The sequence below is a fragment of the Oncorhynchus clarkii genome, chromosome 2 (assembly GCF_045791955.1).
Source record: "Oncorhynchus clarkii lewisi isolate Uvic-CL-2024 chromosome 2, UVic_Ocla_1.0, whole genome shotgun sequence".
NCBI lineage: Eukaryota > Metazoa > Chordata > Actinopteri > Salmoniformes > Salmonidae > Oncorhynchus > Oncorhynchus clarkii.
The window spans coordinates 30,680,546-30,824,724 of NC_092148.1; the positions used below are offsets into that span (position 1 = coordinate 30,680,546).

Genomic DNA, 144,179 nt, shown 5'->3' on the forward strand with positions numbered 1-144,179 from the left:
TTTCTTGGCCCAAGCAAGTCTCATTTTCTTGTTGGTGTCCTTTAGTAGTGGTTTCCTTGCAGCAATTTGACCATGAAGGCCTGATTTCACGTAGTCTCCTCTGAACAGTTGATGTTGAGATGTGTTTGTTACTTGAACTCTGAAGCATTTATTTGGGATGCAATTTCTGAGCATGGTAAACTCTAATGAACTTATCCTCTGCAGTAGAAGTTACTCTGGGTCTTCCTTTCCTGTGCGGTCCTCATGAGAGCCAGTTTCATCATATCGCTTGATGGTTTTTACCAAATAGGGCTATCTTCTGTATATCACTTCTACCTTGTCACAACACAACTATTTGGCTCAAAGGCATTATGGAAAGAAATTCCACAAATTAACTTTTAACAAGGCACACCTGTTAAATGAAATACATTCCAGGTGACTACCTCATGAAGCTGGTTGAGAAAATTCCAAGAGTGTGCAAAGCTGACATCAAGGCAAAGGGTGGCTACTTTGACGAATCTCAAATGTAAAATATATTTTGTTTTGCTTATCACTTGTTTGGTTACTACATTATTCCATATGTGTTATTTCAAAGTTCTGATGTCTTCACTATTATTATACAATGCAGAAAATAGTAAAAATAAAGAAAAACCCTTGAATGAGTAGGTGTCCAACTTTTGACTGGTACTGTATTTTTGGAGGCCAACTTTGTAACAAGTGTAACTGGCTCCTTTGTGTGGCCTTATCACCAACCATTACTTTAGCGCATAGAGAAACAGTCATACTCATATTTTTTAAGATAGGGTGAAGACTTAGAGCCACTGCACACCCAGTGCATGACGCAATCAAGATAATTCAGTTGAAATAAGTTCACTGGCACTGCAGGCTTTAGCAAATGCATGTTTTTCAAAAGATCTATCCAAAATATTAAGCCTATGTTTGACTGCGCGTGTGGGGTCATTGAGAGACAGATGAAAGGATGGGGGGGCGGGGGGCGGGGGGGGGGGGGGGGGGGGGGGGGGGGTCTGTATACCCTGGAAAGAGGGGGTACAAAAGATTAGGTGCATTTGCAGATCTCTTGAAAAGGGGGTTTAAAAAGAAGTGTCCTCCAGCACATAGAATGAAAGGGTGCAAGACTGCTTTTCTCCCTCAAGCTTGGGTTTGAGAGGGCAGTAGAAAAAGGCTCTTGAAATTAAAAGCTTACTAAGTAACTTCCAGGTAGGAGACTATCTAAAACATGTATATTACTTTTACTGTCATTGTCACAGTTATGTATTATGAGCCTATAGATTGGCCCAATCTACAAACCTTTCTTTAAAAGCGTGTTTTTCTTGTCATCAGAACTGAGACAAATAAAAATGTGTGATCAAACCAATGAGTTAACTTTTAGCCTGGTCTCAGATCTGTTTGTGCTGTATAGCCTTGATAACAAACATATGAGTTGGTTATACAGCACAAACAGATCTGGGACCGGATTTCCTCTGCAAAGATTGACACATTTGAAATGACAAGAACACAATGTTGTTCTGTGTGCTAAACTCTACACTGATCCTTTAATCTTCTCCTTTTTTTTTTTTACATCTTTTTTTTCTTCTACTATTTCTCTTTTTTCCCCTCTGCATTGTTGGTTAGTAACCATTTCACTGTTAGTCTACACCTGTTGTTTACCAAAGCATGTGACAAATAAAAAGTTAACATTTGTTCAGCTACAGTCCATGTGAAACATTTAAGGATGTTAAAAGGTTTCTCAAGTTGAGTAAACAGGATGAAATAAGAAAAGGGTGCTTTTGTATTGTTGATCAAATTATTCACATGCCATTTCATCCCTGTTCCGCCATGGGTAGTTACAACACAGGCAAAGTACGAAGAGTAGTTTATCACGGAGAGGGCTAATTGAGAAAAGCATTGTTCCTCATTAAATTACCCATGGCAAGTTGCTCTTTACTGTTCTGTGTGAGTACAGCAACATTGCTAGATTGGCAGAAACTTTGTGATTACAATGACAAAGCCAAAGCAAGGAGCTCGAAAGAGGTAGTGAATGAACCTTTTAAACTGTTTCACTAAACCCCCAAAATCTCCCCAAATACTGCATGCAGGGAAGTCATGCTGAAAGGTCTAACTGTACAATGTTCTTGGACTCCAGCTTGTGCCACTCACAGTAGCACATTCTAGTATTCAGAAAGAGAACATACGAAGTCAACCTGTTTTGCCAACACAGTTGTTAGGTTATTGCACTATGCAACATTGAGCTATGAGCATGTCCAACCCAGTCTATGTAACATGAGCTCTTATGTTATATTAAATTCATAACACCAAATGTAAAGTATTTCCCCCATTTTTAATAATAATCTCACATGTTTATAAGCGTATTGCTCTCCACTGTACATGAATCTATGCCTGACTGCAAGGCAGAAGGATATTAATTCTTAATTTACTCTTCATCTCCTGAAAATGAAATGTCATGCTCTTCCCTCGATCCTATTAGAAGTTTTTTTTCACATCAGTCTTAATTTTATCTTAATTTCATATGTGTGGTAAAGACCTCCACAGGCAATAGAAAGTGCTTCATTTGCTCCTATTCATCTCCTATCTTTGTAAAAGGCTCTTGGGTATACTACTGGGACCAAATCATAAAATGAATGCAAGATTGTTGAATAGGTTTCTGGATTCATCCCAAGCCAAGTCTAACTGAATATCTCTGTCTCCTCCGTTTTCATTTTAAATTCCCCCTTCAAAAGATTAAGTGTCAGATATGCAAACTAACAATCAAGCATGTGCACAGACACACACAAGCCCCCTTCTCCCCAGCACACATACAGACCCCCGCTCTCTGCCTCTCTCCTTTCGAGTTGTAGTGATAGGTGGCACTTGGGGGTTTGTGCTAAAATGGCTGAACAGCTGCACAAAGGAGCTCCACTGGGTCTTTTTTTCGGGGGGGGGGGTGTCCCCTCTCAAGCGTGCCGATTAACCCCCCCATGGCAGCCCCCTCCTTGGCAGATGCTCCTTGAGATCCACAGGTGGGGGATAGCATGCTTCAGTTGGAATGAGTCGAAAGATCCATTATGGAGAAGCTTGTACACTTTGTATATATTTCAGTGCATGATGAACTAATGACATCAAGACATCTAAGCATGGATTTTTACTCTGCTTCTATTTGGCATGCAGTCGCCGTTAGCTTAAAATTACCTTATAAGGCCCATTAGACTGCATAACATATTATTGGAATACTGTATTAGATCATACTAAAGAATTGTGAAGAAGAATCATTTTGTTATACTTTTCCAACATTGTTTTGGCCCAGATTGGCATGGTGTTTCTGTAAGCATAAACACTGCAGTAAAAACTCTTATCTTGGGTGGAACAAGTCCTGATATAAATCAGATTCACACACAAGAACACTGAGTAGAGTTTTCTCTCTACAAAGAATATATCTAAACTCAGTAAAAAAATAAACGTCCATTCACTGTCAACTGCGTTTATTTTCTGCAAACTTAACATGTGTAAATATTTGTATGAACATAACAAGATTCAACAACTGAGACATAAACTGAACAAGTTCCACAGACATGTGACTAACAGAAATGGAATAATGGGCCCCTGAACAAAGGGGGGGTCAAAAGTAACAGTCAGTATCTGGTGTGGCCACCAGCTGCATTAAGTACTGCAGTGCTTGGACTGCACCAGATTTGCCAGTTCTTGCTGTGAGATGTTTCCCCACCCTTCCACCAAGGCACCTGCAAGTTCCCGGACATTTCTGGGGGGAATGGCCCTAGCCCTCACCCTTCGATCCAACAGGTCCCAGACGTGCTCAATGGGATTGAGATCCGGGCTCTTTGCTGGCCATGGCAGAACACTGACATTCCTGTCTTGTAGGAAATCACGCACAGAAGGAGTGGTATAGCACGTGGCATTTTCATGCTGGAGTGTCAGGTTAGGATGAGCCTGCAGGAAGGGTACCACATGAGGGAGGAGGATTTCTTCCCTGTAACGCACAGGGTTGAAATTGCCTGCAATGACAACAAGCTCAGTCTGATGATGCTGTGACACACCACCCCAGACATGACGGACCCTCCACCTCCAAATCGATCCCGCTCTTCGGTGTAACGCTCATTCCTTCGACAATAAACTTGAATCCGACCATCACCCCTGGTGAGACAAAACTGCGACTTGTCAGTGAAGAGCACTTTTTGCCAGTCCTGTCTGGTCCAGCGACGGTGGGTTTGTGCCCATAGGCGACGTTGTTGCCGGTGATGTCAGGTAGGACCTGCCATACAACAGGCCTACAAGACCTCTGTCCAGCCTCTCTCAGCCTATTGCGGACAGTCTGAGCACTGATGGAGGGATTGTGCATTCCTGGTGTAACTCGGGCAGTTGTTGTTGCCATCCTGTACCTGTTCCGCAGGTGTAATGTTCGGATGTACCGATCCTGTGCAGGTGTTGTTACATGTGGTCTACCATTGCGAGGACGATCACCTGTCCATCCTGTCTCCCTGTATCACTGTCTTAGGCATCTCACAGTTCGGACATTGCAGTCCTCATGCCTCCTTGCAGCATGCCTAAGGCACGTTCACACAGATGAGCAGGGACCCTGGGTATCTTTCGTTTGGTGTTTTTCAGAGTCAGTAGAAAGGCCTCTTTAGTGTCCTAAGTTTTCATAACTGTGACCTTAATTGTCTATTGTCTGTAAGCTATTAGTGTCTTAACGACCGTTCCACAGGTGCATGTTCATTAATTGTTTATGGTTAATTGAACAAGCATGGGAAACGGTGTTTAGACTATTTACAATGAAGATCTGTGAAGTTATAAATTATCTTTGAAAGACAGGGTCCTGAAAAAGGACGTTTCTTTTTAGGCTCAGTTTATATATATCATAGCAATGTATGCAGGATAACTTTATCATATAATTTGCTGAAATTTTCCATTATTTTACTATAAAGGAGAAACATGTTTCATGACAATTATTGTGTTTGGCATGCCAAACCATGTGCCAATAATTGTGCTGTTGTGTTCTCTTGTTTTCATTGCATGCGCCCTCACAGTCCAAATCCTCAGCTAATTTCTAATCCCTCAGACTAGAACGGTCGACTGAATCAGCATCTTTTACACACTGTGATGAGAATCCTAATTAACGTGAGTGTACATCCTACTCCTGAGTCAAGAGATTTAGGGGTGAAAGGTTATGCATGTTGGTAACCTAATTCCCTGGGACTAGGGTCAGTCTAAGCCTACCTGAGATGCACACATGAGAGTTTTGAACAGTACATGTGTTCAGAGAATATCATTCTCACATGGTACAATATTGCATTTTATATGGTCAGTTACCATCGATGATGGCCTTGAACTGGTGGGGCCTTTCACAAACTTCTACAAACGTGTAGTGCCAGAGAGTGTGGTCACTGTGGTGTCTTGATGTTGTGTTGAAATTGTGCAGACTAAGACCAAGGCATTAATCATAGGGTAGAACCCTGGCCTGACTTTTGGCTATGCCAACATAAAGTAACAACAGAATTTAGACAGCAGTCTCATTTTCTTTTCTGCAAGAGACAAGGGCGCAACTTTCACATAATTGGAATATTATACAAAACGAGGCAATGGTATTTTTTAGGCCCATGCCGACGCCTCAGAGTGGCCGGGTAGTCAGTTTGGAGTGTTTATCCAACTGGATAAAAAATAATAATAATTATGTCTCCCCCCACTTCTGAAACCAAAGTTGCACCCCTGGCGAGAGATAATACAATTTAAACACTTGGGGAGAGTCAATTATACTTTAGGTTATACTTTTTTCATGGTCAATAGCAGGACAATAAGTGTGCCAAAATATACTGAACCAAAATATAAACGCAACATGCAACAATTGCAAAGATTTTACTGAGTTACAGTTCATAGAAAGAAATCAGTCCATTGAAATAAATTCATTAGGTCCTAATCTACGGATTTCACATGACTGGGCAGGGGCGCAGCAGATGATGGATGCACTAATAATTAGGCTACCATATGTGACTCCAAAAAAATTGCTTTGAAAACATTTGTTGTTTGGATGATAGCATCGTTGAAGCAGTGGTCAGGAATTCAACACATGAAAAGCATTGAATTATACTTACCACTGGAATGGCCAGAGGTTGTAGTATTTTATAGACGGATGGCTCCATTTGGAATGAAAGGGGTATACATTTGTATCATATGTGAAGTATTTGATTAAACAATTTTAAACAAGTACATATTAAAATATAAGTAATTACAACATAATAATACAAATATATGTTATTCGTTGTGAATTAGATAATGCGGTATAAAGATTGAAAATAAACGTGCCCCATAACATATTCACACCCCTTCTGGCTATGGAACAGTCCTATCCGGAGGCCAGCATCCGACGGTCGGTAAAATGAGCATACCGTCAGCTGTTGTGTGGGTTTAATTTATTTCTCCATTCTCCTCCCCTCAATATATTTTTGATCCTAAGCAATTTGTGAACGTTGATGGTATTGCAGCCCAAGTAGTTTCCAACCAAACACATTGTTGCTCTGTGTGTGGCACCGCTTTTATTTTTTTGAAAGAGCGCTACCTACCCGGTGCGTTTCCAGCGTTTTCCATTTGGAAATAGGGGTAGACTGCGCGCGCTGGTGAACAAGTAGAGTGACTCAACCAAGTTTCCCTTCTGTCTGAGGAATGAGTATACATACGGTCGGGAGAGGACGAGCCGAAAAGCGCACGATTGAATGAATAAAATGGAAAGCCAAGACCTCGACACCGATTTGGTGGGAAATGTGTTGCCCGAAGGTACAACATGTAAGTTACCTATTATTTCATTGAAACTCGTTAAAATGTCACGCGCGTTGAAACGTTTGTTGTTCGATCTGTCAGTGCATTCGAGGAGTTTCTTGTGACCTTTCTCACGTATCTCCCGACAAAAAACTTTGGATCGAATGATCATCGTACAGGTCATTTGCACGGTTGTTGTGCGTGTGAATGTGAAATTGTTACAGATCAAACGAGCTTTATTTCCTCTTATCTGTATCATTGTTAGGCTATGTGTGGAGTAGTCTAATAAGGGTTATTTCCACGCTATAAATGTGTAATAACACATGTCGATTATTTGTCTAAATGTTGATTATTAGCCTAGTCAAAAGGAAGGAAGCAGAGTTATACATTCACCACATTCACAAACAATTCATAATAGCATAGACTTGTCCGGATTGACTTCCGTCCCAAAAGCTTCACAGTACAGCCTAGTCTACTGCCACACTGCGAATTCTTCTCTAATCAGTATGACAACAACAACAACACATGGGAATATGCTTGTTTTAAATCACTGGATTTTCCTCAACATGTTTCTCAACAAATGTATGACGAGTGTCTCTAACAGCCTGACCCAAACACTGCCCATTCGATCAAAACTGAATTAATAATAAATAATTACAGCGGCGCTTGATGAGGTAATCTCTGTCCCCTCCCCCTCACATGTTTACATTATGCGGTCACCGGTCTGGCATCCGTTCGGTTTCCCCCTCAACCGGCTTATCACATGAGCACCCATCAACCGGTATAATGAACGGCTTCTGTTCTGTGCCATTTGATCTTGACTAGCCTAGCTCTAATGCAGGGATTCATGGATCATATATCTTTAATCCAGGTGCCTTTTCATCTGTAAATAGATACACTGTGATTTAGCCTACTGAGATCAGATGCCCTTTAATCAGAAGTGCAGAGCCAAAGTGCAGGCAGGTGCCATTTTCATCATCTGGCCAGATTGATTGATTTACTCTTGAAGCGCTATGATTTTATATGTGCAATTACAATCTGTGACTGTGTTGTCCAGTGTTCAAGGACAAAGTTATCCACTGGATATCATAAGCAGTATGCTGTCATTCTGTCAGTGGGCTTTTGCATAAGAGTGTTTAACAGTGACCAGTCAAAACGGACGTGGCAGGAGTATGAGTGCAGTTGTGCATTCCCTTCAGGCACAAGTGCCGTATACACAACCACACACACACACACACACACACACACACACACACACACGCACACACACGCGCTGCATTGTTCAGGATATGCCTCCTCGACTCGATGGCTTTTCATGTGTCGTCATAATGCATAAGGACTATTATGAAGTATAATTACGAGTGAGTGAAGGACGTTTTGACTGAAGACCAGAGCACAGCCATGGATGTCATTCAGTTAAGGGAGTGTCAGTGGCTATTTAAATGTTCCGCTTTACACAGCCAGATAAGCAGCACTATTTGAATACATGAAGATAGGTTTATTGGGAAATAGAGGACCGTGTACGTTCTCTCTGAATCAGACATACCTGATAATCAATAGCCTTGTTGGCCAATTACCTCTGTGTGAGTAATAGTACTCCCAGTAATGAATAGGGGCGGCTGGGGGGCGGATAACTAAGGTCCTCAAAATAAATCCTCCCCAGAAGGACGATGGAATTACTCAGACTCTCAGGCAATTCATGAGAGGAGGTGGTTGTGTCATAATGCAGGTGAGGTGATGTTCACTGGTTAGGACTGAGGTTGTCTAAGAGCTAGAACCATTGCATTGACCCATTACCCCGCTCTGCTAGTAGGACACACACACACACACACACACACACACACACACACACACACACACACACACACACACACACACACACACACACACCATGGACAACAATGTCCAACCAAGAGCTTCCTTCCTTCTTCTTGTGGGCTGCTGGATGGGTGGGTTGTTACTTGTTTTGGCTGAGATTCATAAGAATGGGGCTCCACCCTGTTGACCGTGGGAACCTTGACCAGTCTCTGCTGTATCTATCGAGCAGCTATGTCATTGATAGCCTGGTCCCAGATCTGTTTGTGTGGTCTTGCCAACTCATATGGTCATTGGATGATAATGACAATAGGAGTTGGCTACAGCACACACCAATCTGGTACCGGGCTATGTCATTGAAGGCTGTGTCCAGGAAACGCGCCATCCTCATTATGTGCACTGTAGCCGACAGTATTCTTCTTCTATGATCTCCGCCCCTTGACAACGATCAGAAGCTGTTTCTGAAGCTGTCTGTAAGAATTCATGTGGAGCATGTTACATGAGCTAAAAATGTACCAAAGCGACGACTCATGCATGCAGCCCTCTCTGACTGACAGGTCCTGTTAAAGATCTTAGTCAATCTTCATCGTCACATTCCTCAAGCATGAAGGGTGACCTATTTGTCAAGCCTAGTGGAACTCTGTTGTCATGTGAGAACATTTATAGAAGGGATTTTCTTCAGTAGGGCACTTAATCAATATTTTAATGCCATCGTTGTTTTATATTGTTCTGTTTGGAGAATTTTTCGATATCTAAGGATTTTGAAGGGGTTATTGGGGCAGTCATTCATTCATACCTTGGAGGACAGACCAGCTTGGTTGCTAACCCAAGGCCAGGCATGTTTTTCTGTGTCCTCCCTTCGGAAGAATCAGGGAGTTACCCATTCAGGTTGGAACAGTGTGCCTCTGAAGTGCATTGTTTATGCTTGCTAACGCTACTACGTTCTACTAGCGTAGAATACCGTTGATAGGATCCACTCATTGGTGTGAACTGTGAATCAGAGGCCCTTGCAGTGGGGCTGCTGTACTAGTCTCTTTAGTCCGGTCCAGGCATTGTGGAATTCTGCCTCCGTCAGGACTTTTGAAGAACATCTTCTAATCCTTATTTTCTTTAGGGATTTTGTCCCAAATGACACCCCATTTCCTATGTAGTGCACTATAGGGCTCTGGTCAAAAGTAGGGTACTATACAGGGAATATTTGGGACGCAGCCTAGATTTGCATTCAGGCACTCGCCCCTCTGAGCTCTCCTTCTCTCTGCACCGCCAGTCCGCCACTCGTTCCATGCCCTGCGAGTCGGCAACCATTTGGTCTTTCTCTCTAATCTGTTCTGTTGTTAACCTGCAAATCTGAGGCAGGCTGACTGGAATCAAGAGCTTTCTTTCTCTTTCGAGGCTAGCTATACCATTGCTAGTGCACTCTAACCATCACACACACACAAATGCACACGAACGCACTCACGTGTACTCACTACGCGTACGCACGAACACACACACACACACACACACACACACACACACACACACACACACACACACACACACACACACACACACACAGAGTATGCCCTACCCATCAGAGAGGGATATAAAAATAACACTTGTCTGAAATGGTTACTGTAGACGTCACAGACAGTACAGGATATATCATATAGAATTCAGGCCTTCTGAATAACTTGTCAGGTACCTCTGAGGAGCAAAGTGAAGAGAAGCCATCATGACGTTTGAACTCTGGAGGCAGATCATGTCAATATAGATGTGTTTCGTACTGGCATGTTTACTGGCATATACTGGCATATTTACTGTAAATGTCAAGTGTGTAACTGCACAGCTAATGGTAACTGCCTTTAAACAAATTAAGGGTCGGCCATTGTATCACAGTTTAGGCTTACTTTAAATCTTGACAACGTGTGTAATATTGGGTAATATTGGGCCACTTGCTGATGCACTGTAATGGTCAATAGATCTAACCAACAGATCAATGAACTTTAAGGTCAATACTGGTTGTTGTGCGTTTATTCCAAATGGCACTATACATGTAAGTTGCCTCATTAATCAATAGCAAATATTGCTGTGACTGTACTTGCATTGTTATGGAGATATTTGAGCCTAGCTGAGCGAGAGTGTCTTCTGTCTTCTGCCTAAAGCTTCATAGCTTGCTCACTGAGTTCCATGTTGCAGCCTACTGTTACTAACCCTAGTTTATACAAACACGCTTGTCATCCGGAGGATAATGAGTCTTAGCAGACTTGACAGGGAAACAAATTGTAGCGTCTGACAGGACTTTTTCTATTGTGTAACCCAGTCAGGGAGCCCAAGCACCACCACCCCTGTCAGCCCTGCAGTGAACAGGATCACTCAGCTAGCTACACAGGCACAGCTCTTACATAATTAGGAGACTATGTGAATTGTGCAGCCAGTGTCCTGGAGAGAAAGCTGCATTAGTGAATTAGTGCTAGGGAGTCTCACATTTTTATTTATTTATTTTATTTAACTAGGCAAGTCAGTTAAGAACAAATTCTTATTTACACGGATGGTCTACCCCGGCCAAACCCGAACAACGCTGGGCCAATTGTGTGTCGCCCTATGGGACTCCCAATCATGACCGGATGTGATGCAGCCTGGATTCAAACCAGGTACTGCAGTGACGCCTCTTGCACTGAGATGCAGTGTCTTAGACCACTGCGCCACTCAGGAGCCCCCCGAATTGGAAAGTTGACACTCTTTCCAGGCTCAGCAATTTCAGAATGAGCGTGAGAAAGACGGAAATTGATGTTCGTGGACTGGAGACAAATGGCGTCTAAGATTTGGCAGATTTGTCAAATTTCAGGTTCACGTGTAAGAAAAGTCCACATGTGAAAACCTCACTTTCACATGTGGAATCGCATGTTCACAAATATAACAAATCAAACTTGCAATTCCTCATGTGAAAGTGATGTTTTCATGTGAAAGTTTTTCACATATGAAGCTGCAAGTTAGATTTTTACACGTGATTGGTTTTTCATGTGAACTTGCAATTCCACACGAGAAAGTGAAAATCCAATTTGCAGTTTCACATGTAAGAAAACTCCAATGTTTGTAAACAAAGTAAATGTAAACAAACACGGTATAGTATAGCAAGGAAATACTTTTTAAATGCGAGAGCAAATGAATTGTAAATGGATGCACAACTAAATAAAATGCCTCCCTCTTCCCTGCAATTTGACTTATCTTTGGTTATGTTACCCTGGCCTTTGCTTTCCCTGTTTTGGAACATTCCTTCCAGCAACATAGCATCCAGGCCTTCTGCTTCTGAAGCTAAACAGGGTTGGTTCTGGTCAGCCCTGAACCAGAGACCAGATGTAGCTTAAAGGGGTGAAAATGTGAAAAATAAATGTGTGTGTGTGTGGGGGGGGGGGGGGTTGGTCTTCTGACAGATTGGTCTTCTGTCAGATTTCATATATGGGGTAATATTTGTGAGGATGGGATCATCTTACTGATCATCTTGAGCTTCTAACAATGTCATTGTTGGATCAACTTGTTTTGCATAACTTTCTTCAGAAAATACTTTATTTCAACTGGACATACGGACATTACCATACACTTTCCCTCCACAGTTGTCAGTGTGTGGTTGAGACAATGTAGGCTGTACATCCTACTATAGCCTAGTGGTTGCAGTGTTTCTTCGCTTCATCAACATCAAAGCTGGCCTAGAAAAGGCGGGTTGCTGCTGCTGTGTGTGTCGATGAGCTTCCAGCTAGCACAGAAATAATTCATCCTCTCTGAAGATTTCAATTTGCTCGCAGAGTGAGATTTCAAAAGGGGCCCCATTTTCTAGCACTTGATTTGAGGGACGACGGGAGAGATGGCGAGCAAATAGAAAGTCTTGTTCTAATTCATAATTTCACTCCTCTGTTTTATAATCTATTTGATGTATTACCGGTTACAGTGCAGAAGGAAGACCCACCAGAAGGATGAAGGCTTTATATCCAGTATAATTCAGTTAATTCCATATGTATGGTTCTTCTACCCAAGATTATGTTGCCAATCAAACGCCCCGCTTCCCAACATATTAATCCGGTTGACTTTTTGGGAAGAATTAAAAAGCATTTGCATGGTTAAAAGGATTAGGCAAATCCTAAATCCTCTATAGAATTTGGAAATAAAAATCAGCAGAATAAGGAGAAGGCTTTACTTTGCTATCCTATTTAAGAGGTATGGCTCATTGCTCGAATGCTGACGGAATGGGTTACCCATCTAAGTTTGTAGTATAGGAACGGGAGTTTTCCAGACCACTCAAACTAACCAGGGAAAGCTCTGGACCCTAGTAATGCTGGTATGTTGTTGGTGCAGGAGGGAGGAGGATTTAGAAGGATAGAGGGTTATTAAGTTGTCCTCCTCTCCCACGTGTTCAAAAAGTCCATGCTCAACATATTGCACAGCCGAGGTGGGTTTTGAATGAGGACCAGAGAGAAAGAAGAAAAGAGAGGGAGAGGCCACAGAGTGACAGACGTCATGCCAGATTCGTAGTGTTTGGAGTCAGGTCTTTAAACAACAGGCAAATCTATGTCGCTAGAGAGGCTAATGTTGACAATGTTTGGGTGGCATTTCTCTCTTTCTTCCGGTGCTACTTGTTTGTGTGTGTGCGTGCTAGTGGGCATGTGCGTGTGCTTATGTGTATGTTTTCAGCAGGGTGTTTCTCCCTCATAGGAAGAGTTTCAGTGAGGGTGAAGAAGAGGTAAAGACGAGCCAAAGAGATGGGGAGAAGAGGTAAAGAGATGAAGGAGAGCTCAGTGAAAAGATATCTTCCCCAGGGCTAAACTTCCGAATCCCCACACATAGAGATAGCATCATGTCAGCTATGGTCCCCTCTACAGCACCCAGCTGGTGTAAATCACGCCACTCACACTTACCTCGGACACTGACTTCTCACAGGGGAGTGGAGGAAGGCCCTCCAGCCCACCTCACTGGAAACCGGCAATCAAAGTGTGCAAACTCTTAAGGTTCCATAATATTTTATGAGGCTGTGTGTGGATATTTACATTTTTTAACTGAATTAATCAGACCCAGTTTCTGTTTATTTTTGTGAACTTTTGACCCCACTTAAGGTAATGACTAACCGTTGTTAAATTTAGCTGATAATAGGTTTTATTGAAGCACTTTTGTGGAATTCTGCCTCAGACACGCTCAAAAGGTAAACAAAAACATAAATGTTTAGACAGAAAACTCGGGAAATAGTTACCTTTCAACCTTTTATGCTCAGAAATTTGCTGCCAGAACTATAACCAGTCATTGTTTATGTTACTTAGGGAGCAAGATCATTGCTTTTAAAAATGTTTTTTTTTTTAAATGAATGTGATCGTTGTCGCCCATGCTTATGATGTTAATTTGGTCTCTTAAGCACTTAAGTTGTATGCATATCCATGCTCATTCACAGCTCCATTAAATATGTTATTAGTCACGCTTTCAACGGGGCTTGGTAGTTGCGGTAGCCTCTTCGATCTCTCTGGTCTTCCCCACATAATATTAGCCTTCTGAAATAGGAGACCATTGATGTTTCAGATGGTTCCAGACCTATACATTCCTTTATGTGGACCTGTAACTCCAAAGCTCCAGGTATAGTGATTAAAGGATAATAGCAGATGACAACGAAGTGCTTTGAAGTAAGTTGAGTGGCTGAGTTAAATGTAACATATAATCTAATACCAACAGCTAATTTATGGCGGAGTGGTTCCCTATAAAGTAATGGTCATTGCTGTATACACCCAGGTTTGTAAATGGAGATCGTCTGAAGAGCTCACCCATTCATGAATTTGTCATCCAAAACATTGGACAAACACTGTAGTAGGGTCTCGACAGAGTGCTACACAGGAATTTCAAACCAAAAGGACACAGAGAGGAAGTGACCAAATACCAGAGCCACATGCTGTCTAATAGCTGACCGCCTGACCCCTCACTCTCAAAACACGAGGGGCCCTGAAACGCACACGTCAGCTATTTACAAACCTTCCTCTTTTTTATTCTCTCTTCCCACCCCCTCATTCTCTCTATCTTTCTTTCTCTCTGTCACTCCTCTGTAACTTCAGAATAACTCTGAGCCCGTGGCGTGGTGCCGTGCCCTAATTATATCACCAAACAGCTGTACCCCACTTCCCGGACTAGGTCGTTGCTGAATGTGAAGGGCTATGGTAGGAAACTAGCTCTGAACTCCATAGCTGCTTCCTATCCTGCCATTTCCACTCATCTCAAAATAGCCCAGACAGGCTGCTTTATGCTCTCTTGGTCTTCTTAAAGTCCCAGTCACCAGACCCATCAGCTAACATTAGAGCCAGGCCCCGTTCAGTTAAAGGAATTGGTACTGTTTTTATAGGCCACCTCAATGTGTTCTCCCCTCTGCACAGATCAGAAAGATCACTTGATGGTGGTGGCCATCTTGCCAGAAATATCTTGAACCAAATGTTGTGGTAGTCATTTATTGGTTAATGAAGCACTTTGAACTCAACCTCTGACTGTCCACCAAGTGTCCTGTTGTATTATTGATCCACATGTTCATAGTCCTGAACCTTGGCTCCATGGAAAATAGTTGCCAAGCTTGTCATTGCAGTAAACTGTCCTAAAATAGTCACGAGTTTCACTAGCCTTCCATGTTGTGGATGATGGAGGATGGACACCAGGGCTATTCAACCATAATCTTACAGGGGCCAGATTTGAAAATGTTTTTTTTTTTTTACAAGGGGGGACAGATATTTTCTACATGAGATTACTCTTCCTAAAACCGGTATAACAAACTATGCACTAACACAATTATAATCTTATAAAGCACTTTTATTCAAATTAAATGATGCTAAAAGTTCATTTTAAGTGCTTTAAGATTAGCCTTATTCAGTGCATCAAATTGTTTAAATAACGGAACACATTTGTACTTATAACACAGTTGACCTGCATCACATTAAATCATTTCTACCTTCCTGTCCGTTTTACAAACATAGCTTCATCTTTTGTTTTCGTTTACACATAGTAAACATTTTATGAATGGCATATCTCAGTTGACCAGCATCATGTTTTGTTCTGTTTTCTATTTCTTTATCATTTCGTTCTTTTCTTTGTCTAGATGTTGTTGTTTTTTACACATGCCTTTTATGCATGGCACATCTCAGTTGACTAGCTTTTGCGGAGAAGTCTCTCGACCTCCGCATCAGTAGAGAACTGGTCTCTATAACGAACAGTACAACCTCGGTGGGGACTTAACTTTGCAACGACATTTGAAGAGTTTATCTTTCAGTTTATCTAAAAACTCAGACGTCATAGGAGTGATCTGTACTGATGATGACCGAATGTAGTTGCGCAGTGTAGAGAATTTGAGATTTTTTTTTGGGGGGGGGGGCTCAAATCTAAGGAGAAAATACAATAATGCATGTCAATCATATCAATGACTGTTTTATCCCTCTCCTGTAGTCTCAAATGAAGTGCATTCAATTGATTTGAAGATGTCACAAAAAAAACAACATCTCATTCAAACTCCTCTTCAAGCATTTTCGCTTGATATGTGTTGGCGTTCTTGTGGCGGCAATCACGGTGAAAATAAACTTATCTCCTCCTTAAGTTCACATGGGCTGCTCTCTTGACACCATTGTTACCCTTGCTTAGCCACCGAGCATCATTGCATAAAAGTAGATCATGATGCTCAGCAGACTAAGCAAAAAGCAATGTTGCAAGCTAGATGTTGATTGCATAAAGTTTATGATAGCCAAAACTAGTCCATGGTGTTTTTTTAAATCACCGCTGAGTTAAGCGCAAAGAACGCTCTGGTGTATCAGGCAGTGTAATGATCTCATCTGTTATGTGTTTTTTTTTGCGATATTTGTAAATAATTTTGTACATAATGTTTCTGCAATCGTATCTTAGGACAGCGATCACTCACCTCAGATTAGACAAAGATTCAACAACAACAACAACAAGCAGGACTCACACAAAATTCTCCAAACACCCCACAGGGCAGACATCCCAATTATTCGCAAAAGGAAGCGACGCAGAGGACGAAGAGCCGGATGCCTCGTCCGGACCCGCAGAAGGCAATTAGGAAAGCTGCCGTTACCGTCTATTACTCGTCAACGTGCAATCATCATTGGACAATAAACTAGACGAGTTACGGTCACAAATATCCTACCAATGGGACATTAAAAAGTGTAATATCCTATGCTTCACGGAATCGTGGCTGAATGACGACATGGATATTCAGCTAGCGGGATGCACACTGCACCGGCAGGATAGAGCAGCACACTCCGGTAAGACGACGGGGGGCGGTCTGTGCATATTTGTAAACAACAGCTGGTGCACGAAATCTAAGGAAGACTCTAGATTTTGCTCGCCTGAAGTAGAGTATGTTGTGATAAATTGCAGGCCACACTACTTGCCTAGAGAGTTCTCAGCTATACTTTTCGTGGCTGTTTATTAACCACCACAGACAGATGCTGGCACTAAGACAGCACTCAGTCAGCTGTATAAGGAAATAAGCAAACAGGAAACCACTCACCCAGAGGTGGCGCTCCTAGTGGCCGGAGACTTTAATGCAGGAAAACTTAAATCCGTTCTACCAAATCTCTATCAACATGTTAAATGTAGAACCAGAGGGAAAACAATTCTAGATCACCTGTACTCCACACACAGAGACTCATACAAAGCTCTCCCTCGCCCTCCATTTGGTAAATACGACCACAACTCTATCCTCCTGATTCCTGCTGACAAGCAACAATTAAAGCAGGAAGCACCAGTGACTCGGTCTATAAAAAAAATGGTCAGATGAAGCAAATGCTAAACTACAGGATTGATTTGCTATCACAGACTGGAACATGTTCCGGGATTCTTCCGATGACATTGCGGAATACAACACATCTGTCACTGGCTTTATCAATAAGTGCATTGAGGACGTCGTCCCCACAGTGACTGTACGTACATACCCCAACCAGAAGCCATGGATTACATGCAACATTCGCAGTGCGCTAAAGGGTAGAGCTGCCGCTTTCAAGGTGCGGGACTCTAACCCGGAAGCTTACAAGAAAACCCGCTATGCCCTGCGACAAACCATCAAACAGGCAAGCGTCAATACAGGGCTAAGATTGAATCATACTACACCGGCTCCGACGCTCGTCGGATGTGGCAGGGCTTGCAAACTATTACAGACTACAAAGGGAAGCACAGCCGCGAGCTGCCCAGTGACACGAGCCTACCAGACGAACTAAATCACTTCTATGCTCGCTTCGAGGCAAGCAACACTGAGGCATGTATGAGAGCATCAGCTGTTCCAGACGACTGTGTGATCACGGTCTCCGTAGCCGACGTAAGACCTTTAAACAGGTCAACATACACAAGGCTGTGGGGCCAGACGGATTACCAGGACGTGTGCTTCGGGCATGTGCTGACCAACTGGCAGGTGTCTTTACTGGCATTTTCAACATGTCCCTGATTGAGTCTGTAATACCAACATGCTTCAAGCAGACCACCATAGTCCCTGTGCCCAAGAACACAAAGGCAACCTGCCTAAATAACTACAGACCCGTAGCACTCACGTCCGTAGCCATGCGGTGCTTTGAAAGGCTGGTAATGGCTCACATAAACACCATTATCCCAGAAACCCTAGACCCCTAGATGATGCAATCTCTATTGAACTCCACACTGCCCTTTCCCACCTGGACAAAAGGAACACCTATGTGAGAATGCTGTTCATTGACTACAGCTCAGCGTTTAACACCATAGTCCCCTCAAAGCTCATCACCAAGCTAAGGAACCTGGGACTAAACACCTCCCTCTGCAACTGGATCCTGGACTTCCTGACAGGCCACCCCCAGGTGGTAAGGGTAGGTAGCAACACATCTGCCACACTGATCCTCAACACTGGAGCTCCCCAGGGGTGCGTGCTCAGTCCCCTCCGATACTCCCCGTTCACCCACCACTGCATGGCCAGGCACGACTCCAACACCATCATTAAGTTTGCTGACGACACAACAGTGGTAGGCCTGATTAGAGGTTGACCGATTAATCGGAATGGCCGATTAATTAGGGCCGATTTCAAGATTTCATAACAATCGGGAATCTGTATTTTTGGGCGCCGATTTGCCGACTTAAAAAAATATATATTTTTTTCTTCATATACCTTTATTTAACTAGGCAAGTCAGTTAAGAACACATTCTTATTTTCAATGACGGCCTAAGAACGGTGGGTTAACTGCCTTGTTCAGGGACAGAACGACAGATTTTCATCTTGTCCGCTCGCGGGATCCAATCTTGCAACCTTACAGTTAACTAGTCCAACGCAATAACGACCTGCCTCTCTCTCGTTGCACTCCACAAGGAGCCTGCCTGTTACGCGAATGCAGTATGCCAAGGTAAGTTGCTAGCTAGCATTAAACTTATCTTAGAAAAAACAATCAATCATAATCACTAGTTAACTACACATGGTTGATGATATTACTAGATATTATCTAGCGTGTCCTGCGTTGCATATAATCTGACTGAGCATACAAGCATCTGACTGAGCTGTGGTAGGCAGAAGCAGGAGCGTAAACATTCATTCAAACAGCACTTTCCTGCGTTTTGTCAGCAGCTCTTCGTTGTGCGTCAAGCATTGCGATGTTTATGACTTCAAGCCTATCAACTCCCGAGATGAGTCTGGTGTAACCGAAGTGAAATGGCTGGCTAGTTAGCACACACTAACTAGAGGGACGGAAGCTATACTGTTACACTGGCATTACTAAAGTGCCTATAAGAACATCCAATAGTCAAAGGTTAATGAAATACAAATGGTATAGAGGGAAATAGTCCTATAATTCCTATAATAACTGCAACCTAAAACATCTTACCTGGGAATATTGAAGACTCATGTTAGAAGGAACCACCAGCTTTCATATGTTCTCATGTTCTGAGCAAGGAACTGAAACGTTAGCTTTCTTACATAGCACATATTGCACTTTTACTTTCTTCTCCAACACTTTGTTTTTGCAATATTTAAACCAAATTGAACATGTTTCATTATTTATTTGAGGCTAAATAGATTTTTTTAATGTATTATATTAAGTTAAAATAAGTGTTCATTCAGTATTGTTGTAATTGTCATTATTACAAATTAAAATAAAAAATCAATTGTCCGATTAATCTGTGTCGGCGTTTTTGGTCCTCCAATAATCGGTATCGGCGTTGAAAAATCATAATCGGTCGACCTCTAGGCCTGATCACATACAACGACGAGACAGCGTATAGGGAGGAGGTCAGAGACCTGGCCGGGTGGTGCCAGAATAACAACCTATCCCCCAACGTAACCAAGACTAAGGAGATGATTGTGGACTACAGGAAATGGAGCACCGAGCATGTCCCCATTCTCATCGACGGGGCTGTAGTGGAGCAGGTTGAGAGCTTCAAATTCCTTGGTGTCCACATCAACAACAAACTAGATGGGTCCAAACACACCAAGACAGTCGTGAAGAGGGCACGACAAAGCCTATTCCCCCTCAGGAAACTAAAAAGATTTGGCATGGGTCCTGAGATCCTCAAAAGGTTCTACAGCTGCAACATTGAGAGCATCCTGACCGGTTGCATCACTGCCTGGTACGGCAATTGCTCGGCCTCCAATCGCAAGGCACTTCAGAGGGTAGTGCGTACGGCCCAGTACATCACTGGGGCAAAGCTGCCTGCCATCCAGGACCTCTACACCAGGCGGTGTCAGAGGAAGGCCCTAAAAAATTGTCAAAGACCCCAGTCACCCCAGTCATAGACTGTTCTCTCTACTACCGCATGGCAAGCGGTACCGGAGTGCCAAGTCTAGGACAAAAAGGCTTCTCAACAGTTTTTACCCCCAAGCCATAAGACTCCTGAACGGGTAACCAAATGGTTACCCGGACTATTTGCATTGTGTGCCCCACCAACCCCTCTTTTACGCTGCTGCTACTCTCTGTTTATCTTATATGCATAGTCACTTTAACTATACATTCATATACATACTACCTAAATTGGCCCGACCAACCAGTGCTCCCACACATTGGCTAACTGGGCTATCTGCATTGTGTCCCACCACCCGCCAACCCCTCTTTGCACGTTTCTGCTACCCTCTGTTCATCATATATGCATAGTCACTTTAACGATACCTACATGTACATACTACCTCAATAAGCCTGACTAACAGGTGTCTGTATATAGCCCTGCTACTCTTTTTTCAAATATTTTTTTTACTGTTGTTTTAATTTCTTTACGTACCTACACACACACACACACACACATATTTTTTTCTTTTTTCGCACCATTGGTTAGAGCCTGTAAGTAAGCATTTCACTGTAAGGTCTACACCTGTTGTATTCGGCGCACGTGACAAATAAACTTTAATTTGATTTGTTGTGATGAACCAGCTATGTGAAGCTAACCACTATAAGGATTAGCCACAATAGTGTACTTTGTGGTTAGCCTTCAAAATACAATTATGGCATAATTCTACTATTTGTATTCATTTGCATCAATGTCAATGACATACTTTTATTTTGAAGGCAAACCACAAATTCCACTTTTGTGCCTAATCCTTATTGTGGCTAGCTTCACAACACATAACCTGGTCCGGTCAAGCGTCACTAGCCAGATGAAGCTAGCTGGCTGCTTATAACATTAGCTTTGGGCAACAGGGTTAAGTAGCTGGCTAGCTATTTATTTTCATGAACTGAAGTTCAATTTCAATTGGCGAACAACAAGTGGCAACCTAGCTAATACTTACTCACAAGGGATCCTAAATCATTGCTAAGAATAATGAAAATGACTGCAAGCTAAAGCTAGCTACCCCAGAAGTTGTGGTCGAACAAATTATGCTTTATTACCAACGCGGTATTGTAAACACTTCGTTCGTGGACGGTTTTTGCTTGTTTGATGATTTTCTTGTACAGCTTTGACAGTGCTACTGTATCTTTTTTGACACGCAAAGACCCAAACGGCGTTCCATAGTATGTATGTCGTGAAGCTAATAGCAGTGAAGCTATTGCTGTGTAACTCCGGAAGGGAAACATTTGAAAAATAGCGCACTTGGTAGTGTTAACCGGTGCTCAACCAGTCGGCGAAATGACAGAGAACGGTTGATTTTCAAGGGCAATGAATTCCAATATCTTGGCTTTAATGGATTTCCCCTTTGAGCTGTCTCGCTGAAATGTTCTTACTCTTTCAAATGACTGCTGGACTTGTTGACTCCTCGATACACACAGCAGATATTGTGGGCTAGTTTGGGAATGCTGTGTTGCACGTATATCGCAACGTGGCGTCATTACGTCATGTACCTTCGTTATATAGCCAGCTTTGACTTCGGTTTTGCACATCGGGCGTTAAACTAGGCATCGGCCGATACCGATGTTGGCATTTTTAGCTATTATCGCCCAATTTAATATTTTTTTAATTTCACCTTTATTTAACCAGGTAGGCCATATTCCGATATGTTCACCGATATATCGTGCATCGTACTCCTTTTGGCACTAAACCTTACATTTTTGCTGGTCATTTTGAAGAAACCTTTTTGGTTCCAAGTAGAACCCTTTTGGCTCCAGTTAGAACCCTTTTGAGTTCCATGTAAAACCCTTTCCACAGAGAGTTCTTAATGAAACATAAATGGTTTCTACCTGGAACCAAAAAGGGTTCTCCTATTGGGACAGCTAAATAACCCTTTTTGGAACCCTTTTTTTCTAAGAGTCTAGGCCTTGAGAGATTACACATTACTCTTATGGTCTGTTGTGTTCTTGTAGAAGCTATAATTAGAGCTCTTGTCATTATGCAGAGAATCTCTGAACGGTTGGGTGGGACCTTAAAAACCCAAATACTATACAGTAACAAACAAGTACTTTGGGACTCTCCTTAATTGTATGTTTGTGTTGAGACTGTTCACATGATTACTGCTGGAACCTGATGTTGTTTGCCTGAAGTAATGGCCCTGAAAATGACTATGTTTGACAAAACAACCTCCGTCATCCTCCCACCTACAGTACCTCACGCAGGAACACACGCAGTCCCAGACATCCCTATCTCCAGAAACCGTCAACAAAGTCATAATGACACAAAATGACACCAATAGTGGTGCCTGGTTTTCATCAATGTATGATCTAGCTACATTATATGCGAGCTTGTGGAATTTGGCGTTGTAGGTCGGTTTTCCACAGAGAAACAGTTTGAACAACTCTTTTGTTCATCTCTCTGTCTGCTGGCTCCAAATCACTGCTGAGTTAGAAACCTAACCCTCTGGGAGATTATAGGAATTTTGGCTGTGTCACTCGTTAGTGATGTACAGAGAGAAGAGGAATAGCAGATAGCAGAGATGTTCAATGTGGTTTTGTCATGACTAACCAGCCATCCAGGCACAGCTGTGTTTTGTAATGGGCATCTGGCCAACAACAAGGTCATGCGATTGAAGTCTCTCTATTGTAAGCATGACTGTTTAAACTGTATCTGATTATCGGATGTAAACCCCCTCTATCTACTCTTCTAGGGCTGTGTTGGTCTTGGGATGTGATGTTACGGTAATTTCACGATTGCATTGACTTTGTTACTGTTTTTTTTCTTTTCTTTCCATTTTCATTTATTTTTCGTATTGTTTTTGATGTGTCCAGCCAGTCACTACTCACTTCCTAGAACAGTGAAGTTGTCAATGAAATCCCTGCTATTCAGATACATATCGAGGACTGTTTTACAAATGCTCCATTAAATATTGATTGTTCAATTAAGGGGACTTTGGCACAATCAGTTGAGTTTGTTTGTAGAGGGTTTGTACACATCGAAACCTACATCCACACCATTTACAGCTACTCAACAGTTACTCCTCCTTGTTAATGCCCCGTCCCGCCGCCGTGTAAACACATTGTGACAGGGGTGTATTTAGTGCCATGAGGCCACCTCACATAGACCAGTGGAGGATTAGACTGGGCTGCTGCTCCCAACCCCCAAGGGGGAGGTGGAGCAGGTTGGTCGGTATGCCGGATAGAGTGCTCAGTTATGAATGGATGGCAGCCAAGCTGCATGGCCCAGATATCCAGTTGAGGGTGGCTTGTGTGTGAAGGTTCTATCACTCCCTAGTACTGCTGGGTGTCTCAACCAATCAAATACTGGTGTGTGTTTGTGCGTCTGCTGGGCATTTCATCACCACGATGGCTTTGAAAAGGCTGACAGCGCTTGGGAGGAAAGCGGCTAGCAAAATGCCAGGCATTGTTCCATATCCAGGCCAGGTGACAGTAGAAAAGTCGTGGCAGAGACCCTAACAGAGACATGACTATTAATAGGCAAATTTTTATGCTATGAGAAACCGCCTGTAACGATGTGCGCTGAGAGTTGGGAAGCAAGTTCAGGGACTGAGTGTTTTAATAAATAAACGTAACATAATACAAAACACGAACAAAGCAAAGACATGACACAGAAACAGAAACAATGACGCCTGGGGAAGGAACCAAATGGAGTGACATATAGGGCAGATAATCAGGGAAGTGATGGAGTCCAGGTGAGTCTAATGACGCGCAGATGCGCATAACCATGGTGACAGGTGTGCGCCATAACGAGCAGACTAGTGACCTAGAGGCCGGAGAGGGAGCACACGTTAAAAGTTGTTTTCGGCCCCAAATCAGAATTATGTTGCTTAACTAGGCCATAAATTGCCATTTCTAGATGTTGGATGCCCAATAATGTTTCAACCTCAGTTTAGTTACATTGTAAACCCTGCACACATCTCTTCTCTCATTTGTTGTATGTATAATAATGCTCACAAGCAAGCAATTATATTTTGTGGAGTTAAAAAGTAACCCGCAATGTTGTGTTGATTGTGCTAATGCAGAGTGAAACTGTGTAAACGTGAATTAGTGATATATCTGTTTTATCTATTTCTCTCTCACGCCCGTTGTCGCTTGAACTCTAGGAACTTGAAAACAAAGTACAAATACACTCATTTCACAGGCTGGCAAGCCCGATAGTTGGAACTTTTAAACCCCGGCATGAGTATGTGCACACCCGCACGAGCACGCACGCGCACGCACACACACAAATACACACAGTGAGAGCCTTTTGGCGCAGAATTGGTGGTTGTTGTTTACACTGCGCTTCCAGTGTGTCTGGGGCCCCACCATAGCCCCTTACATCACCCCATTCGGGGTGAGAGTGTGAGGGCCGAGAGAGGAGCGAGGGGGGTGACGGTGAGGTAATTCATTAGTTCCCTGTCCCGCTCAAATGAGATGCAGACCTATTCTCTTTCGGCCTCCCGAGTTCCTCTTTACTCTTTTTCGGAGCAGCCCTTTTCCCTTTCCACTCTCTGATTTCACAGCTCGGGACCCGATGCTATTTCCTAGCCTGTTGTTTGCCTCATTTCCATTTTTGCAAGAGAACCAATACAGAGTTCCCACCCTGTTTACTCAGTGCTCTTTTTCTGGCAAGTTCCGTTTGAAGTCTATTTTTATGATTGGGCTTCCAAGTCCACATATCACTAGCCACTATTACCAGTGGTTGTCTTGCTGTGCTCGGTCCTTTTTTGCCTGGTTTGGCAGGAGACGGGAAGAGAGATGTGCTTGAGAGAGCAATACTTGGATCTATGAATATTTCATTCCCTCCCTGTCCTATATTTCCATCATGTCCTGGGCCATGCCAGTGCCAATGATAATACCCAGGATTTTATGTTTGGGTGCAGATGAGTGACTCACTGTGTTTGTAAGTGATCTAATTGGTTGATGTCCTGGGACCAGGATCTACATGGGTTTTACCCATGTGCTTTTCTGTGGATAGTGGGAAACCAAGCCTGGTCTGATATCTGTTTTCTTGCTAAATCCTATGGTCATTGTTTGGCTTGACAATGACCATATGAGTTGGCAAGGCACTAAAGACGTCACAAACAGATCTGGGACCAGGCTAGGGGATTTCTTAGTTTCACATTCCCATTGCCTTAGTTGATGGTTTGCTTCCAAAGACAAAATCCCTTCTCAGGTGTAATTGAGTAATGTTTAGTCATACTTTGGCGTTTGAGTCATATGTTTGCGTTGTGGATGAGACAACCTCATCGCTCTTTGTTCCTCAATGCATGTATGATGACACCGCCTCACAGCGGTTTGAGTTTGAAGAACAGGTAGCCAACAGAAAGGGGTGTGGTACACACACACACAAACCCAAGTCCGAATTCCCCACTTTTTACGACTGCCAGGGTATCAGGCAACCAGACTGGCACAGCACATTTAGGCAGTTACTTAAGGCCTGAGTGAACAGTGTTGAGATATGAAATACCTTACATTCTAATGGGATCAACTTCTCAAGGACACAATGATAACATGTTTTTTTGGTTTGATGGCATTTACAGCTTTCATATGTATTTTGGGCTTTGAAAATAGAAGCATGCATGCATAAATGTTTTTTGATTTTCAGGCTGCCAAATTTTTTTTATAATACAAATAGATTTTCATTTTTTGTCAGGCCGTGGGGCATTTTGTGTAATTTTTAATCAAGGATATCACATCAGTCATTTTTATGTAAAGTGCTTTGATTTGAGACATTTATTTGGTATGACTCAACAGACCCCAGGAAGTGAGTTGATTACGAAAAAAGCAGTGGTTTCTCCTCTGAGAAATTGAATTACTGACATTTTCAGTTGCAATGTTGCCATTTGCACGTATGTCAGTGGCCTCATCACCTACTATATGCAGCTGTATTTCCATTCAGACCATGATATGGAAAGCCACTTAGAAGAGCTAGAGCAGTGAAATTACAGTTTACCTCTAGACCTGGAAAAGATGCAGTGCAGCAAAGCCCTGACGTCCTCAGCCTCTTTAAACAGACCATATCGCTGTATTCTGATACCAGAGGCGGCGCTCCTAGTGGCCAGTGATTTTAATGCAGATGAACTGAAATCTTACCTCATTTTTACCAGCATGTCACCTGTGCAACTAGAGACGAAAAAACTCTAGATCACCTTTACTCCACACATAGAAACACATACAAAGCTCTCCCTCACCCTCCATTTGGCAAGTCTGATCATAACTCTATCAGTGACCGTACGTACATATCCCAATCAGAAGCCATGTATTACAGGTAACATCAGCACTGATTTAAGCGCTACATCTGCCACTTTCATGGAGCGGGACGCTATTCCGAGCTCTTATAAGAAATCTGACCTCCGACGAGCCATCAAACAGTCAAAATTTCAGTACGGGACTAAGATCTAATCCTACTACACTGGCTCTAACGCCCATCGGATGTTGCAGGGCTTGCAAACTATCACGGATTATAAAGGGAAACCCAGCCGCGAGATGCTCAGTGAAGCGAGCCTACCAGATGAGCTAAATTCCTTCTATGCTCTCTTCGAGGCAAGCAACACTGAACCATGCATGAGAACACCAGCTGTTCTGGACGACTGTGTGATCTCACTCTCCATAGCCGATGTGAGTAAAACCTTATAAAAGGTTAACATTCACAAGGCAGTTGGGCCAGACGCGTACTTAGGGCATGCGCTGACCAGCTGTCATTCAGCCTTTTAGCAGCAGCCAATGTGTGGTGTTCAATGTTGGCCTACATTACTTAAGACTTAAAAACAAAAACTTTCAGGGCTTGACATTAACCTGTTTATCCACTTGTCCTTCAGATTTGTTGTTGTGTTGTTTGATGCAAATAAAATGTACAAAATAAAATGCATTATTATTCCCATACCATTATTACAGAGAAACAGACTAATTATGCTACCCTCTGCCTAATGGCTACTTAGCTTATTCAAGCCTGTCTTAAATTACTACACTGCCCCTTTAAGACAAAAAAAGCTCTTTACCTGACTCACTTTTCAAAGATGTCTAGAAATGTACACATTTTGGGCTCTTGTAGAAGGCAATCACTTCCCTATTGCTGACTGCAAAGTATCTATAACTGGGCTAATAACTCACTAACTAGCCAAGGATATGAACACAATGTGCACACGTGGCTAAATGCAGCTTTCACTTTGATCACAAAACAAGCTCATCTACTTACGATCACTCATGCTGTAAACACAGTCCAGTTCAAAGTAGCACAGCAACAGGTTGCCTCACTGCCTGATGGCGGCCAAATGAGTATAGTCCAAAAATCTGCATTCCACATCCAACATATTTTCACCCGCGATCGTTTTCAAAGTAGCCCAATTTTCAGAGAAAATCTCAGACATGGCAACCCTGCCACTATCCCCAACAAACCCATCACCCCTTCCCACTACTTTGGCCCTAACAGATCCAACACCTGGCCGTCGGCCTGGGAGGATGGAACCCCTTCTCTTAAAACCCCCTGTAGTTCTGTGCTAAAATCTCTGACACCCAAAACCTTCTCTGCTGCTGCTACCACCAAATCAATCTTCTGAGATTCCTGTACTATTTGTGCAGTACAATTAATGACCATAGCAATAAGCGAAAGAAATCCTACCTTACTAAAATCCATCCTCTCTTAGCAATGGCAGCGCAATTGAGGAGTTTCACCATTTCTAAATAGTTAACTTGGTGCGATTTCCTATGAGTTAAGGAAGGATCACATACTTCCATCCAGTTCATCAGGAGGTATTCACCAATTAATTATGCTCGTGTCATGAGCAAACATAACTGCAGGCGACAGTAAATCGGCAATTATATAACTGTTTAAACAATTCACTCAAGGTGGCAGTATGCTCCCTTTCAGTTTGTTTACCAACTCATAGAAGTATTAGAAGAAAATTGACTACTTCAAAATGGAGATGGCCTCAATGGCTCTGCCCATGCTCTCACAGATGCCAGAATGGGACAGATACGACTAAGATTTTTATAACTAACCAAAGATAGACCACAGCATGCCTTTTCCAATGGGAACAAGTGAATCATAGTGGGCAGAATAAGCAAGGAGGTGGGCAGAGCCAAGCACGATCTAGTGAGATCCTATTGGCATGTTCTAGCGTGCATGTGCATATTTCCGTTAGGGAATACCTACTCTATGAAGTGCCCGTGTGCAATAACTCAAATTCGCATTTGCACTCCTTCTTTGCACTCCTTTACACTTTGGCAAAGTGTAAAGTCCACATATCTTTGTCTATTCTGTTCATAACGGATTCTAATTTTGGTAACAGAAAACTTTATCGAGATCTCACTACCATCCGTTGAAATATATGTCTCATCTCTGGATACGACTTTTAGTCCTCTAGCTCTAGGCCTTATCATTGGGGTTTTTACAGAAATATTTGGCAATCGACTAGGAATTCTTTGGAGATCGCGATCGACCAGTTGGTGACCACTGCTCTAGAAAGTTGAGTGAAGTTCAATCTCGTGCGTCCCTCTGTGGCCTGATATTTCTTCTGCACGACAGTCCCTGGGAGGCAGTCTCGGGGCTACTGTGAGGGGCTATTGTTTGTGTAATACAAATCAAATCAAATGTTATTTGTCACATGCCAATATAACAGGTGTAGACTTTACAGTGAAATGCTTACTTACAAGCCCTTAACCAAAAGTGCAGTTTAAAGAAAAAGATACATGTTAAGAAAGTATTTACTAAATAAACTTATGTAAAAAAAGAGAAAAAAAGAAAAGAAATGACAAATAATTAAAGAGCAACAATAAAATAACTGAACTGGACAGTGTACAGGACCAGTATGCCTCAGATTCCTGAAGCTGGTCTGTCCCACTTTCTGGGCCTTGACCTGGCCTGCTCAACCCTCTGCTTTTCACTGTTTGTCTCTATATACCCACAGCAGACCTGGGCTCAAATACTATTTGAAAGCATTTCAAATACTTTATCCGTGTTTTATTCAGCTTGTCTGGTACAATGGGACCATTAGAATAGTCACAACAGTGCAAACGCTACCCATCTTGCACTCCAGGCAGGCTGAAGTAAATTCTCAAAGTATTTGAAAAATGTCAAATAGTATGTGAACCCAGGTTAGATAGAAAGTAAAATCCCTCTTCAACATGGAAATATGCAGTGTCATAGTGTTCATTATTTAGATTGATTCTAGTGGCACTTCTCAAGGTCTGTGCAAGGCAGCATTTAGAGTGGTAGGAACACTCCAAGAAGCCTAAAAACACATTAAGTCGGTGTGTGTGTGTGCATGTGTAAATGCGCACTGTATTTGGTCTCTTCAAAATGTAGAAAGAGCAGCCAAAGAACGTGCCTACTGCTCACTAAACAAGAGTTCCAGTTTATTATGTGAGTAATAATGTGACTGAATGATTGTGAAACAGTTATTTCTAAGACATTTGGCACTTGAATATACACACAGCTGGACAGCAGTGTCTACATCATAGCATGCCTATTGCTTTCACTTCTTGAATTAAGTTGTTTTTAGACGTTTTTACACTCAGAAGACTTGGGTCACTGACGCCAGAAGGTAGTATTTGAATGGTTATTCGACAGTAAGTCAAGTAATGGTTATGTTGGAATTCATTGAGTACATCGGCGCAAATATCAGATTTGCATTTTGAAAACCACAGTGTGTTAAATTGCAGCTAGCTTGTTAACATGTTGTTGCTGTGCTGTGCTGTGCCCCAATCCTGTCAGGGTAACTGGCATGGGGTTACCAGGCTTGTTGCTCAGTACCCGTATTCATAAAGCATCTCAAAGTAGGAGTGCTGATCTAGGATCAGCTCTTGTTTGTCCATGTCATCTTACTCATTATCGTATTAATGTCCAAACTGGTCCTAGAACAGCACTCCTACTCTGAGAGTACGGGCACAGATTACTAAATGTCACTAACATAGAATATTATTCAGTGAGACAAATATAGTGTCTATTCTCTTGGTCTTTGTATCAGCAATCCCTTCTCTGTTGTCCGAAAGTGCAGGGCTGCAGGCAGCCAGAATATCACATCCATAATGACCCTCGTTTCTCTCCACTGCACCAAAACACCATGGAATATTAATCAGCCAAACCTCCCCTAGCCTGCAGCACAACACAAAACAACACCTCTTCTCATTTCCTCTAACTCTTACGCTTAGTAGTATACGGTTTAATTTGTATTCAGCATACACAATGTGCCTCCAGACTGGGCTTTCTTGCAAATTTATATCATAGACACTACACTGTATATATCATGCAGATTATCAGAGCGGTCGCACTCAGCACTGCTACCCATTGTGTTCTTTATGACCATAGTCCTCAGGTGTTAATGAGTATGCTATGATATGCTTCCTCAGAGTACAGCACCATAGTGCCCTCAAAGCTCATCACTAAGCTAAGGACCCTGGGACTAAACACCTCCCTCTGCAACTGGATCCTGGACTTCCTGATGGGCCGCCCCCAGGTGGTAACAACACATCTGCCACACTGATCCTCAACACGGGGCTCCTCACGCGTGTCCCCTCCTGTACTCCCTGTTCACTCTTGACTGCACGTCCAGGAACGACTGCAACACACAACATTGATAGGCCTGATCACTGACAACGATGAGACAGCCTATAGGGAGGAGGTCAGAGACCTGACCGCGTGGTGCAAGGAAACAACCTCTCCCTCAACGTGACCAAGACAAAGGAGAAAGGAGGACGGAGCACACCTCCATTCTCATCGATGGGGCGTCCACATCACCAACATATTCCTTGGCGTCCACATCACCAACAAACTAACATGGTCCAAGCACACCAAGACAGTCGTGAAGAGGGCACGACAAAACCTTTTCCCCCTATGGAGACTGAAAAGATTTGGCATGGGTCCTCAGATCCTCAAAAGGTTTTACAGCTTCACCATTGAGAGCATCCTGACGATTTGCCTCACTGCCTGGTATGGCAACTGCTCGGCTTCCGACTGCAAGGCACTACAGAGGGTGGTGCGTACGGCCCAGTACATCACCGGGGCCAAGCTTCCTGCCATCCAGCCACCCTAGTCATAGATTCTAGTTGCCATCCTCTGCACAAGCTCTCTCTCTCCCTCTTTCTGTTTCTCTCTCCCTTTCTCCTTATATCTCTTCTCTTCTCTCTCTCTCACTCTCCCCCTGTCTCTGTCCTCTCTCTCTCTCTGCCCTCTTCCTGTTTCCCCCTCTCTATATATCTTCCCCTCTGACACTTCTCCCTGTCATTGCAGTGTGTTTGGCAGCAGGCCCGTTGCCATACAGAGACACCAACAATGGCTCCTCTCTCTCTGAGTGCATCACTGAGCTCATCCACCTCGCTGGCCCAGTACTTATTTAACAGTGGCAGGCTTTGAGCAGGGGACCGCTGTGTATCTGTCTCGTCTCAGCTGAGCTCCCCCGTAGACTCGTCTCAGCTCATCTCGCATGCCAGCACTCTCTCTCTCTCTCTCTTTCCATCGATGTCTCTGTCGCTGTCTTTCTCTCGCCCCAGTCTCACCTCTCAAGGAAGCCCATGGCGCCAATGTCCTACTAAGAGTAAATGCTCTCATTCCAGAACCGATAATGAGCTTTTCCATGAGCTGAGCTCTGGCTTGTCTTTTCCATACGGTCTATGTCAACAGAGGGATGCAGGAGAGCTCAGTCAGTTATGACTAGAGGAGTAGCTAGGAGCGACTAGAATGCTTCTCGTTTTTGCTTAACGTAACATAAGTACATGTAGCACTCTCCGATGATGTGAGTCAATTAAAATTAAAAGTTTAGATGTCAAATGGTGTTGATATTGATATACAATATGCTTCATGGAGTGGGTCCTTCTTTTTTTGTGGTAATAATGCATTGGTTCTCCCTGTTGACTTGGTTGGCCACCCATGCCCACCCACTCACTCTCTGTTCTTTGCGGAGGTTAGCAGCAGGTTGCCTGAATGCCGGTCTTATTTCCATCACTACCTCAAGCAGACCATAACATGTATAATTCACACAGGTTTCACTCTGCCAGGTGCATGCCAGCTTCCCACAAAAATGCATAGTGTATGTAATGGAGGAGGTCTGGTTGGCTGTGTGTAGACTGTACAACAGATGGCAGGTGACTGAGAACGACAATGTCAATATGGAGGAGACCTGTTTCCATAGAAATAGAATGACTAGATGGGCGTGTCCGTTCTAGTCATTCAATTTCTATACACACACCTACTGTTCAGTATCAGAGTACTCTTCAAAACAATATAGCTATACTGTATAGGCTACATGCAGCTAGATGCGATACTAAGTACATATCATATCATATCATATTGAATTTCCAAAGTTATACACTATTTTCTTCTTCCAGCATTGCTGCACTGTGTGGCATTATCATACTTGCCACTGTGTTGCACAGAAGAGAGTAAATCTCCTGTCTGTGGTCCTTTGTGACATACCTGCTCCACCGTCATTGTTTTTAGCCCTGGATGAGTCATTTAAAGCATGTTGCCCCAGTGTTTACCCTGAGAGACTATGTGGAAGAAACTCAGCTCAATGCTGAATGTTGCATAGGGAATGTAGGGTGACAGTGCTGAGTGGACAAAGGAGCCAAACATTTCTCCCTAGGCCTTTGTGAGGCCTCCAAAGCCTGGGCAAAGTTATGTTTGAGCAGGGAGCTTCAGGCTCAAGCTGCCAAGTGTGAGTCACACTGCCACTGAGGCACTGACCCAGCTGTGGAGCTCTCGTAACCAACACCCTGTCCAACTGTTTCTATTCCTAAAGGTTTTTGCAGGTGCAACCTGTGATCCCATTGTCTTATGTGGTCACAGGATGAAATGCACACACAATCAAGACCCACTGAACCTGTACACACACAATAACACACTTAGTGCCACGTAAGCCAGTGTTCAATTTACTCAAAAAAATACTCAACAAGACCAGACAATACTTTTTTAGTATGAAACTACAGAGTACGCTTTTAAAATGTTCTCTGGCTAAATTAATGATGACCTTTGTCATAAAGAGAGGAACCTGCAATTATTTTTTTCCCCTCCTCTCACTAAATCAATCCGTTCCTCCCCAGTAGAATCATCAAGAGGCAGAGGCAATTACCTTGTTTTGTTCTGCCAGGGAGAGAATTCACTCAGCCCTGACTGTCGATAAATCAGCCGGTCGTTCTGGGAGAGAGGAGTGTGGGGTAAAGTTAGAGAGCCAGACCAGAGAACCGAGATCTTGTATTAGAGTGCCAGTGGAGTAAGCATATCTTGAGTCATTTAGACTTTAAAGTTTGCCAGTGGGTGAGATGTATCGTTCTTGTCATGCTGTGCTTTATCATTCTTGTGTGTTTATAGTTTTACATTATTGAGGCTGAGAGTTAGTTGAGTAGCTCAATGGAGACCACAATGCACAATGCCTGTGTTCTCTGTTGATCGCGTACTATGACTTGCTGGTACGGTATGTATGTACAGTATACTGTTAGGCAAACCCCCATGGAGAAGGGGTTTCTTAATAGACCTTGATTCCACCTGTTGCACCTGTTACATCCTAGACTATAAAGTAGAGCAATACAACGTCACCCAGACCCACCTCCAGACAAGCAGTTGCTTTGGAATGAGGACAGGTTGAATTCCATCTCTGTACTGTGGTGTGTTACACTTCTCACTCCGCCATTTTCTCACCTGGCTTCTTTTTGCCTCTTTCTCTGACCAGCTCAGGACCCAAACCCCACAAAGCAAGACACTGAGGGGTTGACAAGCCACCCTAAAACAGGCCCAGCCCAGATAATGGAAACCTACACGAAAAAAGACAAAGAAAGGAGAGTGGGGACCCCCACGAAACTGGACGTCATCCCGAAGTCACCTGCTACACCGACATCGCCCAGGCCTGGCTCAAGTTCTAGCCCCAAACGTAATAAAGGTAAGTCTCCCTATACTGTGGTGTTACCGGTAATAAAGGAAATGGTGTGAAAATGGCTACCCATTAGTATGTGTTTCTATCTACCATAGAGCATTTGAAGTAGTTTATGACCATTTTCAGGGGTATGAACACAGCATTAGATATCCATGGTTGTATAATAAAGGCTATCTTCAGCAGTGCCCTGTGATTATTGAGCAATTACCTCAGTGCTCAGATGATGTCATCCAACCCCTTGGGAAAACAACATGGTTCAGTCCAGAATTATGCTGACCACAGGCTTTCAGTGCTGGGGGTAAATCCAATAGACATGCTGCAGGTGGTTAGTTACAGCGCTTACAGCTCACTTGACAAAATCCATTAAGCTGTAATTGTGTTGCTATGGGTTTATAGAATTTAGCCAAAATTGTATTTTTGGGGTAATATCTGATGTAATGTTGAGTGGATGGCTAATGATATTCGCTAACAGGCTAGTGGCTTACGGGCTATAGCTAGCCTGCTCGCTAATCACCTCCGGTCTCAAATGAAAGTTGGAGGAATTAACCAGACTGGGCATCACATTTCACTGAGTGATGCCAGGGGGTCATTTAGACTAGCTGGACCTGCTGTTGCACCACCACCACATTTGTTTCTACAATGCCACTACTTGTCCTACCCCAAGTGCTGGCTAATGCAAACACTAAGAAATGTGTTTGGAGGGTTTTGTGAACTGCCCATTTTATTCTTTGCCCAGTAATCTATTGACTGTGGTCATGGTCTATTTAACAGTAGCGTGAGATGGCAGAGCTGAACCAAAATTGTTCTACTGACTGATTATCACAGTAACGCCAAAGTAGAAGACTGGTTTTGGTGTGCCGGATCAGATAGTCCGATCAAGGAGCTCATTTTAGTGACAATCTAATTGAACTGCAGGATCTCTCAATAGACAACAGATCTCAGATCAGCTTTTGTAATGTAAAAGATATTGGTAACACTTTACTTAAAGCCTACAGGTGTAATGCTTTTTAATCTGTCATAAGCATTTGTAGCGTCTTATGATAAGGCGTATAATGTTATGTCTCTGTTAGAAGCATTTGAGCACCAATAAGTCAACAAACCTCTGAGACAGCACATTCTCAAACGAGTTTTGTCACTTCCTCTCCTTCAGGTTGCCTTTCTGCTCAGTCATGCAAGCTTACCTCTGTTTTTAATCTTACCCTGGGGGTAGGAGGAAGAGGAAAAGGACGAGAAACACTCTGCAGCTCTTAATTAGCTAAGTTAAATGCAAGTCATGTGTTTGGGAGCACTACCTCCGTAATGTCCGCCTTAATTAAACTTTGTCACATCTCAGACTCGGGTCTGACAGCTCATGGCATTTGGCCACCGGCGGTCCCTTGCTCCCTGGGAGGTTTTCAGTGTCCCTGTGTTTTCAAGAGATCTTTAAAAGACCGGGGATTTTACCCTTCACTGTCACTGTCAGGGGGCCCTGCTGCTTCAGTTCAGCCAGCCACATACACACGCATGTCGCACACACGCGCACACACCCTCTCCACGGCACTTTGTTGCTATGGAGACTTGGTTTTTACTATAACACTTTCTTGTGGATTTCCCATGGACATAAATACAGTGCCTTCGGAAAGTATTTACACCCCTTGACTTTTTCCACATTTAGTTGTGTCAGATTTTGTGTCACTGGCCTACACACAATGCCCTATAATGTCAAAGAAGAATGATGTTTTTTGAAATGTTTACAAATGAATTTAAAACGAAAAGCTGAAATGTCTTGAGTCAATAAGTATTCATTCCCTTTGTTATGGCAAGCCTAAGTAAGTTCAGGAGTAAGCATTTGCTTAACAATTCTCATAATAAGATGCATGAACTCCCACTGTGTGAAATACTAGTGTTTTCTCATGATTTTTCAATGACAACATCAACTCTGTACCACATACATACAAATATCTGTATGGGCCCTCATTCGAGCAGTGATTTTCAAACACAGATTCAACCACAAAGACCAGGGAGGTTTTCGAATGCCTAGCAAAGAAGGGCACCTATTGGTAGATGGGTAAAAATAAAAAAGCAGACACTGAATATTCATTTGAGCAAGTTATTGATTACAATTTGGATGGTGTATCAATACACCCAGTCACTACAAAGATCTACATTCTACACGCTACAAAGGCGTCATTCCTAACTCAGTTGCCGGAGAGGAAGGAACATCTCAGGGATTTCACCATGAGGCCAATGGTGACGTTAAAACAGTTCGAGTTTAATAGCTGTGATAGGAAAAACCTGAGGATGGATCAGCAACATTGTAGTTACTCCACAATACTAACTAACCTAATTGACAGAGTGAAAAGAAGGAAGCCTGTGCACAGGACAATAACCTAAAACACAAGGCCAAATCTACACTGGTTTTGCTTACCAAGAAGACAGCGAATGGCCGTGTTACAGTTTTGACTTAAATCTGCTTGAAAATCTATGGTAAGACTTGAAACTGGTTGTCTAGCAATGATTAACAACCAATTAGACAGAGCTTGAAGAATTTTGATAAGAATTACACTTCGTTCAAAAGTTTGGGGTCACTTAGAAATGTCCTTGTTTTTTTAAAGAAAAGCCATTTTTTTGTCCATTAAAATAACATTAAATTGATCAGAAATACAGTGTAGACATTGTTAATGTTGTAAATGACTATTGTAGCTGGAAACGGCTGATTTTTAATGGAATATCTACGGAGGCCCATTATCAGAAACCATCACTTCTGTGTTCCAATGGCACGTTGTGTTAGCTAATCCAAGTTTATTATTTTAAAAGACTAATATTGATCATTAAAAAAACCTTTTACAATAATGTTAGCACTGCTGAAAACTGTTTTGTTTTTAATTAAACAAGCAATACAACTGGACTTCTTTAGACAAGTTGAGTATCTGGAGCATCAACATTTGTGGGTTCGATTACAGGCTCAAAATGGCCAGAAACAAAGATCGTTCTTCTGAAACTCATCAGTCTATTCTTGTTCTGAGAAATAAAGACTATTCCATGTGAGAAATTGCCAAGAAACTGAAGATCTCATACAACGCTGTGTACTACTCCCTTCACAGAACAGCACAAACGGGCTCTAACCAGAATATTAAAGAGGAGTGGGAGGCCCCGATGCACAACTGAGCAAGAGGACAAGTACATTAGAGTGTCTAGTTTGAGAAACCGACACCTCACAAGTCCTCAAATGGTAGCTTCATTAAATAGTACTCGCAAAACAAAAGCTCCAATGTCAACAGTGAAGTGGCGACTCCGGGATGCTGGTCTTCTAGGTTCCTCTGTTCTTCTGTCCAGTGTCTGTGTTCTTTTGCCCATCTCAATCTTTTCTTTTTATTGGCCAGTCTGAGATAAAGCTTTTTCTTTTCAACTCTGCCTAGTTGTTGACTGTTGACGTTGAGACTGGTGTTTTGCAGGTACTATTTAATGAAGCTGCCAAGGGATACGAATACTTTCTGAAGGCACTGTATAGCCAGAAAGGCAGGCCCATCTTCGTCCAATGAGAGAAGGTATCCATTTAACGGATACCCATTGGATATGCCCAGACAAAAGTTGCATTAAAACTCGGACCCCAGAACAAAATCCCGTGTGCGTTAGCTAGTACTACAATCTGCCATGAGAGCTATGTATAAAACTTCTCCTCTATTCCTTTCAAAAGGGCAAGTAAAAGAGATGAGAGAGAACCGTATTGTTGAGATTTGAGGAGTGGGCTGCTAACAGTCTGGAAACCAAACACGCTGCAGTGTTTCTGGGCCAACTTGATTCTGTTTCGGTCTCTGAGGCTCCTGTGGGGGGACTCATCGTGATGGTCAGGGCCTACATACACACACACACACACACACACACACACACACACACACACACACACACACACACACACACACACAGCACTATACATAATCAGACGTAGTGTCAAAGTGGGTCAGAGGATGTAATAGGGAGGCTGCTGTTTTTCTTGCGTATCTGGTGGATTGTTTCAGCCCTGTGATGATATTGTTATAATGTGTTACAATCCCCTGAGGTATGAATCGTGACATGGATGTAGAACATATGCTCTGTTTATGGAAGGAATGGGTGGAAGATGAGGCCCGAAACCTTCACACATACAGTAGAATCCAACTTGGCTGGTTAAATGCCGATAAAGTGTCATGAAAAGGTAGTAAATGGTGCTTGGCATTTGAGAATTACATTGTAATAATTACAGTATGGTGTTTTCATTCAGGGAGTTCAGGTCATAATTCTGCAATGAATCATATATAACATGCTCATCTAATTACATGAATTATCTTTAAAAAATATCATTCAAAACCAATTGGTCAGGGGAAATGTTCCACAAAGAATCTATACCAAACAATCCAAAGGGGTGCAGTAGAATTCCTGTAACAGTAGGACTATGCTTCCCAGGCATGAGTTAAGGTGCTCAGAGGAATGCTCGAAGGAATGCTCGGAGGAATGCTCGAAGGAATGCTCGGAGGAATGCTCGGAGGAATGATCAGAGGAATGCTCAGAGGAATGCTCAGAGGAATGCTCGAAGGAATGTTCGGAGGAATGCTCGGAGGAATGCTCGGAGGAATGCTCGGAGGAATGCTCGAAGGAATGTTCGGAGGAATGCTCGGAGGAATGCTCGAAGGAATGTTCGGAGGAATGCTCGGAGGAATGCTCAGAGGAATGCTCAGAGAAATGCTCGGAGGAATGATCAGAGGAATGCTCGAAGGAATGCTCTGAGGAATGCTCGGAGCAATGCTTGGAGGAATGCTCGGAGCAATGCTCGGAGGAATGCTCACAGGAATGCTCAGAGGAATGCTCAGAGGAATGCAGACACCAGAGATGTTACAGTAGGAAAAGATAAATCAACACTCCTCTCCCTTTTTCCACTAATGTAACACAGATACACACGCCTTTTTCCAGTCAGCACCATCAGGGACTTTGAACATATACAATAACTTGCAAGACAGCTCTGCTTGAAGATCGACGAGGACCTCTATAGAAACGGATTGTTCTGATGTACAATGTTTTTGTCTCGAGATTGGACAAAGGCCATCTCTACCTTCCAAACATGATTGTTTATGTGGAATGCATTTCCTCATAAGTCAATAACGGCTAAATTGAATGCTGGAAGAACATAAACCCTGTTTATAGCCATATTCTGTCTAGGATTGAGTGCGTTACTTAACTGAATGCAATTACATGTTCACTCATGAATCCTCACCAGGACACAGTAGCCAAGGTGTGCCATGGGGTGACCAACCATCAGTCCTAATCAGAGTGTTTTCCACATTGCTCATTCACTTCTATTAGATACTAGAGTGGAGTCTCTATCTGGCTCTGATATAGTTGCCTGATTTGACTGCCAGTTTCCAGCGTTTCATCGCTCTGCCGATGTGGGGCTGGATTGGGGCTTCTCTCTGTGTACAATGACCTGTCACGTTCACATCCTCTCTCTCGCTCGTTCTCTTGTTCTCTCATTCTCACCCTAGACGCAGTGAAGTCAGAGGACAGACAGAAGCTGGCCAAGGAGCGGAGAGAGGAGAAGGCCAAATATCTGGGTAAGCTGAGATGGGGTGTTGAGAGGACGAAACTCTGTAAACAAGGAGAGGATGCCATCTAGTGTTGGGGGGTAAGGGGTGGTGGCAGATTTTGTTTTAGGTTGTGTCGGCATTGGCTTTGTTTTCAGGCCTACAGATGGTGTGCACATGTATCACAGAAACATTTAGAAAACGTTGAATGAACGTCAAACCAACCTAGGCTGTGGCTCAAGCTGAGCACTTCAATGAGAACGAAAAACAAGCCAATGGTGATTTAGTATTTGGCTTTCAAGACACAGTTTTCAACGTGCATGCTCCAATAAATGTTCATGTGCGTTTATTAAAACAATAGCCTAGCCAACCCCTTTTTGTTTGAACTCACAAATGCTTTAAAGATCCCCAGCTCTGAACTTTAATGTTTAACCCAACGTCAATTGATAAAGAATAGTTTTCAATTGATAGTAGCGTATGCCAATGCCCTGCTTCCACTTGCCTTAACACTTCTCTGGCTCTATTTCTTTTGTCAGTCAAGATGGCTGCCTGTCACCTGCTTGAGTTGTTTTGTTTGTTTATTTATTTCACAAGTCACACTGTCCTTGGCTCTAGTGACACACTGGCTACGTGCACTGCTTTGCATGATTGACAGTTGCTCTTGTCTTCTCTTTCGCCCACCCCCTCCCCCTCCAGACAAGCTCGGCCAGATACAAGGTAAGTCACAACCGATGTGTCCATGGTGGTAGTGGTGGTGGTGGTAGTGGTGAGGAGTCTTGTTGTCATGACCTGCAGTTTTGACCTGTTGCCTTTATTGATTTTAAAAATTGTGTCTGTTTGTCGCTCAATCACCCTCTCTACAAAAAAATATTTTGAATGAACTTTCTACATGACCACGGAAATGATTGCACCACAGTACCAGGCTGCCATTGTGAGAGTACCAATGAGTTTATCAGCCAAATTGCCAGGGTTAGAGGTTCCAAGCCTGTTCTATTCATTCTATTTCTATGTGTGCCGCTGCTGCAGTGAGGGGGGCGTTGCCTAGCCAACCGACGACTCATTTGCTACAAGACCTTGCTTGTTTCAACAAAGAGCATCACAGTTTCATCACGTTGTAAAGAGTCCATGTTACCGCATAAAGGGACTCAACTGCATGAGTATATGGTAATTGTACCAGCCAGAGGGTTTCTCCCGGATCTAATTCCTTCATTCACTGAGATGCAATCTATATTTGTGTTCGCAATCCCAGTTATGAAGGAAAACCCGGGCTAAGAAGGCCAGTCTTTTGAAGCATCAAAAGCTGGAGCGTACTGTGTCTTCTTCAAATGTAGGCTATATTGTTAAATTGTTTTCCTTCTTTGTTTTTTTTCCTCAAACGAGATCGGATTTTCTCCCTGTATGTTTTTGTATTTTGATAGGCCTCTGCTGAGTATTGCATGAAATGTCCCCTTTGGCCCAAGAAGACTTGTTTGGCCCTGTGACCATATGAGTTGTCCGTTCTTGGCTCTCTGTAGAGTGTACTGCATACTTAATGTGGACAGGGAGGGAACATGACTCAGTTAATGTTTATTTAATGTCTCTAGTTGCTGCCTAGCAGATGTTGAGTGTCAACGAAGGGAAACATTAGGGGAGATGAAGGGAAGGAGGACCATATTTAAGTCACATCCACAAGGGGAATGTAGAGCTGTTGATCTCTTCAATATGAACACACACACACACTTTTTAATTGGCTCAACTGGCACTACGCCATCCTATTCAAACGACGACAGATGTCAAAACTGAAATCAGATCACTGGGGACATTATTAAATGACCTAAGATCAGTTATTAACTGAAAGTATGTGTTTATTTCACAAAATAATTGTCTATTTGACACCAGCATTATAAAAGTTCCCTATAGCATGATCTTTTTCCTACTCCTCAATGCTATGCATGTTCTAAATTAGCATGGCCACTGTGCTGCTCCCTGCCAATATGCCAAGATCTCATGTGTGCCTTGTCAGTGTGCCTTTGAGTCAGTGGAGGCGAGAGCTGTATAATTCTCCGTCCATAGACAGCCCTTACATGTAGCCTCTGTGGACACTGGAAGCCTTGCTTCTCCTTCCTCCTCCCTTCTCCCACAATCCCTCCTTCTCACTCCCCATACTTCAGATTTCCACAAGGTTGAAACCCGAGACAGTCTGCATGTAATTACCCCTACTGCTAGACCTCAAATATGCCCTTGCCTTACTGGATTCAAAGTACTGTTATTAAAAGTAATTACGTTGAACCGAAATGCACACTGACTGTAGCAGATAAGAGGTAGGAACTCATTTTGTTAGTGCTGGGGCCCTCTGGCCTGCTGTGGCATGTTGTAATGGTGCTTTTTGTTTCCTGGTGCTTCTTGAGCCTACTTCTCTCAAATAAAAGCACAGCTGTGCACCTTGCGATAATCTAAGCGTTTGCCTCCGATGTTACCCCAGTTTCCCCTAACGTAATCTGATAACCACCCGTCGTTTTTGTTGCAGCAAGTACCCCCCCCCCCCCCCCCCCCCCCCCGTTCATGGGGGTTTATTCAATTAAGCCAAAAGATATAGTGGCTTATGTGCAAAGAGAGAGAAGCACCCTGTGTCCCAAATGGTACCCTGTTGCCTATTTAGTGCCCTATTTCCCTATAGGGCATTGGTCATAAAGTAGTGCACCATGTAGGGAATAAAATGCAATTTAAGATGCAGGAGCAGTCATAGAGGTGGTGGCATTAAACCACCTCATACACCCTCTTTGAATGGCTCAGGGGGTGGGGACGCTTACCATATCAAAGCGTGCAGTTTATTGAAACCGGCGCATGATGCGATTAACGTGGTAAAGTGTCAGTCCAGGGGTATCAGCTGAACCTTGCATAATGCTGCCTCTGTGTCGCTCTGTGCAAAGTGAAGTAATTCAATTTATATCTGAGGGAAAGTGGAATTTCCCTGTTGAAAAGAAACACTGCTTCACACACCCGCACTTTAGAGGGATTTGAGATTTTAAAGCACCGTCAAGATCAGAGTGAAGAGACATTTGTCTTTTTATTTAAAAGTACTTAAAATACTGTTTACCACAGATTTGCTTTTGGAAGAAGTACTGTTTTTTTATTGAAACAGATTAAAACACAACGTTAAAATGTTGGTCAACATCTAACAATGCAACAGGGCTCTGCCTATCAGCTGCAAGGGTATTGTATTCAAAGAGAGGATTCTCTGATAAGTGGACAGGAAGAATGAGAGGGCTCCCCCACATGGCTTTCACTTGTCTAGTCATTTCCAATCAGTGATTGTCTCAATGAAGGGAGAAATGAAGGATGCACTTTTGAAACATTTGGACAGGGCCTCAAAGAGAGAGAGGGAGAGTTCTCTCTTGCTCCCAATTTTGTTATCTTGCCTCTCTAACCCTCCTGATTTGGTTCTCCCGTAGCGGCGAAGAAGTCCCAATGGCTGGAGAAAGAGGAAAAGGCCCGGCAGCTGAGGGAGAGCCAGCTGGACGAGCGGCGCAGGAAGCTGGAGGAGCAGCGGATCAAGACAGAGAAACGTCGCACTGCCCTGGAGGAGAGGCAGAAACAAAAACTAGAGAAGAACAAGGTAGGTTGTGAGGGAGAAGGGTGAAGTACCCCTAGACGCTAATCTTAGGTCAGTTTAGCATTTTCTTAACTAATGACAAAGGTTAGTATTTGCGGAGGGGCAGCTGATCCTAGATCTGTACCTAAGGGAAACTTCACCCCAGAACGGGTGGTAGCACTCCTCACAGCAAGCAAATATTAGAGCCCTGATGATTGTGGTTTCAATTCCCACGTCCTTCTTTCCTGCTTTCCCTGCAAGATGTCGCCGACAGAGATGGTCGCCTCGCTTCAGGTCCTTAGGAAACTATTACGTTTAAAAAAAATAATTATGTTTTATTTCTTACATTGTTAGCCCATAAAATCTCAAGTGTTATTACGTACAGCTGGGAAGAACTATTGGATATAAAAGCGACGTCAACTTACCAACATTACGACCAGGAATACGACTTTCCTGAAGCGTGATCCTTTGTTCGGACCTCCACCCTGGACATGGGATCTAATCCCAGAGGCCCACCCAAAACAACGCGGCCGCCGCAGGAGAGGCAGACGGAGCGGCCTACTGGTCAGACTTAGAAGGCAAGCACAACGCTTCCGAGCATATTACTCGCCAATGTCCAATCTCTAGACAACAAGGTGTACGAAATTAGGGAACGAGTTACCTTCCAGAGAGACATCAGAGATTGTAACATTCTCTGTTTCACGGAAACATGGCTCACTTTGGGATAGGTTGTCAGAGTCGGTACAGGAACCCGGTTTCTTCATGCATCGCGCCGACAGAAACAAACATCTCTCTGGCAAAAAGGGCGGGAGTGTATGCCTTATGACTAACAACTCACGGTGTAATCATAACAAAATACAGGAACTCAAGTCCTTTTGTTCACCTGACCTAGAATTCATTACAATCAAATGCGGGCCGCATTATCTCCCAAGAGAATTCTCTTCGATTATAGTCACAGCAGTGTATATCCCCCCAAGCAGATACCTCATCAGCCATGAAAGAACTTCACTGGACTCTATGTAAACTGGAAACTGGCATATCCTGAGGCTGCATTTATTGTAGCTGGATATTTTAACAAAGCTAATCTGAGAACTGAGGGCTTCCTAAATTATATCAGAATATCGAATGCGTGACACGAGCTGGTATCATTCTAGATCATTGCTACTCTAACTTCCGCGATGCAAACAAAGCTCTCCTTCGCCCTCCCTTCGGCAAATCTGACCATGACTCCAGTTTGTTGCTCCCATCCTATAGGCAGAAACTAAAACAGGAAACCCCTGTGCTCAGGTCTATCCAACGCTGGTCTGAACAATCGGATTCCACGCTTCAAGATTGCTTCAATCACGTGGACTGGGATATGTTGCGGGTAGTCTCAGACAATAACATTGACATATATGCTGACTCTGTGAGCGAGTTTATTAGCAAGTGCATCAGAGATGTTGTACCTACCTTAACTATTAAAACCTTCCCTAACCAGAAACCATGGATTGATGGCAGCATTCGCACAAAACTGAAAGCGTGACTGCACTGTCAGAACTAGAAGCACAAACATTTCGCTACACTCGCATTAACTTCTGCTAACCATGTGTATCTGACCAAGAAAATGTCATTTGATTCTATTAACCTGTCTCCCATTTCTATTTCCACACTGTCTTAATGAAGTTCAGAAAATGCTAAAGGAGAGGTTAAATTCCACTCACTTTAACAAAACAAGAGAATAAGGAAGAGATTGGGTAAGAGAATTATTAACTAGTGCTAACCTAGTATTTCTCCATGTTTGGCATGAAGGAGCGGTATGAGGCTGCCCTCCAGCGGTCCGCTAAGAAGACCTGGGCTGAGATCCGTCAGCAGAGATTGTCCTGGGCAGGAGGCCTCAGCCAGAACTCCAGCCAGAGAGAAAGTGAGTACCTACCGCTGAAACAGGAACCCAGAACCAGAGCCCACTGACCCAGACACTGCCAACGTCTCTCCTTCCTTCAAAGACAACTGCCTCATCTATACACATTTGACACTATCTTGCCGAGCCAAACAACTGTTTTGGCTTGGATCATTTATTTTCACATGGTCCTTCCCAGCACAGTTCCATCAACTTTGGTGGATGCGTTATCAGGCCAGTGCTCATTTTGGCTCGCTTCAGTAGTGGGAAAAGGGTACTACTGTGCAGACATTCACATTCTACATATTTTCACAATCTTACAGTTGTTTTGCACCATAAACCATAAATTAGGTCACTCACTTTACAGTATATAGTCAATTAGTAACAGTCAAACTTGAATTCCAGTCACCTTCAACCCTATTAAGCAGAGGTGGTTCTCCATGATTCAGTCTGGCATCAATCAGCCTACACTGCTGAACAGCTCCTCTCAACCTCATCACAGATACATAGTTATCTCGAATTAAATCACACACACACACGCACGCACGCACGCACACACACACACACACACACGCACACGCACACGCACACGCACACACGCACACACGACAGGTGGGTTGATATCCCCATCTGCTCTTGCTGGGATGTGCTACACTACAGTAGTCTAATTTCCCTGCAGAGGGAGGGAACATTGGCTTCATTTTGTGAGGAAATAGATGGGTAATGTCAAGGCTGAGGTGAATATGAGATGTCCAGGCATGGTTGAGGTGTATATGTGTGGTGTTGTGGGCTGTGATGGTGTTAGATATGCAGTGGTGCCCTGCGAGACACAAACAATTCTGACCAATGTTTTCCGGTCTGAGTTTGTGCGACATACTCAACAGTCGTCTCCTTATTTTCTTTCCCCCTGTTTTTGTACGGTCTCTGGTGATTCTACAGTGTACAATTTTTTGAAAGGATTTTATATTATTCTTATTTTATTGAAAGGAATGAAGGGGAGACAGATAGAATGAATATAAGTAGTGTGAAGAAGAGTCCTGAGTTTGACTGGGATTCGAACCCACGCAAGCAGGATTGGCCTATCCGCACAACCAACCTCAGGCACATAGTGTAGGCTACTGCTTGACTGGTTGTTTAATTCAGGGTCATTAGCTGTTCTCCACCTTTGCAAGTCTAAATCTCAGGGGGTCTCATATACAGTATATTATCTTAAGTCATGGAATCACTAATAGCCTGGTCCCAGATCTGTTTATGCGTCTATGGTCACAATGACCATAGACGTTGGCAAGACAGCCAAACAGATCTGGGACCAGACTATGTCCCTTATGAGCCATGAGTAATGGCAAATGTTGTCTGCCAAATCAACCTGCCCCCCAGCCTCCTCTTTCAGACCCAGTGCTGTCAGAGACTGAAAGGTAGAAAAAAGAAGAAGGAAAAGAAATACTGAACGGTAACAAGCATAAAACAAACAGGATACAGTGGACTACTGAGAATCCATCTGGGGGCATTTAATAAAGGGCACAATGTTCACATGATTAGTCTCTATTAGAGGGTCTGGAGGGGAATGGTGTTTAATCAGTGGGTTGTCTCAGTAGTTCACTCCACTGCTTGTCAGTTGTGTTACATTTGTGTCAGCTGTGTTGACTGACATTGGTATTAGTTTGTGTAGTACAGCAGGTTGTGGTAACAAAAACACTGTTACTACTTTGTGTACAGCAGGCTCAGGTTGGGACAAAGACGGGACGTATACTCTTTTACAGTTACATTCTAATCATATCAATGCAGGTTAGACATACAGTACCAGTCAAACGTTTGGACACACCTACTCATTCAATCGTTTTTCTTTATTTTGACTATTTTCTACATTGTAGAATAATAGTGAAGACATCAACACTATGAAATAACACATATGGAGTCATGTAGTAACCAAAAAAGTGTTAAACAAATCAAAAATACATTGTAGATTCTTCAATGTAGACACCCTTTGCCTTGATGACAGCTTTGCACACTCTTGGCATTCTCTCAACCAGCTTCATGAGGTAGTGTTAAAAGTGAATTTGTGGAATTTCTTTCCTTCTTAATGCGTTTGAGCCAATCAGTTGTGTTGTGACAAGGTAGGGGTGGTATTCAGAAGATACCCCTATTAGGGGGTAAAATACCAAGTCCATATTATGGCAAGAACATAAAAAAACATCATCAATCACTATGATGAAACTGGTTCTCATGAGGACCGCCACAGGAAAGGAACACCCAAGAAGAGACTTGCTTGGGCCAAGAAACACGAGCAATGGACATTAGACCGGTGGAAATATGTCCTTTGGTCTGATGAGTCCAAATTTGAGCTTTTTGGTTCCAACCTCCGTGTCTTTGTGATACGCAGAGTAGGTGAACGGATGATTGTGGTGGTTATTTATTTATTATCAAATGAGGAGAGACAAACTTATCACACAAGTCAAGAGTTATACTTAAACTAAATATTTATTCACTTATTAATAAGGAAAGCATGTCACACCACACACATAAGTGAATGACACAACACTCTTGACTGTTGTGTTGAGAGCCCTGTCACAAAGAATACAAAGATCTTTTATATGGCAAAGATACACCCCCTTAGTTTACATGACAAACAACAGATGTGTGGAATGGGTCACAAGGTTAGGATTTCGTATGAAAGAAAATAATCATTCACAGCAGCCAGTATCTGCTGTAGAGACGTCTCTCATTGTGTGGAAACAGGGTCTGGCCCCCAAAACAAGGTTCCCCTCATCATTATTCATACCCAAGCCATCTCTACCCTGGTACCTCCCTGTACACAAACACCAACTCATGCTATGGAATGCGGTCTTTAGGTTTTTAATCACCAAAGGCATCGTAAATCCACTGTCAGCATTAAGCCCCAGAGGCCCAACTCAGAAGACCACGCACAGATGAGAGTGTTTTAAGAACCCTATTCTATTCCATAAAACAACCATTTGATGCAATAACAGTATTATAATATAATCTTGTAATTTTGCTTCACAATGATCTCCGCATGTGTGGTTCCCACCGTGAAGCATGGAGGAGAAGGTGTAATGGTGTGGGGGTGCTTTGCTGGTGACACTGTCTGTGATTTGTTTAGTATTCAAGGCACACTTAACCAGCATGGCTACCACAGCATTCTGCAGCGATACCCCATCCCATCTGGTTTGCGCTTAGTGGGACTACCATTTGTTTTTCAACAGGACAATGACCCAACACATCTCCAGGCTGTGTAAGGGCTATTTGACCAAGAAGGAGAGTGATAGAGTGCTGCATCAGATGAACTGGCCTCCACAATCACCCGACCTCAACCCAATTGAGATGGTTAGGGATGAGTTGGACCACAGAGTGAAGGAAAAGCAGCCAACTTGTGCTCAGCATATGTGGGAACTCCTTCAAGACTGTTGGAAAAGCATTCCAGGTGAAGCTGATTGAGAGAATGTCAAGAGTTTGCAAAGCTGTCATCAAGGGTGGCTACTTTGAAGAGTATCAAATATCAAATATATTTTGATTTGTTTAACACTTTTTTGGTTTCTTCATGATTCCATATGTGTTATTTCATGGTTTTGAAGTCTTCACTATTATTTTACAGTGTAGAAAATAGTAAAAATAAAGAAAAGCCCTTGAATGAGTAGGTGTGTCCAAACTGGTGTGTTCTACTGTCAAGTGTATCTATTTTGAACATCAAGATCTAACTGAATGATGCATGACCCACTAGACTCAACACAATATTTATTTGAATATATTTGCTCCGTGCGTAGAAAAAGACCCCTAACTGTGTTATTTCCCTCTACCATCAATTGTCTGTTTTCAGATTGTTTTCGATTTTTGGTGGAGGCTCCTCAAAGTATACTTTGACATGACAGTTTGAATTTCAGTTCTGTTTCCCGTTATCTCCATGTCAAAGGAATGTTAAATAACACTGTCAGATGAGAAAAGTTCAATACAGAGTATTTTATTATTTTGTTTCTTTATTGAATCAGAAATAGTTGCCCTCTGGAAATACACCATTTTGGTATTTGGATGTTTGCTGTATGTATGTACGCGTGTGTGGGGGGGATAGATATCACCGTGACACATCCTGGAGGTCTCCCTCCCCTGTGTGAAACAGTGTGACCCACCATCTCTGTGGACTACTCTCTTGGCTTCACAGGCAGATGCTCCATGTCGGCGGTCAACCTGCCCAAACACGTGGACTCGGTTATAAACAAGAGACTCTCCAAGTCCTCCGCCACCCTTTGGAATTCCCCCAACAGAAGTAAGACACGTCAGGCCCTCTTTTCCGGGAACGCCCCCTTTTCATATCCGTTCTCTCACATTTTTTTCTCCACAGTTTTTTTTTCTCCCCACCGCTGTCTCCAATCCAATCGCCTGTCTATGTTCGATGGTTGATACCGTATCATTTTCACCTTCCAAATTCAAATCCACCTTAGTTTTTATTCTTCTGTGGTTCATGGGTTATGCTTTTTCTCCCTCCCTCTGCATTTTGTTCAGTCCCTGCATTTATATACTTCATACTTTGGTGTGAATATATGGGTTCATTTACGCTGTCTTCATATTTTATGTCCCACGTTTTTTTGGTGTTCTCTTGGGTTATTCATTTGCTGGTGATGGTCATTTCGTGCTCTTTGGTTTTGTGTGTCAGTAGATGTTTTTTCACTCGTTGGAAAGTCTTGGTCAATGTTTTGAATGGCGATGATGATGTCTTGAATGGTGATGGTGACGGTGATGATGATGATGAGATGATGAATGGGTTATCAGGCCTATGCTAACCTGAAATAACTACACTGTACTATGCTGAATCTAGTAACTCATATTCAGAGTTACTCACACAAGTCAGAGGTGTTTCAGTGCACCTAGAACACCACTGCAGGTACAGAGTTATTTCATAAGTACATGTCTAAGTAGGTTGTAGTGCGCCGGTGTAAACACATAGGAACTTTAGTGTTTAAAAGTTTCAAAAGTCAGCCACTAAGGGATGAGTCAGCATTTTGAGAGATAATGCATTCTGAAAACTCCACAGGAACACCTGTGATGCTCGAAAATAGATGAAGGGGACTCCGGTGAAAGCGTAAACCCTCTCCCTCTTTTCCTCTTCTTCTCTCCTTCTCTCCTCTCTCTTACCTACCCTATCTTTCACTCTCGTCTCTCTCTTCTTCCTCCCTCTCGTCTCTCGTCTCTACTCCTCTCGTCTCTACTTTCTCGTCAACCCCCTGTTCTTTTGTTTCACTCGTTGTCTATCAAAAGCTCACTCTCCTCTCTTTTATTTCAGTCCCTCTCTCTCTCGCTCTCTCTCGCTCTCTCTCTCTCAGACTTTCTCTCTCTCTCTTTCCCTCACTGCCGGATAACCTTATTATCCTTCAGGGCAGGTTTAATAGGGAAGTGGGACGTGTACCATAAACGACCCCGAGCAAACCTCTGCAGTGGACTTCTTTCACCTCTCTCCTCCCTCGTTTTCAATGTCAATGTTCTGAACAGCTGCCTCCATAGCCAGAGGTGTTTTTCTAAATAAAGGATGTTGCTAACTCTGGCAGTGCTTGCTTTATACTGCTCTGGCATATAGGTTGTGTTCTTCCTCCCTCTCATGTTATTATGTGTCTGGAAGTTTTCCCAGTCTAATCTGGAACCCACCATTTCCCCATAGACCATGTTTACTAGAGACATAAGGGTTTTTGCGGGTGAGATAGTGTTATTTGATCTGTCATTATAATATATAAGGTGGGAAAGCTAACTGAGCAAAGCTTAGCTCACTATTTATATGAAACGAGAAGCAAAAGGTACTTTCTGTGATGCTGCGATGTGAATGCGAGAATGGATCATTTACTAAAATTGGTTTGCAATAGTTATCAAACAGTTCGTGGGTATAAGGTGCATTTTAATGCTGTTTGAACACTGACGTCGTCTGACGTAGCGATACAGAAGTGGAGACATTCACGGTGTCTCTAAGAGGCAAACCAGCTTTGGAAATGAAGCTGGTTTGCCCCTTGGGCCACCATAGGACTTTGAATATATGCGATAACATTGGTAATGTTTGTCCCCTCCAGCAGCCCGTAGCCTCCAGCTGAGCCCGTGGGAGAGCAGCATTGTGGACCGACTGATGACGCCCACCCTGTCCTTTCTGGCCCGTAGTCGCAGCGTCGCCAGCGTGCTCAGCAACGGTAAAGACCGTAAGTAGTTAGCACAGTCACACTGGGATAGATGAGACCTGCTATTAGTGGGTATCTTTGTCATTTAGATCAGCATCTCTCCAACCTATCCTCTTGGCCCCCAGCAGTTCCATGTAATTGATCAATTTGCTCCAGTCAGAGCTAGCATATCTGATTCCACTTGTCAACTAATCATCAAGCCCTTGAATGAGCTTATGAACTACGATAAGAGGTTTGAGAAACTCTGATGTAGGGTATGTGACGTGATGTGCGGCATTGAATACCTTTGTTTGCTAGGCTCTGCTTGTGTTTTTAGATATGGGTGTCGTATGTATTTCTCCAACCTCCCTTCTCTCTATCTCCCGCCTGCTCTCTATGTGCCTCTCCTTCTCTCCAGAGTCGCCCCTATGCCCTCGTTCGGCCTCGGCCAGCCCGCTGACGCTGTGTGCCCACCGGCCTCACCACCGCTGCTCCGACCGCTGGAGGGTGACGTCCAGCACGCCCGACATCACCCAGCGCCGACGCGACTCCACGCCGGTATGTCAACCTCCCCTTTTTCTTTCCTTTCGTGTTTTTCAATTTCATTGGCAGGATAGGGAGGAGAGTAGATGCCAGAGATACAAATCGAAGAGGGTCCTAGACAGTGAAGGGCACAGACAGACAGGGCTTTGACACCTGTTCAACCAGACCCTACTACCATCCCTTACCGTTTAAATGCGATGCAACACTGTTTGGCAATTTTCAATAAGCTAGAATGTACCGTGTAATTTTGGTGTTTCGAGAGAGAGGTTTTGATCATTCATACCTTACTGATGGTTTGTGTCTTGGCCCTTGTCTCTCTGCAGATAGAGAAGAAAAAGAAAGAGAAGAAGGACAAGGAGCGGGAGAACGAGAAGGAGAAGAGTGCTCTCAGCAAAGACAAGGTGCTGAAGAAGAGACAGTCCTTACCCAGTATGAGACACAAACCGGACCCCAGGTAACCGACCCTCACACAGATCTACTGTATCTGCCTTTGGCACAGTAAAGCATTGAACACCCTTTACCCACTACTGAGCCGAGTCGAACCAAGTCAAGCCAAGGCTGTGCTGTATTGTCCTGGTTACACATCCACCAAAGTTGTTGAAAACTTGCAGGAAAGGATCATGTGTAAAGAACATATACAAGCCAGCACAGCATACATAGATTGGGTTGACATTATAGTGTGAATAGGGTGAAACACTACAATTAGAGCTTAGAGTGTTTCTTGAGGTTAGGGATACAGTAAGAGACAAAGATACCATGGCTGTGAGTGCAGATGGTGAAACCAGCGTGTCTGTGTGTTTAAGTGAACTCAGGCTAAGACTTAAAAGCATGAGGCCCCTGAGCCGAAGGATATTTATCCAGTGCGTTTAGCATAGCCGGCCGCGGGACATGGAACTGGATGGGCTCACTGATAGATAGAGGGGAAGAGGGAGACAAAAATGAGTGCTGTGACTTAACAAAGGGGTCGAGAGAGAGAGAGAGAGAGAGAGAGAGAGAGAGAGAGAGAGAGAGAGAGAGAGAGAGAGAGGATGCCGTAAGGAAGAAGAGAAGTGCACACACACATCACTCTGGTATAATGGAACTTTCCCGTCCCGAACGGTGACTATTACACTGTCTACTGCTGGGAAACCATCCCATAATGCTCTGTCACAGACCACACAATGTTACACGTGTTATGTTGTGTTGTGTCGTGTCTGACCCTTGCTACCTGGTGAGGTCATTGACTGCTGTCTGAGACTTGAGGTTAGGGAGGCACATATGAAACAGTTCACTAGTATTAATTCAATGGATGTATTATTGGTAGTCTCCTTGCTTGATTGTATATAGAGGCGGGCAATTTTTTCATCCCTAGGACTGGATATGACTAAATGTTCGACTAAACTTTACTTAACTGTTGTTTGCTTATTATTATTTACATATTTCTAATGATTTCTAATGATTTGTCAGACATACTGTATCTATTCATGTTTTTCATAATAGAACTCTCTCACACTCTGCCCCCCTCGCTCCCTTCCTCCCTCTTTCCAGTCCTAGTCTCTTATCCAGACAGCGGGCTGCCTCACCTGCCACTACTCCTAGAGCAAGACCTTCCTCCTCTTCTCCTAGCCCTGCTGCCTCCCCCAAACCTCCCTCCTCAGCCCGGGCTAGTCCCTCCACCCCCAAGGCCCGGCCCAAGAGGGCTAGGACCCCGGCCCGGGTGGACCACGGGCGCACCTCCTCCCCCGTACCCCTGGAGAGGGCCAGGGAGACCCGCGGCCGTAGGTCAGCCACACCCGAGGAGCCCAAAGGCAAGAGTGAGTATGCAGTAGCTAGTTAGTACCCCCAGGTGGAGGGTTATGTGTTAGTACAGTGTACTCCTCTTACAGGTATGAGAGAACACTGTGTACCCATACAATTCATTTAATTTCCCCCTGACACAAGTTGGATTTTAGTGTGTCTGTTTTCTGTAGGCCAATGCCTGCCACCGCTGATTCATACTTTGCTTCTTTAGTTCTTTGTGGTTTGGCTCAGTTGTTCCCTTTGCTGAGAAGAGTGAACTTGAAACTCAAACTGGAAAAAGGGAATGCGTACGTACGAGTGTCAGTGCGCAGTAGAGTCGGCACAGCCAGAGGATGATTACCGTCGTAGTTAATTAGGCACGCCAGCAATGCCAGCTCGTTAAGTGAGTTACACAGCTTCTCTGTCTTGCTCTCCTTCACACTCATTGAGGAACAGCAGAGGTGGTGCTAATTACAGAAAAATGCCATAATTACAAGTCTCCCAAGTTTACAGAATCCAAAAATGGCCAAAGTTTCGATGCTTTGCCAATGTTTGAATCAATCAAGACGAATCTAGACCAGAGGTCCAGTGTACTTGTCATAGTTTCATTACACAGTTTAATCAAGGTTTCAGCTTAAAGAAGACGATAGCGTGAACAGTGATTTGTCTATTGAAAAATATTTTTATTGGACTTTCCCATTCCTCTCCTCTTTTCCTGTTCAACTCTCTCTCCAGGCTCCCCCGTTCCTTCAATCGTGGTATCCTCTGCTCTGGCCACGCCCCCTTCGCTGAGTACACCAAACACGACGGCCACCACCACTCCCTCTGAGGTCCCTCCTTCTGCCCAATCAACCCCAAGTGTCCCTGCATCGTCCCCAGCCCCAGCCTCCTCGTCAGCCAAGCCCATGGCGGGCACCAACAACCCAGAGGAGGCCGCCCGGATCCTGGCCGAGAAGAGGAGGCAGGCCCGGGAGCAGAGGGAGCGGGAGGAGCAGGAGAAACGCGAGCTGGAGGAGAGCGAGAAGTGAGAATCATATTATCCTCATTTGCAGTACATAAACCCACACTGGAGAGAGCCAGAGCAGCGTCTAGTCGGGTTGCAAAATTCCTGAAATTTCCACAATATTCCCAGGTCTTCCAGAAACACCTTATATCCATGATACTTTCTACTGTAAAGACAACCTATCTCTTACCAGCTTGAAGGGACAAGGTGGAAGTAACCATGGCAGCACATCACAATTTGAATAATTTCAAGTGTAAAGCATCAGCATATGGATCACAGTACAGTTCTCCACCGTATCGTATGCAGGGCAGAATTAGACCACACAGCGCTGTCTGTGATACAGTATGTGTGGTGCTCGTGTTACCCCCAGAGGTGTGGAGCTGTTGACATTTGTGTAACGCCTTAAGTTGCCCCCCTCCGCTCAGGTTTATGAGCTAAAAAGGATTTCCCGCGTCAGCCTATTGTGCCATGTTGACCACAGTTACTATGTGACCCCTGGGTATTTATATCGGGACAGCTGTCAGGCTGGGCAATGGGCTCCTGTTGCTCTCTGTTCCTCTCCATTTTATCAGCAGGCAACTATTTCCTTTATAAATAGTTTAATTTCCTGATTGTGTTCAACTTTTTATTTTCCTGACACAGCTATTGCCAATGTTGTACAAAGACAAAGATTCACTCTTTAAGACAGAGCACATGTTAACTGATTTATTCTAAATCTAGATGTATACAGTGCCTTCTGGAAAGTATTCAGACCCCTTGACTTCTTCCACATTTTGTTAGGTCACAGCCTTATTCTAAAATTGATTTAATCGTTTTTTACACACACACATTGTTTGCTAATTTATAAAAAATAAAAAACTTACATCACATTTACAGTGGCAAGAAAAAGTATGTGAACCCTTTGGAATTACCTGGACTTCTGCATAAATTGGTCATAACATTTGATCTGATCTTCATCTAAGTCACAACAATAGACAAACACAGTCTGCTTCAACTAATAACACACAGATTATTGTATTTTTCTTGTCTATATTTAATACATCATTTAAACATTCACAGTGTAGGTTGGGAAAAGTATGTGAACCTCTAGGCTAATTACTTTTCCAAAAGCTAATTGGAGTCAGGAGTCAGCTAACCTGGAGTCCAATCAATGAGATAAGATAGGTGATGTTGGTTCGAGCTGCCCTGCCCTGTAAAAAACACAAAATGTTAGTTTTCTATTCAACAAGAAGCATTGCCTGATGTGAACCATGCCTCAAACAAGAAGAGATCTCAGAAGACCTAGGATAAAGAATTGTTGACTTGCATAACGTTGGAAAGGGTTACAAAAGTATCTCTAAAAGCCTTGATGTTCATCACTCCACGGTAAGACAAATTGTCTATAAATGGAGAAAGTTCAACACTGTTGGTACTCTCCCTAGGAGTGGCTGAGATTACTGCAGCAGCACAGATCAGAATGCTCAATGGGGTTAAGAAGAATCCTAGAGTGTCAGCTAAAGACTTACAGAAATCTCTGTAACATGCTAACATCTCTGTTGACGAGTCTACGACACGTAAAACACTAAACAAGAATGGGGTTCATGGGAGGACTCCATGGAAGAAGCCACTGCTGTCCAAAAAAACCCCATTGCTGCATGTCTGAAGTTCGCAAAAGAGCACCTGGATGTTCCACAGCGTTACTGGCAACATATTCTGTGGACAGATTAAACTAAAGTTGAGTTGTTTGGAAGGAACACACAACCCTATGTGTGAAGAAAAAAGGCACAGCACACCAACATCAAAACCTCATCCTAACAGTAAAGTATGGTGGAGGTAGCATCATGGTTTGGGGCTGCCTCAGGGCCTGGACAGCTTACTATCATCAACGGAAAAATGAATTTGCAAGTTTATCACAACATTTTGCAGGAGAATGTAAGACTCTATCTGCTCGCCAATTGAAGCTCATCAGAAGTTGGGTGATGCAACAGGACAATGACCCAAAACACGAAAGTAAATCAACAACAGAATGGCTTCAACAGAAGAAAATCAACCTTCTGGAGTGGCCCAGTCAGAGTCCTGCCCTCAACCCGTTTTGAAACACTGTGACATGACCTCAAGTGAGCGGTTCACACCAGACATCCCAAGAATATTGCTGAACTGAAACAGTTTTGTAAAGATGAATGGTCCAAAATTCCTCCTGACTGTTGTGCAGATCTGATCCACAACTACAGAAAACATTTGGTTGAGGTTATTGCTGACAAAGGAGGGTCAACCAGTTATTAAATCCAAGGGTTCACACTTTTTCCACCCTGCACTGTGAATGTTTACACGGTGTTCTCAATAAAGACATGAAAAAATATAATTTTTTGTGTGTTATTAGTTTAAGCAGACTGTGTTTGTCTAGTGTTGTGACTTAGATAAAGATCAGATCACATTTTATGACCAATTTATGCAGAAATCCATGTAATTCCAAAGGGTTCACATTAGAGGTCGACAGATTAATCGGAATGGCCGATTAATTAGGGACGATTTCAAGTTTTCATAACAATCGGTAATCTGCATTTTTAGACATCATGGCCGATTACATTGCACTCCACGAGGAGACTGCGTGGCAGGCTGACTACCTGTTATGTGAGTGCAGCAAGGAGCCAAAGTAAGGTGCTAGCTAGCATTAAACGTATCTTATAAAAAAACAATCAACCTTAACATAATAACTAGTCAACTACACATGGTTGATGATATTACTAGTTTACCTAGCTTGTCCTGCGTTGCATATAATCGATGCGGTGCCTGTTAATTTATCATTGAATCACAGGCTACTTCGCCAAACTGGTGATTTAACAAGAGCATTCGCGAACAAAGCACTGTCGTTGCACCAATGAGTACCTAACCATAAACATCAATGCCTTTCTTAAAATCAATACACAAGTATATATTTTTAAACCTGCATATTTAGGTAATATTGCCTGCTAACATGAATTTCTTTTAACAACAGGAAATTGTGTCACTTCTCTTGCGTTCTGTGGAACAGAGTCAGGGAATATGCAGCAGTTTGGGCCGCCTGGCTCGTTGCAAACTGTGAAGACTATTTCTTCATATAATTGACAGCCAACTTCGCCAAACGGGGGATGATTTAACAAAAGCGCATTTGCGAAAAAAGCACAATCGTTGCACGAATGTACCTAACCATAAACATCAATGCCTTTCTTAAAATCAATACACAGAAGTATATATTTTTAAACCTGCATATTTAGTTTAAATAAATTAATGTTAGCAGGCAATATTAAACATGAATTTCTTTTAACAATGGGAAATTGTGTCACTTCTCTTGCGTTCATTGCACGCAGAGTCAGGGTATATGCAACAGTTTGGGCCGTCTGGCTCGTTGCGAACTAATTTGCCAGAATTTTACGTTGTGCAATGTAACAGGAATAAGTCTATGATTTGATATTTGATAGAGCAGTCTGACTGAGTGGTGGTAGGCAGCAGCAGGCTTGTAAGCATTCATTCAAACAGCACTTTTGTGCGTTTGCCAGCAGCTCTTCGCAATGCTTCAAGTATTGCGCTGTTTATGACTTCAAGCCTATCAACTCCCGAGATTAGGCTGGTGTAACCGATGTGAAATGGCTAGTTAGTGGGGCGTGCGCTAATAGCGTTTCAAACGTCACTCGCTCTGAGACTTGGAGTAGTATTTCCCCTTGCTCTGCAAGGGCCGCGGCTTTTGTGGAGCGATCGGTAATGATGCTTCGAGGGTGGCTGTTGTTGATGCGTTCCTGGTTCGAGCCCAGGTAGGGGCGAGGAGAGGGACGGCTACTAAAGTGCCTATAAGAACATCCAATAGTCAAAGGTATATGAAATACAAATGGTATAGAGAGAAATAGTCCTATAATTCCTATAATAACCTCAACCTAAAACATCTTACCTGGGAATATTGAAGACTCATGTTAACAGGAACCACCAGCTTTCATATGTTTTTCAGCTTTCATATTTTTCATGTTCTGAGCAAGGAACTTAAAACATTATGTTTTTTACATGGCACATATTGCACTTTTACTTCCTTCTCCAACACTTTGCATTATTTAAACAAAATTGAACATGTTTCATTATTTATTAGAGGCTAAATTGATTTGATTGATGTATTATATTAAGTTAATAATAATAATAATAAAAGTGTTCATTCAGTACTGTTGTAATTGTCATTATTACAAATATATATATATTTTTTTAAATCGGCCAATTAATCGAGATCTGCTTTCTTTGGTCCTCCAATAATCGGTATCGGTATCGGCGTTGAAAAATCATAATCGGTCGACCTCTAGTTCACATACGTTTTCTTACCACTGTACATAAGTATTCAGACCTTTGACTCAGTACTTTGTTGAAGCAACTTTGGCAGTGATTATGACGCTACAATCTTTGCACACCTGTATTTGGGAAGTTTCTCCCATTCTTCTCTGCAGGTCCTCAAGCTTTGTCACGTTCAATGGGGAGCGTTGCTACACAGCTATTTCATTAAGGACCTCTCTGTACTTTGCTCCGTTTATCTTTCCCTTGATCCTGACTAGTCTCCCATTCCTTGCCGCTGAAAAACATCCCCACAGCATCATGCTGCCACCGCCATGTTTCACCGTAGGGATGGTGCCAGGTTTCCTCCAGATGTGACACTGCCATTCAGGCCAAAGAGTTCAATCTTGGTTTCATCAGACCAAAGAATCTTGTTTCTCATGGTCTGAGAGTCTTTAGGTGCCCGTTGGCAAACTCCAAGCGGGCTGTCATGTGCCATTTACTGAGGAGTGGCTTCCATTTGGCCACTCTACCATAAAGGCCTGATTGGTAGACTGCTGCAGAGATGGTTGTCCTTCTGGAAGGTCCTCCCATCTCCACAGAGGAACTCTATAGCTCTGTCAGAGTGATCATTGGGTTCTTGGTCACCTCCCTGACCAAGGCCCTTCTCCCCCGATTGCTCAGTTTGGCCGCGCAGGCCAACTCTAGGAAGAGTGTTGGTGGTTTCAAACTTCTTATGGAGGCCACTGTGTTCTTGGGGACCTTCAATGCTGCAGAAATGTTTTGGTACCCTTCCCCAGATCTGTGCCTGGACACAATCCTGTCTCGGAGCTCTACAGACAATTCATTCAACCTCATGGCTTGGTTTTAGCTCTGACATGCACTGCCAACTGTGGGACCTTATATAGACAGGTGTGTGTGCTTTCCCCAAATATTTTGTTTGTGTTTTTTTTTTTAATAAGGCTGTAACATAACAAAATGTGGAAAAAGTCAAGGGGTCTGAATACTTTCCGAAGGCACTGTACATTGGGTTAATGAGCCTATGTTTTGATTGGTATAGTGGTTGTCGATACATAATAGGTTGTATTGCTCGCTATACTCATGGTGACACAGCGAAGGTGGGGAAGAGACTGCATTATAGGTAGGATTGCTAAATGCTTGTCATCCTTTGCTCAGGGTCCTGCGAGAGGAGCGTAAGCTGCGGGAGGCGGAGGAGAGCAAGCGCAGAGAGGAGGAAGCGCGCCTCATGGCTGAGGAGCAGCGCCTGAGAGACGAGGCCCAGCGTGTGGATGAGGAGAAGGAGGCGCAGGAGAGAGCCAGGGCAGAGCAGGAGGAGAATGAGCGCCTACAGAAACAGGTGAACAAGCACCCCAACTGCTAGCAGACAGAGGTAGCTAGTCTACACACACAGAGGGGGAGCTAGTCTACACACACAGAGGGGGGGCTAGTCTACACACACAGAGGGGGGCTAGTCTACACACACAGAGGGAGCTAGTCTACACACACAGAGGGAGCTAGTCTACACACACAGAGGGGGGTAGTCTATACACACAGAGGGGGCTAGTCTATACACACAGAGGGGGGTAGTCTACACACACAGAGGGGGGTAGTCTACACACACAGAGGGGGCTAGTCTACACACACAGAGGGGGCTAGTCTACACACACAGAGGGGGCTAGTCTACACACACAGAGGGGGGCTAGTCTACACACACAGAGGGAGCTAGTCTACACACACAGAGGGAGCTAGTCTACACACACAGAGGGGTGTAGTCTATAGACACAGAGGGGGCTAGTCTATACACACAGAGGGGGGTAATCTACACACACAGAGGGGGCTAGTCTACACACGCAGAGGGGGCTAGTCTACACACACAGAGGGGGGTAGTCTACACACACAGAGGGGACTAGTCTACACAAACAGAGGGGACTAGGCTACACACAGAGGGGGGGGGGTAGTCTATACACACAGAGGGGCCTAGTCCACACACACAGAGGGGCCTAGTCCACACACACAGAGGGGCCTAGTCCACACACACAGAGGGGCCTAGTCCACACACACAGAGGGGCCTAGTCCACACACACAGAGGGGACTAGTCCACACACACAGAGGGGCCTAGTCCACACACACAGAGGGGCCTAGTCCACACACACAGAGGGGACTAGTCCACACACACAGAGGGGCCTAGTCCACACACACAGAGGGGCCTAGTCCACACACACAGAGGGGCCTAGTCCACACACACAGAGGGGCCTAGTCCACACACACAGAGGGGACTAGTCCACACACACAGAGAGGGGCCTAGTCCACACACACAGAGAGGGGCCTAGTCCACACACACAGAGGGGGGGGGGGGGGGCTAGTCCACACACACAGAGGGGGGGGGGCTGGTCTACACACACACCGAGGGGGCTGGTCTACACACACACCAAGGGGGCTGGTCTACACACACACCAAGGGGGCTGGTCTACACACACACCGAGGGGGTTGGTCTACACACACACCGAGTGGGCTGGACTACACACACAGAGGGGGCTGGTCTACACACACAGAGGGGACTCGTCTACACACACAGAGGGGCCTAGTCCACACACACAGAGGGTGCTGTGTCTGTCCATCTTTCTGTCCGTATGTCCGTCTGCTTTTCTTATTGTCCACCTGCTTTGTGACAGAGAGTCTTCTGTAACCCTGTCTGTATTTAACACCCTCTCTGTCCCATATCACTACTTTAGCCAAGTTTGTCATCTACCTGACCTCATTTGATAAGGCATATCTCATAACCAACCTTGTTTCGTATATTTGTCCAAATCACTTTCAACCAATGTGATTTGTCGTTAGCATCAGTCAATATTTTCCTAATGGCTACAGACATTGACATTAATGCACATTGAATTACCCCTTTCGCTTTTTGGAGATCAGCACAAAAGTCTGTTTGACACACTGTCGACTTCCTGTATTTACCAATGGTTTTACCGCTGTTGCTCAGGAGCAGTCGAGGTCCAGGATCCCGAGGAACAGATGTCAGTCAGTTAGCCGGAAAACACTGTGATTCACAGAAGTGTTTGTTTGCATTGTCAACATAGACTGTGTGATAGGAGATAGGAGCTGCCCCTGGGTTTGTGTGGTTTCTGTCCCTGTCTAAGTGGTTGTTTTCTCTGGCTGGCGACCTTATGATACCGTCTAGTGCGTTGTCAGTGAAGTGTCTTTCGTAGTTTCAATAATTATGTATTTTAAACATACAGTAGCCTAGAAAGGGTATTGTGTTCAATGACAGGTGTAATACAAAATTCTCACAATGTTGAAAGTGTTCACTTCTGCTACTACAAAAAGATAGTATTTCCTGTAGTTTTACACAGTCCACTTTCTCCCTCAGGATAACGTATATACAACAACACTATTGGTGGTAGTAACATGTTATTAGCATTGTAAAATCCATACAATTAAATGGAACACTAGAATGGATGTTGGCATCCCAGCGGTGTGACTAAAAGGGTTGCCATCTTGGTCAGTAATATAATGTAATCTCTATGGTAACCCTTACGGATTTCACATGAATTTCACATGTGATCCCATGTGAAGTGTTCCAAAAAAACACATGTTCATGTGATCTTATTGTGCAGCTTATGTGATAACATGTGACAACCTGTAAAGCAACGTGTGATAACATGAAACCACACACGCGTGTAAACATGTTGACCACGTGTAAAAGTGTTCCAAAAACACATGGGAAATGTATGTTTTTTATTTTTCTCTGTAAGGGAAGAGCATACCACATTGTAATCTGTATGCTTTCCAGAGAGAGGAGGCTGAGGCTAAGGCCAAGGAGGAGGCCGAGAAACAGCGTCTGGACAGAGATAAACACTTCCTGAAGGAGGAGCAGGAGAGGCTGGAGAGGAAGAAGGTAAGAAAAGATCCATGCGTTCATTCTACTACATGAGTATACCCCACCGGCGTCCTCTCTACCCTGGTATCCATATCTGTGCTGTGTAGCCAACTCCTATTTAATTCCAGCCATTGTCATGCCAAAGGAGTTGGCAAGACAGCACAAACAGACTGTTTCTGCGCTATTGCCATCTCCTTATGGAATTGTCATGCCAAACAGACTGGCAAACTACTGTGTTTCTTCTGTGTTGCCTGTACTGTACATCTTCCAAAAGTACAGAGTGAAATGTTTAGTGTACATTACAGTAAGCTCACACGGGGCCTTATTCAATCAAAACGGTTATTATTGCGGGATCAGTCAAAAAATAACATTGTTCTAGTAGCAACAGGAAAGCATGCTTGATTTTGCCTACTAATTACGTGTATTTTTGTTTCACTCTTTAGACCAGGATTTGTTGAAGATAATTTCAATTTTCACATTCTTGCCGCCAAAAAGAATGATGTTGTTGGCTTTCCCTGGCTACTTGTTTTGATTTAATAGGGCTTGAAGTCTCTATTTGTGTGAGCGGAAGACTATATACTAGGTCCAAGACCCCAGGCTAGATATTAACAGTAATGATGGAGAGTGAGTCCTATCTGGCCCCGTTCAGTATGCAGCCCAGGGTTTTGTGTTCTTTTTGTGTACCACCCGCAGTCACACCATGCTGCAACCTGCTAAGTCTGCTCTCTCTCCCTCTTGCTCTTTCTTTCGCTCTTACTCACCCTCTCTTTTTTCCTTCCTGTCCGTCTCTTTTCCTCCACCATCATCCCTCGCTCTCCCATTCTCCCTTCATTATTTCTCTACCCCTCTCTCTTTCTGTCTGTTTCTCTCCCTCTCCCCCTTTCTTTCCCTTCTCTCTCTCTCTCCCTCTCCCTCTTTATTTCCCTTCTCTCTCTCTCTCTCTCCCTCTCCCTCTTTCTTTCCCTTCTCTCTCCCTTCTCTCTCTCTCTCTCTCCCTTCTCTCTCTCTCTCCCTCTCCCTCTTTCTTTCCCTTCTCTCTCCCTTCTCTCTCTCTCTCTCTCTCTCCCTTCTCTCTCTCCCTCTCCCTCTTTCTTTCCCTTCTCTCTCTCTTTCCCTCTCTCCCTTCTCTCTCTCTCTCTTTTTCACTCTCTCCTCCCTCTTTCTTTCCCCTCTCTCTCTCTCTCTCTCTCTCTCTCTCTCTCTCCCTCTCCCTCTTTATTTCCCTTCTCTCTCTCTCTCTCTTTCCCTCTCTCCCTTCTCTCTCTCTCTCTCTTTCACTCTCTCCTCCCTCTTTTTTCCCATCTCTTATCTGAGGCTGCCAGCCCATGCAGCTCAGCTGGCCAAAGCAGCTCCACATTGTGTGTTGAGCCAGGCTCTAGTGGTATTACTGCACAAGAACAGTATGTCCTCTACCCAAACCCCTGCTTAGTCACACGCCTCTGCACACTGCTCCACAGCTGCTGTTACATACCTGACTGAGTATGGATTCTGTGTTCTGTGGAAGCTCGCTCACACACGCATGAATGCATGGACGCGCACAGACGCACACACACCAGCGGAGGCTGCTGAGGGGAGGACGGCTCATAATAATGGCTGGAACGGAACACATGAAATGGCATCAAACACATGGAAACCATGTGTTTGATATATTTTATACCGTTCCACTAATTGCGCTTCAGCCATTACCACGAGCCCGTCCTCCCCAATTAAGGTGCCACCAACCTCCTTTGACACACACACACGGACCACCTAACTCTCCACTTTACCAATAGCAAGTATTACGTCCTCGCATCTGGCATATCTGTATGTTTTACTTGATTTATGGCAGGTAGCTCTTCCCTTAGCATCATGGTTATCTTGTACCAGGTAGGATTTGGGTGTTGTTTCAGCTGTTCGGTGCCAACAAGGAGTCCATTGAGTTTAAGTTACTGCACATTTACTGTGTTACTCTGTGATTCAACCCATGGGGACTGAGTACTTCATCTGCATCCTCCACCTTGTTCACATTCTCAGTGTATTCCCTCTCTCTGACCATTGTCATCTTTGTGCCTTCTTCCTTAGCGTCTCGAGCAGATCATGAAGAGGACACGCAAGACAGACGGAGGGGAAAAGGTACTTTTGTTGAAAAGGCACAATGGCAATGCCTTCAATCAATTTAAAATATATGTAACACGTGATAATCTCTCTCTCTATAGAAAGACACCAAGTCCCCACCTCCCTCCCAAGTCAATGGCAAAGAGGCCAAGAGCAACAAAGGTAAGCAGAAAATGAAATGCAGCGTAAACCGGCGTCCATCTTTGGTCATTATATTGCTCTTGTGTTCAGGAAATCGACGTTTGGACTCAGAGTCAAACAATTTGTCTCAATTAATCCTGAAAGGAATTAGATTCATTCATCGATGATATCTGGGGGGAACGGATTCAAACATCAGTGTGCTGTGTCCCTGGTCCTTTTCCAGCCTGTGTTTCACTGCCACATTAATGGAGAAGTTCAGCTCTACATACTGACTGGTTTAATAAACAAATTAAATCCCACTGGGCACAGACGTCTATTCCACGTTTGTTCAACGTTGATTCAACCAGTGTGTGCCCAGTGGGATAATTTGGCTTCTTTGATTGGATGGCTGTATCAGTCTTAATGTTAACTTTGACATTTGTTCACTCAAAATAAAAATCCAAATCCCCATTGCCTACATTGCCAAATTCCAAGTCACACACCCATCATTTAAAGTAGGATTTAGCTGACTGTGTGTTGTTTATGTTTAGGCCCGATATATATGATTAAAAGAAGTAGCTCACTGATCTATTCCCTACCTCTTCCTATATAATAGGAATCTTATTGATTTAGAATGGAGGGACTGAACTTCTACTTTTCACCCCATACAGTTTAGCTTCAGTACTTTGTCAAGTCAAGTTCATCTAAGCCAATTGTAGGTACTAAAATACCCGTTTCGTAAGAGCTCGCAAACAGTAAAACAACACAAACATACGTGTGAACATGCAGAGTCAGAAACGGCACAAATATCTCATTAGACTAGGCTAAAAGCACGAATGCAATAAATATGTAGTGCTGTAGTTCCGGACCAAATGGAATAAAAGGGTCAGTGAACAGTCCCTGTCCTCCCTCCTGATGTTTAGAATGTTTTGCCTTTGGTTTCATCGCCGTCTGCATTGTGTTCCCTTTTCATATGAAGACTATTTAATACTATTGTTGGCATCCCAGCCCCACTGCTTTCATTTAGGACAGTATAACCCATGTGTGTGCTTATTGTTTGCAGTCCAAACCCAGTCTGGGGGCTTTTCCGTTTCTGGGAATATCTCATGGCAGTGCATTGCATTGCAGGGTTGGCTTAGTGACTGTAAAATGGACCACTCGCCACATTTAGCCGATCAATTTAATTCCGTCTTATTCTATCTTTATTGTTGCGGCAGGGGCAGTCGCTGTGCAGCCAGGTGTACATAAGACACAATAAATACAGTGTTCACATGACAAAGACACACAAATATCACTCCTACTTATACAATCCCCATCCCCATTTGACCACACACACACACACAACATTTTCCGATGAGAAGGATGAGTAGGAAATGGGGATTTGAGTACATGTGGCCAGGATTCCAGTATGGTGGAAACCATTATTGGAGGCACTGATGTGGTGGGGAGTTCAGGCAAGTTGTGTGGCGCTGCTCCTCTTCAATCAGGCCTTTGGACACACTCACACAAACACACACTCACACGTGCGCGCACGCACCCACATGCTCAAATACGGACGCACTAATACACACACACACAGCCCAAGGATGTAATCATGAATCCAGCACTGGTTGGATCCATCCTGCATATTGTCATAGCACTGTCGGTGCTTGCTTCAGGGTGGCCCACGAACTGTGTGTGTGCTTGCACGTGTGTGTGTTTTACAGTGGATTTTATTTGTTTCCGCAGCCTCTGCTGACTACCAGCCAAGCCCAGAGATCAACAAGAATACAGAGAACGACCATAGTGGTTTGAGAGACAGGTAAGGCTCAAAAACCGTGTCCTCTATTTCCTCTTGTCCAAAATACCTGTTAGAAATGTAAAATAGCAAGACCACCATATTACAAGACCACCATGCGTGCTAGAAAACGAGCAAACCAGAAAACAACAGTATTGGATGCCTTTTTATTTGATACATTTTTTTTCCACCTTTATTTAACCAGGTAGGCCAGCTGAGAACAAGTTCTCATTTACAACTGCGACCTGTCCAAGATAATGCAAAGCAGTGCGACAGAAACAACAACACAGAGTTACACAGAAACAAACGTGCTGTCAATAACACATTAGAAAAATCTATATACAGTGTGTGCAAATGTAGTAAGATTAGGGAGGTAAGGCAATAAATAGGCCATAGTGGCGAAATAATTACAATTTATCATTAGCACTGGAGTGTTAGATCTGCAGATGATGATGTGCAAGTAGAGATACTGGGGTGCAAAAGAGTAAAAATAAAAAACAATATTGGGATGAGGGAGTTGGGTGGGCTATTTACAGATGGGCTGTGTACAGGTGCAGTGATCAGGTAAGCTGCTCTGACAGCTGATGCTTAAAGTTAGAGAGGGAGATATAAAACTCCAGCTCAGTGATTTTTGCAGAGAACTGGAGGAGGAGTTGGCTTTGGGGATGACCAGTGAAATATACCTGCTGGAGCGCGTGTTACGGGTGGCCTTCTAACCAAGACCTGTACCGATTTGTATAGTTTTAAACCGCAAAAGAAAACAGAGTCTCTGTACATAGGCTTTCAGTAGAAAAATAGAGATATTGTTTATTTATCTATTGAAATATGTTTTTTGTTTGAGGGGTAGTGTAATATAAGGTTTGAGGTCTTCAGTTAGCCACTGAGGGCAGACCAGGGTTGTATTCAGTGATGTGAAACGTTATGAATGTTGCTGTCATCGTTCTATCTATCTGACAATCATTTCTGTTCTACGTTATAGCTACGGTATAATGTTACATCTACCTGAACAGGCCCGAGGGGAAAATCTGCAACTGAACCACTTGGGGCCATAGTCCTTTTGTCTGTAACCATGTTTCACCCTCCCACAGCTCCACGGTCCATGTGGTCAACGGTGTCCAGCCTGCCAGACACGAGAATGGCCTGCCTAGCAAGGGGGACACCGCACACTTTGAGGAGGTCATCCAGCTAGCCAATCAAGGCAACAGCAGCAACGGGGGGAGGGAGAAATCAGAGAGTGACATGCCCATTGAACCAATCCTGGCCTTTGAAAGTGATGAGCCCTTCCTGAAAAAAGTGGGCACCATGAAGCCTCAACATGTCGCAGGTACACAGAGAGAGAGGGAACTCCAAGGGCCGGTTTCCTGGACACCGATTATGCTTAGTCTTGGACTAAAATGCATTTGAATAGAGAATCTCCATTGAACATGCTTTTCAGTCTAAGACTAGGCTTAATCTGTGCCTTGGAATCTGTGTCTTGGAAACCGCCCTCAAATGACATAACCTAATAATATTGTATCAGCTGTGCCAATATTTCCAGGGATTCAAGCAAGGAATCTTATCTGATTATCCTCAACCCCTAACAGTTCTTAACTATAGATTAAGCTGTGGTTCAAATACAGCAGTAATAATGGTCTCGCATCTGCTCTGGTGGTTGACTTTTCACATTAGGGCCAGGGTTCACAACGTGCCATAAAGAGGCGCCATGGGTTCGTAGTGTTGTCCTTGGCAACGAAGACCCGTCCGACTGAGCCGGTCGGTTTAGTGTTGTCTTAGATGCAAGTCGTCACGCGTGCGTACGTAAGTGTCCCTGGGGAAAGAGAGGGGGAGAGAAAGGGAGGTACAGTGGGGAGAACAAGTATTTGATACACTGCCAATTTTGCAGGTTTTCCTACTTACAAATCATGTAGAGGTCTGTAATTTTTATCATAGGTACACTTCAACTGTGAGAGACGGAATCTAAAACAAAAATCCAGAAAATCATATTGTATTATTTTTAAGTAATTAATTTGCATTTTATTGCATGACATAAGTATTTGATCACCTACCAACCAGTAAGAATTCCGGCTCTCACAGACTTGTTAGTTTTTCTTTGAGAAGCCCTCCTGTTCTCCACTCATTACCTGAATAAAATACACCTGTCCACACACTCAATCAAACAGACTCCAACCTAAAAGATAGAGAAGAGATTCTCCAACCTCAAAATTACAGACCTCTACATGCTTTGTAAGTAGGAACACCTGCAAAATCGGCAGTGTATCAAATACTTGTTCTCCCCACTATAGAAGGTGGCAGGGGGAATCCTCCAGCCCCCAGAGTGCCTAAGGTGACACAGAGGGGCGGAGGGAGTGAGGTATCTTAATACCGACTACTTTCACTCCCAGAGCTCCGGTCGCTAGGCTCAACACCCAGTGTCAAATTCCCTGAGTGTTGGGGAGCTAGCTAGCTGCCAGGAATGGAAACAGGACCCCGGCCCAGTTATGTACCCCCATCACCCTCACCCCCTCCCCACGGCGGGGTCAGTATTACTGCCCCTCGCCCCTCCACCTAGGGCTTAGTCCCCACCTGTCAGCCTGCCAGTAGGTCATACATTATATCCAAAGCAAACAGAAAAGGGTCACCAAGCTGCAACCAGACGAGCTCTGACAATATGACCCACTTTTATCAGAGTGAATTCACTCTGCCACTCACACTGCCTTCAAGTTTCACAAGTTAACATCACATTTCTAATCTTCCCTGTCTGCATACCACGCACTCTCTTACTATGATGACTTGGAGGGGTTATTTGGTTTATGGCCGTGGGGCTGGGGGTTTGTGACTGGGGAGATTACTGTATCGACACTGATTGAATGTTATGATGTAGTTACATAGATTGGGAATCGGGGACATGTTTATTTCTAAACATACCACCGGGGGCTAGTTCAAATGGCGATATTCGTGAGCTAGTGTGGTGGACCGTTTAGTTGCCTGACAGGTGCCTCTGTCAATCTATTGCTACTGTTAGCATCAATCATACTGTGTTTATCACACTCGTAGCGCCAGCTAGCTATCACTCACTCACATGATGGGCGACTGAATGGTCGTTGATGGTCCGTTATTAAAAGGAGTCAGGATTCTGCCTGAAGCCTCTGCTGTTTGGTTTGATTAGCCTCTTCATTTCCCCATAAAAACAAGCCTATAAAGCCTTGTGGGTTCATGCCCTTTGTGACATCCACTCAGGACCTTTTAAAATGTAGTATTGTTGCCAGGTCAAGGGTTTATAAGCCTCGTCTTTAGCATGGACAGTGAGGGTGGGTCCTCCTCACACATTTACAAATGCTGAAATTGGCGACCATTTTGGCTCACCATTCAGATGGCGCATTCAGAACGGCTCTAAATGGACACCATTTAGGATCTCTGGTGTTTTTTCTTGTTGTGTGGTGTACCACTGTGTTGAAACTGACCCTCATCTTGTCCTCTCCGTTTATTATCTCTCCAGAGGTCCTGTGAGGTGTGCCACTCATAAAGGAGATTCTTAGGCCCCCCCTTCCCGCACCTTCCCGAATCCAGCCTCCACTCGTACGGGTAGAGGGCCCCCCTCTTCCCGAAGGTGCACATCCCCAATGACCTGTGCCAAACCAATCACAGACTGCTTTCTAGGCCCAAAAAAACAAGGGCAGAAGAAAAGGGCAGAAGAAGATGAAGAAGAAGCAACAACTCTGCATTCTGCAAAAAAGACACAAGCAAAACACAAAAACAGGATATGACGTCATCGCCACCCGACAGGGTGCATCAGTGTTACCATTTGTAGATGGTAGAAGATATCGCAGCATCAATTCTTCCACAGCAGTATCATCCATGGTAGATTTCAGTAGCCCTGGGGGTAAAAAAATACACATTTGACACAAATGAGTAATTGTTGATATTATTGTGCTGACGAGTTGAAAGAGAAGTGAGTTGGCTTTTTGTTTCTAATGTTTAGTTTATTTAAGAGAAATGTAAGGACTGGGTACAGTTGTATGTGAATATTGTAAATGAAAACTTGAGAGTTGGACTAAATGAGGGAGGGGTCTGTGGAATAAATTGTGTGTGAATTTATGAAAGGAATCCCAATGTTTACTTAACCCCTGCCTTTCAAGGTTTTCCCAGTAACTAATATGTATTGGAAACGTAATGATATGGTCTCTATAAACATTTTTGTAAATGTTCTGTAAATGGAGCTACACTGCAAATAGAATGTCTCCAAAATACTGAAGATGACGTTTGACAACGTTTTGACAATGTAAGAATTACATTGTTGCAGCACAGCGTTAGTTGTCTCCAAGGAGCGCTATAGAAATGAACAAGGGATCAGTTGAACGAAAAACAGCACACACATGGGTACTCCAGATTCAGGATTGGTAAGCCTTGGGTCAAATCAGTGATCCATTCAGTTTAATCAGTGTTGAAACAGAATGTACACAAGGGCATCCCATCCCACCATTTTAAAAATCAGTGCAGTTTAGTTTTTTTTCTCAACCTGAGCAAGAAGCATGATATGCTGCCACCTCCCATCGAAATTCCACAGATTCTAATGCGTTTGAAAATGAAATGCTGGTGTGTGTATATGCTATAAATACATTTTGTTGTGTATTGAAGGGTCAGAGGGAGTATCGGGAGTCTTATTAAAGAGAACATTGTTGTCCAGTAGTCTGTGGTTTAGTTTTCCTTCATTTTTTTTCTTGTCTTTTGTATATAGTCTGTCCACAATCTGGATGGATAAGATTTGGAATGACACTCGAAACCAGCAAAAATACGACCAAGAAAACACTACTGTTACAAAACGGGCGAGACTGAAAAGACAGACACACTGTAGACTGTGTTTAGGTTGAATGTGCTCATTGATTCTTTGAATGTCTGTCATTTATCAGAAACAGACAAATCGAACAAAACGCATGACGTTTCACCAAGTAGAACATTTAGGAAATATTTCCCCCTTTTAAGCTGGCCTTCAAAGTCCAATGCCAACTCATTTAGACACACTGTTGACAGCCTGAGCAACCAAATACAATGCCACACAACCACCAGAAAACCAGATCTGGAGATGGTTTTGAGAGAGAGAGAGAGAGAGAGAGAGAGAGAGACTGGCTATCTTTTAGGGGGGTACAGTGACTTAGCTCAGCTGTCCTTCAATTTGGTATTCTTTTCCCAAGGCCCAGTGGGTGTTCATGCCTCCCATGCTCTTACCACATCACTGCTCCCACATTCTGGTGGTGAGAGGGGGCTGACAATGTTGATGAACGCTCGCCATCCGTTTTCCCTGCAAAGCAGCTGGACTATATTACCAGCACGATTTATGTCCCTCCGCTCCCCAACGTAAACGCATGCCGTACTGATCATCAGGCGCAACTCTCATTTGACTAATACGACTTATAACTGCTAATGCACCCTGGCGAGTCCAATGACAATGACTTAATGCAAGACACTAATGGACTTGGCTAGGGAGAAGTACGTTTGACCCAAACACAGAGGTGTCTTCCCCGCACTACTGGTGTGTTTCGAAGTCACTGTAATGTTTTGAGAATCTCTTCTCTATCTTTGAATCACATTTAGTTTGGTTACTCGGGTATGGCCTGATTCATGTCTTGGAACAATGATGTAATGGTTTTCTTATTGACTTAACTTCCCCTGTCTAGTTGGATCAGTGAATATTGATAGAATGATACGTGTCCCTGTAGAGTATAAACTAGATGGCTCGTCTTTTTACGAGCACATGATCTAACCGTATAAATCTTATCTCACTGGGATAACATCTAGCCGACTGACGCAGTTGCTTAGATTAGAATAGTCTCTAGAAAATCTATTTAACAGCTGTATTCATCCGGCCCAGCAGAGGGCAGCCCAGCAACACAGAGGTGTCAAACCACAGATCACATTTGCCCACAAATGTTCACTCTCTCAGACCGCTCTCTCAGTCAGTGGGGGCTGGTGGGTGGAGCTATAGGAGGACGGACTCATTGTAATGGTTGGAATGGAATGGAGTCAAATGTGGTTTCCATACGTTTGACACCGTTCCATTTATTCCATTCCAGCCATTACAATGAGCCCGTCCTCCTGTAGCTCTTCCCGCCTGCCTCCATTGCTCTCAGTCAATGATGTAGCCTACCAGCAAAACCAGAGAAAGACTGTGTGTCATAGAGAGATAGTGATTCACACATTCAAATCCCAAACATATCTAAAAGACAGTCATAAAACTTTCAATAGAAATGTTATAGTCAAGCTTTAGTGTGTTCCCTCTCTTCATCCACTTAGTCAAGACCCAGTTTGCCCATAGTGCTGCCTAGAGGGCGAGGGGCAACTATTTTTAGGCGGATGTCAGCAGACAAGTAATGAGTAATGGAAGGGGCAGTGGGCAATGCCAAGGTGCTGAATGAATTCTCAGAGAATGGAAGGTGAAAAGAGAAGGAGGTATGTGTGTGTGAGAGAGAAAGAGAGAGTGTGTGGTGTGGTGTGTTTGTGCGTGTTTGTGTGTGAGCGAGAGAGTGTGTGTTCGTTAGATTTACGAGGCTCTGACGGACATGGAGCAGGATAAAGGTGCCTGTCGGTCAGAGTTAGGGCATGCCACTCACTCCTGGGATAGCAGGGCTGGGTGACATAGTGGCGGTGCAGATTTGGCAACATCACTTTGATCTATTGGTCTATTATCTCCTCATCAGCGGACGGAGAGCTGCCCAGCCTGCCTGCTGATAGGTGTACTGGAGATGTTGCCATATCAACCCTATTCTTAGATCGCATTCCTCTTCACAGGGTGGAGAGGCCATAAGATTTAGCCTTATAGAGAATGGTAAAACAGGAATTAACCGAGCTAATTCAGTCCTCTATGACTTTGCTTGTTATCTTATCTGGGTATTCTCAGACAAACATTGGTTGTCTGTTATTCTACCATTACCAATCCAACTACTGTAAAAAGCCCTATGCATTTGGCAGTCATGTCTACCTCACTTCCCATTCACGACGTGGTGCAACTTGCATCCGCTGTTGTTCTTGTCGTAAACCCTCTGCACCTTTTGACCCGTGGAATCTTGTAAACGGTGTGGAAGCGCAAATGTGTCGTCTGTGCCTGCCGGATTTAACGAGGTAGACAGGTCAGTGAGGGGTCAAGCCATGCCTGCATCTGAACCATGAAAAACTAGAGAGACCACACACACACACACACACAGGCATGCACACACTAACACAAAGGGATGCACACACACACGCAAGTTTACGCACGCACGCACACACACACCCCTAATACAGTACATTGCACCCTTTATCTGCTCAGCAACAACAACAGGACCCCTTAACACAGCTGCTATCTGATGGCAACACATTAATAGCAGGCCACAGAAAGGCAGGCACTCCAAATAAGCCAATTTCTTTATCCCTGGAGATGCTGTTCCACCTCCAAGTTGACCTGGCCTCTCAACTGCTCTGACGAGAGACAAGGGTTTCTAACAGCTGCCCCAAACCAGAACCTATCACCATCCTACAGTGCCTGTTGTTATGGAGTTGCTGATTGGGAGGTCTCAGGGCCCACATTCCATGGGGGTGGCCCAACCACAGTGGTCACAAAGTAGCTGACTCTAGAAAGGTATCAGCTGGAGCATTGACACAACTTTTGGAGTTAATTTTCATGCAGGCACATTCTTGGGCACTCTTTGATGAGGAGTGTGGACCTTTGGGGTTGATGTATAGAGTGGATTCAAGCATATTGGTTTTAAGTTAGAACAGACAGGTGTTGTTGAGAAGGGAAGCATATGCTGTATAGACACAGTACAAGTCAAAAGTTTGGACACACCTACTTATTCAAGCATTTTTCTTTATTTTTACTATTTTCTACATTGTAGAATGAAATAACACATATGGAATCATATAGTAAACAGAAAAATGTTTTAAAAAATCGAAATATATTTTAGATTTTAGATTCTTCAAAGTAGCCACCCTTTACCTTTATGACAGCATTGCACACTAGTGGCACTCTTTTTTCAATCAGCTTCGCCTGGAATGCTTTTCGACAGGGTCTTGAAGGAGTTCCTACATATGCTGATCACTTGTTGGCTGCTTTTCCTTCAGTCTGCGATCCAACTTATCCCAAAACATCTGAATTGGGTTGAGGTCGGGTGACTGTAGAGGCCAGGTCATCTGATGCAGCACTCCATCACGCTCCTTCTTGGTCAAATAGCCCTTACACTGCCTGGAGGTGTGTTGGGTCATTGTCCTGTTGAAAAACAAATTAATGTCCCACTAAGCGCAAACCAGATGGGATGGCGTATTCCTGCAGAATGCTGTGGTAGCCATGCTGGTTAAGTGTGCTTTGAATTCAAAATAAATCACAGACAGTGTCACCAGCAAAGCACCCCCACAACATCACAACTCCTCTTCCATGCTTCACGGATGTAACCACACATGCGGAGATCATCCGTTCATCTACTCTGCGTCTCACAAAGACACAGCGGTTGGAACCAAAAATCTCAAATTTGGACTCATCAGACCAAAGGACAGATTTCCACTGGCCTAATGTCTATTGGTCGTGTTTCTTGGCCCAAGTAAGTCTCTTCTTCATATAATCTACCAATTATATGCATATCCTAGCTTCTGGGCCTGAGTAGCATGTAGTTTACTTTGGGCACGCTTTTCATCCTAAATTCCGAATGCTGCCCCCTATCCTAAAAAGGTTAAAACATGGAAAATCATGCAGCTCATTAGTTCAGCAACACATTGTAATATGGCCCAATACACTTCTGTGGATCAAATTCAACCCACCAACGTAATCAATGGCGACCTACCAGAAACATGTTTCCATTACGTACAGTTCCACTTACAACCACGAAAAGCATTAGGCTACCATAACAATAGAATGTAGGCTATCTATTTCTATGATGAAATATATCGATATGTTGCTATACCCATTTGGGTTCTTGCATTGAAATTATATTGAATTCTTCTTATATCACGCTATACCACAATAAACATTTAAATTCAAATGCTGAGACCATTGAGTGCTTTTGACCAAGAAGTGATGCATCTGCAGTAACCGAGTATTTCAGCCACTCTCTTCCTATGAACCAGATGCTACTAAATGATTATTTTTTTTACAGAAAACTTGCGGCTAGAGTATGATTCTATAGGCTAACCTGGGCTGGCTCCTCTGTTTCAAGATCATCAGGAACAGTTGTAAGTGGAGCAGGCTGTGGAGCCATTATCTTGGCGGCACTAGTGGAAGGCTAGCTGGAGCTCGGCAGCATCAACATTGCTGGGCTCGGCGGCGGCCTCAGTGGTTTGATTTCTGATATCCATTGTGGCAGTGCAGATTAGCTGGTTAGAGCGAAATAGGCTAATAACGCTAACGCCTTTTACAGCTTGCTAAAACGCTTACTAAACTCTGTAATGGCGAGGTAAACTTGACCCCGTCCTTATAAATCTTAATCAAATATTACAGGCGGAGGCGGATCACGTTATTCACATACCCTACCCTAGATGAGCAGCACCTAGCCACCCAGTGGCTTTCCATAGCACCCCTATACATAAACATACACACTCTTCACGACGCTGATACAGCACAGATGCAGATTTCAGAAAATGTAAACTGAGGTGGCAGAAGTTTCAACTGAGGGGGCTAAGCCGGCTCAATGTTGTCACTGACTCTCTGCACCATATACCATGGTTATATCAATATCACGTCTCGAATTCAGTCGGTGACACAGCCTTGATTTGCTGGTTCTGTTTGTCTCTTAATTTCGGCGCTGACAGTGGACACTGTTTACGACATCCCCACCCGTTAGCCCAGCACAGCCTCAGGCTTCAATTTTGCCAGAGGCTGTGGTTATTTTCAGTTCCCAGGGATAGTTGGGTATCAACCATATTGCACTGCACATTACTGCACTGCACATTAGTACTGTAGCAGGCTACTGTAACGACAAATGGGAGCCAGGAAGCAGGTGCAGATGGTGTTTAATAATAACGAACATAGCGCGTTACAAAACAAGAGCAGCGTCTGGACATGAACACAGAACCTATACTGCCTGATGACTCAAGTAGGTGAGGGCTAAATGAAGGGAGAGTAATGAAGTCCAGGTGTGCTTAACGATGGGGAGCAGGTGTGCGAATGTGGGTTGCCAGGACTGGTGGTTAGTAGACCGGCGACGTCGAGCGCCGGAGGGAGGGTGCAGGAGGAGTAGGCTTGACAGCTACAATCATTGAAATATAATTACTACATATTGAGTGTACTGTCAAAATGCTGTGGTCTGAGGGACTTTTCTCATTCTATCTCCATTAATCCCATTGCACCTTCAGTAGCAGTCTACAATCATATAAATACTGTAGAATTATTGTTAAGTGTAATGTTCTAGTCATTCTATTTCTATGGCTACAGTAATAATGTGTTGCTGTAGGCTACTGTAGCACTGCCTCTTGGATGCCTTCCAATTACAGAATAATGATGATGGCCAGATACATGTAAAGTAGAAAGGAGATTCTCCATGGCACAAGCCTGTGTTATTATTGGCTAGCTAAATCAGGCCCTCGGTACAAGGGCTATAATTCAGTGTAGTACAGGCGGACTCCCTACACTTATTTTCCACTGGGTTATGCAAGGCAGCTCTGTAACACACTACTTTTATCTAGTTTATCAAGTTGTTTTTCATATCACCACCACCCACATTTAGCACTTAAATTGAAAAATACCCTGGATAGAAATGGTTTGAATGTTGAAACCATATGATCCAGTAGATTAAACATTTCTCAAATGGTTTGAAAAACCTTTCAGGATGTGAACTTTGAATTACCCTCTCTGTCCTTTAAACAAAATAAATAACATTTTCAAGACAATATGTTACTGTATAATTTTACCTTCCTCCCTGTGGCCTGCTCAGTTCATGTTTCTAGACCAGCACTAAATCTTACCATTCTTAATTTATCCTCCATTGAAAAATGATTATATCAATGACCTCTCAGATCATAGTAATTTACTGCCAAGGGGTCAACAAGATGCGTGTGTCTGCGTGCATGTATGTGTATCCATGTGTGACAGAGTGTTTGTGTGACATGTGAGAACAGCTGCTCTGGGACCCTGGAGAGTTTGAATGAGGAGTAGGGGAGTGGTGAAACAAAACTACCATCCACCACGACAGTGGCCTCTGAGTTTTCTCCTATTCGGTCTGATTTAAAGGAAAATTCTAATCACAGAGTGACACCCACTTCTGGTTACCCACACTGACCTGCTGCTCACCTTACTGGGTCAGGTTAGACTCCCGGCCGGGGTGGGCAACTCCAGTCCTCGAGGGCCTGATTGGTGTCACACTTTTTCTCCTTCCCTAGCAAACACAGCTAATAAAATTGCATTCTAAACTGAAGATCATGATTAGGTGATTATTGGAATCAGGTGTGTTAGCTGGGACTGGGGCAAAACTGTGACACCAATCAGGCCCTAGAGGACTGGAATTGCCCAGCCCTTGGAGGCTAAACTTAGCAAAGGGACAGGAAGTGGTCATGGTTATGATAGAAGTGGTGGTCAAGGCTTGCAGTATATTTGACAAGTTACTCTTCCAGTTGAGCAGCAAATGAAATGTACTTCCTCAGAGTTGAGCACTTGAATAGTGAGCAGGCATGCTGTTTCTCTCATACGCAACTCTGATGCCAAGTATTTCAATGAAACTGGAAGTACCTTCTATCTCCCTAACCACATTAGATTGAGCCCCTGGACCTTCCCCCCTGGGCACACACTGGTTGAATCAACATTATTTCAATGTAATTTGTCAACATATTGTAACATGGAATCAGTGTGGGAAATACATTGGATAAAAAAAGTCATCAAATAGTACTGTTTTCATCTCATTTCAACCGGTGTTGTAAACATTGAATGGGGATAAACTTCAACTTAAATACATTTACTTAACCTGACTAACAGGTTGTTCCATCAATCTAATTCCAACATAATCATCAGAACAATGTATACGTAGAAATTGTGTTGAAGATTCCACATAGAAATGTAAAAATTGTTTTCATTCTGTATTCATATACAAAACATTAAGAACACCTGCTCTTCCCATGACATAGACTGACGAGGTGAATCCTGGTGAAAGCTATGATCCCTTATATCACTTGTTAAATCATTATAGATGAAGGGGAGGAGACAGGTTAAAGAAGTATTTTTAAGCCTTGAGACAATTGAAACAGGGATTGTGTATGTGTGCCATTCAGAGGGTGAATGGGCAAGACCAAAGATTTAAGTGCCTTTTAAACGGGGTATGATAGTAGGTGCCAGGCGCACCAATTTGTGTCAAGAACTGCAACGCTGCTGGGTTTTTCACGCTCAACAGTTTCCTGTGTGGATATTGTTATCCACGTCGGCACCAACAATGTTAGGATGAAACAGTCAGAGGTCACCAACATAGCTTCAGCGTGTAAATCAGCTAGAAAGATGTGTCGGCATCGAGTAATTGTCTCTGGCCCCCTCCCAGTTAGGGGGAGTGATGAGCTCTACAGCAGAGTCTCACAACTCAATCGCTGGTTGAAAACTGTTTTCTGCCCCTCCCAAAAGATAGAATTTGTAGATAATTGTCCCTCTTTCCGGGACTCACCCACAAACAGGACCAAGCCTGACCTGCTGAGGAGTGACGGACTCCATCCTAGCTGGAGGGGTGCACTCATCTTATCTACCAACATAGACAGGGCTCTAACTCCTCTAGCTCCACAATGAAATAGGGTGCAGGCCAAGCAGCAGGCTGTTAGTCAGCCTGCCAGCTTAGTGAAGTCTGCCAAATAAAATACAATTTTATGCCACTAGCACAGTCAGTGTGGTCAGCTCAGCTATCCCCATTGAGACCGTGTCTGTGCCTCGACCTGGGTTGGGCAAAACTAAACATGGCAGTGTTCACCTTAGCAATCTCACTAGGATAAAGACCTCCTCCATTCCTGTCATTATTGAAAGAGATCGTGATACCTCACATCTCAAAATAGGGCTATTTAATGTTAGATCCCTTACTTCAAAGGCAATTATAGTCAATTAACTAATCACAGATCATAATCTTGATGTGACTGGCCTGACTGAAACATGGCTTAAGCCTGATGAATTTACTGTGTTAAATGAGGCATCACCTCCTGGTTACACTAGTGACCATATCCCCCGTGCATCCTGCAAAGGCGGAGGTGTTGCTAACATTTACGAAAGCAAATTTACAAATTTACAACAACAAAAAATGACGTTTTCTTCTTTTGAGCTTCTAGTCATGAAATCTATGCAGCCTACTCTACACTGGCTTCCTCTCAAGGCAAGGGCTGATTTCAAGGTTTTACTGCTAACCTACAGAGCATTACATGGGCTTGCTCCTACCTATCTCTCTGATTTGGTCCTACCGTACATACCTACACGTACGCTACGGTCACAAGACGCAGGCCTCCTAATTGTCCCTAGAATTTCTAAGCTTTCTCCTATAGAGCTCCATTTTTATGGAATGGTCTGCCTACCCATGTGAGAGACGCAAACTCGGTCTCAACCTTTAAGTCTTTACTGAAGACTCATCTCTTCAGTGGGTCATATGATTGAGTGTAGTCTGGCCAAGGACTGTGAAGGTGAAAGGAAAGGCTCTGCCTGGCCGGTTCCCCTCTTTCCACTGGGATTCTCTGCCTCTAACCCTATTACAGGGGCTGAGTCACTGGCTTACTGGTGCTCTTCCATGCCGTCCCTAAGAGGGGTGTGTCACTTGAGTGGGTTGAGTCACTGATGTGATCTTCCTGTCTGGGTTGACGCCCCCCCTTGGGTTGTGCCGTGGCGGAGACCTTTGTGGGCTATCTTCTGTATCCAACCCTATCTTGTCACAACACAACTGAATCCTACAGACGAAGAACCATATATGTGACATTTAAAAAAAAAAAAGAGATAAAGCAAAACCATTCAAGGTGATGAGGATGCAATGTGAAGACTTCAGGCACCTCCCAGATTCTGTCCTCAAGCGACCAGCTGGACTACAGATCACCTCAGTGAGGTGGTTAAAAGTCACAGGTATTGCACAGAGAATAGTTTACTAACATCCCATCAACATGCAACATGTTGTTCTAACAATAAAATATCCTAATGCTTGACTGTGAAAGTTGTTATTGATGTCAGAAACTTAGAATGTTTCTGTTTTAATTTCAGTTGAGGATCCTTGGAATCTGTACGCCAGACACAGTCTATTTGAGGGATGGAAATCGTGGCTGATCTCCAAACCAAAACAAGGAGCTACACCTCAACCTCCCTGTTTTGCAAGCCACTACCCTAGAGCATATGAGAGTCCTCTGCCCATCAAAAAAAACAAGTACCAAGATCTGATGACCATGCTCAACTACTTGCCAGCTGCTGCACGCTCTTTTTATGAATCACTGCAGAGTGAATAATTTGTTGTTAAACCAAGCTACATAATTAAACGTTTTTTTCTGTGAGTTTATGATCCCCTGAACCTGTATACTGTAGTATGTTGAATCTGTATACATTTCAGAAAAGACATGTCACCCCTATTGTAGGAAATTAAATGTATCGTAGGTGTTTTCTATGTGAATCAATTTGTGTATGATTTGAACCAGCACAATATATTGAATGAATTTAATTTTAAGATGTTGTTCCTAGTGTAGAAAATGTTATGTACAATGTGTTCTGTTGATAATTATTTTGTGTGATCATTTGAACCTTTTTTAATCTGAATGAATGAAAAACAAATAAGTCATCACATACAGTATGTGAGTATTCATTTGATCTTGATTCCCTTTTTTTATTCATTACAATATACATTGTCTCTCTGTCACCACATTTAGCATTAACTCTAAGCAGTTAATACTTATTTACTGCTGTCACCTCAGTGCAGAAGGACATTTCTTGCCTTTAGCATGGGTTTAACGCAATTCACAACTTAATTGCTGATCATAGTGTTAAACACAAAGAGAATGGTTTTCTGAACGTTTTGTAATATTGACCTTAGGGACCTGCATATTGGTACATCACATTGATCCATATTTGATATTTACAAGTTGTGCTTGTTTTGATTTAATTAATTTAATTGTATTCTATTTTGGTAGTTCTATGGTATGTTCACATTGAGGGATTCATTTTAAATGAGACTAAGATTTCATGACTCAACTTTTAAGAAAAGTCATCAGTGCTAAAGTTGATAGACCACCTTTAAATGAACCTCCATACAAATGAATGAACTGCATAGTGCATTTAAGTTATTTACATGAAGGGCGTCTGTACTTGAAAGTACTTAAAACATCATATCAGGTGTTAAAACAGGACATCTTACAAGAGTCATGCAAAATGTCACACTGTTCTTCCACAAACTGAAATCATCACTGGAGATATACTGTTCTTCCACATTCTAAAAATTAAAACGGCAATAAAAAAAATATTATTTGAAATAACAAAAAAATATAAATTGTTGTTGGAAGATATGGGTATGGTGAATTATTTGTCAACCATAAAACACCTAATGTGGTACACATTATTAATAATGTAAAAATAACTGATTATCTTAAAATGGAAAAATTGTCACATATATGGTTCTTCGTCTGTAGGATTCAACTGATTGGCTCAAACTCATTAAGAAGGAAAGAAATTCCACAAATGAACTTTTAACAAGGCAGGCAACCTAGTGGTTAAAGCGCTGAACTTGTTACCGAAAGATGACAAGGTAAAATTTGTCATTCTGCCCCTGAACAAGGAAGTTAACCCACTGTTCCTAGAATTTGTTCTTAACTGACTTGCTTAGTTAAATAAAGATAAAATAAAATAAAAATACCTGTTAATTGAAATGCGTTCTAGGTGAAGCTGGTTGAGACAATGCCAAGAGTGTGCAAAGTTGTCATCGAGGCAAAGGGTGGCTAATATGGAATGTCAAACACTTTTGTTGAACACTTTTTTGCTTACTACATGATTCCATATGTGTTATTTAATAGTTTTGATGTTTCACTATTATTATAAAATGTAGATAATAGTAAAAATAAAGAAAAACACTTGAAATAGTAGTTGGGTCCAAACTTTTGACTGGTACTGTATGTTATTTTACTCAAGCTATGACGTTGAAACAATGACATTGATTCAAACATACCATTTTCCTATTTAAAACTATTTGTTTCGTTTTGATTAGAATTATTTGTTCTCTTTTTAGGCTTCATCAATAATGAATTTTATCTTGCCTATTGACAATATTTGGCATGTCCATGCTCAGCCATAATGCAGTTTACAGTAGGCCTAGCCCCTATATCAGTGTGAATGAGATTGAGCCCATGCAATTACTTAGAACAATGTGCAAACTGGTTCTAGTTAGCCTATTTAACATGACTAACATGACTAACATTAGAATTGGAGTTGATTCCATGGCAATACATAAAAAACTGTAAATACACAACCTCAAGCAACCACATATTTCGCAATGGAGCATGTTCTGATTGGCCAGTGAGGGGCCAAGCCTCGACACACCCACAACTTTTTAATTAATCAAAACCCAGCCCAACTCCAGCAAGTGAGCCAATAATTATGATAGGGAAAATAGCAAAAATATTTTTGACACAACCCTGAACCTGTAGCAATATTACCTCTGCTTAGATTTACCATTGTGTTTGGTTTGTTAAAAAAATTATCTCGGCATTGTGACCAGATTTCCCGGTCCTTCCATGGGCAGGTAGCGTAGTGGTTAAAGCGTTGGACTTGTAACGGAAAGTTTACAAGATCAAATCCCTGAGCTGACAAGGTAAAAAAAAAAACTGTTGTTCTGCCCCTGAACAAGGCAGACTGTTCCTAGGCCGTCATTGAAAATAAGAATTTGTTCTTAACTGACTTGCCCAGTTAAATAAATTAAAGATATTGTTTCAAAATAATGTCATGCTTAGTCAATCATTTTACTTTTGCTAAAGTATATTGATGAGTTAAATTGGTTGACCAACCAGATCTGCACACTTGTAAGATGTCCAGATACAATGCAGTGTAGGCCGTCATTGTAAATAAGAATTTGTTCTTAATAACTGACTTGCCTAGTTGAATAAAGGTTAAAAACAATTATACAAAATATTCAATGCATGCCTGACTACCTCCGGATGTGGTCAGAAAGATCTGATTACAATGAGTTCACAATGTGTATTGTGATTGTCTACACCTGTCAAAAAATGTGGACACAATCAGAATGTTGACAAGATCACGACAAAGGACGCATGTTAGCACCAGACTTTGTCATCTGGGTTCAGGAAGAGAGTGAGGATGTGGGCTATGGATAATGTGGGGTGATTATTGATATTTTTGTCTTTAATATTCACTGATTGAGACTGAAATGTCCTTCAAACACTCAGAGCCACTCCAGCTGTGTCATCCCCAAGGCTTAGACGAAAGGTTCAGCATCAGTGTGTGTGCGTGCGTGCACACGTGTGTGTGATCCCACTTCAACTGTTGTCTGCTAAAATACATACTGCATATCTCCCATGATGACATGTCTGTAAAACAAAAGCTCAATGACGGAGACACACTTCCTCCTGGTAAGGGTCAGTGTCCTTTGTTTCACCCCTAATGTCAAAACCTTGCTCATAATAAATTAACCCCTGATTATAAATGATCTTGTTTCTTTCTATAAACAAGTTTCCACATCGGTAAAAGTAGTGATGAAAGTGTCTATTACCCTGACTGATTTGTATACAGTACATCTTATTTGCTTAGTGCCATATGGGGCAGGAGAAAATGTTTGCTAATCCTGATCGCATTTGGTAAAAACAATGATGAAGTGCTGAAAGATATATAGTACTCTGACTGACTTGCCATATGGACCAGAATGAGATATTTGGACATTTTGGTGCTCAAATAGTGAACAAAAACAGTTACCATCCCACTCAACCTTAAACTTAAATGTCTCTTTTTGGTGTTTAAAATAAACAATTAGATCCCCACAATGACTGGTGATATGCACACAAAGGAAAGAGACAATACGTTTTTTTCATGCTTTATTTCATGCTATTACAGCAGGCAGGGTCATTTTAGTGCAAAAATAAAGCCATGGAAATGTGACTATGTCATTGTAATCAATGACGATATACACTTAAATGTATAAGTGTGCCATTTGCAGTCGTTATCATCATATTTTAACTTTAAAGATATATATTTTTTGTTATACACGGTGTACATCATTTACTGGTCAATTTCTAACAGAATATATTCCAAGTGGGCAAACTCATCTCTATTCACTCTATAGGTTACAATGAGTTATGACAGGGCATGCAACCTGGATTGCAATGTTACAAAAATGTACATTTAACAAAGCAAGAAGAGAAACTAAACTGGGCAGCCGAAGGTTGTGATCTGGTTGATGAACTCATCAATGCCCAGACAGACTTCTCTGTAGTTTCTGGATGTGCACTCTTGTTGTGAGGGCCAGTACTCTATCCATGTCTGTTCTCCTAGGACACCACCGTAGTGCTGCGGTTGACATCTGGCTCATCTTTCTTCTGCATACTGCAGCTTTCTTCCGCACACGTGCACACATCTCCAAGAGACAGTCTGCTCAGAGTACCGCCTTCCCTCTGTGGGTGGTAGAACTTCACACAGTTCTTCTGGTTGTAGTATTCATATACAGAGACGGCAGCTGGCTGAAGAACTCCCACTTCCTGTACTCTGTGGATCTTAAAGGATATTTTCTCTTCTAACTTATGAGACACCTTGTTCAGATATAGGATGAGAGATCCTCTTTCAGACAGAACTTTGGACATCTCAAACTTCTCTATGTAGCGCTCCCTCCCCTTGGACAACTGATTCAGATCGTCTGTGTCCACAATGAAGCCGGTCAGCAAGCTGATGTCCAGAATAGACATGGTCGCATCTCTCTCTGAGTTACGGTACAACACCTCAATATTGAGCATAAATGACTCCTTGGCGTCCTCGTGACTTGTTTTGTCCATCTTAGTGAGGGTGACAGAGAGGTCAAAGCTTTCACAGTCACTGTCCTTTTCCTCTGGCAGGGCATAGTACAGTGTCACCACCGACAAGGTCGCCTCACCATTTCCTGAGGCTTTTACAGTCAAGTCCTTGTCTATGGAGTTGACCTTGTCTGTACGAGTGTGGAACTGGTTCTTGTTGTTGATGGACCACTTGGTGACTGATGCCCTGCCGGCCACCTCTAGGTTGATGTTCAAGTGAAAGTCTTTCAGGTCCTTCACGTGGCTCCAATACTCAGCCACAGCCTGGAACACCATGATGGTGGACTGTGTGGATCCGTATCCCCCTCCCACCTTCTTCTGCTTGTTGAGCCACCTGACTATGGGGCCGGCCTCTTCGAAGGCCTTCACCTTGACCAGGGCAAGCAGGGCGTACGACGTGGCCTCCAGCGTGTACTGGTGAACACCAGGGACTGGCCAGTGGTCCAGCTGTGGAGAGGCGAACTTCAATAGGGTCTCCTTGTTTAGTTTCCCTGCATTGGCCAGAGCATAGGAGGTCATAGCTACAGCATATGGGTTCGTCAGGTGGGGCAGACGCTTCTCGAGGTACGCTACTGCTTTAGCCATACTGTCTTGTAGGCTGTTGACATACTGCTCACACAGTGAGTGTGCTTCCTGCATGGCGATGAGAACAAAAGCTGTCATGGAGGCGTCATTGTCCGATCCCATCATGTTACTCATTATCTCTGCGTGAACGACAGGAGCAAACTCATTGAAGATGCCATCTGGCTGTTGTGTGCTCAGGATCAGCCACTTGACAGCAGTACAGAGCACATTTTCCTGAACACTGATTAATGTACTGGACATGGCAAACACCTTCACCACGTATGCTGTCAGCCAGGTGCTGCTCTGTCTGCTGACCCAGGCAGCGTAGGAGCCATCTTCTTTACGGTAGGCCAGCTCACGTTGGTAACCAATGTTGATATACTTGATGGCTGTGTTCCGTCTGTCCAGGCCAATATCCTCCCACTTTTTGGTGTTGTCTAGGTAGTGTGTAGCAATGACAGGCAGGGTCATGTAGATCATGTTCTGTTCCCCAGATCCGACTGGCTGAACTATCAGACTGCCCAGAGAGTCTCCACTGATGGCCTGCTCCACCAGCACACTGGTCTGCTCTCCACCAGTCAGACTGATCAGTGTGTAAGCATCAGAGTTTGGCACCTGGTTCCGGGGAACTTCACTGGGTATGTGTGACGTCTGCTCACCACCATGTTTAGCCGGGTTCAGGAGTACGTTGGTTTCCTTCTTGACCAGTACTCCCTCAGCCACAACACGCAGATCCCTCTTCACCTCGTCATTGCTGTCAGAGTTTTTCACAGATGCCTTGACCTCAATGGAGTACATGCCCAGTTTCATAGGGATGATGACATAGGGGACAACCCGGGTGGACATGGCGTCCATGTTCACTTCCTGCCTGTACTTACCCTTCTTGCTTGCCGAGCTGCACACCTCGTCATTCTCCATCAGCTCCACACACACAGTGATGGGGTCTTCGCTGTTGTTGTGGAGGATTGCTTTGACCTCCAGCTGTTCATTGCGGACGGCTGAGTAGGGTAGCTTGAGGTCGATGAAGAACTTCTTTAGAACTATCATCTCAAACGAATCTGCCACACAGATACCATGAGTTTTAGACAGGCTAATGGCTGTTATTTGCCAGGTGGTGATGGAATCCTTTCGGAAGATGTTCCTTATTACAGATGTGGACTCGCAGTTCTTGTCTTGGGCAGGGCATTCAGGAAGATTGATCTCCTCCCACATCCAGCTCTGAGGGATCTGACAACGAGACACAATGTCTTCAGACCGCATGTACGCATCATCATCATCCTCCTCACTGCGTGAGAGCAGCAGTGCATCCTGTTTGGATTCTATCTTCTTGGAGGCCATCTCAGTGCAGCAGACAAGGAAGGCTTGGACGCAGACGTCTTTATCTGTGATGTACTGGGCCCGTCTGTCACAGGTATATCCCATGGTGTTGTCCCTCATCCCGTCCACACAACACTCCTTGGCCAGACCATTGTACTTACTGGCCATACTAGTGATGATGTCACTGATGGTCACTGCTCGTCTCCGCCTAGAACTAACAGGACAGCTGGGGTCTGTTCTGATCCCAGTCCCTTTAGCAGTGTTGGTCTCAAATACCAGACCAGCATCGTAGAACACCCCCATATTGTCTGCTCCCCCTCCAGCTGTACAGCCTGTATCATGCTTCTCTATGGTGTCCCAGATCTTGGTCTGTGTGAGACGGTGTTTGCTGTTGAGAACGTAGACTCCCTTGTCTACAGCCACCAGTCCTACTTTAGCTCCCGGGTCTCCAGTGATGGTTAGACTGAAAGCCTTATGAGGCTCATAGGATGCCTTGGGCCTGGTCGATGTGACTTTCAGTGAGCCGATGCAGGAGACCTTGATGTCAACCCAGACAGAGTCTGCCACCAGGTCAGCTGCTCCCACATGGTAGTACGCTACGATGCGGAACGACGGAAGCAGCTCCTTGGAGACAGGCACTGACAGTGTCACCAGCGCGTTGCCCTGTCTTTTAAATCGGCCCACTTTCACCAGCTGACCTCTGCTCAGGAACATGTATGTAATGTCATGGATTTGTATGGGGGTGGATCCCAGGTTCAGATTGATCTTAATGGGGTCTCCAATCTTCAACTCATTAGAACAAACCCCAACATGGAGAAAGTTCCCAGTGGAAGTTCTGTAGGGGAGAGCCTTCATGGTGGCCTCCGCCTGTCTGTTGTGTTGGATCGCCGGGTCCTTGGTCTTCACAGTGATTGCCAGCTCTCTGGCTGATGCCACAGGGTTAAGTGATATTTTTGCAAAACCGTTGGCCCTGGTCACCCCTTTAGCATTATCTGGAGTCACCTCAATCGCCACTCCACTTGCTGGAGAGTTGTCAGGATTCGTAATGTAAACAGAGACGTCAAAGGGCATGCCAGGTTTGAAGTATTTGGGCGTCCTCTTGAAGAGGATGGTGTATGACGAAGTGACAATATGGATCCCTCTCTTCTCTGCCTCTACCATTTCACCCCCACCCTCTGTTAACACGCTGACTGATACAAAGATGGACTGTTTGACCAGATCATGGATGTTGGGGAAAGTCTGTGTGATGTGTTCCTTCTTCAGACAAGCCACTCCTTTACCTTCTTTGATCCCTACTCTCTGCAGAGAGGCAGGGAAGATATTTTTCTCGCTCTCTGTTGTGATGACACCAAACACCACATAGCCTGTCCCTGTCACTTCCTTACCGTGTAGATACCTGGCAGTGATGTCAACAGTCAGGTCATTGTCATCGACGTAGAAGAAGGCTTTAGCTGGGGTCAGACTAACCTCGAAGCTGGGCAGAACATAATCCTTGACCTCAAAGTCAGATGAGAAGGTATTTTGAGGAGTGCTCTGGAACCTTGTGACTACATGCCATGTCCCGAAACTGACGATGTCAGGGAGTTTGAACCGTCCAGATTTGACTCCCTTGTCTGGGTTGACGATATCCCTGAAGATGGTGATGTTCTCAGGAGTCATGATCTCCACAGAGACTGCGATCTCTTTGTTCTTGGCGACCTCCTGGTCCTCAAATATCTCCCTGGTCAGAGGCTCCAGGCCAGGAGTCATAGAGAACACTCTATAGTAGACGGTGCTTGCCGGAGTGTAAATGGACTTGTCAGTCTGGACGAAGATGTATCCAGACTGGAAGGAGACCAGGACAACCTTCTCCAGGAGGCGGTCAGGGAACTGGGCCTGCAGGACCACATACTGCTTCTGCTTGGGGTCATCCACAAAGTGGTCCCCCTCTGGAATGACCAGTTGTGTCATAGCCTGGAAGTTGTTTGCTTGATCCAGAACCACTGATTTAGAGGCTAGCTCTTTGCTCTGCGTAGGGTGGTTCTTCACCATGATCTTAACATTCAGGGGACCTCCTGCATGGTCCTGAGACTCCACAAAGATGTTCTCATTACTGCCCACACGCAGCAGGTTAGGAGCTGACAACACTAGTAGTGCAGCTCCATCAGATAAGGTAGGTAAGGAGAGGGCTACAGCCAGAGCGGCCAGATACAGCAAGTTGCCGACCCACATCTCCTCTGCTGATTCTGGGTCTGTAATGGTGCCTTCCCTCTCCAACCCTGGCTTTTGTCCTTCTAGAGTTAGTTCATTCTGTGGGAGTAGTTTCAGGGGTGAATCCCCCGTGGGGTGCGTTACTTCCCAGCAGTAGAGTTGGGAAACCAGCCGGCTTGATAAGAGTAGTTGGAAAGTCCACTGTTAAGCAAAACAAACAGCTCAAAATCTGTCAGAGAGAAATACAGGCTGGAAATGTACTGGACCTGTGGAACTACTGTGATTTATATTTAACCACTGAAACAAACAACTTAATAATACAAAACGGCAAAAAAAGTTAGATTATTAATCAGCAAATGAACATGGATTTGCTATTATCAAAGCCGAAGCTAACTAACTCCATTAGTTCAGATCTGGTATCAAGACAAGTGAACTGGTCATGCATGATACAGTCACTGTCAAAACAACAGAAACACCCTAAATGCCAAGGAGAGCTCGGTGCATACACACACACACACACACACACATACACACACACACAGACACACACACACACACACACACACACACACACACACACACACACACACACACACCCTCAGTCAGTACTATAATGATGTATTTCTCAAATAATCTTGTTACCATGGCTTTGCTATGAAAGTGCTTGCAATTAACTAACGTTGAACAATTAGCTGAAACAATCCGAAACAATGTACCTATTTACTGAACACCAACTGCCATGTTTACGTCATTATCTGCACAGTCAAGTGGTTGCAGATTTTTGTAAGGCCTACAGATGCATAGCACAAGACCTATAGAGAAACATCCACCTGGAATACTTATATGGCAAAGTCTGATGAGTGGGGGTTACTCACCAAGGCTACTATAATTAACTACTGTGCCTTCAGAAAGTATTCATACCCCTTGACTTATTCCACGTTTTGTTGCATTACAAACTGAATTCAAAATGGATTAAAAAAGAAATAAATCTCACCCATCTGAACACAATACCCCATAATGACAAGGTGAAAACATTTTTGCAAATACATGGTGTGTTAGTAGCCTGAAACCCATTGTGGAGTTGAGTTTATTTTATTTTTACAGGGTCATTGCACATTAATCAACGTTTCAGTAAAAGTGCTGGATTCAGCCAGCCAGCTCATTTTCAACCACAGTCCCTGGGCAGGTTATTATTTCACGAAGTATACCCATTTAAATGTCAGTCTATATTAGTTGGACTCCATGTTTGCCAATGTTACAGCCTTTAGAAGGCACGTTTCAAATCAAGACCCAAAAACGTGAATGGCCTATGTTGAGCCTATGTTAGCCCCAGTTCTATCTTGAGGTGGTATCTCGTTAACCTCTAAAAGTCCAAGCCGTTGGGGGGTGGGGGGGACTTTACTACTATAGCCCATAGAATCTAATTGAATAACACATTCCTAAATGGAGGCACCGGATAGGCCGGTGTACTTTGCTCCCTCCCGTCTGTCCTGAGCTAGCGCCCGGGTAACATTAGTTATCTTGTAATTGTGATTCACACCCTTCAGTTTCAGTTAAACCCTCCCATCTATCTCTGAACACCATGCATTTTTTTGTCCTATATGCCATATATTTTTCAACTGTGCTGTGATGTTTCACAATAGATACGGTATATTCTGCTGATTTTGCATTATTAATAGGAAAAAATGTTGGTCGCATTTCTATGTTGAAGATTAAAAAATAATTTGGTGCATTTTCCCCCACATTCCATCCAGTTTGCTTTATTTTTTATAATATTTTACATTTGATCTTTCTTGAGTAAGTACCTCCATTTATTTTTGTTTTTCCTCTAACGTATTCTGTGTCTCTGTGGTACAGTTTTTATTGCTATCTATCTGTACTGTTAGTCCCTCTATTTCCTTTGTAATTTTGAATTATTTTGACCTAAATTGCTTTTGTTTAAAAGATGAGTAGTGAATTTCATGGCCTCTAAAGGCACATTAAAAAATGGCCCATACCAACCCAATTGTAAAGCAGTCTCTTAAAATTTGGAATCAGTTCCGTTTAGCCTTTAACCTCCGAGGCTTTTCTCTATCAGGCCCAATCAATCAGAACATTTTATTTCCTCCATCTTTGAATGATGGGGCTTTTGGCATTTGGCACTCACTAGGCCTTTCCTCGCTAGCCCAATTATTCTTTGATGGTACATTTGCCTCTTTTTCTCAGCTGCAGGAAAAGTTCAATCTCCCCCAATCCCACTTTTTTCTCCAGACTAGAAACTTTGTCAGGGCTAATACACCTGGATTTCCCAATAGGCCTGCGAATACAGCTATAGAGAGCATCTTGGAGCTGAACAAGCTTCCTAGGGGCGCAATTTCAGATGTATATGCAATCATTCATGACTTACAGAACCCTTCTTTGGTGCCTTTAAAGACTCGATGGGAAAAGGATTTGGGGGAGGAACTTGGGGAAGACGCCTGGGAATCTGTGCTGCACAGGGTGCACTCGTCCTCTTTTAGCACTAGACACAGCCTCATTCAATTCAAGGTGGTTCACCGTATCCACTGGTCGGGGGCCAAACTTGGAAGAATATTCTCTGATTTTGATCCTACCTGTGTCAGATGTAAGGTGGAACCAGCCACACTGTTGCATATGTTTTGGGGCTGGCATAAACTGTCAGGTTTCTGGGAATTAATATTTAAATGTTTCTCTGATATATATGACACTGTTATAGATCCGTCTCCCCTTACAGCCCTTTTTGGAGTACTGCCCATGGGTACCCCCCTATCAAGAATCCAGTCGGACACTGTTGCTTATACAACTCTTTTAGCTAGACGGCTAATACTACAGAACTGGAAGATGGCAGCTCCCCCATCTTATAAATATTGGGTGAGGGATGTGTTGTGCTCTCTGAAACTAGAAAAAATTCAATTCAATTCACGTGGGAACCCCAAACTGTTTGATGAGGCTTGGTCTCCATTCCGGTCTTACTTTAAACAGTCCATCCTCTGATGGCATTCCAATTAATACTAAAATAAGTCTGTGACTTAAGGGTTGGGGGAGTCTCTCTCTGTGTTTTTTCTGGGGGGGGATTAAGATCCATGTGCTTATTGATTGTGGTCCGCAGATGCCTTGTTCATCTTGCCCAGGCAGAGAATGAAGTGTGAGCTTGTTTTTCCCAGTTATTTTTACATTTTGTTCACGCCTACATGAATAATCATTTTATTTTTTTTATTTTAAAGCATTGTCAACTTTTTTTTTGTCCAGTGGATGGTCGGTCTGTGGCCATGACTCTCTGTTGAGTGGTTGCATTTCTCCACCCTTATCCCTTGACTGTTTACAGGAACAATGGTGAGATGTTTGCCCTGTCCCTGTACTATAGATTGCCCTTTAACCTCTGTAGCCTTCTGCCCGGTGTGTTTAACTTGTCTAAAGTATGGTATCTTTAAAGCTATTTTTTTATTTGTATTTTTATTTGTATTATTATTATTTTTTTTTCTAGTTGAGTATATTATTTATATTGCTTTGTCTTGTCTGTATGTGTGTATGTTCAAAACTTAATAAACAGAGTTAAAAAAAAAAAAAAAAAATGGCCCATACAATAAGTGGATCTGCTATACCTACAGTTCGTTATGTCGGAAAACGTCAGTTATAAAATATTCTGTCCTGTTTAAAATCAAGTTGCCATCCAATTTATTTTTTACAACATCCTTGCCCACGTGGACATTCTGTAAAAGTAATGTATATGCCAATTATTTGATGGTCCGACGACCGCATTCTGTCCACTATCAACACTTTTTAAACTTTTGGTGCCATCGAGACTGACATAAGAAAGTTATCAATAAGACTAGCTATATTGAGCCTCCCCATGTATATCTCAGCAGGTCAGGATATTTAATCCTCCATATATCAACTAGTTCCAATATATCTATGATATTCGTGATTTTCTTAAATGGGTGATAGTTTGTAGTGTGATTTTCTTTAAGGACAATTGAAGTATTTAAAACCGTATTATAATCTCCCTCCATAATAATATAATATTGTATTGGTTGTAACCTTGATAAATGATTATATATACTTATATATTTTTTAAATGTTACCCCTTTTTCGTGGTATCCAATTGTTTTAGTAGCTACTATCTTGTCTCATCCCTACAACTCCTGTACGGACTCGGGAGAGACGAAGGTTGAAAGGCATGCGTCCTCCGATACACAACCCAACCAAGCCGCACTGCGGCTTAACACAGAAGCCAGCTGCACCAATGTGTCAGAGGAAACACCGTGCACCTGGCGACCTTGGTTAGCGCACACTGCGCCTGGCCCGCCACAGGAGTCACCGGTGCGATGAGACAATGCCACCACAGACTCTGGTTTCGCGCCCAGGCTCTGTCATAACCGGCCGCGACCGGGAGGTCCATGGGGCGACGCACAATTGGCCTAGCGTCGTCCGGGTTAGGGAGGGCTTGGCCGGTAGGGATATCCTTGTCTCATCACGCACCAGCGACTCCTGTGGCAGGCCGGGCGCAGTGCGCGCTAAACAAAGGTTGCCAGGTGCACGGTGTTTCCTCCGACACATTGGTGTGGCTGGCTTCCGGGTTGGATGCGCGCTGTGTTAAGAAGCAGTGCGGATTGGTTGGGTTGTGTATCGGAGGACGCATGACTTTCAACCTTCGCCGCTCCCGAGCCCGTACAGGAGTTGTAGCGATGAGACAAGATAGTAGCTACTAACAATTGGATACCACGAAATTGGGGAGAAAAAAAATAAAAACAAAAATATTTTTAAAATGTAGGCAGTTCATACGAAGGATTGTTACCTATAACCAGGATTGGCATTAGAAAACGTACATTTCTTACTATTATTTTGGAAAAACAATTATTGTGAACCATCCTGTATTGTCCCTAACATAATTACCCCATAGCAACAGATGTGGAATACACACACACACACACACACACACACACACACACACACACACACACACACACACACACACACACACACACATACACACACACACACGTGGTAAAATACTTTTGTAAGGCCTACAGATGCATAGTACAAGACCTATCGAGAAACATCCACCTGGAAATCTTGCATCCCTGGGTAGACCCTATCTTTGGGTCAGCATGTGTTTGATAACGGGCCAAACTGAGATACCTATTCCTGTCAGTGACGAGAAGAACCTAACCACACACACTGTGTCAACGTCACCTTTTCACCCCTGGCACTAGCAGGGTTCTGTTTAATGTAATAATGAAACAATCCTGGACAGGGACCGTTGGATAGTGATGGGGACAGGGATGGGGTGGGTGGGTGGGTGGATTATATGGCAAAGTCTGATGCGTGGGTCTATGTTAGCCCCAGTTCTATCTTGAGGTGATCTCTCGTTAACCTCTAAATGTCCAAGACGTTGGGGGGGCCTTTACTACTATAGCTCATAGAAACTAATTGATAATTCATTCATAAATGGCAAAAAAAGACAGTAAAAAAATGAATCATAAGGAATAAGGTTTTGAAGTGTCTGTCTCTATGGAAAGATGAGACTTTCACGAACAAGACGTTGCCTCTATTTTGCTCTGCGACAAGTATCACGGACCTCGTCTGAAGTTGATCGGTACCAGTTAAGAAATAGAATGGAAATACAAAGGTGCCTAATCCAGAAAATGGGGTTAAATATGTGTAAAGAAATAAAAAAATATATATTTCCTAAGCTTTCTTATATAGCTCTTACATTTCTGGACCCCTTTAGATTGAATTTGGCCATTACTACTATAGCCAATTTCTTAAAATTCTAGGGGATACCTATTTAACCCCTTTTATTGGGCAGGCACAAAACGTATTTTTTTAAACTGGAACTGCAAGACCATTGTGTTCATGAGAGTCTCATCTTTCCATAGAGTGATCATATTAGTTTGTAGGCCAAACTGTTTGGATGCTACAGACATTTTTGTGAGAAGACCGATATTTGGGATGTCTCAGGGTCTGACATACACCACTGTAGCTCGGCCACCTTTTACCACAGATGGGTAAGGCAGCCACACGCGTATGTGGTGGATTGAAACGCATTCAATGCAAACATATCTAGTTTAAACTGACAGATTTTGATTTAATTTCTTTATTATGCTACTTAGATTGACGCTGGGGTTCATTAATATACACATTTTTTGTAGGGAATGCATTATGTAACTTAATATGTAAACAAATCCACATAGAAATATGAGTCATAGATCTGTCATTCTCATTGAAAGCAATTCTTATAAGCGGTAGATCTGTTCTATGTGCACTATTTTTATGCTTCCTTGCTTAAATTTTGTTTTGAACTTTCGGTTTTGAACACCAGCTTCAAACAGCTGAAAATACAATATTTCTGGATATGGAAAATATATTTAGATGGTGCAATGATTTTCTGCACTATACTTACTTGTTTTGTCACAAACTCAAATTAGGCAAACTATTACAATTTCAGCAAACAGGAAATGGAGGAGAGATTTCTGCATAGTGCATCTTTAAACCTTCAATATGTGCTAAGATCAGTAACACTGATGTTCTCAATTAGTTCCAAAATGCCCTGCTCCTTTAACCGTCTTGAGTCAATTTCTGTGGCCCTGTGGAAAACTATTTGGCATACCAAAACAATCCCAATCGAAATTCGTCTTTTAAAGCTAGAGACATCTGTGGTGGAAGGTGGCCGAGCTACAGTGCAGCGGTATTTGTCAGTCCACGAGACATCCCAAAAAAAACAAGCCTCACAAGACTCGCCTGAGGGCAGCCCGGTAGCAGTTTAAACAAATCTGGATTGACTGACCTTCATGTCTTAAAGCAATTACGGACTGGACTGTTGTTTCTCTTTGATTATTTGAACTGTTCTTGCCATAATATCTTCTGTATACCAACCCTACCTTGTCACAACACAACTGATTTGGCTAAAACTCATTAAGAAGTAAAGAAAGTCCACAAATGAACTTTTAACAATGCATACCTGTTAATTGAAATGCATTCTAGGTGAAGCTGGTTGAGAGAATGCCAAGAGTGTGCAAAGTTGTCATCGAGGCAAAGGGTGGCTAATATGGAACCTCGAAACTAAAAAATATTTAGATTTGTTTAACACTTTTTTGCTTACTACATGATTCCATGTGTGTTTTGATGTTTCACTATAATTCTACAATTTAGAAAATAGTAAAAATAAAGACAAAACCCTTGAATTAGTAGGTGTGTCCAAACGTTTGTCTGGTACTGTATGTTATTTTACTCAAGCTATGACGTTGAAACAATGACATTGATTCAAATATACCATTTTCCTATTTAAAACAATTAGTTTAGTTTTGATTAGAATTTGATTAAAATTATTTGTTCTCTTTTTAGGCATCAGTAATGAATTTTATCTTGCCTATTGACAATATTTGGCATGTCCATGCTCAGCCATAATGCAGTTTACAGTAGGCCTAGCCCCTATATCAGTGTGAATGAGATTGAGCCCATGCAATTACTTAGAACAATGTGCAAACTGGTTCTAGTTAGCCTATTTAACAAAGATAGGAGAGGTCTATAGTTTATTATTTTGTTTATGTAAGCAATTTAACAAACTATAACGGACTAACATTGGAATTGGAGTTGATTCCATGGCAATACATTAAAAAACTGTAAATACACAACCTCAAGCAACCACATATTTCGCCATGGAGCATGTTCTGATTGGCCAGTGAGGGGCCAAGCCTCGACACACCCACAACTTGTTAATTCATCAAAACCTAGCCCTTTCGTGCCAACTCCATTAAGTGAGCCAATAATTGTGATAGGGAAAATAGCTAAAATATTTTTGACACAACCCTGAACCTGTAGCAATATTACCTGCGCCTAGATTTACCATTGTGTTTGGTTTATTAAAATAATAAAGACTATTACAATGTTGTATCTGTCCATTCTCTCGGCATTGTGACCAGATTTCCTGGTCCTTCCATGGGCAGGTAGCCTAGTGGTTAGAGTGTTGGAGTTGTAACCAAAAGGTTGCAAAATCACATTCCTGACAAGGTAAAAAAAAATCTGTTATTCTGCCCCTGAACAAGGCAGACTGTTCCTAGGCCATCACTGAAAATAAGAATTTGTTCTTAACTGACTTGCCTAGTTAAATAAATAATTTTTAGGAGTTATTGTTTCAAAATAATGTCATGCTTAGTCAATCATTTTAACTTTTGCTACAGTATATTGATGAGTTAAATTGTTTGACCAACCAGATCTGCACACTTGTAAAATGTCCAGATACAATGCAGTGTAGGCCGTCATTGTAAATAAGAATATGTTCTTAATAACTGACTTGCCTAGTTGAATAAAGGTTTAAAAAAAGATACAAAAAATTCAATGCATGCCTGACTACCTCCGGATGTGGTCAGAAAGATCTGAATACAATTAGTTCACAATATGTATTTTGATTGTCTACACCTGTCAAAAAATGTGTACTCAATCAGAATGTTGACAAGATCACGACAAAGGACGCATGTTAGCACCAGACTTTGTCATCTGGGTTCAGGAAGAGAGTGAGGATGTTGGGCTATGGATAATGTGGGGTGATTATTGATATTTTTGCCTTTCATATTCACTGATTGAGACTGAAATGTCCTTCAAACACTCAGAGACCTCTAGCTGTGTCTTCCCCAAGGCTTACATGAATAGCTGTGTCTTCCCCAAGGCTTACATGAAAGGTTCTGCGTCAGTGTGTGTGTGTGTGTGTGCACTCGTGTGTGTGTGTGTCTGTGTGTGTGTGATCCCACTACAACTGTTGTCTGCTAAAATACATACTGCATATCTCCCATGATGACATGTCTGTAAAACAAAAGCTCAATGACGGAGACACACTTCCTCCTGGTAAGGGTCAGTGTCCCTTGTTTCACCCCTAATGTCAAAACCTTGCTCATAATATATTAACCCCTGATTATAAATGATCTTGTTTCTATAAACAAGTTTCCACGTCGGTAAAAGCAGTGCTGAAAGATATATAGTACTCTGACTGACTTGCCATATGGACCAGAATGAGACATTTGGACATTTTGGTGCTCAAATAGTGAACAAAAACAGTTACCATCCCACTCAACTAAAATGTCTTTGTTTGGTGTTTAAAACCAATAAACAATTAAATCCCCATAATGACTGGTGAAACGCACAAAAAAGAAAGAGAAAATACATTTTTTTAATACATTTATTTCATGCATATTACAGCAGGCAGGGTCATTTTAGTGCAAAAATAAAGCCATAGAAATGTGACTATGTCATTGTAATCAATGACGATAACAACTGCAAATGGTAAACTTAAATGTAAAAATGTGCCATTTGCAGTCGTCATCATCACGTTAACTTTTTTTAAATGCACGGTGTACATCATTTACTGCAGTTTCTAACAGAATATATTCCAAGTGGGCGAACCCATCTCTCTCTATTCACTCTATAGGTTACAATGAGTTATGACAGGGCATGCAACCTGGATTGCAATGTTACAAAAATGTACATTTAACAAAGCAAGAAGAGAAACTAAACAGGGCAGCCGAAGGTTGTGATCTGGTTGATGAACTCATCAATGCCCAGACAGACTTCTCTGTAGTTTCTGGATGTGCACTCTTGTTGTGAGGGCCAGTACTCTATCCATGTCTGTTCTCCTAGGACACCACTGTAGTGCTGCGGTTGACATCTGGCTCATCTTTCTTCTGCATACTGCAGCTCTCTTCCGCACACGTGCACACATCTCCAAGAGACAGTCTGCTCAGAGTACCACCCTCCCTCTGTGGGTGGTAGAACTTCACACAGTTCTTCTTGTTGTAGTATTCATATACAGAGACGGCAGCTGGCTGTAGAACTCCCACTTCCTGCACTCTGTGGATCTTAAAGGATATTCTGTCTTGTAACTTATGAGACACCTTGTCCAGATAAAGGATGAGAGATCCTTTTTCAGACAGGACTTTGTTCATCTCAAACTTCTCTATGTAGCGCTCCCTCCCCATGGACAACATTTTCAGATCGTCTGTGTCCACAATGAAGCCGGTCAGCAAGCCGATGTCCAGAATAGACATGGTTGCATCTCTCTCTGAATTACGATACAACATATCAATAGTGAGCATAAATGACTCCTTGGCATCCTCGTGGCTTGTTTTGTCCATCTTTGTGAGGGTGACAGAGAGGTCAAAGCTTTCACAGTCACTGTCCTTTTCCTCTGGCAGGGCATAGTACAGTGTCACCACCGACAAGGTCGCCTCACCATTTCCTGAGGCTTTTACAGTCAAGTCCTTGTCTATGGAGTTGACCATGTATCTACGAGTGAGGAACTGGTTCTTGTTGTGAATGGACCACCTGGTGACTGATGGTCTGTCGGCCACCTCTAGGTTGATGTTCAAGTGAAAGTCTTTCAGGTCCTTCACGTGGCTCCAATACTCAGCCACAGCCTGGAACACCATGATGGTGGACTGTGTGGATCCGTATCCCCCTCCCACCTTCTTCTGCTTGTTGAGCCACCTGACTATGGGGCCGGCCTCTTCGAAGGCCTTCACCTTGACCAGGGCAAGCAGGGCGTACGACGTGGCCTCCAGCGTGTACTGGTGACCACCAGGGACCGGCCAGTGGTCCAGTTGTGGAGAGGCGAACTTCAGAAGGGTCTCCTTGTTGAGTTTTGCAGCATTGGCCAGAGCATAGGAGATCATAGCTACAGCATAAGGGTTAGTCAGGTGGGGCAGACGCTTCTCGAGGTACGCTACTGCCTTAGCCATACTGCCTGGTAGGCTGTTGACAGACCGCTCACACATTGAGCTTGCTTCCTGCATGGCGATGAGAACAAAAGCTGTCATGGAGGCGTCATTGTCTGATCCCCTCACGTTACCCGTCATCTCTGCGTGAATGACAGGAGCAAACTCATTGAAGATGCCACCTGGCTGTTGTGTGTTCAGGATCAGCCACTTGACAGCAGTACAGAGCACGTTTTCCTGAACATCGATAAATGTCATGGACATGGCAAACACCTTCACCACGTATGCTGTCAGCCAGGTGCTGCTCTGTCTGCTGACCCAGGCAGCATAGGAGCCATCTTCTTTACGGTAGGCCAGCTCACGTTGGTAACCAATGTTGATGTACTTGATGGCTGTGTTCCGTCTGTCAAAGCCAATATCCTCCCACTTTTTGGTGTTGTCTAGGTAGTGTGCAGCAATGACAGGCAGGGTCATGTAGATCATGTTCTGTTCCCCAGATCCGACTGGCTGAACTATCAGACTGCCCAGAGAGTCTCCACTGATGGCCTGCTCCACCAGCACACTGGTCTGCTCTCCACCAGTCAGACTGATCAGTGTGTAAGCATCAGAGTTTGGCACCTGGTTCCGGGGAACTTCACTGGGTATGTGTGACGTCTGCTCACCACCATGTTTAGCCGGGTTCAGGAGTACGTTGGTTTCCTTCTTGACCAGTACTCCCTCAGCCACAACGCGCAGATCCCTTTTCACCCCGTCATTGCTGCCATAGTTTTTCACAGATGCCTTGACCTCAATGGAGTACATGCCCAGTTTCATAGGGATGATGACATAGGGGACAACCCGGGTGGACATGGCGTCCATGTTCACTTCCTGCCTGTACTTACCCTTCTTGCTTGCCGAGCTGCACACCTCGTCATTCTCCATTAGCTCCACACACACAGTGATGGGGTCTTCGCTGTTGTTGTGGAGGATTGCTTTGACCTCCAGCTGTTCATTGCGGACGGCTGAGTAGGGCAGCTTGAGGTCGATGAAAAACTCCTTTAGAACTATCATCTCAAACGGATCTGCCACACAGATACCATGAATTTTAGACAGGCTGATGGCTCTTATTTCCCAGAAGGTGATGGAATCCTTTAGGTAGATGTTCCTTATTACCGATGTGGACTCACAGTGCTTGTTTTCGGCAGGGCATTCAGGAAGATTGGTGTCCCACCACATCCAGCTTTCAGGGAACTGACTACGAGACACAATGTCTTCAGACTCCATGTACGCATCATCATAATCCTCCTCACTGCGTGAGAGCAGCAGTGCATCGTGTTTGGATTCTATCTTCTTGGAGGCCATCTCAGTGCAGCAGACAAGGAAGGCTTGGACGCAGACGTCCCCATCTGAGATGTACTGGGTCCGTCTGTCACAGGTATATCCCATGGTGTTGTCCCTCATCCCGTCCACACAACACTCCTTGGCCAGACCATTGTACTTACTGGCCATACTAGTGATGACGTCACTGATGGTCACTGCTCGTCTCCGCCTAGAACTAACAGGACAGCTTGGGTCTGTTCTGATCCCAGTCCCGTTAGCAGTGTTGGTCTCAAATACCAGACCAGCATCGTAGAACACCCCCATATTGTCTGCTCCCCCTCCAGCTGTACAGCCTGTATCATGCTTCTCTATGGTGTCCCAGATCTTGGTCTGTGTGAGACGATGTTTGCTGTTGAGAACGTTGACTCCCTTCTCTACAGCCATCAGTCCTACTTTCGCTCCCGGGTCTCCAGTGATGGTCAAACTGAAAACCGTACGAGGCTCATAGGATGCCTTGGGCCTGGTGGATGTCACTTTCAGTGATCCCATGCAGGATACCTTGATGTCAACCCAGACAGAGTCTGCCACCAGGTCAGCTGCTCCCACATGGTAGTACGCTACGATGCGGAACGACGGAAGCAGCTCCTTGGAGACAGGCACTGACAGTGTTACCAGCGCGTTGCCCTGTCTTTTAAATCGGCCCACTTTCACCAGCTGACCTCTACTCAGGAACATGTATGTAATGTCATGGATTTGTATGGGGGTGGATCCCAGGTTCAGTTCGATCTTAATGGGTTCTCCTATCTTCAGCTCATTAGAGTCAACCCCGACATGGAGAAAGTTGCTGGTGGAAGTTCTGTAGGGGAGAGCCTTCATGGTGGCCTCCGCCTGTCTGTTGTGGAGGATCGCCGGGTCCTTGGTCTTCACAGTGATTGCCAGCTCTCTGGCAGATGCCACAGTGTTAATTGTAACTTTGGCAAAACCATTGGCCCTGGTCACCCCTTTAGCATTATCTGGAGTCACCTCAACCTCCACTCCAATGGCTGGAGAGTTGTCGGGATTTGTAATGTAAACAGAGACGTCAAAGGGCATGCCAGGTTTGAAGTATTTGGGCGTTCTCTTGAAGAGGATGGTGTATGGCGAAGTGACAATCTGGATCCCTCTCTTCTCTGCCTCTACCATTTCACCCCCACCCTCTGTTAACACGCTGACTGATACGAAGATGGGCTGTTTGACCAGATCATGGATGTTGTGGAAAGTCTGTGTGATGTGTTCCTTTTTCAGACAAGCCACTCCTTTACCGTCTTTGATCTCTACTCTCTGCAGAGAGGCAGGGAAACTCTTTTTCTCGTTATCTGTTGTGATGACACCAAACACCACATAGCCTGTCCCTGTCACTTCCTTACCGTATAGATACCTGGCAGTGATGTCAACAGTCAGGTCTTTGTCATCAACGTAGAAGAAGGCTTTAGCTGGGGTCAGACTAACCTCGAAGCTGGGCAGAACATACTCCTTGACCTCAAAGTCAGATGAGAAGGTCTTTTGAGGAGTGCTCTTGAACCTTGTGACTACATGCCATGTCCCGAAACTGACAATTGCAGGGAGAATGAACTGTCCAGATTTGACTCCCTTGTCTGGGGTGATGATCTCCCCGAAGATGGTGATGTTCTCAGGAGTCATGATCTCCACAGAGATTGCGATGTCTTTGTTCTTGTCCTCAAATATCTCCCTGGTCAGAGGCTCCAGGCCTGGAGTCATAGAGAACACTCTGTAGTAGACGGTGCTGGCCGGAGTGTAAATGGTCTTGTCAGTCTGGATGAAGATGTATCCAGACTGGAAGGAGACCAGGACAACCTTCTCCAGGAGGCAGTCAGGGAACTGGGCCTGCAGGACCACATACTGCTTCTGCTTGTGGTCATCAAAAAAGAATTCCCACTCTGGGATGACCAGTTGTGTCATAGCCTGGAAGTTATTTGCTTGATCCAGAACCACTGATTTAGAGGCTAGCTCTTTGCTCTGCGTAGGGTGGTTCTTCACCATGATCTTAACATTCAGGGGACCTCCTACATGGTCCTGAGACTCCACAAAGATGTTCTCATTACTGCCCACACGCAGCAGGTTAGGAGCTGACAACACTAGTAGTGCAGCTCCATCAGATAAGGTAGGTAAGGAGAGGGCTACAGCCAGAGCGGCCAGACACAGCAAGTTGCCGACCCACATCTCCCCGCTGATTCTGGGTCTGTAATAGTGTCTTCCCTCTCCAACCCTGGCTTTTATCCTGTCTAGGGTTAGTTCTTTCTGTGGGAGGAGTTTCAGGGGTGAATCCCCCGTGGGGTGCGTTACTTCCCAGCAGTAGAGTTGGGAAACCAGCCGGCTTGATAAGAGTAGTTGGAAAGTCCACTGTTAAGCAAAACAAACAGCTCAAAATCTGTCAGAGAGATATACAGGCTGGAAATGTACTGGACCTGTGGAACTAATCTGATTTACATGTAACCACTGAAATAAACAACTTAATAATACAAAATGTCAGAAAAAAGTGATATTATTTATCAGCAAATGGACATGGACGTGCTATTATCAAAGCCGAAGCTAACTAACTCCATTAGTTCAGATCTGGTTTCAAGACAAGTCACTGTCAAAACAACAGAAACACCCTAAATGCCAAGGAGAGCTTGGTCCATCTCATCATGAGTCAGCACGCACCCACACACACACACACACACACACACACACACACACACACACACACACACACACACACACACACACACACACACACACACACACAACTATAATGATGTTCTGTAGTTCTGTACCTACCTTAAAACATGCGGTTAAATATGTGTAAAGAAATGAAAACAATTTTATATCCTGAGCTTTATTATATAGCTCTGAAATTTTAGGATCCCTTAAGATATAATCTGTTTTAAAAATACATTATTTGATTAAATATTGAATTCGGCCATTACTACTATAGCCCATTTCTTAAAATTCTAGGGGATACATATTTAACCCCTTTTATTGGGTAGCCACAAAACCATTGTGTTCATTAGAGTCTCATCTTTCCATAGACTGATCATCTTAGTTTGTAGGCCAAACTGTTTGGACGTTCCAGACATTTTTGTGAGAAGACCGATTTTTGGGATGTCTCAGGGTCCGACAAACCACTCTAGCTCGGCCACCTTCCACCGCAGATGGGTAAGGCCGCCATAGGCGATGCGGTGGATTGAGACGCATTTAATGCAGATATCTCTAGTTTAAACTGACAGATTTTGATTTTGATAACTTTTTTATGCTGCTTAGATTGACTCTGGGGTTCATTAATAGACACAATTTTGGGGGGGATGCATTATGTATGATTCTCAATGATTCTCTACGCTACGCTTGCATGTATTGTCACAAACTCAAATTAGGCAAATATTACAATTTTAGCAACAAGGAGATGAAGGAGCGATTTCTGCATAGTGCATCTTTAAACCATCAATAAGTGCTAAGATCAACAACACAGATGTTCTCAATTGCTTCCAAAATGTCCCACTAACTTGCCTCTTTAATTAAACATTTTTTATAAAGGGGTGGATCAGAATTAATATTGCAGATAGATTGTTGCTTCCATCAATGTAATTGTCTGCATCATTTCCAATCCCCCATATATTCTTTGGCTAAATACATACATACATATATGTGCATACATAAACATTCCTACAAATACACATATATATATATATATATAGTGGGGCAAAAAAGTATTTAGTCAGCCACCAATTGTGCAAGTTCTCCCACTTAAAAAGATGAGAGAGGCCTGTAATTTTCATCATAGGTTCACTTCATCTATGACAGACAAAATGAGATAAAAAAATCCAGAAAATCACATTGTAGGATTTTTAATGAATTTATTTGCAGATTATGGTGGAAAATAAGTATTTGGTCACCTACAAATAAGCAAGATTTCTGGCTCTCATAGACCTGTAACTTCTTCTTTAAGAGGCTCCTCTGTCCTCCACTCGTTACCTGTATTAATGGCACCTGTTTGAACTTGTTATCAGTATAAAAGACACCTGTCCACAACCTCAAACAGTCACACTCCAAACTCCACTAAGGCCAAGACCAAAGAGCTGTCAAAGGACACCAGAAACAAAATTGTAGACCTGCACCAGGCTGGGAAGACTGAATCTACAATAGGTAAGCAGCTTGGTTTGAAGAAATCAACTGTGGGAGCAATTATTAGGAAATGGAAGACATACAAGACCACTGATAATCTCCCTCGATCTGGGGCTCCACGCAAGATCTCACCCCGTGGGGTCAAAATGATCACAAGAACGGTGAGCAAAATTCCCAGAACCACACGGGGGGACCTGGTGAATGACCTGCAGAGAGCTGGGACCAAAGTAACAAAGCCTACCATCAGTAACACACTACGCCGCCAGGGACTCAAATCCTGCAGTGCCAGACGTGTTTTCCTGCTTAAGCCAGTACATGTCCAGGCCCGTCTGAAGTTTGCTATAGAGCATTTGGATGATCCAGAAGAAGATTGGGAGAATGTCATATGGTCAGATGAAACCAAAATACAACTTTTTGGTAAAAACTCAACTCGTTTGGAGGACAAAGAATGCTGAGTTGCATCCAAAGAACACCATACCTGCTGTGAAGCATGGGGGTGTAAACATCATGCTTTGGGGCTGTTTTTCCGCAAAGGGACCAGGATGACTGATCCGTGTAAAGGAAAGAATGAATGGGGCCATGTATCATGAGATTTTAAGTGAAAACCTCCTTCCATCAGCAAGGGCATTGAAGATGAAACGTGGCTGGGTCTTTCAGCATGACAATGATCCCAAACACACCGCCCGGGCAACGAAGGAGTGGCTTCGTAAGAAGCATTTCAAGGTCCTGGAGTGGCCTAGCCAGTCTCCAGATCTCAACCCCATAGAAAATCTTTGGAGGGAGTTGAAAATCCGTGTTGCCCAGCAACAGCCCCAAAACATCACTGCTCTAGAGGAGATCTGCATGGAGGAATGGTCCAAAATACCAGCAACAGTGTGTGAAAACCTTGTGAAGACTTACAGAAAACATTTGACCTCCAACAAAGGGTATATAACAAAGTATTGAGATAAACTTTTGTTATTGACCAAATACTTATTTTCCACCATAATTTGCAAATAAATTCATTAAAAATCCTACAATGTGATTTTCTGGAATTTTTTTTCTCATTTTGTCTGTCATAGTTGAAGTGTACCTATGATGAAAATTACAGGCCTCTCTCATCTTTTTAAGTGGTAGAACTTGCACAATTGGTGGCTGACTTAATACTTTTTTGCCCCACTGTATATATTCTGCTAATTGTACATTATTAACGCTGGGGTTCATTAATAGACACATTTTTGGGGGGGGAATGCATTATGTAACTTAATATGTGAACAAATCCACTTTGAAAAATGAGTCATAGATCTGTCATTCTCATTGAAAGCAATTCTAAGAAGCGGTAGATCTGTTATATGTGCGCTATTTTTATGCTTCCTGTGCTTAAGTTTTGTTTTTAACTTTCGGTTTTGAACAGCAACTTCAAACAGCTGAAAAGGGTGGCTAATATGGAACCTCAAATCTAAAATATATTTAGATTTGTTGAACACTTTTTTGCCTACTCCATGGTTCCATATGTGTTACTTAACAGTTTTTGATGTTTCACTATTATTCTACAGTGTAGAAAATAGTAAAAATAAAGAAAAACCCTTGAATTAGTAGGTGTGTCCAAAGCTTTGACTGGTACTGTGTGTTATTTTACTCAAGCTATGACGTTGAAACAAGGACATTGATTCAAACGTACCATTTTAAAACAATTTGTTTAGTTTTGATTAGAATATTTTTCTCTCTTTTTTGGCCTCATCAGTAATTTACTTAATCTTGCCTACTTATATTTCTTCTTTATTTAACTAGGCAAGTCAGTTAAGAACAAATCCATATGTTCAATGACAGCCTAGGAACAGTGGGACATAACTGCCTTGTTCAGGGGCAGAACAACAGGTTTGTGCCTTGTCATCTCGGATTCAAACTTGCAACCTTTCAGTTACTAGCCCAATGTTCTAACCACTAGGCTACCCTGTCATAGCATTGACAATGTTTGGCATGTCGATGCTCAGCCATAATGCAGTTTACAGTAGGCCTACTGTGAATGAGATTGAGGCCATGCAATTACTTAGAACAATGTGCAAACTGGTTCTAGTTAGCCTATTTGGCAAAGATAGGAGAGGTCTATAGTTTATTATTTTGTTTATGTAAGCAATTTAACAAACTATAACGGACTAACATTGGAATTGGAGTTGATTCCATGGCAATACATAAAAAAACTGTAAATACACAACCTCAAGCAACCACATATTTCGCCATGGAGCATGTTCTGATTGGCCAGTGAGGGGCCAAGCCTTGGCAAACCCACAACTTGTTAATTCATCAAAACCTAGCCCTTTCGTGCCAACTCCAGCAAGTGAGCCAATAATTATGATAGGGAAAATAGCAAAAATATTTTTGACACAACCCTGAACCTGTAGCAATATTACCTGCGCTTAGATTTACCATTGTGTTTGGTTTATTAAAATAATAAAGAGTATTACAATGTGTTATCTGTCCATTCTCTCGGCATTGTGACCAGATTTCCTGGTCCTTCCATGGGCAGGTAGCCTAGTGGTTAGAGTGTTGGAGTTGTAACCAAAAGTTTGCAAGATCAAATCCCTGAGCTGACAAGGTAAAAAAAATATCTTCTTCTGCCCCTGAACAATTAGTTTTTAACTGACTTGCCTCGTTAAATAAATACAATTAAGGAGAGTTATTGTTTCAAAATAATGTCATGCTTAGTCAATCATTTAACTTTTGCTACAGTATACTGATGAGTTAAATTGTTTGACCAACCAGATCTGCACACTTGTAAGATGTCCAGATACAATGCAGTGTAGGCCGTCATTGTAAATCATATTTTTTTCTTAATAACTGACTTGCCTAGTTAAATAAAGGTCCAAAAAATAATACAAAAAATTCAATGCATGCCTGACTACCTCCGGATGGGGTCAGAAAGATCTGAATACAATTAGTTCACAATATGTATTTTGATTGTCTACACCTGTCAAAAAATGTGGACACAATCAGAATGTTGACAAGATCACGACAAAGGATGCATGTTAGCACAATACTTTGTCATCTGGGTTCAGGAAGAGAGTGAGGATGTTGGGCTATGGATAATGTGGGGTGATTATTGGTATTTTTGTCTTTCATATTCACTGATTGAGACTGAAATGTCCTTCAAACACTCAGAGACCTCTAGCTGTGTCTTCCCCAAGGCTTACATGAATAGCTGTGTCTTCCCCAAGGCTTACATGAAAGGTTCTGCGTCAGTGTGTGTGTGTGTGCACTCGTGTGTGTGTGTCTGTGTGTGTGTGATCCCACTACAACTGTTGTCTGCTAAAATACATACTGCATATCTCCCATGATGACATGTCTGTAAAACAAAAGCTCAATGACGGAGACACACTTCCTCCTGGTAAGGGTCAGTGTCCTTTGTCTGCACCCCTAATGTCAAAACCTTGCTCATAATATATTAACCCCTAATTATAAATGATCTTGTTTCTATAAACAAGTTTCCACATCGGTAAAAGCAGGGATGTGTCTATTACCCTGACTGATTTGTATACAGTACATCTTATTTGCTTAGTGCCACATGGGGCAGGAGAAAATGTTTGCTAATCCTGATCACATTTGGTAAAAACAATGATGAAGTGCTGAAAGATATATAGTACTCTGACTGACTTGCCATATGGACAGGAATGAGATATTTGGACATTTTGGTGCTCAAATAGTGAACAGAAATAGTTACCATCCCACTCAACCTTAAACTTAAATGTCTCTGTTTAGTGTTTAAAACCAATAATAAATAACAATAAATCCCCATAATGACTGGTGATATGCACACAAAGGAATTAGAGTTAATATGTTTTTTAATGCATTTCTTTCATGCTTATTACAGCAGGCAGGGTCATTTTAGTGCTAAAATAAAGCCATAGAAATGTGACCATGTCATTGTAATCAATGACAACTGCAAATGGTAAACTTAAATGTATAAATGTGCCATTTGCAGTCATCATCATCATGTTAACTTTAAAGAAAAAATGATTTATGCACGGTGTACATCATTTACTGGTCAGTTTCTAACAGAATATATTCCAAGTGGGCAAACTCATCTCCATAATCTCTATAGGTTACAATGAGTTATGACAGGGCATGCAACCTGGATTGCAATGTTACAAAAATGTACATTTAACAAAGCAAGAAGAGAAACTAAACTGGGCAGCCGAAGGTTGTGATCTGGTTGATGAACTCATCAATGCCCAGACAGACTTCTCTGTAGTCTCTGGATGTGCACTCTTGTTGTGAGGGCCAGTACTCTATCCATGTCTGTTCACCTAAGACATACTTGTACTGCAACAGTCCTTTATCCTCCACTCTGTGCAGGTCTTCAGACTTCCCCATAATCATGTATGTTTTCCCCTGCATTAGACCCAGAGCTTCTCTACAGTAAGCCAGTCCCATGAAGTCACGATTCTTCCCCTCCACTCCCTCGTCAGTACCTGGCTTGATGACCAAATCGATCTTCACGGTGTAAGTATCTGTGTGTGTGGTCAGCTTCGAGTCCACCACCGTGGCTTTGTAAACGTAATCCAGTCCCGCGCCGCAAGCTTTGTCTATGCGTTGGACATCTGGCTCACCTTTCTTCTGCATACTGCAGCTCTCTTCCGCACACGTGCACACGTCTCCAAGACACAGTCTGCTCAGAGTACCACCCTCCCTCTGTGGGTGGTAGAACTTCACACAGCGCTTCTGGTTGTAGTATTCATATACAGAGACGGCAGCTGGCTGAAGAACTCCCACTTCCTGTACTCTGTGGATCTTAAAGGATATTCTGTCTTCTAACTTATGAGACACCTTGTCCAGATATAGAATGAGAGATCCTCTTTCAGACAGAACTTTGTCCATCTCAAACTTCTCTATGTAGCGCTCCCTCCCCTTGGACAACTGATTCAGATCGTCTGTGTCCACAATGAAGCCGGTCAGCAAGCCGATGTCCAGAATAGACATGGTCGCATCTCTCTCTGAGTTCTTATACAACACCTCAATAGTCAGCAAAAATGACTCCTTGGCGTCCTCGTGACTTGTTTTGTCCATCTTAGTGAGGGTGACAGAGAGGTCAAAGCTTTCACAGTCACTGTCCTTTTCCTCTGGCAGGGCATAGTACAGTGTCACCACCGACAAGGTCGCCTCACCATTTCCTGAGGCTTTTACAGTCAAGTCCTTGTCTATGGAGTTGACCTTGTCTGTACGAGTGTGGAACTGGTTCTTGTTGTTGATGGACCACTTGGTGACTGATGCCCTGCCGGCCACCTCTAGGTTGATGTTCAAGTCAAAGTCTTTCAGGTCCTTCACGTGGCTCCAATACTCAGCCACAGCCTGGAACACCATGATGGTGGACTGTGTGGATCCGTATCCCCCTCCCACCTTCTTCTGCTTGTTGAGCCACCTGACTATGGGGCCGGCCTCTTCGAAGGCCTTCACCTTGACCAGAGCAAGCAGGGCGTACGACGTGGCCTCCAGCGTGTACTGGTGACCACCAGGGACTGGCCAGTGGTCCAGCTGTGGAGAGGCGAACTTCAGTAGGGTCTCCTTGTTGAGTTTCCCTGCATTGGCCAGAGCATAGGAGGTCATAGCTACAGCATAAGGGTTAGTCAGGTGGGGCAGACGCTTCTCGAGGTACGCTACTGCCTTAGCCATACTGCCTGGTAGGCTGTTGACAGACTGCTCACACACTGAGCTTGCTTCCTGCATGGCGATGAGAACAAAAGCTGTCATGGAGGCGTCATTGTCTGATCCCCTCACGTTACCCGTCATCTCTGCATGAATGACAGGAGCAAACTCATTGAAGATGCCATCTGGCTGTTGTGTGTTCAGGATCAGCCACTTGACAGCAGTACAGAGCACATTTTCCTGAACACTGATTAATGTACTGGACATGGCAAACACCTTCACCACGTATGCTGTCAGCCAGGTGCTGCTCTGTCTGCTGACCCAGGCAGCATAGGAGCCATCTTCTTTACGATAGGCCAGCTGACGTTGGTAACCAATGTTGATGTACTTGATGGCTGTGTTCCGTTTGTCCAGGCCAATATCCTCCCACTTTTTGGTGTTGTCCAAGTAGTGTGTAGCAATGACAGGCAGGGTCATGTAGATCATGTTCTGTTCCCCACACCCGACTGGCTGAACTATCAGACTGCCCAGAGAGTCTCCACTGATGGCCTGCTCCACCAGCACACTGGTCTGTTCTCCAGCTGTCACACTGATCAGTGTGTCAGCATCAGAGTTTGGCACCTGGTTTCGGGGCACTCCACTGGGTATGTGTGACGTCTGCTCACCACCATGTTTAACTGGGTTCAGGAGTACGTTGGTTTCCTTCTTGACCAGCACTCCCTCAGCCACAACACGCAGATCCCTCTTCACCCCGTCATTGCTGCCGGAGTTTTTCACAGATGCCTTGACCTCAATGGAGTGCAAGCCCAGCTTCATAGGGATGATGACATAGGGGACAACCCGGGTGGACATGGGGTCCATGTTCACTTCCTGCCTGTACTTACCCTTCTTGCTTGCCGAGCTGCACACCTCACCGTTCTCCATCAGCTCCACACGCACAATGATGGGGTCTTCGCTGTAGTTGTGGAGGATTGCTTTGACCTCCAGCTGTTCATTGCGGACGGCTGAGTAGGGCAGCTTGAGGTCGATGAAGAACTCCTTTAGAACTATCATCTCAAACGGATCTGCCACACAGATGCCATGAGTTTTAGACAGGCTAATGGCTGTTATTTGCCAGGTGGTGATGGAATCCTTTAAGAAGTTGTTCCTTATTACAGATGTGGACTCACAGTGCTTGTTTTGGGCAGGGCATTCAGGAAGATTGGTGTCCTCCCACATCCAGCTTTCAGGGAACTGACTACGAGACACAATGTCTTCAGACCGCATGTACGCATCATCATCATCCTCCTCACTGCGTGAGAGCAGCAGTGCATCTTGTTTGGATTCTATCTTCTTGGAGGCCATCTCAGTGCAGCAGACAAGGAAGGCTTGGACGCAGACGTCCCCATCTGAGATGTACTGGGCCCGTCTGTCACAGGTATATCCCATGGTGTTGTCCCTCATCCCGTCTACACAACACTCCTTGGCCAAACCATTGTACTTACTGGCCATACTAGTGATGACGTCACTGATGGTCACTGCTCGTCTCCGCCTAGAACTAACAGGACAGCTGGGGTCTGTTCTGATCCCAGTCCCTTTAGCAGTGTTGGTCTCAAATACCAGACCAGCATCGTAGAACACCCCCATATTGTCTGCTCCCCCTCCAGCTGTACAGCCTGTATCATGCTTCTCTATGGTGTCCCAGATCTTGGTCTGTGTGAGACGGTGTTTGCTGTTGAGAACGTAGACTCCCTTGTCTACAGCCACCAGTCCTACTTTCGCTCCCGGGTCTCCAGTGATGGTCAGACTGAAAGCCCTACGAGGCTCATAGGATGCCTTGTGCCTGGTCGATGTCACTTTCAGTGAGCCCATGCAGGAGACCTTGATGTCAACCCAGACAGAGTCTGCCACCAGGTCAGCTGTTCCCACATGGTAGTACGCTACGATGCGGAACGACGGAAGCAGCTCCTTGGAGACAGGCACTGACAGTGTTACCAGCGCGTTGCCCTGTCTTTTAAATCGGCCCACTTTCACCAGCTGACCTCTACTCAGGAACATGTATGTAAGGTCATGGATTTGTATGGGGGTGGATCCCAGGTTCAGATCAATCTTAATGGGGTCTCCTATCTTCAGCTCATTAGAGTCAACCCCGACATGGAGAAAGTTCTTGGTGGAAGTTCTGTAGGGGAGAGCCTTCATGGTGGCCTCCGCCTGTCTGTTGCCGAGGATCGCCGGGTCCTTGGTCTTCACTGTGATTACCAGCTCTGTGGCTGATGCCACAGTGTTAAGTGGTATTTTTGCAAAACCGTTGGCCCTGGTCACCCCTTTAGCATGATCTGGAGTCACCTCAACCTCCACTCCAATGGCTGGAGAGTTGTCAGGATTTGTAATGTAAACAGAGACGTCAAAGGGCATGCCAGGTTTGAAGTATTTGGGCGTTCTCTTGAAGAGGATGGTGTATGGCGAAGTGACAATCTGGATCCCTCTCTTCTCTGCCTCTACCATTTCACCCCCACCCTCTGTTAACACGCTGACTGATACGAAGATGGACTGTTTGACCAGATCATGGATTTTGGGGAAAGTCTGTGTGATGTGTTCCTTTTTCAGACAAGCCACTCCTTTACCGTCTTTGATCTCTACTCTCTGCAAAGAGGCAGGGAAACTCTTTTTCTCGCTCTCTGTTGTGATGACACCAAACACCACATAGCCTGTCCCTGTCACTTCCTTACCGTATAGATACCTGGCAGTGATGTCAACAGTCAGGTCATTGTCGTCGACGTAAAAGAAGGCTTTAGCTGGGGTCAGACTAACCTCGAAGCTGGGCAGAACATACTCCTTGACCTCAAATTCAGATGAGAAGGTCTTTTGAGGTGTGCTCTGGAACCTTGTGACTACATGCCATGTCCCGAAACTGACGATGTCAGGGAGTTTGAACTGTCCAGATTTGACTCCCTTGTCTGGGTTGACGATCTCCCTGAAGATGGTGATGTTTTCAGGAGTCATGATCTCCACAGAGACTGCGATCTCTTTGTTCTTGGCGACCTCCTGGTCCTCAAATATCTCCCTGGTCAGAGGCTCCAGGCCAGGAGTCATAGAGAACACTCTGTAGTGGACGGTGCTGGCCGGAGTGTAAATGGTCTTGTCAGTCTGGATGAAGATGTATCCAGACTGGAAGGAGACCAGGACAACCTTCTCCAGGAGGCGGTCAGGGAACTGGGCCTGCAGGACCACATACTGCTTCTGCTTGGGGTCATCCACAAAGTGGTCCCCCTCTGGGATGACCAGTTGTGTCATAGCCTGGAAGTTGTTTGCTTGATCCAGAACCACTGATTTAGAGGCTAGCTCTTTGCTCTGCGTAGGGTGGTTCTTCACCATGATCTTAACATTCAGGGGACCTCCTACATGGTCCTGAGATTCCACAAAGATGTTCTCATTACTGCCCACACGCAGCAGGTTAGGAGCTGACAACACTTGTAGTGCAGCTCCATCAGATAAGGTAGGTAAGGAGAGGGCTACAGCCAGAGCGGCCAGACACAGCAAGTTGCCGACCCACATCTCCACTGCTGATTCTCTGTGTGTAATGGTGTCTTCCCTCTCCAACCCTGGCTTTTATCCTGTCTAGAGTTAGTTCATTCTGTGGGAGGAGTTTCAGGGGTGAATCCCCCGTGGGGTGCGTTACTTCCCAGCAGTAGAGTTGGGAAACCAGCCGGCTTGATAAGAGTAGTTGGAAAGTCCACTGTTAAGCAAAACAAACAGCTCAAAATCTATCAGAGAGATATACAGGTTGGAAATGTACTAGACCTGTGGAACTAATCTGATTTACATTTAACCACTGAAATAAACAACTTAATAATACATAATGGCAAAAAAAGTGATGTTATTAACCAGAAAATGCACATGGACGTGCTATTATCAAAGCCGAAGCTAACTAACTCCATTAGTTCAGATCTGGTTTCAAGACAAGTCAACTTGTCATGCATGATACAGTCACTGTCAAAACACCCTAAATGCCAAGGAGAGCTCGGGTCTCAGCACGCACGCACACACACACACACACACACACACACACACACACACACACACACACACACATACACACACACACACACACACCACACACACACACACACACACACACACACACCACACACACACACACACACACACACACACATTGAATTTGAATATTGAATTTGGCCATTACTACTATAGCCCATTTATAAAAATTCTAGGGGATACATATTGGGTAGCCACAAAACCATCGTGTTCATGAGAGTCTCATCTTTCCATAGAGTGATCATCTTAGTTTGTAGGCCAAACTGTTTGGACGCTACAGACATTTTTGTGAGAAGACCGATTTTTGGGATGTCTCAGTGTCTGACAAACACCACTGTAGCTCGGCCACCTTTCACTGCAGATGGGTAAGGCCGCCATAGGCTGATGCGGTGGTAAATACATATCGTTTTATACATATTATACACATTTTACAGACACAATCTATTTTACAATCGTTACATTTCGTTTGTTTTTAGTCCTAACTCCATTTTTGATGTTCATCCAGTTTGATTTCTATTTGTAACTGTGCTATTTCACAAAATCAGTCTTGAGTCAATTTCTGTGGCCCTGTGGAAAACTAATTGGCATAATAAAACAGTCTGTTTAAGCTAGATATCTGTGGTGGAAGCTGGCCGAGCTACAGTACAGAGGAATTAAGTCCCATGAGACATCCCAAAAACCAGTATTCTCACAAACAGTAATATGACACCTCTATGGACAGGTGAGTCTCTCACGAGCACGTCCACAAGCCTTACAAGACTCTCCTGAAGGCAGTCCGGTAACAGTTAAGAAAATGAAAGGAAGTTCAGTGCATTCGGAAAGTATTCAGACCCCTTGACTTTTTCCACATTTTGTTAAGTTACAGCCTTGTTCTAAAATGGATTAAATAATGTTTTACCTCATTAAATATCACATTTACTCTGTACTTGGTTGAAGCACTTTTGGCAGCGATTACAGCCTCAAGTATTTTTGGGTATGACGCTACAAGCTTGGCACACATGTATTTGGGGAGTTCCTCCCATTCTTCTCTACAGATCCTCTCAAGCTCTGTCAAGTTGGATGGGGGCGTCGCTGCACAGGTCTCTCCAGAGATGTTCGATCGGGTTCAAGTCCAGGCTCTGGCTGGGCCACTCAAGGACATTCAGAGACTTGTCCCGAAGCCACTCATGCGTTGTCTTGGCTGTGTGCTTAAGGTTATTGTCCTATTGGAAGGTGAACCTTCACCCCAGTCTGAGGTTCTGAGTGCTCTGGAGCAGGTTTTCATCGAGGATATGTCTGTACTTTGCTGCCTTCACCTTTCCCTTGATTCTGACTAGTCTGCCAGTCACTGCCACTGAAAAACATCCCCACTGCATGATGCTTCCACCCCCATGCTTTACCGTAGGGATGGTGCCAAGGTTCGTCCAGATGTGACGCTTGGCATTCAGGCCAAAGAGTGCAATCTTGATTTCATCAGACCATAGAATCTTGTTTCTCATGGTCTGAGAGTCTTTTAGTCCCATCCTTCCTCTACTCTCAACCCCTCCTATCTATATCTGAAGACCATCCCGTTTTGATTTCTATTTGCCATATATTTTTCAGCTATGCTGTTTCACAATTGTTTTGAGCCTATATACATTTTATGGACACAGTATATTTTACATGAGTTATCTTGTTATTTTTAGTCACACCCTTCAGCTCCACTGAACCCTTCCCATCTATCTCTGAACACCATGCATTTTCTTTGATCCATTTCCAAGTTTTTTTTCAGCTGTGCTGTGATGTTTCACAAAAGTTATACTCTGCTAATTTTGCATTATTAATAGGAAAAAAACGTTGTTCGCTTCTCTATGTTGAAGATTAAAAAATAGTTTGGTGCATTTTCCCCCACATTCTATCCAGTTTGCTTTATTTTTTATAATATTTTACACTTGATCTTTCTTGAATAAGTACCTCCATTTATTTTTGTTTTTCCTCTAATGTATTCTGTGTCTCTGTGGTACAGTTTTTATTGCTATCTATCTGTACTGTTAGTCCCTCTATTTCCTTTGTAATTTTGAATTATTTTGACCTAAATTGCTTTTGTTTAAAAGATGAGTAGTGAATTTCATGGCCTCTAAAGGCACATTAAAAAATGGCCCATACAATAAGGGGATCTGCTATACCTACAGTTCGTTATGTCGGAAAACGTCAGTTATAAAATATTCTGTCCTGATTAAAATTACAACATCCTTGCCCACGTGGACATTCTGTAAGAGTAATGTATATGCCAATTATTTGATGGTCCGACAACCGCATTCTGTCCACTATCAACACTTTTTAAACTTTTGGTGCCAACGAGACTGACATAAGAAAGTAGTCAATACAACTTGCTAATATTGAGCCTCCGCCATGTATATCTCCTTAGGTCAGGATATTTAATCCTCCTTATATCAACTAGTTCCAATATATCTATGATATTTGAGATTTTCATAAGTGCATAAGGGTGATAGTTTGTAGTGAGATTTTCATAAGTGCATAAGGGTGATAGTTTGTAGTGAGATTTTCATAAGTGCATAAGGGTGATAGTTTGTAGTGAGATTTTCATAAGTGCATAAGGGTGATAGTTTGTAGTGAGATTTTCATAAGTGCATAAGGGTGATAGTTTGTAGTGAGATTTTCATAAGTGCATAAGGGTGATAGTTTGTAGTGAGATTTTCTTTTTTTTTTTTACCTTTATTTAACCAGGCAAGTCAGTTAAGAACAAATTCTTATTTTCAATGACGGCCTGGGAACAGTGGGTTAACTGCCTGTTCAGGGGCAGAACGACAGATTTGTACCTTGTCAGCTCGGGGGTTTGAACTCGCAACCTTCCGGTTACTAGTCCAACGCTCTAACCACTAGGCTACCCTGCCGGTCCATTGAGGTATTTAAAACCGTGTTATAATCTCCACCGTAATAACAGATTATTCTATTGCTTGTAGGCTTGATAAATGATGATATATATTTCCAATGAAGCGTTGATCATTATGATTTGGAACGCATAGATTAATGAGCCAAATCTGTTTGTGGTTCAATAACATATTTAAAAGTATCCATCTACCTTGCGGGTCTGTTTGAACAATTGGCACATTTGAATAAAACGATTGTTATTTAATATCATCACCCCTTTTGAGTTTGTTGTGTGACAAAACTGCACATTTTAGAGTGGCCTTTTATTGTCCCCTGCACAAGGTGCGCCTGGGTAATGATCATGCTGTTTAATCAGCTTCTTGATATGCCGCACCTGTCAAGTGGATGGAGTATCTAGGCATAGGAAAAATGTTCACTCACAGGGATGTAAACAAATTTGTGCACAAAATTTGAGAGATGGAAGTTTCTTTGCTTGTGTAACATTTCTGGGATCTTTTATTTCAGCTCATGAAACATGGGACCAACACTTTACATGTTTGCGTATATATTTTTGTTCAGTATATAATAAAAACTGCATATCTTAATGCATTTCGACAATTAATGGATAATATGTGTAAAAATGTAGGCAGTTCGTACGAAGGATTGTTACCTATAACCAGGATTGGCATTACAAAACATACATTTATTTCTATTATTTTGGAAAAAAATCATTATTGTGAATCGTCCTGAATTGTCCCTAACATAATTGCCCCATCGCAACAGATGTGGAATACACACACACAGACATACATGCACACACTCACACACACACACACACGCACACACACAAGTGGTTGCATAATTTTGTGAGGCCTACAGATGCATAGTACAAGACCTATCGAGAAACATCCACCTGGAAAACTTGCAACCCTGGGTAGACCCTATCTTTGGGTCCGCCTGCGTTTGATAATGGGCCAAACTGAGATACCTATTCCTGTCAGTGACGAGAAGAACCTAAACACACACACTGTGTCAACGTCACCTTTTCACCCCTGGCACTAGCAGGGTTTTGTTCAATGTAATAATTAAACAATCCTAGACAGGGACCATTGGATAGTGATGGGGACAGGGATGGGGTGGGTGGGTGGATTATATGGCAAAGTCTGATGTGTGGGGGTTCAAAAAGTATTCATACCCCTTGATTTATTCCACATTTTGTTGCATTACAAACTGAAATCAAAATGGATTAAATCAATGAAAAATTCTCAACAATTTAAACACAATACCCCATAATGACACGGTGAAAACATGTTTTTAGATATTTTTGCAAATAGATGGGCTGTTAGTAGCCTGAAACCAATTGTTTCACGAAGCATGCCCATTTAGATGTCAGTCTATATTAGTTGGACTCCATGTTTGCCAAAGTTACAGCCTTTAGAAGGCCCGTTTCAAATCAAGACCCAAAAACATGAAGGGCCTATGTTGAGCCTATGTTAGCCCCAGTTCTATCTTGAGGTGATCTCTCGTTAACCTCTAAATGTCCAAGCCGTTGGGGGGGCCTTTACTACTATAGCTCATAGAAACTAATTGAATAACACATTCATAAACTACAAAAAAGACAGTAAAAAAATTAATCATAAGGAATAAGGTTTTGAAGTGTCTGTCTCTATGGAAAGATGAGACTTTCACGAACAAGACGGTGGCCTCTGTTTTGCTCTGCGACAAGTGTCACGGGACTCATCTGAAGGTGACCGGTACCAGTTAAAAGAATTATTGGAAGTATAGAGGGAGTTCTGTGCCTACCCAACAAATTGTACTGCAAAACCATCATGTTCATGAGAGTCTCAACTTTCCATAGAGTGATGATATTAGTTTGTAGGCCAAACTGTTTGGACGCTGCAGACATTTTTGTGAGAAGATTGATTTTTGGGATGTCTCAGGGTCTGACAAACACCACTCTAGCTCAGCCACCTTTTACCACAGATGCGTTCGATGCAGATATCTCTAGTTTAATCTGACATATTTTGATTTCTTTATTATGCTACTTAGATTGACGCTGGGCTTCATTAATAGACTCCATTGTTTGGGGGGGGGTGCATTATGAAACTTAATATTTGACCAAATCCACAGAGAAATGTGAGTTATAGATATGTCATTCTCATTGAAAGCAATTCTAAGAAGCGGTAGATCTGTTCTATGTGCACTATTTTTATGCTTCCTGTGCTTAAATTTTGTTTTTTACTTTTGAACACCAGCTTCAAGTAGCTGAAAAAACAATATTTCTGGATATGGAAAATATATTTAGATGGTGCAATGATTCTCTGCACTATACTTGCTTGTTTTGTCACAAACCCAAATTAGCAAACTATTACAATTCCAGCAACCAGGAAATGGAGGAGCGATTTCTGCATAGTGCATCTTTAAACCATCAACACGTGCTAAGATCAACAACACAGATGTTCTCAATTGCTTCCAAAATGTCCCACTCCCTTAAAACCTGTTGAGTGTAGGGGGCAGTATTTTGATGTTTGGATGAAAAACGTACCCACATTAAACTGCCTATTTCTCAGGCCCAGAAGCTAGAATATGCATATAATTGTCAGATTAGGATTGAAAACACTCTAAACACTCAAAATATTGTCTTTGAGTATAACATAACTGATATTGCAGGTGAAAACCTGAGGAAAATCAAACTAGGAAGTGCCTCTTATTTTGAAAGCTCCCTGTTCCATTGCATGCCTTCCCTCCATTTAAAGGGATAACAAACATATTCATTGTCCTATTGCTTCCACATGGTCTGAACAGTCTTTAGACATAGTTTCAGGCTTTTATTCTGAAAAATGAGTGAGAAAGATCACATCGCATCATTGGATGGCTGGGTGCCAGCAGCGTTTTGCATGCGCCAACAGAGTGGAGCAGACATTTTCTCTCTCACTCCTATTGAAAAAGCTAAGGTCCGGTTGAAATATTATCGATTATATATTGTAAAAACAACCTGAGGGTTGATAATAAAAAACTTGGACATGTTTCTACGAACTTTACGGATACTATTTGGAATTTTTGTCTGCCCCGTCGTGACCGCTCGAGCCTGTGGATTTCTGAACATAACGCGCCAAACAAATGGAGGTATTTTGGATATAAAAATAATCTTTATGGAACAAAAGGAACGTTTATTGTGTAACTGGGAGTCTCGTGAGTGCAAACATCCAAAGATCTTCAAAGGTAAGGAATTCATTTTATTGCTTTTCTGACTTTCATGACCAATCTACTTTGTTGCTAGCTGTTTGTAATGTTTTGTCTGCTGAGAGAGAAGTCCTTACATAAATGCTTGGTATGCTTTCGCCGAAAAACTTTTTTGAAATCTGACACGCCAGGTGGGTTAACAACATGCTAAGCTGTGTTTTGCTATATTGCACTTGTGATTTCATGAACATTTTATATTTTTAGTATTTTAATTTTAAATATGGCGCTCTGCAATTCAGCAGATGTTGACGAAAATGATCCGGCTAACGGGATGGGTGCATCAATTAACCCTCTTTTTATTTAAATTTATTGTCACGCCCTGACCTTAGAGATACTTATTATTCTCTATGTTAGGTTAGGTCAGGGTTTGACTCGGGTGGGAAATTCTATGTTTTCTGTTTCTTTGTTTTTGGCCGAGTGTGGTTCCCAATCAGAGGCAGCTGTCTATCGTTGTCTCTGATTGGGGATCATACTTAGGCAGTCCTTTTTCCCACCATTAGGTTGTGGGATCTTGTTTTCTGTTTAGTGTCTTAGCCTGACAGAACTGTGCTCTTTCGTTTTCGCTTTTGTTATTTTGTTTGAGTGTTTTTTGAAAAAAATAATCATGAACACTTTCCACGCTGCGCTTTGGTCTACTCTTCCTACCGCCAACGAGAGCCATTACATTTATGAAGAGGTGTATCAGCATTAATATTGCGGATAGATTGTTTTTTCCATCAATGTAATTGTCTGCAACATTTCCAATCCCCCATACATTTTTGGGTGAACATACATACATACATACATACACATACATACTTTTTTTTAGAATATACCTTTATTATTCCCCGCAAACCCTACCACCCTTCCCCCAATTGGAGTAAACTAATAAACAACATCACTTAGGCTTCTACCTTCAGTGTATACATATTATACACATTTTACAGACACAATCTATATTACAATAGTTATATTTTGTTTGTTTTTAGTCATTCCTCTATTTCTGATGTTCATCCAGTTTGATTTCTATTTGTAACTGTGCTATTTCACAAAATCAGACTTGAGTCAATTTCTGTGGCCCTGTGGAAAACTAATTGCCATGAAAAAACAGTCTGTTTCAGCTAGAGATATCTGTATTGGAAGCTGGCCGAGCTACAGTACAGCGGTATTCAGTCCATGAGACATCCCAAAAACAGTTTTCTCACAAACACTAATATGACACCTCTACGGACAGGTGAGTCTCTCATGAACACGTCCACAAGCCTTACAAGACTTGCCTGAAGGCAGACCAATACCAGTTAAAAAATGACAGGAAGTACAGTGCATTCGGAAAGTATTCAGAACCCTTGGCCTTTTTCCACATTTTGTTAAGTTACAGCCTTATTCTAAAATTGATTAAATCATTTTTCCCCTCATCAAATATCACATTTACTCCATACTTTGTTGAAGCACTTTTGGCAGCGATTACAGTCTCAGGTCTTTTTGGCTATGACGCCAAAAGCTTGGAACACCTGTATTTGGGGAGTTCCTCCCATTCATCTCTTCAGATCCTCTCAAGCTCTGTCAGGTTGGATGGGGGCGTCGCTGCACAGGTCTCTCCAGAGATGTTCGATCGGGTTCAAGTCCAGGCTCTGGCTGGGCAACTCAAGGACATTCAAAGACTTGTCCCGAAGCCACTCATGCGTTGTCTTAGCTGTGTGCTTAAGGTCATTGTCCTTTCGGAAGGTTGAACCTTCGCCCCAGTCTGAGGTTCTGAGTTCTCTGGAGCAGGTTTTCATCAAGGATCTCTCTGTACTTTGCTGCCTTCACCTTTCCCTCGATCCTGACTAGTCTCCCAGTCCCTGTCCCTGAAAAACATCCCCACTGCATGATGCTTCCACCACCATGCTTCACCGTAAGGATGGTGGCAGGTTTCGTCCAGACGTGACCCTTGGCATTCAGGCCAAAGAGTGCAATCTTGGTTTCATCAGACCAGAGAATCTTGTTTCTCATAGTTTGAGAGTATTTTTGTCCCATCCTTCCTCTACCCTCAACCCCTGGTATCTATCTCTGAAGGCCATCCAGTTTAGATTTCTATTTGTGCCTTCTTACCACACTGTCTGTGTGAGTGGACCATTTCAGTTTGTCAGTGATGTATACGCCAAGGAACTTGAAGCTTTCCTCCTTCTCCATTGTGGTCCCGTTGATGTGGATATGGGGGTGCACCCTCTGCTGTTTCCTGAAGTCCACAATCATCTCCTTTGTTTTTTGATGTTGAGTGAGAGGTTATTTTCCTGGCACCACACTCCCAGAGCCCTCACCTCCTGCCTGTAGGCTGTCTCGTCATTGTTGGTAATCAATCCTACTTCTGTTGTGTTATCTGCAAACTTGGTGATTGAGTTGGAGGTGTGCTTGGCCGCGCAGTCATGGGTGAACAGGGAGTACAGGAAGGGACTGAGCACGCACCCTTGTGGGGCCCCAGTGTTGAGGATCAGCGAAGTGGAGGTGTTGTTTCAAACTTTCACTACCTGGGGGCAGCCCGTCAGAAAGTCCAGGACCCAGTTGAACAGGGCGGGGTTCAGTCCCAGGGCCTCAAGCTTAATGATGAGCTTGGACGGTATTATGGTGTTGAATGCTGAGCTATAGTTAATGAACAGTATTCTTACATATGTTTGCCTCTTGTCTAGATGGGATAGGGTAGTGTGCAGTGTGATGACGATTGCATTGTTTGTGGATCTATTGGGTCTAGGATGACAGGTAAGGTAGAGGTGATATGATCCTTCACTAGTCTCTCCAAAGCACTTCATGATGACAGAAGTGAGTCCTTGACTAGTCTCTCAAATCACTTCATGATGACAGAATTGAGTGCTATGGGGAGATTGTCATTTAGTTCAGTTATCTTTGATTTCTTGGGTACAGGAACAATGGTGGCCATCTTGAAGTGTGTGGGGACAGCAGACAGGGATAGAGAGAAATTGAATATGATCAAACACACCAGCCAGCTGGTCTGCGCATGCTCTGAGGATGCGGCTAGGAATGCTGTCTGGGCCAGCAGCCCTGCGAGGGTTAACACGCTTAAATGTCTTACTCACATCGGCCAAGGAGAAGAAGAGCCCACAGTCCTTGGTAGCGGGCCGCGTCGGTAGCACTGTGTAAGCCTCAAAGCGGGCAAAGAAGGTGTTTAGCTTGCCTGGAAGCAAGACATCGGTGTCCTCAAATACATAGTCTCATGTTTGAGCTGTTGAATTGCGACTCCACTTTGTCTCTATACTGACGTTTTGCCTGTTTGATTGCCTTGCGGAGGGAATAACTACACTGTTTGTTTTCTGCCGTATTCCCAGTCACCATGCCATGGTTAAATGCGGTGGTTCGTGTTTTCAGTTTAGCACGAATGCTACCACTTATTCACAGTTTTCGGTTAGGGTAGGTTTTAATAGTCACACACTCTTCCTGATGAACTCAGTCACCGAATCAGTGTATTCGTCTGTACGTCCATTCAGTTAAATGTTTCATTGGTTGTTGTTGTCCAATGTGGATGTATTACCATAAAAAAGAAACAAAAGAGGGACACTCACGGTATGAAATCAGGATGACCCCTCCCCCGGCCTGTCATTTTCTCCACTGATCCATGGAAAAGTCTTTCTCCCCTCTCTCTCTCCTTCCTAATTTATGCTCTGCACCGTCTCCCAAATGGGGAGTGAGACACCGAGGCTTCTAACTCTTAAAAATGGAAAGTCCCCCTGGCATTCCTCTCCTCATCTCTCTCTCTCGCTCTCTCTTGTTGACGTGTGATTGGAAAGGAAGTCATCTCACCAAAAAGACAGGGGATGGCTGTCTGCTGGTCTGAGTATTTGGTGTGATGATGTGCCTTGGTGTGACATGGCCGTCCTTACATATGGCCTTCGTACAGACAAAGATTTATTGTCACTGACTGCCACATTGCCCTTCATTGGCCAAATCTGATTCCGAATGAAAATAGATTATTACATAAGCAACACGTGCACATGACTGGACATGAAAATGTTTCAACATTGCAGACCGGTCTATTTTTTTTTCAATTAGATGAATTTTTATTTAATCTTCTTAATGTACAGTATGTTAATACCATTTTAAGAGGTTGTTAAGAGGGAATGGGAGTAGTGTGACAGAAATGTGCAGTGAGAACTCTCTCAAGCATATAGTATATCATGCTTCATATCAGTAACCAGAGTGTATTGTTAATACCATTTTAAGAGGTTGTTAAGAGGGAATGGGAGTAGTGTGACAGAAATGTGCAGTGAGAACTCTCTCAAGCATATAGTATATCATGTTTCATATCAGTAACCAGAGTGTATTGCACAACCTCAAGGAGCTGCACTACTGTATCTGAATATAGGGCATCCTGCTTCACAGATTGGCCTTCACAGATTGGCCTCTCTGATTGGCCTCTCTGATTCAACATGCATTTTTGGTAACACTACTTGGCCACAAAATAACTGGAAAATATACAGTACATGTTTCTATTGCAGATTATAGTTTACCTTTTGGATTTGAAGTTATTAACGTATGGCCACTTTATGGATTTTATCTTCTCCTGTATCTTAATTTGCTTTGACAACTGGAATGAATGACTGGCAGATATACAGTCGTGGCCAAAAGTATTGAGAATTACACACATTTTTATTTCCACAAAGTTTGCTGCTTCAGTCTTGAGATATTTTTGTCAGATGTTACTATGGAATACTGAAGTATAATTACAAGCATTTAATAAGTGTCAAAGGCTTTTATTGACAATTACATGAAGTTGATGCAAGAGTCAATATTTGCAGTGTTGATCCTTCTTTTTCAAGACCTCTGTAATCTGCCCTGGCATGCTGTCAATTAACTTCTGGGCCACATCTTGACTGATGGCAGCCCATTCTTGCATAATCAATGCTTGGAGTTTGTCAGAATTTGTGGGGTTTTGTTTGTCCACCTGCCTCTTGAGGATTGACCACAAGTTCTCAATGGGATTAAGGAGGGGTTTCCTGTCATGGCCATGGTCTCAAAATATCAATGTTTTGCTCCCCGAGCCACTTAGTTATCACTTTTGCCTTACGGCAAGGTGCTCCATCATGCTGGAAAAGGCATTGTTCGTCACCAAACTGTTCCTGGATGGTTGGGAGAAAATGCTCTCGGAGGATGTGTTGGTACCATTCTTTATTCATGGCTGTGTTCTTAGGCAAAATTGTGAGTGAGCCCACTCCCTTGGCTGAGAAGCAACCCCGCACATGAATGGTCTCAGGATGCTTTACTGTTGGCATGACACAGGACTGATGGTAGCGCTCACCTTGTTTTCTCCGGACAAGCTTTTTTCCGGATGCCCCAAACAATCGGAAAGGGGATTCATCAGAGAAAATGACTTTACCCCGGTCCTCAGCAGTCCAATCCCTGTACCTTTTGCAGAATATTAGTCTGTCCCTGATGTTTTTCCTGGAGAGAAGTGGCTTCTTTGCTGCCCTTCTTGACACCAGGCCATCCTCCAAAAGTCTTCGCCTCACTATGCGTGCAGATGCACTCACACTTGCCTGCTGCCATTCCTGAGCAAGCTCTGTTCTGGTGGTGTCCCGATCCCGCAGCTGAATCAACGTTAGGAGATGGTCCTGGCACTTGCTGGACTTTCTTGGTGCCCTGAAGCCTTCTTCACAACAATTGAACTGCTCTCCTTGAAGTTCTTGATGATCCGATAAATGGTTGATTTAGGTGCAATCTTACTGGCAGCAATATCCTTGCCTGTGAAGCCCTTTTTGTGCAAAGCAATGATGACAGCACGTGTTTCCTTGCAGGTAACCATGGTTGACAGAGGAAGAACAATGATTCCAAGCACCACCCTCCTTTTGAAGCTTCCAGTCTGTTATTCAAACTCAAATCAGCATGACAGAGTGATCGCCAGCCTTGTCCTTGTCAACACTCACACCTGTGTTAACGAGAGAATCACTGACATGATGTCAGCTGGTCCTTTTGTGGCAGGGCTGAAATGCAGTGGAAATGTTTTTGGGGATTCAGTTCATTCGCATGGCAAAGACGGACTTTGCAATTAATTTCAATTCATCTGATCACTCTTCATAACATTCTGGAGTATATGCAAATTGCCATCATACAAACTGAGGCAGCAGACTTTGTGAAAATTAATATTTGTGTCATTCTCAACTTTTGTGCACAACTGTACTGTATGTCTCTGTGGTAGGTCAGGCTAATAATACTATAGTGAATGTATGACTTTGAATTTAGAATTAACCTCATATTTTGAAGTAAAAAATACAGCACCCTTGTTCCCTTACATTTAACCCAAATGGACTTAACATTTTGCAAATGCTAACATTATATGAACACATCACACATCGCCTAGACACAGTGCAGAGTGGAATTTTCACATACATACATACACACATGGTTTCTGAGTATGGTTGATGGTGTCTGAGTCTGGTTCCCCCCAGTTCTCCCAACTATCTCTCATTAGGGTCCAACTGCTGAGTGTCCTCATCAGGTAAACCTTTCGCACTAAACGTCTAAACACCGGTTGCAGTTTGATATAGTACCCTTCTCCCCTAAGTGTGCACTCGTTCATTCCATCTCATAGATTTAAAAGTATGCGATTGTTGTAGGGAATATGGTGTAAACTCCCTCTACCCCATGCTCACACCTTCCAATGCTTTTAAATCTATGAGGTGGAATCCAAATCCAAGGGTAGAGAATTGAACCAACAAAGTGCCTCAGATAACCTCATGGCAACCTAGTAAAGCTTGTCAATGGATCCCATCCATATCTAGACAGAACCCCTTCTTTAATTTTACTCCCCCAAATTGGCGGGTCCACAAGTCAAGTTTCTCCCCCAGGGCTAAGAAATGCAGGCCTTCTTCTTTAGGATACACAAGTAAGTATGCATTGGGAAAAGTATGCATAGGATGAAGCTCGTGTTTTCATAGAAATGCCATCAGCAGTCAGCAACCCCCCAAACTTTGGGCCCATTCTGACCCCTCTCCGGCAACAAGGTTTCTTCAGCTATCTCCCTACTTCTGTCAGCACCACCCTCCATTTTATTTTCTAATTTTGTGTCTGCTCAGTATTATTACAGATGTACTTACAGCTTCAAAATATTACAACGGACTTCTTTTGTACACTCACATTGGAAGCAATACAGGGACCCTAGTATGGATGTTGTACACTGCCTAGACATTGTGAGCAGAACATTTGCATCATAAATAGGCTCCAGACTCCTGTGATTTAAAGTGGAGTTGTTCGACGGTTGAATTTGCCAAGCTAATAAATAACTGCTGATGGTTGGCGATAATAAAGCAGTTTGGTTGGCATTGGATGTTGTGGACCCTCTAGCTGCCTGGACTTGGTTTACTTCAATTGAATCGTTGAGGAGCCTCTGGTGCTGCCAAGCCAATCCAGAGCGCGGAAGGATGGGATACAAATACACAGATTCATACACACTTGTGCACTCGCGCACGCTGCGTCATGCATTCACGTATGAACAGACATGCACACACAGACACACCAGTGGAGGCTGGTTGGAGGAGCTATAGGAGAACAGACTCATTGTATTAGCTGGAATGGAATAAATGGAACGATATCAAACATATGAAAACCACATGTTTGACTCCATTCCATTGATTCCACTTCAGCCATTTCAACGAGCCCATCCTCCTATAGCTCTGCCCACCAGCCTCCACTGATACACACATAGAACACACACATTCACACATGTGGCCTTTGGCATGGCCTATTGGCCTTGCTGTTAGGAAGATCATCTGTAAATAAAATAAAGTAGCGTTGCAAGTGGATAGGACACAGTGTTCGCGAGAAGCGAGGCAGTTGATATCGGACATACAGATGATCAGCACGTGTTCCCAAGTGGATCTGGTTCCTCTTATGTAGCAAACACCAACTGAATAACAAGATCAACAAGATCAATCGGGAGAAAACAGAGGGGGTTTGATTATAGGTTATGAGAGTGATGTTGTCTCAGCTGTGTTGCATTCTGCTTGAGTTGTAGGAGACTTGAACAGTTTAGCCATACTGTCATTGTAAATAAGAATTTATTTCATGCTACCTGGCACTGTCCACCTAACCTACAATTATGGAAAGACATAGCACACAAACTCTCTACCTTTTTGCGTCACAGCATTCCACTCTCCCCATCCCTCTGCCTTCTTGGAAGCGTCTCACCTGTTGATCTACCACCCAAACATCATCTTTGCGTTTTGATTGCCTGAAAGGGATACTTCAGGATTTTGTCAACGAGTCCTTGTATCTACTTCCCCAGAGTTTTATGTCTCTGTGTCCAGTATGAAGTTAGAGGTCATTTCGCGATCCAATGCTAACTAGCATTAGCGTAAAGACGGGATGTCTATGGGTATCTACTAGCATGCTAGCAGATACCCATATACTTCCAGTCATTGTGCTAATGCATGAATTCCGAAGTATCCCTTTAACTTAAAAAAAAAGAGTTCTTAACCGAATTGCCTGGTTAAATAAAGGTTGAATAAAGGTTGAATAAATTATAGAAGGAGAAAAAAGTGCTCTGTAATAGACAACTTGTAATGTATACTGGTGAGAATATCCTTTGGCAATTTTACGTGCGGTAATGACAAATGGCTTTCAGACTTACACTACGGTGGTCCTTGTTGACCTTTTTACGTGCAGCAAAGTGCAGACTTTACTGCACGTAAAAAGGTCAACAAGGACCACAGTACTGTAGGTCTGAAGGCCATTTGTCATTCTAAAGGACCAGGCTAAGCAGGGCATTGCTAAGAGCAGGCTATTTCAGACCATTGCCACTCACAAGGCATCTTGTACAAAAATCAATAATCCTGCTTAAATTCATGGGCCTCGTTCTGTCCAGGAGCCTTTTAAAATGACCATGGGAGAATGCTCCCTCCTCTGCACAAAATATAATTGTTCTGTTCTGTCATCTGTTTGTCTCTTCCATAAAAAGAGAGGGAGAAAAGAACTGGGAAGAGAGAACGACCGGATTTCTAGACATGTGTTCTTCATCTGGTGTGAAAGAGGCACCAAATCAGTATTCTATAGGGAGAGGCAATCTCCACAGGCATTGGGACTCAGGAAGTCCACCTACTGTATCTACAGGGCAGTCACATGATACAGATGTAGGATCTTAATTTGAGCCAGTTAGCAACAGCAGGAAAATAATCCTGCAGCAACTGGAAATGTGAATTATTATGTGGATTATAATTCATGGACATTTTTGTAGGGGTTTATGCATTTTTCCTAAGGGAAAATCAAGTCTGAAATGTCAAAGTGGAAATTACAAACTTCAGAAGTGTCAAGATCGTTACAAGGAATGGACCAAGGCGCAGCGTGCGTAGAGTTCCACATATTTTAATCAATCGAAACTCACCAAACAAAACAAAACAAGCACAAACGAAAAGTGCCGTTCTGGACTGCGCACAGGCATCTACACAAACACAAGATCCCACAAAGCACAAAGGGGAAATGGCTGCCTAAATATGATCCCCAATCAGAGACAACAATAAACAGCTGCCTCTGATTGGGAAACATACCAGGCCAACATAGATGATTAAACACCTAGATAACCCACCCTAGTCATTGACACTCCCCAACCACCATAGAGAATAAACAGCTCTCTATGGTCAGGGCGTGACAAGAAGCCTTTTTAAATGTCAAATACAATAGAAGCTTTACATTTCCTGCATCGCATGAAAGTTCTCCTGCAAAGGGGGATCAAATTAATATCCTACATTTGTAATATAACATACCAAGCCAAACCTCTTTGCACATGATGGTAGTAAAACTCTCCATATCACTAGAGTAAAGAATTATCAGCCTGAATAAAGATGATTGTGAATCCAGAGAGATGTCCGACTTGCGCAACATCTTGTCTTTTAGTAGGATCAAGGGACTGGGGTAACAACAGTCTAACATTATGCAAACTGGAGGAAGACCAGATTCATGTAGTGTTTTGTTCTTCAACATCTTCGTTGCCAGTAGTATGACTCAGCTGTGGAGTGCAGATGTTGTTAGTGGGTAGTAGCATGTGTGGGATATTGCTGATAAAGTATACTGGGTGTGGTTCAGTGCATGATTGTGTGTGGTATATTTAGTCTATAAAGAACCAAGGCTTGGCTGTGTGGTTGAATTAATATAACATACAATGGCCATGATGACTCAATGGTATGGGATGTAGCTATGGGATCTATGAATCAGAGTTAATGGGAATGGAAGTTTAACATGGTGTTGCCTTTGATTTGGTGTTGCTTTGAGGCAATTGAAAATGAAAGCTGTGTGTGTGTGTGTGTGTGTGTGTGTGTGTGTGTGTGTGTGTGCGCACACCTGTGTATGTGTACGTGATAGAGCCAAATTAAAAGAGGTAAGGCACTGTATATCTGGCCTTAGATTGAACCAGATGTAGAGTATACTATTTCATCATTCAGATCTTAAAGCCATTTATGAGAGAAAAGATTTTAAGAGTGCCTGGCGAGTTTACAATGGTGTCACATGTTGACACAGCTACTTTGTGAAGACCAAGAGCCTTTGAGCCCTCTGTCTATTGACAGAAAACTTGCACTTTCGATCTGGCCCCTGGATGGTCCCTCGTGTGTCACGGAGAGTGCATTTACAGTACATGTGTCTGCACCATGGTGCAGAGGCGAGGAATGGGGGTAACGCTGCTTAACTTAAATTTGGACTGTGCCCAATAGCCACAAGAGTAGAGCTCTGGATCCAGCATCACAGACTCCTAGTGGGAGTGAGACTGTGCACAGAACAGAGCCAAGCAGAGCAGAACAGTGGGTCTATTCAAACCAACTATTTTCTCCCAGCAGTATTCGGAAATGATATAAAATGAGACCACCGTTTTCTTTCACATTCAAAAAACATGAAGCGAAAATGAAAAGAAAGTATTTTCCTTTCCAAAACAGCAGCTCAGCAGTGGTTATTGTGTCTTACAGTTCAGTTTCGCCTCACGGCAATGGCATAGCTATGGGGACAAGAGAGACAGAAAAACATTGGTCTCTTTTTCGGTTGCATGCAAATAGTACCGTGAACCTTATTCACTCCACATTGGGTTGTTTCATTTCAGAAGTGCAGGAGGCATGAACTGTTTTCATCTGGATAGGGGAGTGGAAGAATAAATCCCTTCTTATGAGTCTGATTGCCCTTCGACCCTCATCCCTCTGCTCCCTCCCTCCCTCCCTCCCTATCTCTGGCCATGTGTAGAGAAACAGCGGCTGTTTGGTACAACCGCACTGGTACACACTGTAGCTAAGACTCTGAACTGAACATTTTGAATGCCCTCATCAAACCCTGAACGCCAAGGTTCTATGGCCTGCACAGCACCAACTGCCAAACAAGGTGATAATTGGACCGGACCACTTTGATGGACAGATAGGGGGCGGGGGATGTTAACAACACAAAATCTGATATGAATGGCTAGCTTATTAGGTTTTTAGTACAGGCTCTATTCTGAGCGCTAGGCCTGTGGGGAATAATTATATGATTATCTTTAGTTAAGTAACCAAATGTGGTACGGCATCAAAGCCAGATGGGTTGCTTTGGCTCTCGTGGCTCAAGGTCGGACGACCTCCAGGATTAAAAGAATAGATTACCAAAGTGATTACATTGGGTTATGTCGTGGAAATTCATCATGGAAATTCAGTAGTGAGAGAGATTGGTAATTTCTTCAAACAATCGTCTTTATTTAATATTGATTGATTGTTGCAATAATGAGACCGTCAGCCCACCGGTCTTGACTGACTGTTAGGTTGAAAGTCTAGCCTTTATAGACGATGCACCGTTTTTATATAGCTGACAGCAAGATTGCTTAGTCAGTCATTTCTAACCTTCCCATAAGCCACCTTGGTTATCTGCACAGGATGGTCTTTTACTTAGTTTCCCAGGTGCCAGGAAGATGAGACAATGAGGCACTGTTCTCAACTCTTCCAGGCTCTCTCTATCGTGAGTCACACACACCAAATCTTGTCTACAGAAGGCCAGCTTTTAGGTTTTTGTCACCAACATCAATCCATTGTCAGCTTTAAGCTATCTCTAGTAGAACCCATGTCCTCAAAAAAATATTGCATTCTGTTGAAACAATGTTTCAAATGAGCTTATACTCCCTTATCACACTGTCAACCTCATTCCAGTCATAGGATCAGTCACAGAGTCATGAAGTTATGCTGATCATCCAGCCGGCCCAATCTGATGAGCTTGATCAAACCAAAACAGAACAAACAACCATAGGGAGTGCCATGTCTCGCTTCAAGGATGACAGTATCCACTTAGTGGCATGGAGAGGCCTGGGGCAACTACTGTAAACAACTCCAGTCAGCTGGTACTGATGTCTCCTTGGTTACAGTTGCAGGTCGAGCTCCACTCCAGCAACGTAAACTACAGGACCACACAGTAGTGTCCATTGATCTATTCAGTCATCTTTACAGAGTGTGATATGAAGAGGGGTCACTTTTAGAACATTTCACAAGACCTAACATTAGAAACTTATTTGTGATGTGCTCTGTGTCTGAGGGAGTTGGTGTTATGGAAACAAGTTTTGAAGTGGCAAAGCCACCACTTGTGAGAGGTGCCGTTGAAGTTGGCAAACACTTCTAAATGTATGCCTACTTTGGCTCTGGAGTTGTTAGGGTGGTTAAGTCTGTAGGTCACAGTCCGTGCTCAGCCCAAAGCCATGCACAATACCCGCAAAGCCAAGCTAAATGGAAGAGTCGACACTGAAGAATACTAATGAGCCTGGATGGAAAATAGACTTTGTATTATCAGCTGAAATGCAACATTTTACTGCATTTTACTATGAACTGAGGTTGTTAATGGTTGAAGGAAGATTCCTCTTTAATTTGATTGTTTAGGATTATTTTTCTTCCTCCAATTTCTCGTTACCATGTTGACTCGAGACCCAGAAATGTGATCTCCTCCCTCGTCATTGAGGTTGTGGTCTCTGGCTTTGGCCTCTTTCATCCACCATTTTTCTGCTCTCCAATTGGGATAATTGAGCACTAATCAGATTCAGAATGATTTGGTTAGAATAGGCTCAGAGCCCTACACAATTAGGGTCTTCACAACAACATTCTCTATCAGCCACTGTGAGGCCCAAGAGAGCCATTGTGTACCTTAACAGAGAAAACCATAGACATACAAATATTGTTTATCCATCATTGGGGGAAACATGGCATGACTTCAGTGTTCCAAAAGCCATTGTGTTTTTCCCACAAGTTAGACCACCGGCTAAAGCCTAAACGGATCCACACCAGCGGATACTGGAATGGTCTGGCCATCTTTCAGATGCTATTTCCAGCGCTGTGACTGACGCCAATGTTTAATTTCTATGCATGCTCACCTCTAAATCCCATCCCATGACTGGCAAGATTGGGACAGGGAGTGTGGCATAATCGGAACCAAACATCTTTTTCATTTTGTTGTTTCTCTGTCTCTCTTTCTCTCTTTGAAAATGCGGTCGGAGATTCAGCCCTGGAGCATTCTAGAAGGAACTCACATTGTAGTTTCCCGATGAGCATTCCTCTCTGACCATATGTCTCCTGGAGGGAGCGGCCATTTTGATTTCCTCGAAAAGCCACACACTTCCGAGAGAGGAAAACCACTGAAGCAATGTTTTGGATATCATAAAAGCTATTTCTCAATGCAGTAGGCATATATCAACCGATGTTTGAACTCAGTGGGCATCTGTATCGTCTTCATGAGATGAAGATTCTTTACGGCTAACGACAAACATTCCCACAACTTTAGAGAATGTTCCCTTAAGATTCTCATTAGGTCATTAACTAACGTTTTCATAGGAATGTTCCTGTGATGTGCAGAAAATGTTTCCATGAGACCATTCCCTTAATGTCAAATTGAATTTTACCAGAACGTGGTTACCATGCTCTCAGAATATAAGATATTAATGTTCTAGACATGTTTCATGGGAACATGGCAGAAACATTAACGTGTCCAGTTTTCTGTGGGTTAGGAGAATATTCCGTCAACGTCCCAGAAAACATACCCAGAACATGGTTGTCATGTTCTTAGAACATAAAATGTTCAAGACATGTTTCATTGGAACATTGCAAGAAAATGTATGTGTAAAGAACTACTTACACATCAAGTCTTGTTACTGTTGCCAAGCCAATTAAGGCTGGTGAACCATTGATAGCTCTTTGTCTGTTGGCAAGATTAGAAATACTCACACACACAGTGATTTCAATTTACTGTACGTATTCGACACACCTTAACTACATTGTGCATGTTCATTTATTCAGTAATTATTATTCAACATGTCTCCCCCTGGGATTTGAACTCACAACTTCTTAGTTCACGGTGCTCCGATCTTTCTGCTACGCGACCATGTCCAGGGCAGGCATTAGTTAATCTGACTTTTCTCTAATCATTGATTATATTTACTTACTTCAGCGATGTAAGGGCTTTCTGTATAGTTGTCTAATGTTGCAAGTGACTTTTATCAACACTCTTTGCGGGAGGTTTTGTTGTCTTCTCAGGAATTCAGCCTTCTCTGTGCTATCCCTGTTGTGATAACCTGTAGGTCTGATGTCTGATTGGAAGTTAACAGCAATGCTATTGGTCAGCAGCTTCAGATCTAGAATCTAAACATGGCAAAATGGATACAAAAGGGTTGATTGTCTCTCACTCTCTATTTGTTCTTGGCCTGATGTGGTCACTCTCTCTTCTCTTTCGCTTTCTCTCTCTCCACCAAAAGCTTTGGGCCATGGCACAAGCCACGGATTATTTTCTCCCTCTTTCCGTCTCCGATCATGCATAAAATAATGCCTTGTAATGCGTGTTAATGCTTTGTAACTTAAGATTGATGTGTTGTATGTGAATACATACATTTTATAATGGTAAATACACATGCATTTAGAATTCCATTCTCAGACTTTCTTGACCTTCCAATTCCTGTAATTCAATCATAGTCTCTTGCGTATTGCTAAATCATCTTTATGGAGTCCGTTTAAGATGCTGGTGGCCTCGGTGTGGTGGCCTGGGTTCGATACATGCTAGTTTAGTCACCCTACTCTCACATTCTTAGCGATATACACTGAGTGTACAAGATGTTAGGAAGACCTTCATAATATTGAGTTTGCCCTCAGAACGGCCTCAATTTGTCGGGGAATGGACTGTGCAAGGTGTCAAAAGCCTTCCACAGGGATGCTGGCCCATGTCGACTTTAATGCTTCCCACAGTTGTGTGAAGTTGGCTGGATGTCCTTTGGGTGGTGGACCATTCTTGATACGGAAAACTGTTCAGCGTATAAAACCCTGCAGCGGTGCCGTTTTTGACACACTCAAACTGGTGCGCCTGGCACCCACTACCATAGCCCATTCAAAGGCACTTAAATATTTTGTCTTGCCCATTCACCTTCTGAATGGTACACATACACTGACAATACCAACTATTAGAAACACCTTCCTAATATCAAGTTGCACACCCTCCTTTTGCCCTCAGAACCGCCTCAATTCATCGGATCATGGACTCTACAAGGGGTCGAAAGTTGGGTGGTGGACCATTCTTGATACACACAGGAAACTGATGAGCATGAAAAACCCAGTCTCAATTGTCTCAAGGCTTAAAAATTATTTAACCTGTCTCCTCCACTTCATCTACACTGACTGAAGTGGATTTAACAAGTGACATCAATAAGGGATCATAGCTTTCACAGGTGTTCCTAATGTTTTGTACACTCCGTGTATGTTAATTATTGCCATTTTTAGTTACACTTGGAAATATTACTGATGCATATCTGTTTATTATCATAATGTGTATAGATTTCTCCTCTTTCACGCATTTGGCAACCAGCTTTGTGCCTTTGTGCACACCCTCCAGATGCCTTTTCATGTTTGATGTGGTGTTTCTTGACGAACAGAACCATGCTGCCTTTCCAGAGTTGGCATTTGACTAAAACATTCTCTTTCTACTCGATTAACTCAAAATAATGGGACCATTTTCACAAGGAAAAGGTTAATCAGCCATATTTCTAACATTTTCAGCTTTACTATGGCCTATTGGAAATGAGTTGGCCTACAGAATGAATTCCGTTAGCACAAGACGAGGGTGGCAGGTAGGCTAGTGGTTAAGAGCATTGGGCCAGTAACTGAAAGGTTGCTGGTTCAAGCCCACTAGGTGACAACATCTGCCAATGTTCCCTTGAGCAAGGCATTTAATCCTAGTCACGATGGATAAGACCATTGCCTAAAATGTGAACAAGGCATACGTTATTTTTTTTTGTCATTTTGTTACAAAAAAAAAAACGTATTACTGTAAATAATTCCTCTGCAAAGAATCTGTTTTTGAGGAAAATGACACCAAGCCACCGATTTGGACCCCCTCCGCTTACGAGGACCGCGTGCTGCCGATCTCCATGGCTGGTGTGAGTAATACATTTAAGAGTGTTAACCCTCGCAAGGCTGCCGGCCCAGAAGCAAAGCAAGGTAACTGAACTAAATGCCTAATCATAAAGTGCTTTCGGAGGCTAGTTAAGGACCATACCAACTCCACCTCCACCTTCCCTAGACCAGCTATTCCCAAACTGAGGTACACGTACCCCCAGTGGAACGCGCAATGCCGTCGGGGGTACGACACATTTTTAAACAGTCAATTTTGATTATCCAACAGGGCTATACATTTGGGTGATGTTTTTCTCTCGACTGATTAGCCTCGTTTCACTGCCAAAAATCTAATTAAGCCATCTAGTGTTCAGCGAAATAACAACACAATGTCAAATACAGGTAGCCTAGTCAAATAATTAACATCCAATCACATTAACCGTTACTCTCTCGCGGGAAACATGGCAATTGGAAAAATAAGCCACGGGAGTTTTTTGAGCGAGAACTAAGACTACTTTCGAGTAGTATGACGTGTATAAAAGTATCAGATACCGTTAATAAGAAGGGGCTAGAAGTATCTTATATGGTGAGCTACCGAGGGGCTAGGACAGGCAAGCCCCATAGTATTGTGGAGGACTTCTTCCTGAAGTTGCAGATATAGCTGGGACAACGCTGGGGGAAAAGGCCCCAAAAACTATACAGACAATCACTTCATCAAACAACACTGTTTCATGACGCCTCAGTTACATGGCAGGAGATGTTTTGAAACAATTACTGCTTCGCATACAAGCCAGTGAATTCTATGCGTTACACCTGGATGAATCAACAGACACGGGCACAGCTCCTAGTATATGTCCGTTATGTTTATGAGGGGCCAATTAAGGAAGACATTCTCTTCTGCAAACCACGGGAAACCAGGAAAACAGGAGAGGATATTTGTTAAGTACTGGACAGCTTTGTGACACCAAATGGACTTTGGTGGTCAAGATGTGTTGGTATCTGTACTGATGGCGCAAAAGCCACAACAGGGAGACATAGTGGAGTGGTAACTCGCGTGCAAGCAGTTGCTCCCGATGCCACTTGGGTACACTGCAGCATTCACTGGGAATGCCTTGGCAGCACTACATTAACTACAGTGAAAATACTTAATTTTGTTAAAGCAAGGGTCCTGAACTCCTGTGTATTTTCTGCATTATGCAATGATATGGGCAGAAACCATGTAATGCTTTTACAACATACAGAAGTGTGCTGGTTATCAAGGGGCAAGTTACTGACACGTTTTTAAAACTTAAAGTTTTCTTTACTGACCATAATTTTCAGTTGTCTGACCGCTTGCATGATAATAAGTTTCTCACACGACTGGCCTATCTGGGTGATGTTTTTTCTCGTCTGAATGATCTGAATCTAGGATTACAGGGACTCTCCGCATCTATATTCAATGTGCGGGACAACATTGAGGCTATGATTAAGAGGTTGGAGCTCTTCTCTGTCTGCATTAAGACACATTAAGCCCTTTGCAACCACATCAAATCCAAATCAAATCAAATGTATTTGTCACATACACATGGTTAGCAGTTGTTAAAATGCAAATGTAGCGAAATGCTTGTGTTTCTAGTTCCGACCATGCAGTAATATCTAACAAGTAATATAACCTAACAATTTCACATACTGCACATACTGCACATCCAGGCACATACTGTATGTGGAAAATGATTTAAGACTGGGACTTTCTCCAATACAACCCAACATTGCAGAGTTATGTGCATTCTTTCAAGCATACACTTCTCATTAACCCGTGGTGGGTTATTCACAATTTTTAAAGCGTTTTTGTTGTGACACCCACCTCCAGGTCGATCTCCTGTGACATCTGCCTCTAGCGGGGCCTTTGCCCTTTTTCGTTTTCCTCTTCATCTCCTGTCTAGCTTCAAATTTGTTTAGGTGAGGTTTAGGTAAGGTGGGCGAAGACAGATGGCACGTAGTCTGGGCTCAGTGGATTATAACGTTTCATTGTGAAAAGATTCAGAAGAATCTGCTTCCTGTTATTCTTATAGTAAATAGTTCAGAGTAAGTTTAATAGTTGCAACACTGCTGTAGCTAGCAGGCTAACAGTGAAATCAGAAGATCAACTCCAATTTCCACTCTTAAAATAGAGATAGATTAGCAGGTTATTTAATTAAAATGCAAATAGATAGTAGATAAACGCATATGGATGGCCCTCATTTTGGCTGTAGTCAGTGTGAAGCTTTTGTCATCATTCCCTCAGGCTTTCCTCAGGTGTCAGTTGTCATGTAAAGATGGCATCATCAACTTCATTAAATTCAACTTGATACAACAGCATTGATTCTGTCATGTAGCTAGCTAATATTAGGTAGGTAATCAGGAAGCAATTGTGGCTAACTGATTACAGTATCAATGCTGAACAAGTTGAAGTTGAATTTAATGAAGTTGATGATTTACAACAGAAAACATAGCTAGGCAGCAAACTGTGGCAAGACGTACCAGACATGAAATGTACACTGCACAGCTGATAGTGCTTTGTGGGTGTCTATTCATTCCTCCGTAAGGCAGCAAGCCACCTCTGCTGGCAGTCTAAGTCGGTTGGGATACGATGGTATTTAACCCTTTCCATTAAGGTGCAGTTGTTACACTCGACAGCAACAACATATTACAGGCATGCTTGCTAATTCAGCAATTTAGATAAAACTACTGAGGAAAATAGTGTGAATGCTAATGCTCCGCAACTGATTTTAATGGAACGATGCTAACGAGTTGGGCTGCAGTATTGAGGGCACCACGGCAGGCATCACTGTTTATGACATCAGGTGCAAACCATTGACAGGTTTCTAGGTAGAACCATTTACAGACGGTTCATAGAGGGTTCTAGTTTTTTTTTTAAAGAACCCTATATGGTTCTACTTAGCACCTTTTCTTTCAAAGGGTGCATATGTCAACATGTGGTTGACATATATTTGTTTGCTGCTTTAGACTGATCACTTCTCCAAAGCGGGTCTGCTAGAGTAGCAGAGCAGCAAATGTCTTCACACACAGCAGAACATCTTTCTTGTAGCGACTGAGTTTTTAGATCCCTTTCAAGGCCTTTGTAACTTTCCGTAATAGCGGAGCTTAATATTTGTCGTGTTTGAATGCATTTCACAGCAGTTGAGCTGTTAGGTTATTACTGTAGCTTTCCTTGAGAGTGTGAGGCTCTGTCTGTGTGCTGGTGCGTGGAGTGTGTCAGGCAATGACTTAGGACCTTGGGGCCTAGGCCCTCAGCTCCCAGAGACTGGCATAAAGTACTGTATGTCCGTCATTGATTGCTGCGATTAAGTTACGGCTAAGGAGATGGCCTTTTGAAAATATGCCGTCTAATAAATGAGAGAGGGGAAAGACCAACAAATAAACAAGATTAATTGCATGCCCACCCCGCCGAATCAGTTTCACCGTTACAAGAAAAGAGCAGAATGTTTTCTGTTGAAAGAGAGAGAAAGAGAAAGAGAGAGAGAGAGTGAGATTGATTGACTTCTGGGGCCACTTCTAGAGGGCAGAGGGGACCCGAAGAAACAACAAACGACTTGTGGTGTGATAGTAGATTCACAGACCAAATGATCCTCGAACTAAGTTTAAATGAACTCCCCTTGAACCTCTCTCTGTGTGTGTTAGAGGTGCATTAGCGATGTGCTATTTGGTTCTCAAACCTCCCAGACAAAAAACCAAACTGGACTCTCGGGTGTCAGCAAAAGCCATATGAACGTTTTATGATGGAAACCATAGGGAGCGTTCACTGTCGCCCCATCCCTCTCCCGCGATCTCCGGTTACCAGTGATACTCTGGAACACTAACGGTAAGCGAGACCGTTAATAGCCTGAAATGTTGACAGACAGGCCTGGGAGATAGGGTGTCCGAGGTAGGGTAGGATTTGCGCGGACACTCATTGGGGTGCATCTGTGATAAGGGTCTGTGTGGAGTGTTTGCGTGTGTGTGCATGTGTGTGTCTGTGTGTGTGTGTGCATGTGGAATGTGCATCAGGGATGTGTTTGTGATGTTTCACATCAAGCAAAGAGAGACCTGTTTATAGCATCAGACCATAGAGCCTGCTTGTATTCTTCTTTATAGAAATAACAGATCACAACTTTCCCAACATGGGATGGAGCCTACCGCTATGGAGCAAACAGTTCAGTTTGTTAACCCTCATAGAATCAAGGTCTCAGCTGCCCTCCCCGGGCATCTCTCTCCCCTAGGGTCTCTGGCTCTTCCTAGGAGTTTGGGAAGGCAGCTGGTTTGTACTGTACCATGTTTTCACATGCTTCCTTACAAACACACACTCACATGCATGTATGCACACACGTACTCACAACCTGCACAACTGGAGAACTGTGTCCTTTGTGTGGTCCCACCTGTATTGTTTACAACACTCACCGTCCTCAGAGGAATGAGCTTCACAAAACCATAACTATTTGCATAATGTCAGCTCTATGCTGGAAGTGTGCGTTGTTCTCTTTTCTCTCTACACACAAACTCTTTTCTCTCTTTTCTCTCTACACACAAACTCTCCAGAGACTAGCTCTAACATTTTCAACAGAAACTTAGATATTGACTATGAAGAAGCCGACGCCTTGTTAGTCGTGGAAGGAGGCTGTTGCAGAAGCATTCCATCAATTACAGAAGTATGTATATTCCCATTCCTTTTTGGTCTGATCTGAGTTTGATATGGATCAGCTGGGTTTTTATATAAACCCCAGTGAACGCAATGAAGAAGAAAATGTATTTTATCAGCACATAGTGGATGGAAATGTAATGTGTCAGCTGCTACTTGTGCGATATCATGCTTCACATCTGTGCCACATGATCTGTTCCTTACATAGAAGAAGGCCCGGGACATGCCAAAGTGCTTCCTTGAATTTTGGGTCTGAAGATGAACATTCCTGTTGATCAAGGGGGTGACACTACTCTCTCCGGTATTCCATGGTCGAGGATCTATCGAATTGGAGGAACTCCATTGCAAAGTTGGGCAACCAGACAGCATGTTTTCATTTCACATCTCATGAATTACTTTGGGAAGAATCCATCACAAGAGGTGTCATGTGACCTTGGACACAGAGTTCAGGTTTGGATCATTTATTGGTCAACGGTGGAGAGGTTTGAATGGCTTTGTTAGATGCCGGCCCCTTTCCGTTGAGATGAGTTAAGACTTAAGACTACAGCTACAGCGCAAAGCCATAAACAACATCAATCTAATCATGTTAGGGCAGAATCCACCTCCCCCATGTTCCCCCCTACCCGCTCACAGGCCTTTCCACCTTGGGGGGGGATTCATATAGTTCAAATATTTTGCCATTCAATTTTAGCTCAACGCTTTCCCTCTTAAGTCCCCCAGGTGGAAAATGGTTGTACCCCTCAATACCACCACTCTCCTCATCCCCTGCTTGACGTAAATTCTGCTCTTTAGCAGTAACTCCAACTGACCCAGCTGCTGTGTGTGTGAGCCACACGCGGGGAGAGTTCTTTATTTTATGAGTGCACCGTAGTGCATTATAACGAGGGATGTCTATTTAGGTCTGGGCTCTTGGCAGAAACCTCTAAGTAGGGGCTTAAGAACCAAACTTAGATGAGGAAAGAGGCCTGGGCCAGGAGAGAGAGAGAGAATCTCCTCTGTTGCTAAGCCTTCTCAGGCTGTTGACTCTGTGCACAAAAAGGCCTGCTAACACTTTACTGAAACGTTCAAGTATAAGGCATTCTGAAGCTCATACAAGTAATGAAGCATTATACCAGCAGTCTTTAGGTAGTGTTCTCAAAGGCCTATTTCAGCTCTATCAAAGCTAGCTCCTGAGATGTGGATAAACTGTGCCGTGTTACAGAGCTCTCTGCCATGAATTGTCCTCCGTTCTGCAATGACGAGCCGCGATAGAGCCCATGTGAGGCTCCAGAGCAATTAGAGCAATGGGAGAAGTTAACAACTCAAATTGGTCTCTAGCATGTGAACATTTTGTTTGGATCCATGTTATATGCAGTGCCTTCAGAAAGTATTGGATCCCTTGTCTTTTTTTTCACATTCCGTTGTGTTACAGCCTGAATTTAAACTGTATTGAATTGATCGTGTTTTGTCACTGGCCTACACACAATACCCCATAATGTCAAAGTCCGAAATATGTTTTTTCATTTTTTTTTACAAATTAATTAAAAATGAAAAACTGAACTCTTGTCATTAAGTATTCAACTCCTTTGTTA

General features: G+C 43.3%; 3 protein-coding genes across 9 annotated transcripts; 1 reads left to right on the forward strand and 2 right to left on the reverse strand.

Moving 5' to 3' along the window:
- Positions 1–6,422: 6,422 nt before the first annotated feature.
- Positions 6,423–71,413, forward strand: LOC139366512 (MAP7 domain-containing protein 1-like). Of its 7 annotated transcripts, none has more exons than XM_071104077.1 (19): positions 6,576–6,768; positions 33,983–34,189; positions 39,679–39,747; positions 40,414–40,434; positions 43,149–43,312; positions 45,077–45,188; positions 49,336–49,440; positions 51,227–51,349; positions 51,726–51,865; positions 52,174–52,304; positions 53,378–53,643; positions 54,344–54,632; positions 60,051–60,231; positions 62,671–62,775; positions 64,819–64,869; positions 64,953–65,013; positions 66,700–66,772; positions 67,837–68,072; positions 70,224–71,413. In XM_071104077.1, the coding sequence occupies exons 1-19, from the start codon at positions 6,699–6,701 to the stop codon at positions 70,232–70,234; spliced, it is 2,415 nt and encodes an 804-aa protein (XP_070960178.1). In that variant the 5' UTR covers positions 6,576–6,698; the 3' UTR covers positions 70,235–71,413. The 7 variants fall into 7 exon arrangements, with proteins under 7 accessions (XP_070960218.1, XP_070960178.1, XP_070960188.1 ...); XM_071104087.1 differs by having other exon boundaries at positions 51,230–51,349; XM_071104117.1 differs by lacking the exon at positions 49,336–49,440 and having other exon boundaries at positions 6,423–6,768.
- A 13,293-nt stretch (positions 71,414–84,706) lies between these two features.
- On the reverse strand, positions 84,707–103,985 carry LOC139377195 (uncharacterized). The gene is made up of 2 exons (XM_071120199.1): positions 99,370–103,985; positions 84,707–89,836 (listed from the first exon to the last, which is right to left on the reverse strand). The coding sequence occupies exons 1-2, from the start codon at positions 103,954–103,956 to the stop codon at positions 85,151–85,153; spliced, it is 9,273 nt and encodes a 3,090-aa protein (XP_070976300.1). The 5' UTR covers positions 103,957–103,985; the 3' UTR covers positions 84,707–85,150.
- A 5,712-nt stretch (positions 103,986–109,697) lies between these two features.
- Positions 109,698–115,100, reverse strand: LOC139366534 (complement C3). Its single transcript, XM_071104148.1, has one exon. The coding sequence runs from the start codon at positions 115,048–115,050 to the stop codon at positions 110,056–110,058; it is 4,995 nt and encodes a 1,664-aa protein (XP_070960249.1). The 5' UTR covers positions 115,051–115,100; the 3' UTR covers positions 109,698–110,055.
- Positions 115,101–144,179: the final 29,079 nt, after the last annotated feature.

Excerpts from the sequence above, each read along its gene's own strand:
- LOC139366512 (XM_071104077.1), top strand. The coding sequence starts at position 6,699 with ATGAATAAAATGGAAAGCCAAGACCTCGACACCGATTTGGTGGGAAAT. Across the intron at positions 40,435-43,148 it reads CAAGCTCGGCCAGATACAAG|CGGCGAAGAAGTCCCAATGG; the intron begins GTAAGTCACAAC and ends GTTCTCCCGTAG. Across the intron at positions 62,776-64,818 it reads AGAGGCTGGAGAGGAAGAAG|CGTCTCGAGCAGATCATGAA; the intron begins GTAAGAAAAGAT and ends CTTCTTCCTTAG.
- LOC139377195 (XM_071120199.1), bottom strand. The coding sequence starts at position 103,956 with ATGTGGGTCGGCAACTTGCTGTGTCTGGCCGCTCTGGCTGTAGCCCTC. Across the intron at positions 89,837-99,369 it reads TCAACCGCAGCACTACAGTG|AATGAACTAACTCTAGAAGG; the intron begins GTGTCCTAGGAG and ends CTACTCCCACAG.
- LOC139366534 (XM_071104148.1), bottom strand. The coding sequence starts at position 115,050 with ATGTGGGTCGGCAACTTGCTGTGTCTGGCCGCTCTGGCTGTAGCCCTC.